The sequence below is a fragment of the Phoenix dactylifera genome, chromosome 11 (genome assembly GCF_009389715.1).
Source record: "Phoenix dactylifera cultivar Barhee BC4 chromosome 11, palm_55x_up_171113_PBpolish2nd_filt_p, whole genome shotgun sequence".
NCBI lineage: Eukaryota > Viridiplantae > Streptophyta > Magnoliopsida > Arecales > Arecaceae > Phoenix > Phoenix dactylifera.
Window position 1 is genome coordinate 518,299 of NC_052402.1, and position 124,334 is coordinate 642,632.

General features: G+C 40.0%; 12 protein-coding genes, 1 long non-coding RNA gene and 3 other non-coding genes across 20 annotated transcripts; 9 read left to right on the forward strand and 7 right to left on the reverse strand.

Annotated features, from left to right (window-relative positions):
- Positions 1-3,729: 3,729 nt before the first annotated feature.
- Positions 3,730-5,143, reverse strand: LOC103708974 (probable WRKY transcription factor 65). Of its 2 annotated transcripts, none has more exons than XM_008794106.4 (3): positions 4,747-5,143; positions 4,478-4,636; positions 3,730-4,383 (listed from the first exon to the last, which is right to left on the reverse strand). In XM_008794106.4, exons 1-3 carry the CDS (start codon positions 4,878-4,880, stop codon positions 3,846-3,848), a joined length of 831 nt encoding a protein of 276 aa, XP_008792328.1. In that variant the 5' UTR covers positions 4,881-5,143; the 3' UTR covers positions 3,730-3,845. The 2 variants fall into 2 exon arrangements, with proteins under 2 accessions (XP_008792328.1, XP_008792327.1); XM_008794105.4 differs by having other exon boundaries at positions 4,478-4,639; positions 4,747-5,142.
- Positions 5,144-22,641: 17,498 nt separating this feature from the next.
- On the forward strand, positions 22,642-23,945 carry LOC108511380. Its single transcript, XM_017843297.3, has one exon. It carries the CDS (start codon positions 22,805-22,807, stop codon positions 23,366-23,368), a length of 564 nt encoding a protein of 187 aa, XP_017698786.1. The 5' UTR covers positions 22,642-22,804; the 3' UTR covers positions 23,369-23,945.
- Positions 23,863-33,929, reverse strand: LOC103708976 (chaperone protein dnaJ C76, chloroplastic). Its single transcript, XM_008794108.4, has 9 exons — positions 33,567-33,929; positions 31,521-31,649; positions 31,293-31,422; positions 30,847-30,967; positions 29,668-29,749; positions 27,878-27,931; positions 26,103-26,141; positions 25,345-25,441; positions 23,863-24,170 (listed from the first exon to the last, which is right to left on the reverse strand). Exons 1-9 carry the CDS (start codon positions 33,798-33,800, stop codon positions 24,043-24,045), a joined length of 1,014 nt encoding a protein of 337 aa, XP_008792330.1. The 5' UTR covers positions 33,801-33,929; the 3' UTR covers positions 23,863-24,042.
- Positions 33,930-34,669: 740 nt separating this feature from the next.
- Positions 34,670-38,491, forward strand: LOC103708977. 2 transcript variants are annotated; one of them, XM_026805341.2, is made up of 4 exons: positions 34,670-34,953; positions 35,057-35,155; positions 35,254-35,344; positions 38,142-38,491. In XM_026805341.2, the coding sequence occupies exons 1-3, from the start codon at positions 34,741-34,743 to the stop codon at positions 35,332-35,334; spliced, it is 393 nt and encodes a 130-aa protein (XP_026661142.2). In that variant the 5' UTR covers positions 34,670-34,740; the 3' UTR covers positions 35,335-35,344; positions 38,142-38,491. The 2 variants fall into 2 exon arrangements, with proteins under 2 accessions (XP_026661142.2, XP_008792331.2); XM_008794109.4 differs by lacking the exon at positions 38,142-38,491 and having other exon boundaries at positions 35,254-35,702.
- A 2,243-nt stretch (positions 38,492-40,734) lies between these two features.
- On the forward strand, positions 40,735-49,031 carry LOC103708978 (cellulose synthase A catalytic subunit 4 [UDP-forming]). The gene is made up of 13 exons (XM_008794110.4): positions 40,735-41,265; positions 41,789-41,859; positions 42,024-42,075; positions 42,179-42,314; positions 42,466-42,732; positions 44,360-44,705; positions 44,895-45,032; positions 45,388-45,513; positions 45,606-45,818; positions 45,900-46,146; positions 46,229-46,428; positions 47,729-48,082; positions 48,207-49,031. Exons 1-13 carry the CDS (start codon positions 41,076-41,078, stop codon positions 48,789-48,791), a joined length of 2,925 nt encoding a protein of 974 aa, XP_008792332.1. The 5' UTR covers positions 40,735-41,075; the 3' UTR covers positions 48,792-49,031.
- Positions 49,032-50,358: 1,327 nt separating this feature from the next.
- Positions 50,359-52,530, reverse strand: LOC103708979 (receptor-like protein 51). The gene has a single exon (XM_008794111.4). It carries the CDS (start codon positions 51,968-51,970, stop codon positions 50,642-50,644), a length of 1,329 nt encoding a protein of 442 aa, XP_008792333.1. The 5' UTR covers positions 51,971-52,530; the 3' UTR covers positions 50,359-50,641.
- Positions 52,531-55,010: 2,480 nt separating this feature from the next.
- Positions 55,011-59,117, reverse strand: LOC103708980 (pathogen-related protein). Its single transcript, XM_008794113.4, has 3 exons — positions 58,502-59,117; positions 58,003-58,416; positions 55,011-55,371 (listed from the first exon to the last, which is right to left on the reverse strand). The coding sequence occupies exons 1-3, from the start codon at positions 58,646-58,648 to the stop codon at positions 55,177-55,179; spliced, it is 756 nt and encodes a 251-aa protein (XP_008792335.1). The 5' UTR covers positions 58,649-59,117; the 3' UTR covers positions 55,011-55,176.
- A 1,167-nt stretch (positions 59,118-60,284) lies between these two features.
- On the reverse strand, positions 60,285-66,376 carry LOC103709027. Of its 2 annotated transcripts, XM_039131162.1 has the most exons (3): positions 65,567-66,376; positions 60,729-60,891; positions 60,285-60,534 (listed from the first exon to the last, which is right to left on the reverse strand). In XM_039131162.1, the coding sequence occupies exons 1-3, from the start codon at positions 66,010-66,012 to the stop codon at positions 60,493-60,495; spliced, it is 651 nt and encodes a 216-aa protein (XP_038987090.1). In that variant the 5' UTR covers positions 66,013-66,376; the 3' UTR covers positions 60,285-60,492. The 2 variants fall into 2 exon arrangements, with proteins under 2 accessions (XP_038987090.1, XP_038987089.1); XM_039131161.1 differs by having other exon boundaries at positions 60,285-60,891; positions 65,567-66,372.
- Positions 66,377-68,136: 1,760 nt separating this feature from the next.
- Positions 68,137-69,758, forward strand: LOC103708981 (enoyl-CoA delta isomerase 2, peroxisomal-like). Its single transcript, XM_008794114.4, has one exon. The coding sequence runs from the start codon at positions 68,557-68,559 to the stop codon at positions 69,301-69,303; it is 747 nt and encodes a 248-aa protein (XP_008792336.2). The 5' UTR covers positions 68,137-68,556; the 3' UTR covers positions 69,304-69,758.
- A 1,576-nt stretch (positions 69,759-71,334) lies between these two features.
- LOC103708982 (protein CONTINUOUS VASCULAR RING 1-like) lies at positions 71,335-81,464 on the forward strand. Of its 2 annotated transcripts, XM_008794116.3 has the most exons (8): positions 71,335-71,426; positions 71,498-71,678; positions 74,114-74,166; positions 77,409-77,518; positions 78,200-78,367; positions 78,438-78,535; positions 80,829-80,955; positions 81,085-81,464. In XM_008794116.3, the coding sequence occupies exons 2-8, from the start codon at positions 71,529-71,531 to the stop codon at positions 81,180-81,182; spliced, it is 804 nt and encodes a 267-aa protein (XP_008792338.1). In that variant the 5' UTR covers positions 71,335-71,426; positions 71,498-71,528; the 3' UTR covers positions 81,183-81,464. The 2 variants fall into 2 exon arrangements, with proteins under 2 accessions (XP_008792338.1, XP_008792337.1); XM_008794115.3 differs by having other exon boundaries at positions 71,340-71,678.
- Positions 81,465-84,757: 3,293 nt separating this feature from the next.
- Positions 84,758-84,853, forward strand: LOC113462845. The gene has a single exon (XR_003386041.2). It is a non-coding gene; the product is annotated as a small nucleolar RNA Z43 (small nucleolar RNA).
- A 270-nt stretch (positions 84,854-85,123) lies between these two features.
- Positions 85,124-85,202, forward strand: LOC113462846. The gene has a single exon (XR_003386042.1). It is a non-coding gene; the product is annotated as a small nucleolar RNA U83 (small nucleolar RNA).
- A 93-nt stretch (positions 85,203-85,295) lies between these two features.
- On the forward strand, positions 85,296-85,391 carry LOC113462844. Its single transcript, XR_003386040.1, has one exon. It is a non-coding gene; the product is annotated as a small nucleolar RNA snR60/Z15/Z230/Z193/J17 (small nucleolar RNA).
- A 4,696-nt stretch (positions 85,392-90,087) lies between these two features.
- Positions 90,088-96,352, forward strand: LOC103708983. Its single transcript, XM_008794117.4, has 6 exons — positions 90,088-90,851; positions 93,367-94,458; positions 94,655-94,717; positions 94,807-95,027; positions 95,525-95,631; positions 96,022-96,352. Exons 1-6 carry the CDS (start codon positions 90,731-90,733, stop codon positions 96,134-96,136), a joined length of 1,719 nt encoding a protein of 572 aa, XP_008792339.2. The 5' UTR covers positions 90,088-90,730; the 3' UTR covers positions 96,137-96,352.
- A 1,017-nt stretch (positions 96,353-97,369) lies between these two features.
- On the reverse strand, positions 97,370-104,652 carry LOC103708984 (sulfite exporter TauE/SafE family protein 3-like). The gene is made up of 12 exons (XM_008794118.4): positions 104,053-104,652; positions 103,779-103,938; positions 102,975-103,175; positions 102,829-102,893; positions 102,713-102,740; positions 102,544-102,629; positions 102,380-102,466; positions 102,250-102,300; positions 101,927-102,148; positions 98,146-98,239; positions 97,815-97,955; positions 97,370-97,661 (listed from the first exon to the last, which is right to left on the reverse strand). The coding sequence occupies exons 1-12, from the start codon at positions 104,266-104,268 to the stop codon at positions 97,576-97,578; spliced, it is 1,437 nt and encodes a 478-aa protein (XP_008792340.2). The 5' UTR covers positions 104,269-104,652; the 3' UTR covers positions 97,370-97,575.
- A 5,792-nt stretch (positions 104,653-110,444) lies between these two features.
- Positions 110,445-111,931, reverse strand: LOC120112306. Its single transcript, XR_005513780.1, has 3 exons — positions 111,825-111,931; positions 111,181-111,735; positions 110,445-110,818 (listed from the first exon to the last, which is right to left on the reverse strand). It is a non-coding gene; the product is annotated as an uncharacterized LOC120112306 (long non-coding RNA).
- Positions 111,932-124,334: the final 12,403 nt, after the last annotated feature.

Consider the following 124,334-nt stretch of genomic DNA (forward strand, 5'->3'; position numbering starts at 1 on the left):
GAAATTTTTTTTTATGCAAACCAAATAAGTCCTCATATTAATGGAGAAAGGTAGGGAGATGGAGAAAAGTGGGCTGAGCTGTAAGTACTTTCCGAGTTTGTTTGTCTGAAATTGTCGTGGGCTACTTTGTGGTGCATATAAAAGGAAATTTGGTGGCTATGTTTTTATTAAGGACATGTGCAATGTAGTGTGAGAAAATAAGGATGGTTGCAATTTCTTCAAAAGGTCTTGAGAAGTACAGTTAAACTTTCACATGGAGTGGAAACCTTGAGCGCTAGAATTATTGCTCGAATGTGATAAGGCCAGCTTCAATTTGAGAGTACAGCCATCTACATAAATCGCATTACCATCTTTGTTTAAATATGCAAAGAAATATATCGGCAATTGAAATACAAGGGCTTGGTGTCCTCAATAATTATAGTAATATCAGGCAAGGTCCCGAGAAGAAGATTAATACTTTTTTCCCCTGTTTTTTCAACCTGATTATAGGAAGCTTGGAAAGATAGCCATATCCAGATTCACCTTATACATCATACCTCCCATTGATCGAAGGTTGCCTGACTTTCATAATAGGGATGGTAGATGTGAAAAAATTGGATATCGTTATATTGCAAGACTTATTTTATGGTGGGCTATTGTGTTTTATAAAGTTAATTAGAGTCAGGCATATGTTGTGGTTGAAATCTGGCCTGAAGGTGACCACGCCGGAAGAAGCCGAGGAGACATCGGCCAGGATGGAGAAAGAGGGTCACCTCCCGCACTCCGGGTTATTTGCACAAAGCCTTGGCCGGAGATTTCGACGAAGGTCCTCCGATGGCTAAGTTAGCCAGGCTTTTGGAGAGGTTTCTGAGTGCCTTATCTTATAGCTTAAAATAATTTATCATGGCTTACCGAAGGCCTTTTCCTACTCCTTTTTATAGGGTGAGTGTCTCGGCCGTTACTTGAAATTTCGGATCGATTCGTGATCAGCTAGCCATCAATTGGAGGCAGCGTACAATACGGAGATCAATCCTACCGGTGGAGAATTCGAGAGATATCTTTCCGGATTTGTTCTGAGGGTTCGCCACATCGTTCCAAGCGAAAGTAGTCGAGGCAGCTCATTAATGCGTTGCGTGCGCACTCGCGAGACGTTACCTGGTGGTATGCGAGGGGCCAGTCATCAATGCCCTACCCTCCTGAGGCAGCCGTCATAATGACTCGCCTTTAACACAACGATCCAGAAAGATCTGCTGAGGAAGCTTCTAAGTCTGCCACGTGGCACGATCTGGCCGCTCAGCCGCCTGAGCATGGAATCCGTAAGATCTTCGATGGGATCAAGGTCGGCTCGGCCTTGGGCGGAGGTCGGTCTAGCCTCTGGCCGAGGTCAGCTCGGCCTTTGGCGGGTTTTGAGGTCGGCCTGGCCTCTGGCCAAGGTCGACTCAGCCTTCGGCGGGGTTTGAGGTCGGCTCGGCCTCTGGCTAAGGTCGGCTCGGCTATCGGCGGGATCTGAGGTCAGCCTGGCTCTTGGTGGGACCAAGGTTTGGCCTGTTCAACTCTAAAACCTACTCGGCTGAAATTGGCTGACTCCACAAGACGATCCATTTTGCCTCCCATCAACATAGCATCTCATTATTCTCATGGTTACTCATATGTATCACTAGTGATTTAACCTTGTTTTCATGTTGGAATGTAAAAACAAACACTATCATGGCACATGTAAAATGAGCTTAGAGAAGTCCCTCCCAGCCAAGTGACAGCTCAGATCGAGGAACCAGCTTTAGTATTGTGACGGCCATATAGAGTGGCCGAACTTTAGTATTATTTTTATAGCTTCTCTATAAAAATAATCCTTGGTGTTTTGTTTTACGTGCTCTCTATATCGTAACTTCTGCCTTCTTTGCTACTCATCATTTTGAAAAAAATCTCCGAACCCATTTTGTATTTGTTTCTTTACTTTTATAAGATATTTTATTCTTTGATACAGATGATAATGCCCACATGAGACTAGTACGAGCCGTCGATGTACCCAAAAAAATATGGTGGCTCCACTGAAGCTGGCTCCATTATTGCAGCAGATATATGTATGCTTGAATAATTATTCGTTTAGCAAACAAAATTGCTACCGTGGAAGCTTTTTACTGTTTTCAGTGAAGCTAGCCTTCGATGACGCTGGTGGTGGCACCTTTCTAATTCACGTGCGATGGATTGCATGGATGCATTAATTCTAGAGAGGGAGGAATGAATCTAACCTGCATTAAATTAGGGTGATTGGGGTCTATCCTTAATTCATGTGACAAATGATTAATTTGGAACTGAGATCAGTATAAAAGAAGCAGGTACTTGTGGATCAAACTCAATATTGACTGTGGATGTGGATCGTGTAGTTTGAAGTTTTTATACCCCTCTTATGTGGATGGACGGGGTGAAAAGAATGGAGCAATGCCATCTCTCATGAATTGGAAAGGCCCTTGGCCATTGCTAGGCTCACCTTTCCCTTTTGGCTAAAGGTTCTTCAGGTAGTAAGGGGAAAATTGTGTTGGATCCTCTGAATATAGTGTTTATGTAATGCTAGAGAGCTATATGAAGCAACTCGCACCCCGCAAAATTATTTTATTAGAAATCTCGAACAAAATAAAAGAAAAGAAGTTTAACAAGAAAATGATTTGATGCTCAAATGATGTGCAATCTTGAATCTGGGGGGTGCGAGAGGCTTTTCCGCATTTCTGACACCATGGAAAGGGTCTTAAAAAGAAAAAAAATAAAGCTAGAAGGGAACTAGTTTAGGATATTGCAATATATTATATATCATAGGTCAGATTCAAATTGCGTATTGTATACTTTTATATGGGTTATACTTTTTTTTAAATAAGTGATGAGGATCGTACATTGTTGGATATCATTTTATATTTCTGAACTACTTATATACCAAAAATCATATAATTTGAAGGCACCTAATCTATACATCAAATTCAAAAAACATACACTATTTAATTCTCTCTCTCTCTCTCTCTCTCTCTCTCTCTCTCTCTCTCTCTCTCTATATATATATATATATATATATATATATATATATATATATATATATGCACTTTTTAGTCATCATGGTACTATGTAAATGCTTATTTGATTCAATAACGAGCATTTACTTTTAACTCTCTATGCTCCAAAATTGCTTGAGTGGTACAATAATTTTTTTGTTGTTGATGGATTCAATCTCTGGGCTAGCACGCTTTTCATTAATCATTTCTATGCAAGTTGCAAATGACTATCATGAACAAGGAATGTAAAATATCGACAAAATGTTAAAGTTTCTAATCTTTCTCTTTTTAGGATTTTTGAAATATTATGTAATTTTGAGCCAAGGACAATAATACATGGAATATAATAGAAGAGTAACCCCAATGAATGTTTGCATGGTTTCTTATGGGTAGGTATGATGATGAGATCTTTGAATTATTGGAGCGACATGCATTTATTTCCTCAAAAGTTACTGACATCATCATTTTTGCCCTAGCTGGTTCCCGAAAAATAATTAGGATCTCTGAGAACATGGCATTTTACTCATTGAAATAAAGCTAATTACCTCCTGAAGCAACGTAACAATTCAAGTCGGCGTTAGCGTTTTAATGCTTTCGGCCTACGTGCGGAAAAGTCGAGGCACGTGACAGACTTGGTCAAAGCTATTCGCCCATCAATGGCAGCACACGAAGCACCCTCCCATGCATGTAAGGAAAAGAAGAGAAGGAAACGGAAAATAAAAAAAGAAACTATATATTACGTGAAAATATCGAGATAAAAAATAGAACATAATCGTACGGCGCACGCCACGCCGTCATCAAATCTCCCCCAGCTCGATCGCCGCCGCGTCATCCGGTACTCCCGCACCACGAGGCCGGCGCCAGCCGCGACCCCTCTCGCCGGAACACCACCGCGCACTCCGGCAGCTCCCCGAGCCCGGCGAACATCCCATCCTCCTCGCCATCCGCTATCTCTTTGCCACCGCAATCCTCCGGGAGCCCCAACGCCGTGCCGGCGAAGATCGAGCCATAAAGCAGATCCTCCGCGGCCGCCGGGGGCGAGGCGGAGGACGGGGATCCTAGGTTGGAGAACCACCGGAACTCGTCGTGGATCATGAGGGACGGCTCTTCTCCGATCAGATCAGAGAACTTTTGGTCCAGATCGGCCGATTCCGGCGGGCTCGGGCGGATCGGGGACGGATCCTCGACGGGAGGCTCCGCTGCCGGCTGAGGAGGCTTGGGGTGCTGGTGGTGGTTCTTGGGGAGGGGCCAGGGGTGGTTGTGGTCGAAGGAGTAGGTGACGACGAGCATGGCAGGGTCTACCCGGCTCCTTTCCACCTGCTTCCTCGCCGGACAACCCTTGGAGCTGCTGCACCTATAGTACCCCCTGCGTCCAATTTATAGCATTAGAGAGTACGCCTAGCTACTGGGCTACCGTGCGCCAAGATCCCGGCGCGTGATAGTGCGGGGATGGAACTAACCTCGGGTAAGGGGAGCCCTTGATCGGCTTCTGGCCGTACTTCCTCCAGGCCCAGGAGTCCGTCGGTGGTACTCCCTCCCCGCCGGCGCCGCCTTTGGGCCGCGATCCGCCGTCGCCGGAGATGGGCACAGACACCACTCGCTTCTGGACCGACCGCCGGCTGCTGTCGATATTTATTTACAAAAATATATATTAACACAAATAAATAATTTAAACCAAATAGAAGGGAAATTAAAATCTAAAAGAGTTCCGGCGGAACGACGGACGCACCTTCTCTTATGGGAGGAAGAGAGGGATCGGGCCGCTTTCGGGTCGCCGGGCGGGCTCGGGGAGTTATTCTCGGGCGCTATTCCAACCTCCTCGGGCTCGGAATTACGTGACTCGGCGCTGCACCGGCCGTCCATGGTCGTTGTTTATCGCGAGACCGAGATTAATCGCTATCCCTTGGTCCCTCCGTATATGAAAAAAGAGGAAAAAAGCTGCACCAACCAAAAGAAGGAAAGCCTATACGAGGGAGGGAGGAGAACGAGAGAGAGGAATAGCGGAATAGGGTTGCACAAGGCCGGCTTTGAGGGAGGGGCTATATGGTGGCAGTTCTAATAGTCATTGTTCGCATCTATCCATGGAGTACTGTATATATTAAACAATGACGTTTGGGTGAATTTTATACACGGGGTTTTGGACACTCGCGAGGGGTCCAGAGGGCTGAGGGAAGGAGAGAAGGATGTGGGAGGAAACGTTTCAACTAAACTATTGAAAGATGTGAGAGCGACCCCTCCTCCATCCATTCCCCATTTCCCATTTGGATTTGTTAGCAGAGAAAACATAGTTTATTGGAAAAACAAGGTGGTATCCGGCACATGCTCTCTATATATTGTAACCTTCTCATTCTCTCCGTCTCTCTCAGATTGCTACAGCAAGTGCTAGCTCCTTCTCTGAGTAATACCCTAAGCTGGAGTTGAGGATTCACAATTCCATCAGTTGCTTTTAACCGGGGAGTGGAGTTGTACTAGATTCTTAGATGGTGGTATTCATGGATCTGACTTCGAGGTTCAAGTAGGACCCCATGGATCCAGGCTCGTATCCCAGCGTAACTGATAGCCTGGTAACAAAAAAACAGTAGCCCGTACCGGGCATTGAGATATAAAGGCGACCGTTAGTGTTGCAAGTTACCACTGCATGCCTCCATTGAGATCTAGAAGCGGGTCTACATACAGAGAGAGAGCACGCGGCTTCGAGGAAATTAAAGCCAGACCAATCAATCATTCGAATTATCCTATACAAAAGTTACACAGAAGTTGCACAGAGTCATGGCAGCATGACTCCATTCTCTTGTTTTTATATTCTTATATATATATATTCTGCCTCACTTATTAACTTATTGCCAATTAGAAAATTCTTTAATCTCTCTCTCTTAATTTGTCAAAGCTCTTGTTTCTTAATTCAAAGAGTGGAAGTTTCCACATGCCTTCCTGTTCACAGCGACGCGGCACCTCCATTTATAAAAATCGGGAGGTTCTCTGGCCTCCCTTGACACCATTTTTATAAGTCGATTGCCGAGTTATGCGGGCGGGGATAACGGCAGCGATAGCTGTTTCCATTAGGAATAGCTGTCTCCAGTGGGACAAGGAGACTTGAGTTTAAGTGGCGGAGGCATTGGCATTGTGGTGGGGCCTTGTATTGCCGTGCGAGGAGTTTTCTTGGTAGTACTTACTCCTTGGCCAAGGCCACGCGACGGAGGAAAACTAGCGTTCCATCGACTTCAGCCGGGGCCCATGCTGGTTAAACTAATGCAATGGCTGGTCACCGTGAGGGCGACGCCTTGGATGGACTCCATTCGGGCGTCCTTGTCCGGCCCTTCATTTTGATTGAACGAGGCGACCCAGTCCCACCCAACGGCTATCTCCGTAGCCCCTCTGATACGTCTCTCGTAATTTACTAGAGACTATGTGTGGTTTGTCGTTGGGCGTTTGGAGATCCGAGTGATCGGCTCGGTCTAGATTATGAAGCGACTCGAAGAACCCAAATCAGGAGATCTGCATGCTGATATCCATTCAATCTACAAGGTTTTGGTGCATGTAAAATTGTTGATACGTCTCAAGTATATTTAAATTGAAACCTAAGCTGAAAGCACTGGATATGTTGCAGAGAGACGTGTTTTAGAAGTAAACGAGAAGGTATCTTGAGATGCAGTGAGAGAGCACGTGATCTGGTTATCTCCAAAATAGGGAAATCAACTTAGTTTTTTTTTTGCTTCCAAAATTGAAAGGACAGTAGATGTTAATATATTATATTGAGTCAAGATTTTGTTTTTTGAAAAAAAAATACAAATTGCGGAGTGCCGCCGATCTTTTTAGAAGAAATCATGCAAGAGCAATGTAAACAAACGACTCCCAAGATTTAAATGTTGCACTTCATTTGCTGAAGAGACAAAATTGCTGGGCTATAGATCTTGAATGCCATAGTTGATTGGTGAACCGAGTGGTGCAAGCGTGTGAGGATCCGTGCGAGCGTGTGTTTAATTCTATATCGGTTATTCGCTATGTACATCTTAGGTATTTAGACGTGATTAAGCAATCCAAATAATATATTTCAACTAGTCTTTTTGGATGAGATTTTAGATTGTTATAGTATGGATGGGCAATGGTTAGCACTTAATGGTTGCTATTAGGATATTTCAAGTAACATTATCTTGTTTGCTGGTTGTTCATCTTCGTGCACGATAGAGGATTTGTGCTCGGCCCGATGGCATCAATGAAAAATATCAGTAGGCATTAGAAGCTAGATGGGGATGTTGGTCGAGACAAGCTAGTAGATGGAATCTTTGCCGAAATGACTTCGGTGGCAAGAAAGAGTGAAGGTTAGTAGTTCGCACGGCTGTAGAGTGCAGCTAGATCGATACTGTTGCTCGAAACTGATGCTAACTTGCACTTCATGCTCCATAAATCACAGCAAATACTCCCAAACGAAAGCTAGCTACCTAACTATTCATTCCTAGTCTAATAGTCATTCCAAATGATCAAGGAGGGACCACCCGTATTGAAGCTTACAAACTTGATTGGAATATCAAGTGATGCTGAATTCGCCATCAACTATAGCTTGCATCCAGGAGGTCAACATATGTCACGCTGGAAGCCAGTTAATTCAAGATGGAGAGAGGACGAAAATTGTTTAGCCTTCTTGTATAGCTTCAATATCTTGCAAGATAGGGCAATCTTTTTGAACTTGGATGCCTATTACTATGCAAAATGTCGACATGAGTTGGGATCTTCCCCAACTGGGGCGGATTTATTAAACCAATCTAGAATAACTATATATATCCATGGACATCTGAAAATAAAATATCTAATAATTAAGAAAGGATATCTATCACAGCTGTCTGCAAAGTAAATCCTACGTGATTAACAGCATATGACGCCAGCTAGTCTACAGCACTATTAGCTTATCTGTAGATATGTTTCACTTCGTAAGATTGAAGAGTCTCTCATTCTTCAATAATTTTCTATTAAAAAGTCCGATACCTAATTACCTGCCATTCGCGTGATGCACGAAAGCTCATTATTAGGGTGGCCCCATGTGTAAACAGGACAGTGCATCATGGGCTTATTCAACCATAAGCTGTCGCCGTTGATTGTGGATAAGACCACTGTGGATGTTATCTTGACCCAACGGTAAATGGACTGGGCCAACTTGATTGATTGACCCTGTAATAGGTGTTTATCATATTTAGGTCGTGGGATCAACCTTGCAATCGGGGCCAAGAATATTAATTTTTTAAGTTAGGATCCAATCTTCTGGGGAAGAAAATAACTAGTCTTGAACGCAAGAAGCAAGTTTAGGCATGCTAGCTTCTGAGCTTTATTTCAACTCACAGACACTTGAAAATTTGCAGATGGCTGGAACCTATAACTTCTTTATGGCATCAATGCAGCTGGGTGAAATTCATGGGCAAGAGTCAAATTCATATCTCTTTTCCCTTTTTCTACTCAGAAATCTACCTGTGCCAGGATAGAGGGTCATGTAAATCCAGTCAAAAGCAATTACCCTCGGCTTCTTTTTAACCCATTAATTACAGTAGAGCGAGACCACTTCCAAAAATTAATTGTAGGACGGTCTTGTTGGACTTAGGCCAGCGCATTGCTGATCCTAGTCTAGGATGATGGTCTAGACTCTAGACCTTGTTAAGTTTTGTTTTTTTTGTGTGTTTTTGGGTACAAAGAAGAGCAGAAGCTAAAAGTAACCAAAGAGTTTCTGTCCATAGAAGAAATTAAGAAGGCCTAATATGCACAACTCCGCAAGCATCAGCCCTAAAAATTTGAGCAAACATAGGATGAAAACTTAGCCACAGGTTCGACCGCCAAAATAGCAATGGATACTCGAGAATTCCTCTTGGTTGAGAAGGGGCGCAAAGCTTTAGTTGCATTTCCGACTCCCCCAGGCCCGTAAGACATGGTCCGTCGTGGCACGGATCATCTTGTCTTGTTAGTTTGAGACGAGGTTGAGACACAAGGCAACACCTTGTTATTTGCTTGCAGCCCTTCCACAGGAAGAGAAATATGAAAAAAATGTCCCTCTGGCTCAGAGCAAAATCATCTTACTTTAGTTAAATTTTGATAAGGAAAGACAGATTCCACAAGCTTGATGGAAAATAGCTCCACTTTCAATGGCTTCCATCCTATTTACTCCATTCTATCTTTCATAAGCATAAATTTGGATACATACATACAATATAGATAACGAAATAAGTAAACAAACAAATAAATGAACTATTCTTACTTGGTCGGCGCTGCTACACGCACTCTTAGATATAGTGTGTGGGCGAATGGCAGGGCAATTCTCCTTTGGCAAGAATAGCAGCAGCAGGCAATCTTCGCCATGCCTCGGACTCGTGCCAAAGGAGAATCACCCTGTTATTCATAGACCTCACATGTGCCTCTGCTCATCTTCTTCAGCGAGGCTCGACGCCATGTAGATCACCGGCGATACAAGCTTTTATAGAGAGTGCGAGCCACAAATAAATCGGGATATCTTCAGCATATGCCTGGAAGTTGGAACTATTCCGAGGAGCTTCCCTTGCTTCGAGCCTTTTATCTTTACTCTTTTTTTGGGGGGATGGTCCAAAATTCTCTGCCAACTCTTCCAAAAGCAGTTACCTTTTTTCCCGTCTTCAACGGGCTTCCTCCCTCTTCAACTTTCTTCTGTCTACTTTGTTTTATGCCTCTTGCTCAGGCTCAGGTATCTCCATATATTTACAGGGGCATTAAGGTGTTTGGGCTAGTTGGCCCCAGGGTTAATGGTCTAACCAAGGGGCATTTGACAACAATTAATGGATTAGGCTAAATTTTGAGTCTGGTCCAACTGACGAGGAACCAGAGCTGGTCTGCGTTTGGGCTTGACATTGTTTGGTCCCAGACCAGACTTGTTCCTACGCCTATTTGTTTGACCCAGCCCATTGACACTCCTAGCAAGGTGGGGATCAATAAAATTAAAAAAAAAAAAAAAATGCTCGGAAGGTGATCATTGTCAAAGAGTTTCAGAAATATTATTTAGATTCTCCACTTGTCAAGGAATGTCCTAATAATTTTACTGGAATAAATGGAGTAATTATACATCACTGTGAAATTCTGGAATTGGTGTAGCAAACAAACTACATGGCCTGCCATTAGCCATGCATGCGAGCATCCATTTCATTTACAACCTTCCATCTGCCCAGATAACGTTTTATCCATGGTCATGTCATCATCAGGTAGGCATAACCAAATTCTCCAACAAAATCTCAGATGTATTTTTACAAATTATATTTCTTATACTCGATCCTCCATGGAGTCGACTCGTAGCAGTACGTAAGAACACTTTATAAGTAGACCCAAGCTTGTGAGCACAAAGGAATCACCTTTCCGTCCACGTTTTGACAGCCATGACCCTAACTTTGTGCATCAGAATTCAGCATGTGAGGAACCGAACATACCCCTGGATATTCCCTTCCCGACATGCTCTTGCTTGCCATCGTTATAGTTCTAGTTGCTTCTTGTACTTAGCACATGATATGCTCGTGAGAAGGCATGAGCCTGCTGCCTTTGGCCATCCAGGCTTTCTAGGGCTGCCGACATGCAAAAACTAAGCTAATAGACGAGGTCTCATGAGCTTTTTGTCAGGGCTAAAACTAGATCGCTCACTCTCCTACTCTGTAGTCCGGTTTAATTTTGTTATGAGATATTTCTCCAGTGTCGTAGAACTGAAGCACATATATGGACCCAAGTACTCGCAAGTTTTGACAGGAGAGGTTTAATTCTAGGAATAGCATTCGATTCTTTAACGTGTCTTAGATAATAAATTGTAAGGCGATCGATGGTGGAAGTTGCAGTTATAGTATTGTTGTATAGTTATTTGATATTCGGGGATCAGACAGCCATGACTGTCTTTAAATATCCAACCTTAAACATAAGACTCTGGCGAGCCGAGGAGACAATATAAGAGTAAAATGCATCAAGTACGAAAAACAAAAATGCAGGAGTTCATGTGTTTGTCTTATAACCTTTGTCCACAACTCACAACCTTTGGTCATGGTCGTTTATTCTTGTATTTACGACCTCAGTATGTACGTGCCGACGCTTGTCGGGTATAAAATACATGCACGTAAATGGCGAAGCCGAGCTTCCGCAGGAAATGAATCAAACAAGTTTCCTTCCCTCGTACGCTCATCTAAAATGACAAGAAGAGAACATGCGTGGGAATCTTCCATTAACAGGGCACGAGAGCAGAGCATGCACCAGAGTCTCAAATCATGGACCGAGTGACTTTTCGCAGGATTAGATCGACGTGGCATGCTTCCATTGGAAGGTCAAATGGGTCCCTCACTGCATGCCTTTGAGCTCGCGACAAAGTTGAGAATAAAGTTGCGTGGTCAGACCTATACGTGTCAAAGATTTTATCCCCTACTTTTCTCATTCACGTTTCTTCATCTGTCATTCTCTCGAGTGTTTGTTGCAGAGATAATATTCTCTTTTCTCAAAGAAAAGGAGAAGAAAAAAAAAAAGAAAACAAGAAGAAATCTAGATCAAGGATGTCCGCCCGGATATGCCGTTGCCCATTGCAGCGGGCAATGGACGCGCAAATGGCCTGTGCCCACAGTAGAGGTCCATAAATACCCAATAGGAGTACTGATGCACCTTCTGTGTGGCCATCGAGCCAGCAGAGCACACAAATGTGCAGTTGGATTACAGGGCAAATACTCCCTTGGCAGTCAGCCACTCCAGTACACCGGAGTGCCGAGGAGTGTGCCTACTGCCAAAGGAGATTTGTCCGGCAATTCACCTGCATTATTATCATCATCATCATCATTATCATCTATGCCATTCATGTAAGTTGATCAGGTTTGTTTTAGTTTTATTTGAGTTTTTATAAGCAAGCACGAAAAGTTTTCAAAATAAACATTGTTTGAATCTTAAACTGTTGAAAAATAATAGTCTCACATCGGATAGGCTAAGAACCGGTGCTTATATACTTTTGCCCTAATCCATTTGAATCAAATATGTTACGGGAGAGAAATTTACAACATGCCTTGCATTCATGGCTGGGCTCGGGTCAGATCATTCAAAATGTGTAGGTTGTATGTGCGAGTGAATGAGAGAGAGAGAGAGAGAGAGAGAGAGAGGGGAACAGATGCAAAGGTTATTCCACCAGGAAATAGGAAAATTTTATTATAGATAAGGGATAATATTAAAATGAAACTCAAAAAAATACAAAAATCAATGTCGTGATATTCTTCTATAAGAAAGTAGAGAAGCTATTTGTTATAGAAATTAAATTTGTAAGAGGCGAATACTAAAATTAAAAACCTAGGAAATTTGATTTTCTTTCAGCACCTTCTTTTTAGAACCATACATCATTAGCTAAATGAAGTAATATTAACTCCTAAAATATTAGAACAAATCTAGCTAGCAATCTTAGAGTGGAAAATGCAAAATTCTTTATAAAAAAAGGAGAAATATATTAAACTTACAGCACTAAGGGGAAGTTGCGATGTCACTTAACTTATGTATGGTATATTTCTCCTATGGCTGAGAATTGGAAGAGGGTATCAGAGTGGTGGGCCATTTTGTGAACGATAGCTTAGATCTCTCGATACTCTCAAATTTACGAACAAAGAAAACTATTTTTTGATGAAATTCGTTATTTCAAAATTATAGGAATTCTAAAAGCAAGTGAGAGAGTTTGGGAGCATCACTAGCCGGTCTGAACTAGGGACAAAGGTTCTTAAATTCATTGTACATTTTTTTTTCATGCGAATCCACCATTCGATTGTCCATTTTTTTGCTTCTGAGATCACTGCACATGGATGAAGAAAAGAGTTCGGAGTACTTTAAGATCTATGAAATTTGTCTGGAACTTGATGCAGCAATTTCCAATGTCAGGGAATTCATTTAGACTCATTTGGTTCAATGGAAAAGAAAGAGTAGAAGTGGAGTCAACAAGAAAATGAAGGAATACCCCATATTTGGTTGGTCGGAATTTTCAAAAGCAAAAAAAAAAAAAAGTTTTTTCATAAAAATAAGATTCTCATAAAAAAGAAAAATCTATGTGGAACAAGTGAAACTCCAATTCCCACCTGCTAGGAATTGGCATAACTTTTTTTTCCCAAAAGTATACCTAAAATTTTAGGTAGAATGAGATAAAGTCTTTCCGTTTATTAATAGCATAATATGTCTTTTATGTAACTTTACCAAAAAAGTGGATGCTCAACTTAAATTTTAAGTTATTTTAAAATATATCATTTTTTTATGGTCAACTAAATATATAAAAATTACTTTTTTAAATATCATATATCTAGATATAACTTACAGAAAAAATAATTTAGTGATTTTTTTTTTTTTGCGAATTAAATGAGTCATGTATAGAAGAGGGGCAGAGAGATAGAGAAAGGAGGCATGAGAAGTAAGCACTTTCCAGAGTTTGAGTTTGTGTGTTTCCAAGATGGTGCATGAGATTCAATTTCCAGAAGGTGAGCAAAGACTTGACCCACGTTGTCAGTCTACTCTGTTCGGACGAGCCAGGCTTTAGAAAATATTGTCGTGGGCTACTTGGTTGTGCGTATAAAAGAAAATATAGTGGCTATGTTTTTATTAAGGACGTGCAATGTAGTGTGTGAGAAAATATCGATGGTTGCAATTTCTTCAAATGGTCATGAGAAGTACAGTTAAACTTTCACAACGAGTGGAAACCATGAGCGCTAGAGTTAATACTAAAATGATAAGGCCAGCTTCAATTTGAGAGTTTAACCATATACATGAATGCATGTTGAGCGAGAAAAACATGCCACCTAATTACCATCGTTATTTATATGTGCCAAGAAATAGATCAGGCAAGGTCCCGAGAAGAAGATTAATGCTTTTTTTCTTCTTTTTTTTCAACCTGATTATAGAAAGCTTGGAAAGATAGCCATATCCATGTTCCCCTTGTTCATCATACATCCCATTGATTGAAGGTTGCCTGGCGACGCTACGAGCAATGTAAGGCTTTCATAATATGGAAAAATTGGATATCGTTATGTTAATTACAAGACTTATTTTATGGTGGGCTACCGTGTTTCATAAAGTTAATCGGAGTCAGGCCGGCATAGCATCTCATGGTTACTCATATGTATCACTAGTGATTTAACCTTGTTTTCTCGTTCATTTTTTCAATGTTTAGTACAACCACTGTTCTATTATTTTTCATGTTGGAATATAAAGAACAAACACTATCATGGCACTTGTAAAATAAGCTTAGAGAAGTCCCTCCCAGCCAAACGACAGCCTTACAACTCGGATCGACGATCCAACTTCAGTATTGGGACGGCCAATGTGGAGTGGTCAAGGCTCAGCTTCTCCATAAAAATAATCCGAGTTGGTGCTTTCTTTTACGTGCTTTCCATATGGTGGCTCCTGTCCCCGCGATTCTAGCCCTCTTAAAGCTGGCTCCATCGTTGAAGCAGATATATCTATGCTTGAATAATTATTCGTTTAGTAGACAAAATTGCTACAGTGGTAGCTTTTCACTGTTTTCAGTGAAGCCATTTTTTTTTTGTTTGCTGCTAAAACGGATGATTATATAGTTCTGGTACTGATGCATTCAAAAAAAATTAAAAAATAACAAATCACGGAGCGATGGATGGCATGGAGGCATTAATTCTAGAGAGGGAGGAATGAATCTGACCTGCATTAAATTAGGGTGACAGGGGTCTTTGCTTAATTCATGTGACAAATGATTAATTTGGAACTGAGATCAGTATAAAAGCAACAGGTACTTGTGAATCAAACTCAATACTGACTGTGGTTGAGGATCGTGTAGTCCGAAGTTTTTTTTTGTAATACCCCTCTAATGTGCATGGACGTGGTAAAAAGAATGGAGCAATGCCATCACTCATGAATTGGAAAGACCCTTGGCCATTGCTAGGCTCATCTTTCCCTTTTGGCTAAAGTTCTTCAAGTATTAAAGAAAAAATTGTGTTGGATCCTCTGAACATGGTGTTTATCATGTAATGCTAGAGAGCTATGTGAAGCAACTCACACTCCGCAAAATTATTTTATTAAAAATGTCAAACAGAATAAAAGAAAATTAAGAAGTTTAACAAGAAGATGGTTTGATGCTCAAATGACGTACAATCTTGAATCTGGGGGGTGCAATAGTTTTTTTGGCATTTCTGACACCATGGAAAGGGTCTTAAAAAGAAAAAAATAGAGCTAGAAGGAACTGGTTTAGAATATTGCAATATATTATGTATTATAGGTCAGGTTCAAATTATGTAGTGTATACTTTTTATATGGGTTATACTTCTTTCGAATAAGTGATGAGGATTATACATTGATAATCTAAGTTATTGAATATGATTCATATTTCTAAGCTACTTATATACCAAAAATCATATGATTTGAAGATACCTAATCTATGCATCAAGTTCAAAAAACATATACTATTATTTCACGATGTGATATCGATATACTCTATGTATATATATATATGCACTCTTTATTCATCATGGTACTATGTAAATGCTTATTTGATTCACGGTATGTTCTATAATATGAGCATTTATGTTAACTCTTTATGCTCCAAAATTGCTTGAGTATTACAATGATTTTTATTATTGATGGATTCAATCTCTGGCTAGCACGCTTTTCATTATTCATTTATGATGTAAGTTGCAAATGACTATCATGAACAAGGAACGCAAAATAGTGACAATATGTTAAAGTTTGGAAACTTTCTCTTTTTAGGATTTTTGAAATATTATGTAATTTTGAGCCAAGGACAGTAATACATGGAATATCATAGAAGAGTAACCCAATGAATGTTTGCATGGTTTCTTATCGGTAGGTATGATAATGAGATCTTTGAATTATGGAAGCGACATGCATTTATTTCCTCGAAGGTTACTGACATCATCATTTTTGCCCGAGCTGGTTGCTGAAAAATAATTAGGATCCCCGAGAACACAGCATTTTTCTTATTGAAATAAAGCTAATTACCTCCTGAAGCAACGTAACAATTCAAGTCGGCGATAGCGTTTTGGAAAATGCTTTCGGCCTACGCGCGAAAAAGTCGAGACGACACAAATGGTCAAAGCTTTTCGCCCATCAATGGCAGCACGCGAAGCACCCTCCCATGCATGTAAAGAAAAGAAGAGAAGGAAACGAAAAATAAAAAAAGAAACTATATATTGCGTGAAAATATCGAGCGAAAAAATAGAACATAATCGTACGGCGCAAGCCCCGCCGTCATCAAATCTCCCCCACCTCGAACGCCGCCGCCTCATCCGGTACTCCCCCACCACGAGGCCGGCGCCAGCCGCGACCCCTCTCGCCGGAACACCACCGCGCACTCCGGCAGCTCCCCGAGCCCGGCGAACATCCCATCCTCCTCGCCATCCCCTATCTCTTTGCCGCCGCAGTCCTCCGGGAGCCCCAACGCCGCGCCGGCGAAGATCGAGCCATAAAGCAGATCCTCCGCGGCCTCCGGGGGCGAGGCGGAGGACGGGGATCCTAGGTTGGAGAACCACCGGAACTCGTCGTGGATCATGAGGGACGGCTCTCCTCCGATTCCGGTGGGCTCGGGCGGGTCGGCGACGGGTCCTTGACGGGCGGCGCCGCTGCCGGCGGAGGAGGCTTGGGGTGCTGGTGGTGGTTCTTGGGGAGGGGCCAGGGGCGGTTGTGGTCGAAGGAGTAGGTGACGACGAGCCTGGACATCATAAAACAAAATGTTTATAATATTACTAGCCGGATTTATTAAACCAATCTAGAATATAACTATATCCATAGACATCAGAAAATAAAATATCTAATAATTCAAAAGAAATATTATTAAAAGTAGATCTTTGCGATTCAAAGTATCTGACGCCAACCAGTCTACAGCACTATCATAAGTTTTACTTCGTAAGATTGAAGAGTCTCTCATTCTTCAATAATTTTCTATCAAAAAGTCTGATACCTAATTACGTGCCATTCGTGTGATGCACGCAAGCTCATTATTAGGGCGGCCCCAGCGTAAACAGGACAGTGCATCGTGGGCTTATTCAATCATAAGCTGTCGCCGTTGAATGTGGATAGGACCACTGTGGTTCAATGTCGAACTACAGAGGATTGGATGCCATATTGACCCCACGGTAAATGGACTGGGCCAAGTTGGCTGATCAAACCATGTAATAGGTGTTTTTTATATATAAGTCCTGGGATCAACCTTGCAATCAGGCCCAAGAATCTTAATTGTTTAAGTTAGGATCCAATCATCTGGGAAAGAAATTAACTAGTTTTCAACGCAAGAAGCAAGTTTAGGCATGCTGCCCTCTGAGATTTATTTCAACTCACTGACACTTGAAAATTTACAGGTGGTTGTAACCTATAAATTCTTCATGGCATCAATGCAACTGGTTGAAATTCGTGGGCAAGAGTCAAATTCATATCTCTTTTCCCTTTTTCTACTCAGAAATCTACCCGTGTAATCCACAGTCAGAGGCAATTACTCTTGGCTTCTTTTAACCCATTAATTACACTAGAGCGAGACCACTTAACAAAAGTAATGGCAAGATGGTCCTGTTGGACTAATGCCGGCCCATTGCTGATCCTAGTCTAGGATGATGGTCTAGACCTTGTTATTTTTTTTGTTTTTGTTTTTTTGTGTGCGCGTTTTTGGGTACAAGGAGGAGCAAAGCTAAAAGCAACCAAAGAGTTACAATCTGTCCATAGAAGAATTAAGAAGGCCTAATATGCACAACTCCGCAAACAGGATTTGAGCAAAGATAGGATGAAAACTTAGCTACAAGCTCGTCGCAGGAGTTGCCGGCATGGGCATGGCATAGTATGGGGGGGCTCGGAAAGTATGATATTTGGCATAGCGGCCGACCGCTAAGATAGTAATGGATATTCGAGGATTCTTCTTAGTTGAGGAGGGGCGCGGAGTTTTAGTCGCATTCCGACTCCTCAGCCCGTAAGATATGGGTCCGCCGTAGCATGATCATCTTGTCTTGTTAGTTGAGACTAGGTTAGGCAGCACCCTGTTATTTGCTTGCAGCCCTTTCCCAGGAAGAGAAATATGAAAAAAAATGTCCCTCTGGTTCAGAGCAAAATCATCTTACATTAGTTAAATTTTGATAAGGAAAGAGAGATTCCACAAGCTTGATGGAAAATAGCTCCACTTTCAATGGCTTCCGTTCTATTCGGTCCATTCTATCTTTCATAAGCATAAATATGGATACATACATACATATGGATAACGAAATAAGTAAACAAACAAATAAATGAACCATACTTACTTGGTCGACGCTGCTACATGCACTCTTAGATAGAGTGTGTGGGCGAATGGCAGGGCAATTCTCCTTTGGCAAGAATAGCAGCAGCAGGCAATCTTCGCCATGCCTCGTACTCGTGCCAAAGGAGAACCACCCTGTTATTCATAGACCTCACATGTGCCTCTGCTCATCTTCTTCAGCGAGGCTCGACGCCATCTAGATCACCGGCGATGCAAGCTTTTATAGAGACTGCGAGCCACAAATAAATCGGGATATCTTCAGCATATGCTTGGAAGTTGGAACTATTCTGAGGAGCTTCCTTTGCTTCGAGCCTTTTATCTTTACTCTTTTTTTTCGGGATGGTCCAAAATTCTCTGCCAACTCTTCCAAAAGCAGTTACCTTTTTTCCCGTCTTCAACGGGCTTCCTCAACTTTCTTCTGTCTACTTTGTTTTATGCCTCTTGCTCAGGCTCAGGTATCTCCATATAGTTATTGGGGCATTAAGGTGTTTGGGCTAGTTGGCCCCAGGGTTAATGACAAACATTTGACAACAATGGATTAGGCTAAATTGTGAGTCTGCTCTAACTGACAAGGAACCAGAGTTGGCCTGGGTTTGGGTTTGACCAGACTTGTTCCTAGGCCTATTTGTTTGACCCAGACCATTGACACTCCTGGCAAGGTGGGGATCAATAAAGGAAAAAAAAAAAGCTCGGAAGGTGATCACTGTCAGAGAGTTTCAGAAATATTATTTAGATTCTCCACTTGTCAAGGAATGTCCTAATAATTTTACTGGAATAAATGTAGTAATTATACATCACTGTGAAATTCTGGAATTGGCGTAGCCAATAAACTACATGGCCTGCGGCCTGCCATTAGCCATGAATGCGAGCATCCATTTCATTTACAACCTTCCATCTGACCAGATAACGTTTTATCCATGGTCACGGCATCATCGGGTAGCTAGGCATAGCCAAATTTTCCAACAAAATCTCAGAGGTATTTTTACGAATTATATTCCTTATACTCGATCCTCCATAGAGTTGACTGGTAGCAGTACGTAAGAATACTTTATAAGTAGACCCAAGCTTGTGAGCACAAAGGAATCACCTTTCCATCCATGTTTTGACAACCATGACCCTAACTTTGTGCATCAGAATTCAGCATGTGAGGAACATACCCCTGGATCTTCCCTTCCCGATATGCTCTCGCTTGCCATCGTTATAGTTCTAATTGCTTCTAGTGCTAAGCACGCGATATGCTCGTGTGAAGGCAAGAGCCTGCTGCCTTTGGCCATCCAGGTTTTCTAGGGCTGCCAACATGCAAAAACTAAGCTAATAGACGAGGTCTCATAAGCTTTTTGTCAGGGCTAAAACTAGATCGCTCACTCTCCTACTCTATAGTCCGGTTTAATTTTGTTATGAGATATTTCTCCAGTGTCGGAGAACTGAAGCAAATATATGGACCCAAGTACTCGCAAGTTGTGACAGGAGAGGTTTAATTCTAGGAATAGCATTCGATTCTTTAACATGTCTTAGATAATAGATTGTAAAACGATCGATGGTGGAAGTCAGTTATAGTATTGTTGTTATTTGATATTCAGGGATCAGACGGCCATGACTGTCTTTAAATATCCAACCTTAAACATAAGACTCTGGCGAGCCGAGGAGACAATATAAGAGTAAAATGCATCAAGTACGAAAAACAAAAATGCAGGAGTTCATGTGTTTGTCTTATAACCTTTGTCCACAACTTATTGCATCAAACTATTGTAGTTGTTTCGAGGAGAAATCAAACTATTGTTATATATTGTTCCTTAAAATAAAACAATTATCAGGTTAGTGATCAACCGAAATCATGTTAACTAGTTAATTGACCCCCAAAACTTAAATTATTAAAAAAAATAAGTTAATGATGCATATTGGGCTCGACAGAGTGAGTCCACCGATCTGTAGGGGTCCATTCATCATGGTCATGAAATTCTTTCAAGTCGTTTATTCTTTCATTTACGACCTCAGTATGTACGTGCCGACGCTTGTCGGGTATACTAATACATGCACGTAAATGGCGAAGCCGAGCTTCCGCAGGAAAGGAATCAAAAAAGTTTCATTCCCTCATACGCTCAACTAAAATGACAAGAAGAGAACATGCGTGGGAATCTTCCATTAATAGGGCACAAGAGGAGAGCATGCACCAGTCTCATATCATAGACCGAGTCACTTTTCGCGGGATAAGATCGACGTGGCATGCTTCCATTGGAAGATCAAATGGGTCCCCCACTGCCTGCCTTTGAGCTCGCGAAAAAGTTAGAGAATAAAATTGCGTGGTTAGACCTACATGTGTCGAAGATTTGATCCCCCGTCATTCTCTCAAGTGTTTGCTGCAGAGACAATATTCCCTTTTCTCAAAGAAAAGAAGAAGAAGAAAAAAGAAAACAAGAAGAAATCTAGATCAAGGATGTCCGCCCGGATATGCCGTTGCCCATTGCAGCGGGCAATGGACGCGCAAATGGCCTGTGCCCACAGTAGAGGTCCATAAATACCCAATAGGAGTGATGCACCTTCTGTGCGGCCATCGAGCCAGCAGAGCACACAAATGTGCAGTTGGATTACAGGGCAAATACTCCCTTGGCAGTCGGCCACTCCAGTACACCGGAGTGCCAAGGAGTGTGCCTACTGCCAAAGAAGATTTGCCCGGCAATTCACCTGCTCAAGCTCTCGTCGTCGTCGTCATCGTTATGCCATTCATGTAAGTCGATCAGGTTTGTTTAGTTTTATTTGAGTTTCTACAAGCAAGCACTAAAAGTTTCCAAAATAAACATTGTTTGAATCTTAAACTGTTGAAGAATAATAATCTCACGTCGGATGGGCTAAGAACTTATGTGGTGCGTATATACTTTTGCCCTAATCCATTTGAATCAAATGTGTTACAGGAGAGAAATTTACAACATGCCTTGCATTCATGGCTGGGCTCGGGCCAGATCATTCAACATGTGTAGGTGTATGTGTGAGTGAATGACACAGAGAGAGAGAGAGAGAGAGAGAGAGAGAGAGAGAGAAGAATGCATATGATTTTATATTTGGATTTACTTACCTTGGCTTGGTTATACATGCAACTGTGTGAAGCACATCACCTGGCCGTGGAACAGATCCAAAGGCTATTCCATGAGGAAATAAGGAAATTTTATTATAGAAAAGGAATGATCTTAAAATGAAACTGAAAAAAAAAAAAAACAAATTTCAATGTCCTGATATTGCCTTCTGTTTAGAACTATATATCATTAGCTAAATGAAGAAATATTAACTCTTCAAATATTATAACAAATCTAGCTAGCAATCTTATAGTGTAAAAAAAAGGGAGAAATATATTAAACTTACTGCTACGGGGATGTTGCATGCGATGCCGCTTAACTTATACATGGTATATTTCTCCTATGGTTGAGAGTTGGAAGAGGTTATCAGAGTGATGGAATATTTTGTGAACAACGACAGCTTAGAGCTCTCAATGCTCTCAATTTTACTGACAAGGAAACCAGTTTTTGATGAAATCCATTATTTCAAAATTATAGTTCTACAAGCAAGTGAGAGAGTTTAGGAGCATCACTTAGTTGGTGTGAACTAGGGACAAAGATTCTAAAATTGATTGTACCTTTTTCTTTTCATGCAAATCTATCATTTGATTATCCATTTATCGCTTCAAGATCAGGGCACATGAATGAATGAAAGAGTTCAGAGTGCTTTAAAATCTATGCAAGACACAATCCTATAATTAACGCCATAAAAAAAAGATCAATCATTCTTTCATATAAAAGATACAACCCAAACCTCTCAACTAGCTTGATAATTGTGATTTGATCTTCGTGGGATGAGTACCATTTTAGATCCTAAGTTATATGATGAATAGGCAATTCGAGCGTCCAAGCTGGCCGGAGGTGAGACTTGATATCCGGGATGTGTTCATCATCACATTTAGTGGAACGTAGTCGTTAAGACTTAAGATTGACTTAAAAAAGACATATTTCTATCATGAGGGAGATTATTCCTTGTCCACAACTAATGCTTATACGTATCTTCTCCCTAAAAAGTGAGACTTTTCATTTTCCCAATCTTTTATTCACAAGAGATGGTACAACAAATTGTTGCCTGCCAACTAGGACTAGACTGCATGTTGAGTTGTGAACTCGTCATGCGTTCTTAAGTGACGGACCCACCACACTTTTTAGAGATAAATTTAAATAAAATAAAATAAAATAAAATAAAATAAGATAAACAACAGTACCTCCAATTTTTTCCAGACATGCGAGTCTGTGATCCGCTGCACAAGTGTTTCCAGCAATCAGCAGGCTGGTGGCGGGGGCCCATCTTGATTTTTTTGGGCTATGTCTTGACCTTGTGAGGTGGAATCACGTGCTCACAGGACCGTTGCCACCTCGAATTAAAGGATGGCATCTCGTCATTCCAAATTCAAAAATGGCCGATTTCTATTCTTCTTCCTTTTGAGCTTTACTCCAGCTTATGCTCCATCTCTGTCTCCCTTCGGATTCGTTGCCTCACCTTTGTACACGATCTCATGGATGATGAGATCATCTTAGAAAGCCTAGGCTCCCTCTGGTTCTTCTCCAATATCCTCTCACCATCTTCTCCCATTACTTGCATCAATGCAAAGAATACCCATGACTCTCATCCCAGTGACCCTCGAAAGCCAAAACAACCGGGACCAACTACTCAAATCCTTCAGTCCCACCAACTTAAATCTCCAGACATCTGTGTCCAAGCTGTAGGGAAAGGCGCAGGATCGGGCGAGCAAGCAACAAAACCAGAGAATCATGAAGCATCCAAATATCCGAAAGAGTCCTTCATGGAGCAGAGGAAGAAAAAGAGCAACCGAGAACAGGGTATGAAGAAATTACACAGGTTTAAGGAGGAGTTCACGGTTTTGGGTTTGAGCTTTGGCGAATTGGGGCCAGATGGTAGAAGACCATTCTATACATCTTGGAAGCAGCAAAGAATGGCGAGGTCGTATGGGCTGAGGCAGCCATTTCGTTGTCACAATATGCCCCCACTGAGTGATGGTTTGGCCATGAAGGAGCACCTTAAATCATGGGCTCATGCTGTTGCATGCACCGTCAGATAACTGGGTCTGGAATGCTACTTACTGCCATCCAGCATTTTCTTTCTCTATCCGGGTAGAAATCTTTAATAGATTCGTTCCAGTTTGTTACATTCAATCTAGATATTGATCCATCATTGTTGTTTTTATTAGCCGTCCCTGCCGTCCCTCTCGCTGGTTTGCCGATGTTATTGCTTCCCTCTCTTTTCATTCATAGGGTGAAACCGTGATAATATAAAGGAATGCCTTTTGCCAATTCATAAGCGAGTTCTCAAGCTTAGATGCAATACAGAATGACAGCACAAAGACCTCATCTTAGATGCTGCAATCTTTATCTTTATCTTTATTTTACTTTATTTTTTGTTTTGTGGGAAGGATTAGGCACAAGGTGCCTAAACAAATTCATTTAGGCAATTAAGAAAAACAAAAAAGATGCTGCAATATTTTAAAAAGTACTTTTTTATTTTTTCATTACATCAATATTAGGAGGGAGGGAGGGAGGGAGGGAGGGAGAGAGAGAGAGGAATTTTCACTTACTACATGTGAAAGTGAGGAGAATGATCTGCAAGGAGTCCTCTCCAACATTCAGAATATTATGCAAGCAGAAAGCGAGAGAGATTGATTTATAAAAACCTCTATACAAATAATTAGATATGCATGGAACAAGTGATTTAGGAGAAACCCAATGGCAAAGGATCTCATTCCTTGTTAGAAATTGCCTCTGGAAGTTTGAAGGTGGGAGGTCTATCTGCGCCCCTCCTTGAATATTCTCTCCACCTTCTGGATGCTGCTGCAGCTGTCTTAGCTCTCTCCTTTGCTTCCTCCTCTGTTAACAAGACCATTGCCAAATTAATGTACTAGGAATGAAATGCAGCAGCATATTTTTCTATTAGAATTTATATTGTTTTTTGTTTTCCAAGTAAAATGAAATTCTGATGAGCAACGATCGATCACACCGGCAAATGACTTCTTTGTGCTTGTATGCTTAGAGACAGCGAAGAATCAAATTTAGTACATGCCACATGAACCTTAAATAGAAAAATAGAAAAGAAAATTATCTTTGAACCAACTAAAGAAAAAAGAAAAGCTATTTTTCCAACTCTTGGACTGTTGTTCTTGCAGGTAACTATATGGACAAAATTGTTGAGTTCTTGAGATTGCAATTGTATTCCATTAACACTAACAAGGTGTCTTAAGCATATATAAAAAAGAGATTGATTTGATTAGTGTGTTGCAATGATCATGTTAAATTTAACAGACAAAGACAGCAGGCATTAACAACCAAAATTCATATGGGCCTAGGGTACAATATAGAAGAATCTTTAAGAACACCATCATACTTCCAAGATCCTTGTATACTGATGCAAATGGAAGAATTCATATAGGCTAACAGCTAGGAAACATCAAGGACCACCCTAAAAGCTCCCAGCATTTCAAGTATCAATGGTCACCAAGATGAAACGTACAATAGACATTGCCTTCAGCTCTCCTGTTAAGCAGACATCCAGCAACAGCTGACAAGAGAGCTAGTCTTTCTAAGGGCCAAAAATGTTGCTTGAATAGCATTACTGTTATGTGCATGCTAAAAGCAGGAAGCTTCAAGATAAATAATTCGCACAAAGAAAGTAGATTTTTTACGGGGTTCCAAGCTGCTTAGGAGAGTATTCAATGAGGACTAGAATTGTGAAAATCAAAAACCACGCATGCTCCTACAACACAATTCATTTTCAGAGTTTTGATTATCTATAGTGCAGGCATGAATTTATCAGTTAGAGATATGTGACATTCCACTAAATATTGGGACGTAGTTAGCTCACATGATGAGAGTTGTCCTAGACTAGCACCACCAATAAAATTATTTTTTCTGCAATTTTAAGAACAAGAACAGCATATAAGCACAAAGACCTAGCAAAAGAGTGCTACAAAAGAAGCATACCAATTCGTTCTCATTATATGTTTTTCTTTTATCAACGAAATTTTTCTTCTTTTATCAAGAGTACCTCTATTTTGGTAACTTTTTGGCTTTCCCCAAAGATCACTCCAAGCCCCACTTTTATCAGAGTCCTTTTGTTTCATCATTCGCAACTTAGCTTTTTCCTGCGTAAGAAAGGAGAAGTCCAACGTAATGCATAAACAAGATCTGAAAAATATGCCCACGTTATGTTGAAATGCAAACATTGAATCCATTGCTACCACAAAATGTGTAAACAGACCATGAAATCCTGAAGATTAGCAATGACAAGCAAATGATATTAGAAGCTAAGATTCAAAGAAGATGAAGAAGAGAAACTGGGGCCTTATTCAACCAATAAGCTCCAGATTTACTACCAAATGAGACAAATAAATCAACCCTGAAAAGATATTAGTATATGCTAACAATTGTTGATGCTTCCCTACACACCAAATTCTTCACACAAACACATTCATGCACGCGCGCGCACACACACACAAAAAGAAATTTTATTGACACAAAGCACCATAAATTTGGCATTTGACACAGAATTATTAATCGTCCAGCCTTTTCTTAGAAATAGTTCACAACAATCAAGCACAATAAACAATTGAACTGATCATTTTGAAGGCAGATATGATACAACTGAAAATATATTAAGTAATAGGAATGTGAAAGGATAGAGATTGCAACATATGACAAAAAAGAAAAGCAATAAACATAGAAATTGTGGGCCTGGATGTAAGTAATTTAGATAACAATTTGGGTTGATGTGTAGATCAGGTCTTAGGGAACTGGTGGTAATACCAGGATTTTTGTTTGCCGCTTCTGCCACCGTGAACTTGCCTAGCACATGCATGTAAAAAAAGATGGTCAGGACTTCAAAAAAAATGCAATAAGAAATCACTGGATAAATTTATCCATAATCTGCATAACCTACAAAAACATGTTTATTAAATTGCAATTCAAAATCAAAAAGATAAAGAAAAGGAGACCTGCTGTGCATGTCTATATTGGATGGAGTGAACATAGCTATTTTGTGCAAGCAATGCACCATAGGTTCATATAGATATGAGAATGTTATATTTGAGTGGCAAAAGATGGTCTAAATATGTATGTTAAGCTATTGGCCCCTGATTAGCAGATACATTTGCATTAAACTTTCCAACTGTTGCAGCCCAATTAATATAGCATCAGAGAAATGGATTGTTGTTATTGGCCCTCTGTGATGGCTTTGCAAACATTCAAATGACATTGGTTCTACCTACATTGATAGCTCAGAACTATCACATGATTCCAAAAAATTTTGGCAGATACTACCACAGAAATGGTCAAAGTTTGACAAAATCAGGGGAGTCTGGTCTAGATTCTAATACAGCATCAGATCTTAAGTCTAGCACTAGTGTCTTCTATCCCCAATCCTTTTTTTATATTGAACAGTGACCCAAAATATATTCCAGCCACTGCAACTTCTTCAAATGGCAAACACCCAAAACTGACATGTTGGGGTCATAATCAGCTCATTTGTAGCTCGTTAGGGCTTTTTAAAACATGCCTTCCATTTTAAATGGAAATTCAATATCATCGCATGCACCACTTCACCTTGAGTCCTTAATGAGTATTTTCTTATAACTATCTTATTCAGTACCAAATCTAATTGTTGTTTGTTGGGCTTTCTTTCATATGTTGCACACCAGGGTTCCAACTCCTGGCTGTTTACTATTGATTCCTTCATACATGTGTAGTTGCTTCGACCACCAGTCTTTTTGCACTTGACCATATGGCAGCCCACCCTCATGATGATGATGAAAGTGGTGAACAAATTGCTGAACATTCAGTTTTCTGGTGCAAACAATTAGATCATGTATCCCATCACCATTTGATGAGCTAAACAGGTAGAGATGTATGTCCATGTGGATAGACAAATCATGGAAATCACTCCTTAACAGAAGTTGATGCGACAAAGCCAACAGTGTTGCAGGAGTCTCATGTTGATCAAATAAAGAGGTGACATACATATGAGTGTTTTAAAATAGAGAATTTGAAGATGACATGAAGTGATACAAGGAAGGGCAGAGCTAGAACTGAGTACCTTAGAGGAGGCACATGGAACTTAGACAGGAAAAAAATGGTTAAGATGATCGAAGAACCAATTGAGATATGCGTAAGGGTTAAAAAAAAAGGCAATAACATAATGAAAAGCAGGAAAAAAGTTGCCAAAAAGGATTTGATGAGATTTTCACCGACGAAGGCATCAAAAAGAATTTTGCCTAACAAATAAGAATGGTGAAGAAAAGGCAAAATTCCTAACCAAATAAAATGAACAAGGCCAGTTAGGGCCTTATGTTTATGGTAATTTCTTCTGGTTGTAAATATAAAATATTATTAGGTGCATGAAACTGATTGAAGCATGATCCTAGATCATAATCCAGTACTTTCTGAAAGTCAATGTGCTCTTAAAAATTAACAACTGATATTAGAACTTAACTTGTTCAGAAGTCTAGTAACAATCATTTGCATGGATAAAATCAATACTGCATTGGTGGATGACTCAAAGTAAACTTAACAGATATAATTATTACCATTCTAAAGACATCAATGGATGAACCTCCCATTCCTGCAAGCATTAGCCCAACCTGTTGAAATGACAACCCAAATTTATAAAGATGTTAATATGTGTCAATATGTCCTATTGGTAAAGAAGACAGACTTGAAATAAATTCAAACAATTAATTTGCAATAAGACAACTTTTGGCTCAGTTCCATCTTGCAAAGATGTACAAAAGGACAAAATAAAGGTTAGTTGGAACCTCGACAATATCTGTAACTCTAACAGCTCATGCACATTTCAATGGTTTTTATGATACCTTCCTATTAAAAACTATACAACTAAAGGACTATTATTGCTCTCAGAAGAAATTCTATCCAGATTGGCATTCCAAAATTGTACTGCCTATGTTTAACATATATGGGCATGTGCATCTTAATCAGCTACCAAAGTTAAAGAAAATGTATTACTCTAGCATGTAAAGAAACAACAGCAAATATAACTGGGCCCTTATCAACTGAAAAAAAATGATTTGCTTTGTTTCTTTGTGTCTTTCATGCTTAATTCATAAAGAAAATGCTTACAGATCTCAGACTCCTGACTAAGAAGAATGTCTCGCATAATAGCTCATAATTTTAATATATGATATGATTGTTCATGCTAATATTTCTATCAACCTGTCATCAAATAATGCAAAGATGTATACACACATGCAAGTATGTATGTATGTATGTACATTTCTATATATGAATATATATACATATATATGTATATAAATATATAACTAATATGCGAGAATCCAAAAACAGTCCAGTTAAGATCACTCCTGACCAGATGACCAAGGGAACGACACTGATGATACGAGCCATCTACTATCTCTAAACTATTTACTGTTAAAAAATCACGTGATTTGGAGATCCCTGACATATGCATCCAGTAGTCAGAAATATGCTTCGTTCATGTTATTTAAACTATCCATTTTTTGACCACCGAATGCATAAATGATGTACAGGCTAGGAATGTCCAAATCATATGATTTTTTGAAACTAAGCAATTTGGAAAGAGTAGATCACATCCAATGACTCAAATAGCCAATGTTAGTCTTCCGGTTGTTTGGTTAGGGCTGATATTCTTTGGGTTATTGTCTATGCACCCATGATGGATTAAACTATAATTTATCCTTTTCACCTGCTAAGTTTGAAAGTTTAAGCTAAATCTATAATTTAAGCAAGACATCTTAATCAATGTTTCTTAAGGTTTGGTAGTCTCGCTTTCCTTGAAACTACATGATGGATTATCATTGAACTAATTATCATGCCTAGCTTCATACTCTATATCATGACAAAAACCACAGATAATAATACCTAAGATGCATCAATCATTTGTGATTCTGTTCATGTCTAGATAAGTCAAATATCCTTTTCACCTGCTAAGTTTGAAAGTTTAAGCTAAATCTATAATTTAAGCAAGACATCTTAATCAATGTTTCTTAAGGTTTGGTAGTCTCGCTTTCCTTTAAACTGCATGATGGATTATCATTGAACTAACTATCATGCCTAGCTTCATACTCTATATCATGACGAAAACCACAGATAATAATACCTAAGATGCGTCAATCACTTGCGGAATCCCATTTTGGATGATCGAGGGTTTTGTGCAACTTAGTAGGTACAATTAGTACAATAATCAGGTCAAGTTTATCCTCAGATTGTGAAAATATTTTCTGTTCGAAACTTATGAAAATCATGATGATCTAGCATTAGAGACAATATCAGGAATATACATTTGGGGAAGAAGACAGTGAAACATAGAAATTTATCTTACATTCACTCTCTCCATTCTGCGCATTTCATCTTCAAGGAGAGAAATTTGGGCAGCAGAAGTCCAATGAATGCAATCAACTGGGCTGGAACATATTATTGACACAAATGATCAAATATAATATTATAAAATATCTACTAACAATAAAATATTAAATAACTACGAATAAGTGAAAAATATTGTTTATTATGAATTAATTAGTTTAGACCTGAGGATGTTTATTAAGCAAATGAACAGGACAAGAGTCATGGAATAATTTTGAAGCATAATACAGAGATAAAAAAAGAATTATCCTGAAATCTTTAACTATTCAATGTAGGGCATGACTTAGATGAAAATTGTACCTCAAAATGTAAAGGTAAAAGCTTTCATGGGCCTCATGGCATAAAGGGTAGAATAATCCCAAAAAAAAAAAGCTTTCCAAAACTAAATAATCAGGAATTTAACTATCTTTTCATCATATCATATATTCAGAAATTCCCTCAGATATGGGATAAAATTAAGTTCTTAATATATAATAGGATGATGGTTTCTATAAAAGAATATATTAAACTGTAAAAGTCCGAAGCTCATGTCATCACTTAAAAAGTGCATTGCACCTTGGCATCATTTTTCATGTCCTGTGTTTATACAAGAATTAGAACTTAATATATGAAAACAGAGCATGGTTGAGTAGATTTCATTTCCTGAATGAGATTCAAAGATTCTAAAAACATAAACTTGTCTTCAATTTAATTTCCATGACATTACAGAGCATAAAAGCTATGTTTCAAGAAGAACAATCATGGTTTTTGATTCCCAAAGAACTAATAAAAAAGCCTATCACCTAAAATTTTGTTAAAGATAATGATATTCTTATTTTCCCAGGTAAAGCTAAATTTAATTGAGCATGTCGCAATCAGCTAGCATAAGTTTTCAAGTGTCATCATGCATTGTAAACAGCGCATCTCAAAGTGCATTAACATGGATTAAGTTGGGCAATAAAACCATGAATGAGTTCGTAAAAAAATAAGTTGTGTAACAACAAACTTGCACTTCTTTAGGAGTGGCAAGATAATTTGAAGCTCTCAATATCAACACTTAAAGATTATTGTTTCTAATATGAGATTATAGAACTCTACCAAGTTTTCACGTGAACACTGAAAGAACAAAAAGTTTTAGCTATTCTCCTCTACCACTAACCAACTATCAATTGCTTGTTGAACCAACTCAGGATCACCAGATTGGCTGCAGACTCTCGCTCGTCCAAAGTCCTCTTCAATCCAAAATGTATCTGGGGCCACATTGGCACAATTTTTACATCCTATTTGACCAAGAAGAAACAAAGGTTATTGATGGGTACCAATCTATAGCAGATTGATAAAGTTGATTGCCAAAATTCACTCTTGCTCGACAGGTAAAGTGTTCATTGTCTTATTGTGTGCATCGAAAATAAGATTTATGTATGTACGTATGTATGTATGTACATATGTATCACATTTTGATGCTCTCCAATGATAGAAAGAAAATCACTCTAGGTTACAACAAAAATATCAAGAAGCTGGTTAACAAAGAGAAGAAAGAAATATTTCTGCTACAAAACTGCTTTAACATTAAGAATTTAAAGCAGGGGTTGAGATCACCCATACCTATGCAACTAAACTCATCAACAAATGCATGATCCTTTGGGGCAGTGTCATCCAAGAAAGGGTTGATAGCGGTCAATGCATACCCATGAATTTCATCATATACCATACGCTGCACAGGATCACTAAGCACCTGCTCTTCCCTGATCCATGTTAGCTTACTGAATTAAAAAGTTCAGGACAGATTGATTTTAAACAGCCTGTTTTTAAGTTTCAAGTCAATTAACCCACCGTATAAACTTCATTGATGAACATACAAAAGTTTGTGATCTCTGAATCATTTCCACTCAAGTCTGGATGGCATGCTTTCATGCAATTGTAGTAAGCTTTCTTTATCTGCTGAGGAGTGGCATCTGGCAGCTGGCATGCATAAATGTTTATACACTGTATCAGGACCACAACGTACTAAAACCAGAGGTATAGATTCATCTATTATTCCAGTAATTCTGTATCTTACAAATATATGGTATCCAAGTGAATAAACATAATAAAACTATATTTGAAATTTCACAAATAACATTCAGTATGTAGCTAAAACTGAATGAACATAAGCAGAAAACTTGTTTAAGACACTCTCAGATGAAATAATTTTATCATTTTACTTCTACTAAAACAGTGAATAGTAATTATCAATAAAATGGTCACAAATATGCGCACTCATGTTTTATAGGCCACTAATTTCAATTTGCTACATAGCATTCAGCCACGAAATTAATTTTTTATGATAAATCTTTATTTTCATGTAATTAGAAGAAAATTGCAGATTTATTACATGTATGAGAGATTTATTGCTACCAGAGAAACCCCATATCTGGGCTAAAAATAACAGAAAAAAAAATAAATTAGTTCCACATAACTTTCCCTAATTTCTTCTTCACAGGTCATGCTGCATAGCAATTAGCAATTGATGTTTATAATTTTAATAATTAAATTGTTCATATTCTTATTTAGTGTCATTATAGCTTAAATTAAACAGTATACACAGGCAAAATATATTTTTAACTTGAATTTCAATATAGATTTGTTTGAAAAAAAAACTTGTAGATGCTACCCTATCTTAATATTTTTTTCTGAAATCAACTTGATTTCTACCCCTAATCTTCCCAAAAGCATGCTGTTGTCACTAAGTCCCAAGCAATGTCAGTCACCATGCAAATCCTTTTTAACCTCCATTTAATGAAAAGGTATAACTCTACACTAGGCCCATAATTAATCCCAAAGAAAAACTTAAAGCGCAATTTACTAAAAAACAATCTTAAGCTCCCTTTCCACTTCCTCTTAAGCAAGTTAATCACAGTAAAAACTTTACTGTTCATGGACGGCCAATTTAAGAAACTACAATTGCTCAAAAACATAACAAAAGGACTTGAAATTTTTGTATGTATACCTTTATAAATATCTAAAATTGCATATATATACCCTCGCAAATTTACAATCTGTGTATACTCTTATAAATTATTTTCCTTTGCACATCTACCTTGTGTCAAGATACCATCTAACAGCATGAAAAAACGAGCTGCTTAAAATTGAAATGGTTGAAATACTATTAACTCAATAAGGATAAACATACAAAAGGAAATAATTTATAAAAATATACATGCAAAAAATATATATATTTTAATCAAATTCTAGTTACACCGACATCATCAACCAAACTGTGACGTCGAAGATATAAGTGTGACAAGAAATAATTTATAATAGTATATGCATAAATAGTGAAATTATGAGTGTGAACATGTAATTTCAAACATTTATAACCGTATTCACGTAAAAAAAAAAAAGATCAGTACTTGAGATCACTAATCCTATTCAAAAGTACTGTCCCAAACCTTCTCTCCTATGTCCTAAATTTAGAAGCGCAGATTCTCCTAAGTCAGATCTAACTCAAACCTACACAAAAGCATTGACATGTAACAGGAATTCAGAGATTTATAAACTTTCCTAAATCATTCGGTAGACGAACCACTCCTCGTTGAGCATTTCGCGTACGGTACAGCTCTTTTTCCAATCCTAAATTTACAAACCATAATTTTTAATATTCTCATTCCGCTTCCATTGCCATTTCTCCGACGAACCTTGATTTGTATCAGGTTTAGTATTACCAAACGTTGCTAACATTAAAGCAGCAAACACTTCTCAGCTAAAACTAAACATGACACAACATTCGAATTCACGAAAAGGTTAACCAGACAGCAAATTACTGTTGGAAAAGCAAAGGTTCTTTATATATATATATATAAAGAAGGTACTAAATAAAATTGTTGAGAGTTAAATTACCAGTCCAAGAACGGCGTAATAGTCATCCGCTATATCATCTTCCGAGAACGAATCACCTGCTACGGCGGTGATCCTGACATCTCTTCTCCGCCTCCTGAAGCAGCGGCGGCGGCGGCGGTGGTGGGCAGTCTGCGCTAAGCTCCGCCGCCGGTTTCCGAAGCAGAGGAACGACGGCGAAGGGCTCTGGAATTTGACGAGCGAGTCCGCACAAAGCGGCGAGAGCAATTGGGCCATCAGCAATTTCGAGAAGGGGAAAGAGAAAAAAATCCGATGCGATCCCAATTCCTTCTCTTCCTCCGCCTCTCGTTCTCTCCCACCGTGAGGGCCTGGCGGTTAGTAGTTTTCCCTTCTATTTTCCCATGCCTCACGGCGCGATTTTTAAGGAGGTCCTGGTATGAGTACTGCGGGTGAGGTTAAGAGAAGTTCGACCTTCTCTCATAACCAGAAAGCATCAGGCGGAACCTTTTGAGGGGAACGAGGGTGCGGATAGAGGTGAAGCTCCGGATCCCTTCATTGTGATAGCAATGACTTATGCGTGCATATATTGAGGAGGAGAAAATTGGGGTCCAAATTTCTGGACCCATCATGAATTTTCGTGGGAGGAGCTTGTTATTCTTGACTCTTGACGTCTGCTTACATGGCACTCTCAGAGCCTCAATCCTCCCTTTCCCTGGGAGTGGACGCAACTGGCCAGAAACTATGCTTCTTGGTATTTCGTATGGGACTGTTCACAGGAGATGAATCCAAAGCTGGAGAGTATGAGGCGTATTTAGGAAGGCAAACATGACAGCGGATTAAACAACTTCTTACGTGGACAATCACTCCTGAGGCACCATATCAGTTGGAGATGAGGAGCTGCCTAGAATATTTTGAAATTTTTTTTTTTGATTTTATTGGATGTATCCGTGTAAGATATATAAGAACCATCGATTTTAGCACCAAAAATAAAAAAAAAAAAAAAAGCCCGGACAGGTAACATTAGCAGCCCAGAGCCCAGGTGGGCTGACAAGTTCATGGGCCTGGCTAGCTCTTTCCGGGCTGACACGACCCAGATCCGTAGTTCTGGGTTATGAGTCATGACCCAGTAGGCTAGCCTTCGGAGTTGGGACAGCGTGATTATTATAGCTCGTTGGGACAAGAAACAAACGGGAGCGACCAAGACGGGGACCGCGAAATGCCCTCCTCGGCTCCCAAGTCCTCCTCCGCCCCCGTCAACGGCGGCCGCGACGACGTGGCCGGCGGGAAAGGCGGGTCGCAGGACGCGACTGTGGCGAAGGCTGTGGGCTTCGTCGTCTTCTCCGGCATCGCCGTCAGCATCGTCAAATCCCTCCTCTCCAAATCCGGCCAACCCCAGCGGCCTCAAACCCCCTTCCAGGACTTCTCCAAGGTAATGTCTCCAGTCTTCACTCGAAGTGGTAGGGATAAGCCCGTTTACTTAATTTCATTGGTTTAAGATGTTTTTTTTCTCTCTCTCTCTCTCTCTATGTTAGCCCATGGTTGAGGAGGGATTCGGAAGTGGGTCGTCTTCAGCTCGGATAATAAAGATTGAGAAAGGGGATACTCTTTGGGATCTGTCCAGAAAGTACGAGGTAGGGTTCTTTTTCTCTTGAGGGAAAAATTAAACATCATTTTCTACTTTATTTTACATGTAGAACAAATCTTATGGTGGCCATATGGTGGGTTTTAGGTTTCGATTGATGCGATCAAGGAAGCAAATGGAATCATGGGAAACACCATCTATGCTGGAAAGAAGCTGGTTATCCCTTGAATGCTTGTTTGTATGGTTTTGGTTCCCATTCTTCTTCTTCTTCTTCTTTTGTGGGTTTTTGGTACATATAACGAGAACCATCGTAATCCTCCCATTTGTCATTTTGATATTAAGGCTGAAGGGAAGGAGAAGACAGCATGTAGAGTTTGTATTAGTTGAGAAATTGAGTAGTTAACTATGATTGTGTTTGAGAGGGAGGTGCTTGGATGCTGTGAGCTGAATAACATGTAACCGTTAAGTTTGCAGGACCTTGAGAGATATAACTGTAGCATGGGATCAAGTGTACTGTCTGACATTATGTTGTAGTGTTTATGATGAGTAGAACAGATAACATTTGCCTTGGTAGGTAATCCAGTGGATTGATCATAGTGTTGCTTTCTTGTTTAGAACCATGAATGATCAATATGAGATGTCATTTGTCGAGGCGACCTATAGTTGCGCAACAAACCGGCAGTCTATATAAGGACCACTTTAGCAATGTGGTCTGTTGGTTTGACCCATTCCTTTGAATCTTCTATCCATTGATTAATTGCTTTAGATACAATTGGAATCAAATGTTTTCCATGGGTGAGAGCTTTGGGGTTATATTGTTGTAAACTTAAGGATTTTGATGTTGTACACATTGATGGCCTGCACCACGGACCCTTCCCTCTGCTTTTTTGTTATTATTATAAGATAACTTGATTCTAAAGCTATCAACTTGTAGATACCTGCATGTGTTGGTCATGGCCCCAGGGCTACAAGACTGTGGGGTTCCCTTTTTTTTAAAAAAAATTAGCATCTCCCACCCCTTCTGATTTCTGATCAGCTTCGGAGGAAATGATAAAACCTTAGCTGCAGCAGTTAGTCTAGCATTTAATGCATTCAAGGAAAAACAAGTAATCATAAAGTCTGCTCCTATGTGCTGTGTTAGACCTCCTAAATCATAATTTTTTTCTAATGGTTTCAATTAAGTTTTAATGTAAGTTACACTAGCATATATTTGCAATGCTTGGAATGCTATAATCATGTGATTTTGTCCTGTAATTTTATGCAAATTCTAGTACGACTTTGAGAAGCAGGTCCACAATTTCACAACCAAAGTTTGAACTGCTGGTCAGCTTTTTCCTACAAAATGTTGGATGGTATGGTAATTGCTATTTCAGACTCTTGCATGTGTTTTCTCACTTTCTTGGTCACCATCTTTGTGCCCAATTTCATAGATCAAAGACAAATATAGAATGTGGTACAACTAGCATGACCAAGGAATTAGTTATATGACATGGATGCTATGGGTGGCTGTAAATATACTTACTTTTGTAGATGCATAAGCTTGGGCTTCTGTCTTTTTATGGTTGTGCAAGTTGATGTTTGATCTGGTATGATTCCTCATATATTATTAGCAATCTAATGCCTCCTTTTTCTTTTAGTAGTTGTGTTCATAATTTGCTTAAGGTGGCAACATGATATGAGACCTTATTCATGTGGAACATTTTAGTGGCAATTGATAATGATTTGTGCAACCCCACAAGCTGAATGCTTTGGAGTTGATTGTGCATAATATCATAGACATGAGAGGTTCAGCTCTGTTTTGATTTTGTTTCTTAGGCTCTTTTTTTTTTTCTTCCTTTCTTGCTGAAGATCTTGATGTTGACTATGCTATGTTAGTAGAATTCTTGTTTAATTGACTTGCACCAGCTGAATGCTTTGATGTTGATTATATATAATATCATAGGCTTGGAAATTGGAAGCTAAGCTTTGCTTTGATATCATCTATTAGGCTCTTTTTTTCTCCTATTTTCTTCTGAAGATCTTGATGATGGTATTGTACATTACTAAAGTGAAGGGAGCATTCTTCTCATCTTTTCTTTCTGAATGTCCTTTTTTTTTTCTCATCTTTTCTTTCTGACATAGGTGCAAGGTCAAAATCTGAGTCATATTATTGCATTACTACAGACTATTATATCTATAACTGAAAGCTCATGATAGAAACTGTCTGATATGAATTTTCAGCGATATTCTTAACTGACACAGAAGTGAAAGATCTGTGTCAGTATTCTGCTATAGATCATAACATATTGATTTTGTTATTACAAACTATCTTATGTAAAATGATGTTCTAGTTACGTAGAATGATTCTTATTTTTAGCTCGTATGTTTTTATCATTAAAGTATTACTGAAGCTTATACCTCACAAAGAAAGATGTCTTCTTTTTGTTTTTAGTTAGTTGTGTCATCAGAGAACGCTTAAGTCAAAGAAATTATGAACATTTGCTTTAGGTGTTTTTCTTTGTTATGCCTAGTGTCTTGCCTTCTCGTTATGATAAGAAGTTAATGCCTGAGCCGCAAAAACATAATGTATAAATTTGAACTCATGATACAGAAGATGATTGTCAAACTAGCTTGAAGAAAGGACAGTCAACTTTTCCATTTTTTTGTTTGTGCCGTTGTTGTTATTGTTGTTGTTGAGAAATGAACACATTCAAGTTAGCTATTAATCATACTTAATGCCATGGGGTTTCTTAATTCTCTTAGAAATTCTGTTTGTTGGATTCGATTTTCAAAGTTCCTGTTTTCCTTTTTAAACTTATATTATCTCCAAAGATAATCCATGTCTTTGTACTACTGTTATGTGAATCCAAGGTCCTGATTCAGCTTAGTTCAGGGATCTGCAGCTAACGGAAAGCGGTCCTCTGTGTGTGTGTGTGTGTGATTGAAGTTTGTGGAAAGATGGATCTTTCATGCTATTGGAAGTTAATTAGTAGGGACTCAAAATTTTGCTCCATCAGAATAACTGCTACCCTTTCTCTCTTGCAAATAATATGCAGGGATTCAATCAAGCAGTTTCATTCCGTTTTCTCCTACCCATGTTGCACATAGAAGCTATATAGGCGACAGGAGAGGCAACGATGCCAGAGTATATTGCTATCCAAGGATGCTTAATGTTTTGAGGAACGTTTTTCTTGGGTGGCCCTAGTTTTACTTCTGGAATTTCAGCGCTTCTCAATAGAGTGAACCATATTTTTTCTGGATGTCCTGTGCCTGTTTGTGGTTACAAACTTGCAGCTGTTGATTGCCCTGCATCACCTCTCTTAATTACTTCCGATTTCGCTGCTCAGGAATAATTCATTTACAGTTGTTCTAAAATAAGATAAAACAATACATAATTATTGATGGACATGGTGGCTGTAGACTTCCAAACTAGATATCATGCGGACGATCATACTCCGCAGGTCCATCGTGATCACATTGGCAAGTATGGCTGTTTCATTAATTTAGTGGAAGTTGGCAAGGTGCATGGAGGGGCTTATTGACTCTATTCGTCTGAGCTCATAGCAACTCAGCCGAACACCTGCTTGTAAGAAACTTTGGTAATATAATTTTTTTGCATGATATATATAGGCTCACAACAAAGGATATGCACATTGAGACAGCACCACAAGGGATTCTGGCATCCTCTTACATCAAGTACTTTAGATATTTCAGACTCATATCTTAGGAGAATGGTTCATTGAGCCAGCAATTTGGAAAGAAAATTCTGCATCCAAACTCTTGTTTGGCTTTGCGCTCAAAAAGAAAAAGAAAGAATAAGAAGAAGAAAGAAAGAAAGAAAGAATGGAAGAAAATCTTGTAATAGCTGGATTAGACAAGTCCTATTAAATTTCTTTGGATAGCTGGATGCATGAATTTAGAGGAGCATTGAAGGGTAGGCACCTCTAGCTGACTCTGCTTGTGGTTTTAGTAGCAATTGAGGGTCCTCCATCCCTCACCTTCCAGCTTTCATTCATTTTAATATTTGTACAAAAGTGATCTAATTTTCCGAACTTTTCAACTCTCGTAATAACCCTACTGGATTCCTGTATTAAAAAATTATATCAATCTAAAATTTTCAGGAAAAAAGGATTCTAGTAAATGGACTCTAAATAGAAGTCACCGAAGGAAACAATCTCTTCAAAGTAGAAGTTACTCAAGGAAACAATCTCCTTAAGTTGGGAGTTTCCAAGGTTTTTGCATAACAAGAGTCATAATCCTACAAGAGCTAAATGGAGAGTAATTTGTTGTTCAAAGCAAAACTTAAAGTTATTTACACTAATAAAATAGATTTTAAATAATTTTATAAGTAAGTATATTGATGTCTATTTTTTTCAAAATTGATTCTATATTAAAATCTTTACTCGTAGAGTGTTATTGCTATAATTATTTTGTGCCAAAAAGATGAATCATCAACAGTAGTTTTGACAATATTATTGACAAAAAAAGGTCAGAGTGTGCATTCTAATCTCTACTAATGTAAAAGAAATTATCAAGCAATAGTTGCCTATCAAATATCAATTGTGAATACACACAATATATGTTAACTAGTTTAACTATTATATGGGAGTGAAAATTAAAATAAGTGCATTAGCCGAAAGCAAGATTTATATTAATTAGTAGAGACGATAATTATCAATATTTCCTTTCACATGATTGCAATCATCAATATTATACCATTGAGATTGAGCTCGAACCAGACACCGAGCTAACAAGGTTGTTAGAGAGATCAATAGATTTGTTGTCTCGGTCGGAAGGTCGGCTTGGAAGTTGCTATATGTCTTCGAGGAAAGTAGGGCATTCGGATGGTGGCTTTAGCGCTATGCTCAAGAAAACAGCGCATATATTGTGAAAGCGGCAGAGTAGCAGCGTAAGAAAAAGGATGTAAGAGCACTTATGTGAAGGATTTTGCAAAAGTAATTTATATAAAATGAGAGTTTAAACCCATCCTCGGAGAAATCGAGGACATGAATCAACCATTTTTGGTAATTGATTGTGCGTCTTAAAGATTGTGCCTACGCATTTTGTCCGTACATCTCATCTCACCATCTCAGTCGTTCGTCATGCGATTATGAAAACGTGCGCAATGGTGGTCGAGTCGTTGCCAATTAAAAGAAGAGTTTCCAATTCAAAGAAATCTCTGTGCGCCTTTGAGACTGGCCATATGGCGGACTTTTATTAGTCAGTTGGTGGCTTTATGACAACCTCCTATTGGTTGGTTTTCCACGCTGGCTGTGGCTAGTTCTAAGACATATTATATCAGCTTAGATACAATAATTGCGTTATTTGCAAACCTAATGCATTTCCAGGGCAAAGAATAAGCATTCCAACAACCCAACAGACGGTGTAAAATATCTGTCCTCCGTGCTTTTGTTTTCGAATTTTGGAAAAATTTACGAATCTTGCTCAGCCCGAGTTCCCCAATTATAAATAAATAATTGCAGAGAAATTTACATCAGGACATACTGTTAGATGCCTTGATGCTGCTCCGCGAGTAACTATATCCCACTCCGCCGTCCCGCCGAAGAAAAACGTTGGTTGGGTAATCCCAAGAAGCCGTCGCCCGGACCCCACGAATCCCACCCACCTCCGTCATCTTCCGAAACTCGCCTCCCTTCCAAAACCCGCAATCTCTCTCTCTCTCTCTGTGAGCAGAGCTCCCGCGTGATAATAACAAGAAATAAATCATCACCAGACCAAGATTTCAGCTCAGCGTAGCTCATCAGAGAGGATGATCACGAATCGACCTCCCACCGTGAAGAAAACAGCCTTTGCTTCCATTCTTTCCTTCTACCTGCCGACGCCGACCCCTCAACCCCCCGAATCCTCCTCCTCCTCCCCCTCCCCCTCTACAAAGACCCCTGACCCCAAGATGCCTTCCCTTAGGGCTAGGGTTGGGATCTCCCACTACCACCAACAGCAGCGGGAGGAGGAGGAGTACGAGGACGAGGATGATGGAGTCCGGCGTTCCCCTCTGCAACGCCTGCGGCGAGCCCGTGGGCTCTTCGTCCAGTGGCGAGGTCTTCGTCGCTTGCCATGGTTGCAACTACCCACTATGCCGGCCCTGTCTCGACCGTGAGATCAAAGAGGGGCGTCAGAGCTGCCTCAGGTGCGGGGAGCCTTACGTCCACGCCGCCTTGGGTATGTTGCTTGATCTTTGCGACTTTGCTTGAGATATTTCGTCTCTTTGTGATGTTAGGCATTTGGCTTTGGCTGAAGCGGTGGATTGATGGTTGCTTGAGTTTGAGAGATGTTTCAGGTGTTCTTATTTGTTTAACGGAAAAAAAAAAAGAAAAAAAACAAGCCTTTTGCGTAGAATTTGTAGAAACTGTGTTCTTGGTTGGTCGAATACATTATACATTAGTTGTTGGCATTATAACGAACAGATAACAGTCACTTCCCCCCATCTTTTGGTTATCTAAATATATATCCTTCTTGATTCCTTCAAGACTTACAAATCAACCCTTTTTTTGGGTAGCTTTTCCTGTCTTCATTAATTTTGTTACGCCTCAATAAAAAGGACTTTGTTTTGCAATTAACTTTTTCATTTTATAGTTAGATCTTGGTAGAACAGATTTTGTAGTTCTAACTGGATGATACTCTCTGTGAACAAAATTTCATGATTCTTTTTCGATGTATTAATAATGGTACATGAAATCTTCAGAAAAAGCGGATGTCAATTATGAGGATCAAGGTGCAAGATCGACACTGGCATCTCATCTCGAAGATTATGAGGTGGACTGATCATTAAGCATCCTTTTAACATTTTGTCTGACAAAGGCATTTTTTTGAAAAATAGTTTGGTTTATTTCTTGAGACATCATTATGCCATTCCAACCATCATATTTAATTTGTTAGGAACTTTGATAAGATCTTGCTATGCCCTTTAACTTTTACAGGATGAAGGAGGTCATGCCAGAAACTTGAGCAGCCTCTCTATGGTTGAAAGTGGTAGGTATTTTCATCTTTGACTATCAAGTTGAGTTGTTAGTTAGCTTCATTAGTAATAATTATAGTCCTGATAAAACTTGGCTTCATGTTGTATTATTCAAAGAGACAAATGGGGAATCTGGGAATCCAATATGGAAGAACAGAGTAGAGAGTTGGAAGGAGAAGAAGAAAGAGAAGAAATCTTCAAAGAAGGATGGAAAAACTCAAATTCCAGTGGAGCAGCATATGGAAGAGAATGAGTAAGGACACAATGAGCATAAAGAAAATTAAATGAATTGTTTTAAGTAAAGCATGCTTTCTTCAATGAATTGAAGGATTATTTCTTATTTAAAGGGTTATTCATTATTCAAAAGCACCACATTGATCACCCTAATTGGCGTCTTTCTACAGATCTTTAGAAGCCTGGCAGCCACTTTCAAGCGTCGTTCCAATTTCGCGTAATAAGCTTACACCTTACAGGGCTGTGATTATAATGAGACTGATAGTTCTTGGGCTCTTCTTCCATTATAGAATAACCAATCCTGTTGACAGTGCTTATGGTCTTTGGCTAACGTCAGTCATATGTGAGATTTGGTTTGCATTCTCTTGGGTCTTGGATCAATTTCCTAAGTGGTTGCCTATCGATAGAGAGACATATATTGACAGGCTGTCTGCAAGGTATGCATCTGAAACTGCGGAAAATATGGAAATCACTTAAATACAGTAATAGGATGACTAAGACAACTATGTCACGAACGATGACGTTCTCTTATTTCAGAAAGCTGCCTAAAGAACTTACTGTTTTTTGAGGCTGGTTATGATATGGCTGAAATGTTCCAAACCTTATTTAAGGTTTAGGTTTTAATGTTGAATTTTTGTTTCAGCAAACCAAGTAGTCAAACACTTTAAGCTGAGAGCAATCATTCACCGTAATTGAGTTTTAAAAAATAAGGAAAAATATTTTTTAGCAAAAATTAGAAAATAATTGAATTAATAATAAATTGACATTTACACAATAATGAACACACCTTTGTATGCACATAGTATTCATGTTTTGTTTTCCATTTGTGCATGTAGTTGGTATAGATCATATCACTTGTGCAGTGACTATTGAGGATAAATAATCTTGGCATATTGTGATTATTTGATGTTACTCTAAACAATTATGTTTCAGAATTGTAGTATGACATGAGAACGGAAAGAATATATATGAATGATGCTAAATTTTGAATAATATTTTCAAATACCTACCAAGTTATTAATTATCATTCACCACCATGCACCCACAATTGTGAAGTGAGTTATGAAGATATTCCTCATCATCATTCTCTTTTCAAATCCTATGGATCCATGATTTTCAATCGGAACTAGTTGCATACCTGTCATTTTATTGTAAAGGCCAGGGTGCATAGGCAGTCCAAGGTGGGTTCTGCTGTATTATGATGCTTTAGTCGGTTGGTCCCATAACATCGCACGTGTGAGAAAAATCTAGTAGCAATTGACACATAGAGCACATTTACCAATCTGTATTTCCTGTTGGTGCTCCAGGCAAAACTAAAAGAAAATAGATTTCTAACCAATTTAATTTACCTTATCGTGTATATTAACTAAATATCTTAACTAAAATCAAAGAGTTTTCTCAGAAACAAGAATAAAACATGAAGCTTAGAAAAAGCCTTTTGGAAAACCTAGCAGCTTATTCAACAATAAGATATTGAAGCAACCAATTTATCTCTAGAAAAAAGAAGCAAGTAATTCATGAGGATGGCCTTTGCATCTTAGTATTTTTTATTCACATTATGTTTCCTTCTGATATTTTAGATTCTAAAGATATAAACTGCTTTTAAAAATTTAAGTACCAGTCCATCAATAAAGTGTCTGTACAGTCCTGTGGCATGTGGGTCCATTCTTATTCTTGCTATAACTGAATTTTCATCAGCATGCTTTAGGCTGCCAATTTCTTATATGTTTCAAAGCATGCTATGCGAAACTTGTTTCTTGTAAAATGTTTTTAAGCTAGTTTAAAGTACATAAGGTTTTGCCTCCTCCAGAAAACTGGGCACCCTAGTCATTATCCTACATCTGGTTTCGTATTTCTTATTCTCTTCCTCCTTTTTGCTTGTGGGTGGCTATGCAGCATGTTTTTTGGTTTACTCTGTTGGCTATGCTTAAATATTTGAATCTAAGTATTCATAAGTTTTTTAGTTATTGAAATTGATTATGTGGTAGCTGGATGTGAAACAGAACTCTAGAAACACAGTAATTGTCTAAATGCAATAATTTTGACTTAATTCTCTACTTTTAGATATGAAAATAATGGTGAAGACAATGGGCTTGCTGCTGTGGACTTCTTTGTTAGTACGGTGGATCCCTTAAAAGAACCCCCACTGATTACTGCAAACACTGTGCTATCAATTCTTGCGGTGGACTATCCTGTTGACAAAGTCTCTTGCTATGTATCTGATGATGGTTCTGCTATGCTCACCTTTGAGACTCTTGCAGAAACGGCAGAGTTTGCAAGAAAGTGGATCCCATTTTGTAAAAAGTATTCAATTGAACCACGGGCACCTGAGTTCTACTTTTCACAGAAAATTGACTACTTGAAGGATAAAGTACAGCCATCTTTTGTCAAGGAGCGTAGAGCTATGAAAGTGAGTAGTTGAGTGGAAGCTAAGACTTTATCTAAATTTCTCAATCTCTTTTGCTTTATCAATCGTTACTTTGTGTTCTCATAGTTAGGCTATTCAGATGTGGTCTTGGAAAGTTGCAGTAAAATATATGACAAAAATGCAGTGTAAAAATGAAGGTAACAGATTAGTAATGGTTTCATTTTGTCACAGAGAGATTATGAAGAGTACAAGGTGAGGATAAATGCTTTAGTTGCTAAGGCTCAGAAGACACCAGAAGAAGGATGGGTTATGCAAGACGGAACATCATGGCCAGGGAATAATCCACGTGACCACCCTGGCATGATTCAGGTTCATCACTTTCTTTTCTTGTTTCTTTTCAGTTTATCCCAAATAATGACAAGTCTATATACGAGTTCATAAGTTGCTCCCTTAGGGATCATAGTGAACAACTGAGCAGGAAATGGCTGTATATATCTAACCATGCATTTTCATTTACCTTTCTTGTGATTTTATTTATGCTATTTGATTGACAACTTATATTCTCGTTTGATTATTTGGCTGCTGATATTTAGGAAGATATTACAAACTTTTTGCCACTCACAGCACTTGCTGGTCGCTGTCTAGAACCATAATGTTTATAATCAGTGAAAATAGACTGAAACTTGCAGCCAGGATTTTGTTTTTAATCCAGCATATTTTGTAGGTTTTTCTTGGAGATAGTGGTGTTCCTGACATAGAAGGAAATGTTCTTCCTCGGCTTGTCTATGTTTCAAGAGAGAAGAGACCTGGATACCAGCATCATAAAAAGGCCGGTGCCATGAATGCGCTGGTATATGTTGTCATTGTTGAAATGTGAAACTCTTTATAATTCTTTTATTTCTATACTCGTACTTGTAATTTACCAAGTATTAAATCATACAGGTTCGGGTATCAGCAATCCTGACAAATGCTCCATACATTCTTAACCTTGATTGTGATCACTATGTCAATAACAGCAAAGCAGTTCGTGAGGCAATGTGTTTCATGATGGATCCACAAGTTGGGAGGGATGTCTGTTATGTTCAGTTTCCTCAGAGATTTGATGGTATTGATCGCAGTGATCGATATGCCAATCGGAACATTGTCTTTTTTGATGTAAGCTCAAGAAATTAATTCCCTGTGTTATACATTTTCTTATCCTATTTTTATTACTGAGGGCATTTCTACCATATGCAGATTAACATGAAAGGCCTTGATGGCATCCAAGGACCAGTTTATGTGGGAACTGGTTGTGTTTTTAATCGGCAGGCACTTTATGGGTATGGACCACCATCTTTACCAGCCCTTCCAAAGTCTTCATGTTGTTCATGGTGCTGCTGCTGCCGCCGCTCTAAGAAAGCTCCCAAAGATCAAACTGAAGTTTATCGAGACTCTAGAAGGGAGGATCTCAATGCTGCCATATTTAATCTAAGAGAAATTGATAGTGAGTATAGTTCAGATAATCTCATTTTGGAAATTTGAATTGCTTGCATTGTTTATTATTAATCTTGGGTTACTTAATGCAGATTATGATGAATATGAGAGGTCTTTATTGATCTCCCAGATGAGCTTTGAGAAGACTTTTGGGCTTTCTTCAGTGTTCATCGAATCAACTTTAATGGAGAATGGGGGAGTGGCTGAGTCTGCAAATCCATCAACACTGATAAAAGAAGCAATTCATGTCATTAGCTGTGGATATGAGGAGAAAACTGAATGGGGAAAGGAGGTGAGCCCTGTGCTGCCTTTTGTATTGGTTACATGCTTAATAAAGAAAACTCATTTAAGTGAGGAAATATGTCTTGTTTTTGTTTGGCTTATTTTCAAAAGTTATTTTGACCTTTTGTTTGGTTTATTTTCGAAAGTTATATCGACTATTTGACTAAAGAATTTTTGAAGACTTGGAATTTAGTCTTTGATATATTTGTACACCATCATGAACAAATAAGGAGACAGTGGTTCAGCATATTCTGGATGTTGAGTTTAGTTCTAGGATTTATAAAGGTTGATTATGTGCTTTGGTGGGGACATCTGGCTGGTCTTTTGCTCGACATTTACTACATGTTTAGATTTGCAAAATTCAAGTTTCACAAAAAACCTGTCTCAACATTCATGTTTCCAAACTTTAGGGTGTGCATCTAATTCTTCTTCTTTTTTTTGTTTTCTTAAAACTCGATCACATTACAATGCTAGAGTGAGCTATCAATTTCAGAATCTCATATGCCATTAACAAGGCAACATTGGACATCTGAGTAATTGGCATCTATAGCTTTCAGTCTCAGATTGAACCTGTGCAATGGGAGATCTGTCCATTTTTGTCCTTTCTTTCTTTCTTTTCTTTTTAGTCATTTTTGATACTAGGTGAGTTACAAAGTGGTGGTCCTCTATATAAATGGCAATGTCTTTTTTGGAGGAGAAAAAAAAATTGGTTCATATCTGTCAAGCTGACAAGAAACTTGGCTATATTGACTGAGCTCAATATGTGGGAATGACCTACAATTTCCAAATCTAGATTCTGATTTCTGACATTCATTGAACCATCTTTTAAGCCAACTTTGTTCACAAGTTACTTGGTTAAACCTTGAAGCGTACATCTACCTTTTTTCCAGTGAAATTTCATAAATTTTCATATAAATCCACTAAGATTTTCATACAAATTCAGTAGCATTTGTTTATCGGATCTTTTAATTTCAAGTCTCAATTTTTTATTTATGATTATTCACAACAAGTAATTTCCCAAGATTTTGATCTACAGCTCTATGCTGATATGAACAAAGCATCTCAAAGTAGAATGGCTATATATAAGCCAGAACAACTAATTATCTTTCCATTTTGATTTGTAAAGTCTATTATTAATTAAATCTACATCTGGTTATATGCTCTACAACTTTGATAAATCCTACCTTTGTTCATGGTGCTACTGAGGTTAAGGTTCATTGCCAGACTATTTGGTGTTCTTTATTTATATCAGAATATAAGCTACTCTCTTGATATCTGACATGCGACAGTGTTGTCCTGCTTTTCTTCAGATTGGTTGGATATATGGATCTGTCACAGAAGATATCCTGTCAGGATTTAAGATGCATTGCCGTGGATGGAGATCAATCTACTGCATGCCATTGAGACCTGCTTTCAAAGGATCGGCACCCATCAACCTCTCTGATCGTCTTCACCAGGTTCTTCGCTGGGCTCTTGGTTCTGTTGAGATCTTCCTTAGCCGGCACTGCCCGCTTTGGTATGGATACGGGGGTGGCCGTCTCAAATGGCTTCAAAGATTGGCTTATATAAATACCATCGTCTATCCGTTCACATCCCTCCCTCTCATTGCTTACTGCTCTTTACCTGCCATTTGCTTGCTTACTGGGAAGTTTATCATTCCAACGGTAATGAGCTGTCCTTTCCTATCTTATTATTGTTCCAACAGATACTTTACTCTTGGTAATAAAGTCATTCCCGTTTTATTGAGTTGCTGATAGTGTTTCCTGCTTCCTTTCTTGATCACTGCAGCTTTCCAACATTGCAAGTGTCTGGTTCCTTGGGCTCTTCATCTCCATCATTTTGACGAGCATTCTGGAGCTTCGGTGGAGTGGTGTGGGCATTGAAGACTGGTGGCGTAATGAACAGTTCTGGGTGATTGGAGGTGTCTCTGCACATCTCTTTGCAGTCTTTCAGGGATTTCTAAAGATGATGGCAGGCCTTGACACCAATTTCACCGTAACAGCAAAAGCTTCAGATGATGCTGAGTTTGGCGAGCTCTATGTGTTCAAGTGGACGACACTCTTAATTCCTCCAACGACCCTTCTCATTCTGAATATTGTGGGCGTCGTTGCAGGATTTTCAGATGCCTTGAACAGTGGATATGAATCTTGGGGGCCTCTTTTTGGGAAAGTTTTCTTTGCTTTATGGGTGATACTACATCTTTATCCTTTCCTCAAGGGTCTCATGGGGAAGCAGAATCGCACCCCTACTATTGTTGTGCTGTGGTCAGTGCTACTGGCGTCAGTTTTCTCCCTTCTCTGGGTGAAGATTGATCCATTCCTGACCAGCTCAGATAGTTCCACATCCGAAGGCTGCATTTCCATCGATTGTTGAGCTCATCAAGGTGGATATGAAATTTGATGTCTTTTTTGTGTCAGGGGAGCTCTCAGAATGGGTTCCAATAAGTTAGCAGGAACCAAAAAAGAAAAAAAAAATCTGATTGGTATGTGGAGATGAACTTAATCTTTATATAGTGCAAGAGTTCTGGTGAGTTTTTGTGAGAAACCTGCACCGAAAAACTGTATGTGATGTATTTTTTAGGTTTCAAGATATATAAATGCTGGTTCAAAGATATTAAGCTTCTGTTGAGAAAACTCGTATCATCTAAAGTCCAGCACGTATATTTCTCTCCTTGAGGATCAAACATCCTTTATTGCCTGAGGTATCACCTCGTTTGTGAAATCAGGAATTCCACGCATTTGTTCGCGTTACTTCAGATTTAAGTCAATGCCAAGATCAGCTCGTTTAGATATCAGAGGTCCACTTCATATCCTAGAACTCTATTTGCATGTAGTTGTCGCATAGATTGGAGTGGAGCCAACATTCCCCAGCTCTGTAATGCCCCTGCAAAATGGTGAAGTGACGTGCAGCAGTTCTTGGATCCAAATTTCATGATTGCTCGCACTAAAAGATTTCACTTTTACCGTTTTACGTCTTCTTAAAGCAGGAAGGAAAATTTCTCACTTCATTGTCCGGTACGACCTTAGGAGGGAGGCAGCATGATCCTACTCTTACCGATAAAGTAATTATAAACATTCTGCTGCTTTTTATGGTGCCCAAAATTCATTTGGTACAAGAATGTTTCATCTTTTTGGTTTTCATCCCTCGGATGTTAAAACAGGCAGAGGTCTAAAACTCATGGCGAACCCTGTGGCCTCTCACGTGTCATAAATACTCTCCTCTTGCCTGGCCTAGTCAAGAGTCGTGTTCATTTGGACTCGACCAGCGTAAATTAGACATTCTCAGAATCTTGACTTAAGCAGCCTCCACCATCCTTGTCGTGGTCAGTCAGCGTCTTATGCCATCTTGCTCGTGTCTGTCAACGCCAGCGCTTGAATGGCGTGGCCACGAAATCAGTACCTTACAATTTTTATAGGAACTCAAGACAATTTATTGTCGCTAGATATATATATTACTTGGGCAGACTATTCTCTGCATATTTCTATATTTATTTTGAAATGAAATGGTTAGGATGAGTAACATGTGTCTGATAAACTATAAATTATTAGTTATTTTTACAATTTAAACAAATACATGTCATCCATCAAAATCAATATATATATATATATCTACTTGACTGCATTCATAAAAGAATAGCGATATCTGGCCATTATATCTGGGTCAAACGTAATCTATTCCCATCAAAACCAGGAAGTGAGAACTTCCCAAAACTGACACTTCAGTGAGAAACATACTGAAGGAGAAAGAGAGAGAGAAATGGTGGGTGAAGTTGGTCTGATGCAAATCCGTAAGACAACTGCAAGCACACAATCAAAGAATAAAATGATAAAACGTAGAAAAACGACAGTTCCATTGCAAAGATGCCACCTATTGGATTGTCAACTTATAAGCAGTCTCCGTTGTTTGTTTTTGGTGGGATTTAAGTTAACCAGTTCACTGCTTTAAGTTAACCAGCATTCCATAAATTAACATCCATAATAATGAATTTAATTGTGGGAAAGATGAGGATTACAGAGACCAGATGCTTCTCTATCACCTGTGTAAACGCTATTATACTCATCTCGATTCACACGACGGCTACAAAACCCATAACAGAAGAAAACAAAGTAACAAAGAATAGCTCTAAAACCATCAACCCAACTCTAATTCACCGGAAAAAGAAAAAAAAAAAAAAAACTTTAAAGCCATTACAGTTCTTCTTCCTCCGCTCAATCCTCTAATTCTCATCCGCACATCCTGGAGAGGCAAACCAGGAAGATCACCAAGAAGACCAAGCACGACAGCCCGATCGCCACCCCAAGAACAAGCTTGCTCGGCCCATGGTGACCTCCGCTTCTCTTCTTTTCATTCTCATTGTCATCATCTTCGCCATCGTCGTCGGAGTAGTCCGAGTCCGACTTAGAGGACTTGTCGGGTGGCGGCGACACCGGCAGGCCGTATTTGTCGCAGGGTGCGATCCCGAGCTTCATCTTAGAAGAAAGCAGGGTGTGATTGTAGCAGAGATTGCTGTTACCGCCCACCTTGAAGAACTCAAGCCTTTTAATGGAGGTGGCATTGAAGGGGATTGCTCCCTGGAAGCTGTTGTTCTCCAAATTTAGGAACTTTAGCTCCTTCATCTCGGACAAGAACCTCGGGATGCTGCCATTGAGCTGGTTCGAGCTCAGATCTAGGTGGGTGAGGTTCGAAAGCTGGGAGATTGAGTTCGGGATCGGGCCGGAGAGCGAGTTCTGCGAAAAAGTAGCGTTTTTGAGGAAGATGAGGTCGCCGATCGAGTCGGGGAGGGTGCCGGTGAGGGCATTGGAGCTGAGATTGAGGGTCTGGAGGTAGCCGAGGACGGAGATGGTGCTGGGGATGGAGCCTTTGAGGGAGTTGGAGGAGAGATCGAGGTGGACGAGGTCGAGGGTGTGCCAGTGGTGGGGGAGGCGGCCGGAGAGGTTGGCGCGGGAGATCGTGAGGGAGCGGAGGTGGTGCATCTGGGAAAGGACGACGGCGGGGCCGGATGCGGAGACGGGAACGTCGACGACGACGAGGTCGGTGAGGTTCTCGAGGCGGGAAAGCATGACGCCGTTGAGGCGGCGGAGGGAGGAGACGCAGGAGAAGGAGCGGAGGGAGGAGGCGAGGGAGGCGGGGAGTCGGCGGGGGGCGGGGATGGGGCAGCGGAGGAGGGAGAGGGAGCGGAGGGTGTAGAGGGCGCTGAGGGCGGTGGGGGAGAGGTCGACGTCCGGGGAGCAGTTGGCGAGGCGAAGGGAGACGAGGTGGCGGAAGGGGGACGCGCTGTCGCAGGCGGTGGCGTTGTCGTGGGGCGAGGGGAGGGCGCAGGGGTCCCGGGTGGTGGAGAGCCCGATCGACTGGAGGGCCGTCAGCTGCCTAGGGTCCAGAGTCGACCTCCCGCCGCCGGTCACCGGAGGGGCGGGGCCCCGGGCGACCGGCGAGGGTCTCGGGCTCGGCGAGGGGGAGGAGGCGGTGGAGTGGGCGGCGTCGCCGCCGGTCCCAATGTAGGATAATAGAAGGGGTATCAAGATGACAAGGAAAGGTGGGACTTTGAGATCCATGACTCACTCGCTCAGTCTCTGAGAGAGAGATTCTCTTGAGGTGAGAGTGGAGAGTGGAGAATGAGAACAGAGAACAGAGAACAGAGAACAGTGTAAAGAGAGGGTGAGGGGGGAGAGAGAGAGAGAGAGAAAGGGTATTGTAATTCTTGGCGTACGTGAAGGACCCGGCGTTACGAAAACACGATGCGTTACGTTACTGTTCGGGATTGCAGCAAGGGCAAGGGAAGCGAAGGACGGCCGTTTGATTAGAATTAGCCTTTGGTGGGTCCATTTGGTCAGCGGATTACAGCCGTGTGGTTAATAAAGGTGTCGGGAGGGTGTCGGCTTGGGGGTTGTGGGGGTCGGTGTCGTTATGGATTGGGATAAAAAGGCGGTACCAACGGGCGAGCAGCAGTGACCTCGAAAGGGATGGCTAGGAGAGGTTTAAAGTTTAATCTGAGGAATGTTTAATTAATAATATAGTTATTGAAGGATTTGAAATAATAGCGGAGCATCTTGATGTTGTTGAGGCTCATCTGTTGAGAGTCACTGCCACCTGTGATCCACTTTCGTGCAAATAATGAAAGGTCTTCTTCGCCATGTTAGCGGTTGAATCATATCATGCATGAACCTCAATGTACTTTAAATTTTCTCATTCATCATTTACGTAAATTTTAAAATAATTATTGTACGATGTAAGAATAGATTCGTGCGAAGAAAAGAAAGTCGGTCTTTCGTGTGAAAGATGCAATCTTTGTCCATCTGTTTTAGCTGCAGGTTGGGGCTCACCAAGAGAAAGAAATAGATCTTTTCTCTAGTGACTCAGGTTGTTGGGTAGTGCAGGCTACATGACAAGCGGGTGCTCGTTCTCCGCTGAAGGTTCGAGTTGGACGTGAACTGTGTTTGCTTTCCAGTTCGTGAAAAAGTCCAACATAGTGAATAGGGCATAATATCATGATCTTTTCTTGGATTTGCTTTGAAAATTTTGAAAAATATTTGTATAAAGTGCTTGATGTATGAATTGGAAATGCAGCGACATGTATATTTTCTAGGTTGTTGATGCCAAAGACAAGATCCATTAATGGTATGACAAGGTTGATAAGAATGTCCCCTCAAACCATGCCTTGGTTGTTAGTTCAGTCGGCTATATCAGCTGCTATTTCGATGCTGAATAACGTAAAAGGTTTATCTATTGGTAACTAATCTCTAAATCAACTAATCACTTGTTAAAGTTATCCACGGTTAATATTTCCTAAGTGAAATAGGTTGCGGAAAAAATAGAAAAGAGATAAAAAAGAGAACGTTAGTTCCCTTTATTTCACCTTCTCTCATGAAACAGTTTCCAGTGTCACAGCGTCAATCAGAATGAGCACCCATGTCAACCTAATATTGCAGTGATTAATTAGTCCCGGCTCTCTTGGTTCGTTGCCTTTATTTAATAGAGCTCCTGTCAGCCAGAAAAATAGTACTCGGCTCCTTTACGCTGGGAAAAGGATTGAGGTCCGCTATGAAGCAAAGGTAACGTACGATATCAGGACAGACGAAGTCCCTCCCACTAAAAATACTAACTAGCTACGAGGCAAGAACAACTAAAAGATACATTTTCAAATGCAAGTAATTTTTTTCTTTTTTGATTGAAAGGTTCGATCAATATGGTTTATTTCTTTATCCATTTATTCATTTCTTCGATCCACCTCTCTCTCTCTCTCTAAAATCTGCTATTGATTTTCAAAAAAACTTATTTTTTTTAATACATCAACTGTCCACACTAATACCGATGCGCATAACCAGCTACATTACTAATAAAAAAACTACACAAAGCATTTGCTTACTTTACTCCTCATTATTTTGGTAATAGAACATGTTGCAGCCAACAAAATTGATGGTTTCCGGCCCCATGCGTTGCTTGTGAGTTGTGGCCTTGGGTGCTCTCCCCTCCCGCACACCCATAACTCCTCTTTATTTTTTAGTATATTCTGTGCTCATTAGAAATGTACACCTGTCAGCTTGTGAAAAGGAAAGAAAAAATAAAACTTATTACGTATGATTCTAACTGTGACTCATACTCCATAGGGTATCATTTTACCTTCTCTTTTTTTTTCATTTTTTGTAATATAGAGGGGGATTTGCCGAAACTCTTAAACTGATGCCACACGTCCAGATGATTCTGTATGGATATGCTTTTCTTCTATTAGTACTGAAATGGTGCTGGAATAACGTACTCACACGTGGATGGCCCAGTGAAATTTCCTACGGATTGAAAAGGGCACGCGGAAACTTACGACCCACATCGAATATTTTCTGGTGGAAGGAGGATCCAGTGAGGGCTGCTACGCGAGTGAAATTCTGCCTCTCCCCTTCCCCTCCTATCTTTTACCCCCAAAAAAAAAAAAAACTGTACACTAAGCGTATTCACTGGCAAGATACAGCCCAAATCTGAACGAATTAAGGTCCAAGAGTCCGGCTAAAAGCAGTCGGCTGCTTGATTTCCTTCTCTGAGTGCATGGCCTGCCTGAAAGAGAAGAATAACTCGCTTCCGCCGAAGAATATCCAGCAGTAAAGGATTCATTTTCTCCATACATGAAGAAATAGAGTTAATCCAGAAGACCAGCGTAAATGAATCCCCTTGTAAGAAAATTTGCTGCTCCCTAAAGCGTGGAATAGCGTTGCCAAAACCTGCTCAGGATGCAACTAATTCAGCGCAAGGCACTGAAGAGGAAACCAGTTGCTCACAACGACGTTGTACATGGTATCTCTTTACTAGATAATATAAGAAGGTAGAGAGGAAGTAAAAGATGTGTCCTATCTTTTATATAAAGATAACAGGAACATAGAAAAAGATTTAAAGTAAATTGAATGTTAGAAGATAAAGCAATCCAATTCTTTAATTTCTTTTACAGAAAAAGAAAAAAAAATAATTTCTTTTATATCCATTAAAATATTTTAATTCCTTATTTTGTATCCTGGAGCAATGAGGATTTTTCAATACCTAATTTTTCATTTTTAAAAATTTTTTAGAGAGATAGAGAGAGAGAAATATAGAGGATCACAACAATAACAATAATACAACAATATGATAAGTTCAATAGGACATTTTAAAGCAAATGTTCAATAGGTACATACATACATACATACATATACATACGCTCACAAATATTTTATACGATTCATATGCATAACCATATGAGAAGGCTCCACTTTATTGGAGGCTGCACATTGAGCCCTTATTACCCCTTGAAATATGGGCATGCTCGAGAGGTTGCAGCACCGCTAGAAGAACCAGTCGCGGCAACCTCTCCAGAGGTGGCTGCTACTTGGAGGTGTTCACTTGGGGAAAGCAATGGACCCTTGAGAAAGCCTCCAATCAATTCTGCTGGATCATAGTAGATCTCCAGCTCTTCTGCCCTCAAATGCTCATCTACCTGAACAGTTTATGATTGGAGCAATAACATAATACAATGCAAGAAATTGAAATAGAACAACACTGATTGAAATATTTCTTTCGAGGGACGACTGTTTTGGATAATGTAAGAATGATGTAAAAAATGCAAATCTTCCAAGAAGAAAACCAACTCTTTCAAATTGAGGATAATAATATTCTGGATTGGTGGCATCGAAACTGAAACTTTCACCACCACAACTCCCATAATAAGCATTTTGAGAACTCGTAAAGAATGTAATTTGAGAATAGTATCATTGTTGCTATTCTGAGAGTTTCTAAGAGTTCACCATGTAGCCCTTGTGCCTTTGTCATGTCCTGTTTCTGTATAAGATGATCCCCTAAACTAAGCAAAAAACAAGAAATCTAATCCTAGAAATCTAGGTCTGTTATGGATTTCATATGAGATATTTTTGTCTTCGTTCTAGGAGAGATGTTAGGCGGAAAGAAACTGGGAGAGGTAGGGATTGTTTTGGCTGCGTGGAGATGGCATGGCCTTTGATGGGTAGCAGCCCGAGCCTCGCAAGTGTCCGCTCCAAGCCACAAACGCTTCCGGCAACGATCGCAAATCTAGCACTAATAGGACTGAATACAAGTCTTTCCATAGACAAAAGGAAAGGTACCAACAAATTAACCTAACCACCAAAAGGTGACTATGGACCCAACTAGAGCATAGTAAATAATTGAATTTTAAATAAATCCAGCCAAAACCAAACAAAAAATCAATATAGTTTAGGCTCGAGGCTCGGGCTCATGATCAGCTATGCTAACCAGGCAAGCGGAGCTGAGCTGAGTACGGGCTATTTGAGGTTGGCTTGGCAATCTAGATTGCTTAAACTCAGCTCCAACTCAAGCTAGGCTTGGCTTCAGTTATTCAATTCGGATCCTATAAGCTCGAAACTGAGCTTTTGCCCAGTTGACCCAGGCTTTTCTTTGAACCATGCCGCTATTTTATGTTCAAGCTAGGCTCGGATAATAATCGAACCAAGCTACAAAAACTATTTAAGTTTAGCTTAATTTCTAATTGGTCTATGCGCAAAGGAAGCTCAACCCAAGCTACACATGAGCAACTCATATCATTAGCAAAGCTCTTCACCAGAACATGGAATGGTTTCTGTAATATTAGATTATACAAAGTCTAGATTACTGAATGAGCCATTCCTTAAAAATGCCATTAGGATTATCATAAAATAATATTAGAAAATACAACTAAAGGTCAATTGGGAAGCATCGAAAGCATATCCATGATGCTAAATAAGCAAATATAGCATGTAGATTTATCAAAGAATGGTAGGTGCCATCCTATTCTAATAGTTATTGGCTAGTATCTTCGTAATTCATGCTTTATAAAAGAGCTTAGAAGCAGTGGCATCGATGTCCAGCTAGTTATCTATAATCTTTGGCTATAAAACAAGCAGGTTTATAGCCAAGACTAGCATCATGGCCTAGATCTCAATTTTCTCTTGGGGGTTAAGGTAGATCTCATCAATAAAACACAAAGAAAATCTCAACCCTTATTATCTTGGTCAATATAAATTTATATATTTTAATATATAGGCTATACTAATATATACTAAAATGGAGGCTCTGCTTGCATAAAGCTCTCCATTCACCATGTGGATAGCTATATTAATAATGCTATTAATAAAACTCTTTATTCTAGATAATAAGGAGGGCTATTATTTAGTATGATTCTTTATCAAAATATAACAATATTATATTATTGATAAGAAACTTATTATCTTATTAAACCATACTAAATAAATTTTTTTTGTTAGCACTAGTAAATTGATACAGAAACTAATGATATTATTAATAGCTATATTTGCTTAGTATATGCTGATACAAATGAAAAATATTTTTCATTAGTATTGCACCTTGCTTATATCCCACAGGCCATTAGATTACACTAGTATTTTATTAATTTCTATTATATTTTTAATGATTGTGATCTTAAAGTTAGTATTTAAAAGGCTGTTAACCTCATATTTATAATATCCAACCGAAATTTCAGTATTTTGGTTCTAAAACATCCCACGAGGTCCTCAAAAATTTTGAAATTTCAAAAAAAATTCTTTCCAGTCATCAAAACAAGTTAAGATTTCAAAAGTGCCAACTAATATCCTTGACAAAGTCTTTTGAGGACTGGTACAAAGATCTAATCCGAGTCCCACCATCACGCCAATTTTGGCCAGGATTCCTTGCAGAAAACCTCAAAATATCTTGGTCTTGGCCACCAACCAAGCCAACATGAAGCTTGGTCTAGTGTTAAGAGTTGCTTTTTTTTAAAAAAAAAAATAAAATCAAAAAGTAACAAGGCGAATCTGCACTTAAGACGGAAGAGGTGCTCAAAAAAAGTTACAAATACAATACCCACAGGTAGTCCAGTTGCATAGAACCAAAGAAAATTAGTTCCAGAGATCAAAAACAATTATGATTTGAGGTGCAGAAAAGTACGTAAACTTTCCACCGGTCCACTTATAATATGCAACCAGACAAAATTAGTCAAAGAGATCAAAAACAGCCAAGGAAAAGACAGGATAAGCAGGATACCTTTACTCAACCTTTAAAGAGATCAAAAACAGCCAAGGATAAGACAGGATAAACAGGATACCTTGAGGATAGCCATTCCATAGAACTCAACCTTTTCCCCGGTTGGTGCATGACCTTTGTAAGGCCCTTCCATGTATCCCCAGTGCCTGAACTTGAGCACGATCACCGGAGGGCCCGAGTACACATGCAGCACCTCCCACGCGAACCCGCGAGGGAACGCCGTCCGGAACAACTCGTGCGATGACTCAAAGCTCTCCAAGTCCTCCTCCGGCTGGGAATTCTGCAGCAGCGCGTTGTAACTCCCCAGCTTCAACGTCTCCTCGGCTGATAACGCCTGCCTTCCATTCACAATGAATTTGAACTTCTCCCGGTTGATGGTCTTGAAGTCTTCTAGCCGGGTCTTATGAGAGAACTCCATCTCCCACGTTTTGATCGCGTTCTGTACCTTCTCTTCCAGCGACCCTTTTGGCCAGACCTACAAAAAAAAGGTATAGTCCGATCAAAAGAGAGAGCTTGAGAGTAAGAACAATCGATAATAATAGATTTGATGGGCGTTTTACCTTCGTCCTTCCTTCTTCGAAGAGCTTGTTGACAAGATCATACGTTGGAGGAGATCCAAGCCTCCAGTGGGTGTCATCTCCTTCTTCTCCCACTAAATAAGACCTGTACTGGTCCCCCACCGGTTTCTCCTTTGAAGCTTCCTCCATATCCAACGTCACAGAACGTCCGTCTTTCTGCCTACCGCGGGTGCCTGGAGCAGCAACTGGAAACTTGGGCTGCAGAGTAACTTACCGTCACTACAAAAAGGGAAGCTAGGGCCTTTCCTTTCGAACAAAGAAGAGACCCTCTTCTGGGAATCGCGATTATTCGACGAGAAGGCGCCGGCGGCCTTCACAAGGGCCCTTCACAAGCTAGTCACCTTCCCGACGGCCGGCGCCGCCGTCTCCAGGTTCGACGAGCAGGAGGGGCGGCTGGGTTGGAAGGGGTTAGGGATTTTGTTGGGGGCGTAGTCTTCGGGGGAGATTAGGCCTCCGACGTCGCTTTCTAAAGGTCGTCCAAGGAGGACGATTAGGCCTCCGACCCCATTTTTTCCGGTAGTGCGTTATTTTCATATGATTTCAGTCGGTATCCATGAAGCCGTGCTTTCGAAGGCGGCAACTCTGACGGCACCCTTGCGGCGACTCTGGCTTCTGAATATCTCCCTTAATTTTTTTTAATGGATTACATTTAACAATTTTTTACATAAACATCCTTCTCAAATTCAAATTTACATAAATACCTCCTTAAAAATTATATTTATTTTCTTATCCTCATAAAATACTGTTTTTTTTCACTATCACGATCGTCTTATAAATATTTCTTTTTACATACCTATCTATTAAAAATATTTTAGCCATTTTAATTTGAAATCTTTAAATTTTTTAACAACGTTAGATGGTGCGGATACATATGCAAAAATAAAAATAAAAAAATATACAATAGTAAAAATATTTTACGAGAATGTATATACAAATATTAATTTTAAAAAAATATTTATGTAAAATTTGATATTTAAAAAAATATATTTATAAAAAAAACTCTATATTGAATAACATCCAAAACTTAAGAAGGACGGCAAATTAATAACTTCAAACCCAATACGTCCTACAAGCTTTAAAGGAGGTGAGAAGCAAAGCGGAAAAGGGACCGGAATGGCGCAATGTCCATGTCCTTCAAGAGGGCGGGGGGGGGGGGATTCATTGCTGCAACTTGGAATTGCTGTTTGGATGCTCGCATGCATACACATCGCAGGACACAATATACAGAAGCCAGGCTATGGAATTTGTACCATAATTTACAGAATTAATGCAGTAGAGATTTTTATCTTAAGAAAAAAGATTATCAATATGGTGTTAAATAAGAGCTACTATAGGGAATAATATGTAACACAGTAATCCGTGCACAAGAAATCCAGCCGGGAATAATATGTATAACAGTAATCAGGACAGAGGAAATTCAGCTAGAAGAGAATTATTTACTATCGGTGCGAGCTCTTTAAAGGAGGCAACAATCTCCATAGACCTAATCACATAATACTTTTTGATGTTCAATTATAAGGTCAGCTCATTGCGCCGAGATCCACTCACTTCGCTTACCCCACTCCAATAAAAATGCCTTTTTTTCGGCTCTGGCATGTAAACTCAAGACATAACACAATGTGTGACCCACACCTGTGCTCTATAATGGTCTCCTTTTTCTTTCTGCTGTCATGTTCATGGATTAGTCTGAGTTCTGCCCCAGAAAAAGAACTCCTTATAGATCATCTCGATGCGAAGATATTTAAAATTTAATAAAAAAAGGATATTAAGCATAAGCAATCAAAAGACCTGCTTTCTCAATATTTACTCAAATTTAAATGTCATGTAGATCACTTGTATCCAAAAAGGGGACAACCAGGAAACCAAAGACAATCTGCATGTATACAAGTCTGTTACTCTAAAATCTCCAAAATACGAAAGAACAAAAAATTGAGTGGATATGTCCAATTTGCCTGCCCTCGTGCAACTGAATGCTAAAGCCAAAGAGATTTTGAAGTGCAGGCGCTCCAAAGGCCCTGCATATAAGCCAAGTAACAAAACAATTTCGCTAATGACTTGTATATATTACCCCAACCATCTTTCCACCCTCTGAAAGGCAAGGATGAGATACCGTCAACTTACTGATTCTCCGTGACCAAGGTATAGTGGAGCAGGCACCATGTCAGAACATATTTACACGTAAAAACCATGGAAGTATGAATGCTATTACCAGGCAAGCCATTAAGAAATTACAGAAGGGTTGACGCCTCCAACAACCACTCCTCTCAGAGTCTATGTTGCTCAACGCCCTCCTGTCATGCCACACCTCCAAGAATCTGCTGTCTTCCTCGCCGGTGATGTTTTTAGCAATTGTACCACAGATTTCACAGTACCTGCATCATAATCAAAAGCAAATTCATTCAATTTAATGCCATCTGAGATATGGTCAGCATTTACTTACAAGATACTCAGACAGGATACAATAAAAAGTTTGATCAACAAAAACAAGCTAAACATCTTAAGATGTGCTAAAATCTGGGTGGATTTTCAATCTGGCTCTCCAGATTATACTCCTCTCTTCAAAAGATTGGCTCATTTATCCTATTACCACAGCTGGCCTTTTCACTGTTCACCTCAATTCTTTACACACAAGATAATCTTAACGAGTTGCGTCCATGCTGGATCCTAAGTCATGCGAAAAACAGGTCTCCCTCTCAGCAGTCAATCTTTAAGTTTACTTACCATATTAGTCTCTTTCCAAAAGTCATCTCAATCAGGAATTTGGAACCAATTAACAAAAGGCAGATGTTGGATTGATGGTAGTAAGAGTGCTCAAACCTCAATGCATCGCGCTATGGATCCATAAGGTGATCCAGTACCAATGAGACAACGCCTACATGATAAGGCCACGATTAAGTATAGGATGGGTTGAAACTGACACATGAAGTAGAAGTTCAGCCAAAAAAACTAGGCAAAGCTCAATGTGAGGGCTAAAAATGTTAACCGACAAGACTTACCTCATTACGTCAACTATCTAGGTTGGCTTCGTCTATAAGTTTTGCTAAGTTGGATCCTTTAGCAGAACTTCCTTTTTGTTCCTTTTCTTTTCCTTTAAGTCATCCTTTCATGTTCCTGACCATTCAACAGAAATCTGATCCTCCACTGTATGAAAGCCTAATATCAGATTTTTGCCAAGATCCATATTAGTCAATTGCCCACCACGTAACCATCTAAACCCAGCTTGATGCAGCTCTAACAGCTATTTCTAGTCAATTTCGACACAGTTAGGCCCTGTTTTTAGCCCTAAACATTGGAACATTCTTATCTATACAATGATCATCTTAATAAAGTTGCATACAAGAATATGTACAATATCTGCGGAGATAAATTGGCTGGCTGAGATGATTCAGTCAGAGGCAACCAATTCAGAGAGTACCTCCTACTAAGGGGCATGTTTCTGGGTGAAAGGTCTGAGATGGGTGCAGCAGAAATTTGAGAAACCTAGAACAAAAGTGTGGAGGTTGGGTAGCAATGTACTGAAACTCATTCTGATGGAAAATATGGCCTTTGGCATAAATGAATGACAAAACAATGTTCACTATGCCATCAGGGGATGGATCTTTAATAAAATTTAATAAATACCCAATGCCTTCATATGCAGGTTACCATGCTTAGCAGTGGCTAATCAACTATGCAATGTCTTTAAAATCGTAAAATCTCTTTACATCATGTTAATTGTATATTCGACAACATTTCAGACAAACTTGCAAACTTGTAACCCATAAAGGACCTTCAAGCACATCAGACAAGCCCTCTCTATCATGGTTCTCCTTGTAAATATGGTTATACGAACTACTGAAGACCACCTAATATAAGATTAATTTCAAGATACGAGTAATGCTACCCATTAGCAGAAGCTACTGATCAACATGTTCAGACTAATTTTTTTTGTTTAAATAAGTAGTTGGAAATTTTGAACTATTTGTCCTCTATAAGAGGCAGGAGAATATTCAAAAGATAAAATAGAAGTATAACCGCAAGACTGCAAATCTCTCCATTCTTTGCGCTCAAAATCACTCCCCCATACATCTTAAAACATTTGTTATACCATTCTTCCTCGATACTTCTCCAAAGAATCACTTTTTTTAGTTTTTGCACATTATCGTGATATGATCCAAACATATGATAATAATGATGATGACAACAACATCAATAGCACTGAATGGTAGGTTCCTCCTCATGCCAGTATTCCAGAACTTCATGTCAAAACCCTAACTTGGATTAGACAAAGGGTAGAGAAGGCTTACAGAGAAGCCAACATAATTTATTGAAAGCCGCTAGCAAGTATGAAATAGCAAGCCAACAAAAAAAGGCATCCTTAATACCCACGAAAAGTTTATCCTGCTAGAGTAGAAATCCAATCTTCACCATTCTAAAATATAACTAACAAAATCTTGTGTCTTGCAAGGTGCATTTTGGCCCCTGCTTTCTCTTTAGGCACATCATATAGCATTACAAAATTATCTAGATAAATGACAACCTTGACGCCTAGATAGTACACCAAATAAGTTGAAAAGCTAATCTGTAGTTTCGCTTTCCTACATCACTTGCAATATAATTCCAAATGCAAATATGAAGATTCGAAGACAGCATTTCACTTAATAGCAAGCCAAGGCATGATCAACTATAGAAAATCAAGCACATACATTAGCTGTTAAGGAATCGATACAATCATTAAACAACCATTCAAACATTCATAAGTTTAGTAGGACTAGACAGTAGGCACATCACTTTCACAAATCTACAATTTCTTCCTAACACAATCACCTAATGCGGCACCGACATTTTAGCTGGTGTAATTCATTTGCAGGAAAGAATGAAATCACACTTACTCACTGATTCAAAAAGAACGTCGTCAATTTTTTGAATGAAAAAGTGTCAAACATCAAGCACTGTTATATGCCTATGTTTTCATGCAAAATGCCAACAGTAAGCCATTGCACCTACCCAATCTTTAGTGAATCATTTCTAGTTTTATAAGTTTAAAAGGGTATACTCTTTATTCGCGATGTAAATTACTTGGTACAATTCAGGCTGCTGCATGGATAATGTCATAATTACTATCAGCCTAAAACTTAAACATTTTTATTACAATTATAAATCCCTGCAAGATGCCCTTTTTTTCTAAATCTCGGCAAGATGAGGAGCATCCTGGCTGTCTTGTCTTGTTCCTGTGAGAAAACGGGAATTGGAATGGTGGCAGCAGTCCAAGACCCATCCACATGAGGAAAGAAGAAAGAAAGAGGAAATAAAAAAGGAAGGAAAGAAGGAGGAAAGGAAAAAAATGGAAGGTAAGAAGAAAAAAGGAAAAGAAAGAAAGGAAAGAAGGGAAAAGAAATGGAAAGAAAGAAAAGAACGAAAAAAGAAAGGAAAGAAGAAGTAAAAGAAAAGGAAGGAAGGAAGAAATAAGAAAAAGATAGAAAGGAAGGAAGAAGGAAGAAATGAAAGAAATAAAAAAAGAAAGAAGAAGGGGAGATAGACTGATGGTATCATAGGGATACTCGATGGAGACTGCCGTCGGAACAGGATGGGACAGCAGGACACCCTACTCCAAGGAGAAACTGAGACACCGTGTTCCCAAAGAATTTAAAACCTTGATTTTCATAGTGATCGAGATAGAGTTGAGGGGAGAGGGGAGTCCATGGTGTATTTCGTGTAGATAAAGTACAAATCAATTAGACTACAAAAGAAGTTGGTGATAAACTAGTGTTATGCAAGTAAGCACAAAGATATGGGACTGAAATACGTCCAAACAAGTGAAGGGGTGAGGGGAACTGTATGAAATGCAGCTAAATGGTAACTCATAATTAGACCATTAGCTGCAACTGATGGATGAAATAGGCTTGTGAAAGCTCATATTATAAATAAAGGAAAGACAAAAATGGCTTAAACAGTTCAAACATGCCATGATGATTTTGTTTAATAGGCAAATATCAAAAATATCATATGCGACGGGAACTTAAGCATCAAAATAAGCACATGTGAGAGTTAGAAACTTAAGGCTCAAATGCATCAGAGTCTGATCAACAATCATGGACACTACTATAGAGATTTCATTGGCATATAAATGCCTTACCTCCTGTAGAGCTTCCATCATCTTTTTTTCCGAAAAAAAAAGGAATGAAAATAACTTCTAGATGAGGAATGCTTATAATTTATATCAATCAAGAAATTACATTCCAACCCCTTGATTAATAAATCATTCCTTCCAACCTGTCGGCATAGTTTACTTAGCTGACACTAACAAAATATATGTTTCCTTGTTCTTGTAATTAGAATAATTCTAGCTTCTGGCTCTTGCTTCGTGCAATCATTTGCAAGATTATATATGAGTATGTTCTGCAAGGAACATAGCTGTGATTTTGTCACATGTAATTCTTATTCAATTTTTTCCTCTCTTTTTTGGGTTAGATAGTTCTGCAATTAAATCCAGAGCTTCCAATCTGGAAGAAAACAAAGTAATTCTGTTGACCGCAGTCTAACTTTATCCTTATGTATTTGTTGGGCATGTTTCTTTATGGCTACTAATCGTGCGTGTATAACACGATAGACTAATAAGTTAGAAAGTCAATAAGGTATTAAAAAATGACGCCTTATAGAAGAATAAAACAGATGCTTTGACAAGGTTATAGCAGAGAGACGGACAGAGAATGGATTAGTTGAAACGAAAAAGATGAAAGGCTTGGCAGGACCTTAAGAAAGAAAGTTAAGACTTTGATAGCTAAGGCGCCCACGCCTCCAAAACGACAAGCTATCAACTTTAACATGAATCTAGGGTTTCAATTTATTTCACTCCTCGTAAACATCAGCAAACCTCCTTAAATTGGTTCTTGTAGAAATCACTACAAACCCCTTCAGATCGAGCTTAAACACAGAAAACCCGACGTTGAAGAGATCAAATCGGTAAATTAAGTCAAGCATAGACCCCAGCAATCAACATTCCAGCATTAAACAACTAAGAAATCTGAGAAATCTAAGGGATTAGATAAGAAACTTAATCAGCAATACCTGTTACCCTTGAGCTTAAACCACGCCTCGGCGCAGTGCCGGTGAGCGATCCCGAGCTCACCCTTGCACCCGCACCCAAGCTGGGTCAGCTCCGAGCCATCCTCCGCCCGATCCGGACTCAAATGACAGATCCTACACACCTCTTCCGCTTCCACATCCTCGTCGTCGTCCGCCCCTCCGCTGCTGCGCCCCACTTCGATGACCACACACGCGCCCGCCTGCGACGCCGGAACATCCGCCGCCTCCCCGTTCCCCTCCGCCGGTCGACGCTCATACGCCACCTTCCCCCCTCCACAAGCCTCGGTCTCGGCAGAGCTCGCCGTGACGACAACGGCGATGGCGGCCTCGGGCGGCGTAGCCGCAGGGTTCGCCGGCGTCGTCCCCCGCGGAGGATGAGGTGGCTCCCCGCTGGTCTCCGCTCCGCCGCGTGGCTCGCTCTCCGTCATCGTATCTCGCCCACATTCGTATCGCGACGATTTCTTTCTCGCTTCGCATTTAACGTTTCGGTCCGGGTAAAGACAAAGCGCTGTCCGCTTCGGAGCTCGTTTATCCGATTAGCGGTAACGCCGCGGGCAAAAGATTGAGGAGCAATAAAGCGGAGGCGGCTTTAATGGAAGTTTTGACGGGAGTTTTAGCAAGATTAAGCGACATCACGGAATTTCAGGGTTGCAAGGATTGGCCGTTAGGTTCTAATTTGGAAGAAGGGAAATTTTGACAGGGTGACTACTGGTAGCAGGTAAAGAAGGAACCGAAAAGGATGCGGGGAAGCCACTGAGATGGTAGCTCCGTGGAACTGGGCCTTTACTTTCATTCTTGAGATCCGAGTTCGAAACGTGCGGACGTCGATTAAATGAGAAGACCAAATATTCTCCGCTCGGTCACATAAGGTGGAAGGGCTTATTGGTCTGCTGATAGCCTTGGTGATGCCAAGAATAACGTACTCACATAGAGAATTCGTGTCGGAGCCCAGAAGGGTAGCCGGACTGGCGTGCCCAACACACAGCTAGTTTTGCCCGCATAACATTTTTCTAGCGGGGTAGGGGTCCAGTGAGGGCTGCTATGCGGGGGTGGGCTTCTCCCATCCTCTCCCCTTCCTTTTTGTCTAATAAGCAACAAAAAAAAAAAAAAAGTGCGGAATAAATTATATTTAAAGGAAGGAATGATTTATTATTCTGATATTTTAAAGAGAGTGGAAGGGGGAGTAGGTTTGCTCGGCTAGAATAGAGAGGTGAGTGGATGTGGAAGGGAAATGCTTGGGGGCCTGGGGCTTGGAATGGGAAGTTGACGGGGGAATAAAACTTTTGCAAGGGTTAAATAGCTAGGTATGTATACATTGAACATTACGGGAAGAAGAATGGGTTTCTATGGAAGAGGTTGGTGGGGTACGATCGATGTGATCGATGTTGGGTCGGCCAATGAGCACGGTTCTAATATCTAATGATGATGTGGGTGGGATCTAGAAGCCAAGGAGGGATGCGATGGTTCTAATATCAAGGCAAGAATCCACGTTGGAACAACATAAAGCTAGCATGATGGACGTCCGACGGCCGATCTACACTGCACTGCGTGAATCACATTTCATTTTGCTTCATGGTTAGGCATCAGCTATATTCGATATGTTCTTTCCATTAGTTTGGGTTCGTGATGCATGCAAATAGATTCTTTCTGCTGCTTCATGCACACAAATTTTGCCAGCTTCCTGCGCATGTATATAGAAAACTTAGAACTTTTTTAACATGACTTCTATTTCTTAATTTTTTTTAAAAAAATAAAATTACAAAAATCAAGGCTACAAAATATATTTGGTGCTATTATTTTTATTTTTTTATTATTTTAAAAAATATTTTTTAAAAATTAAAATAGAGATTTTTTTATCAAGAAACTAATCTATTTTACAATCACCACCAATGCTAACTCTATTATTGTTACCACTGCCGCTAATGTCGTTTTTACTATTGTCACCCCTATCGTCTCTGCCATAGCATCTTGTCAGTCATGGTCTCTATTACTACTTTTACAATACCACCACAATCATCATCACCATTACAATTAGATTAAATGAGTGAATTATGAAAATTCTATTAAGTTTTACATTTATTATAGTTGCATACAATAGTCTGTAAAATTTATATTTGCATCCAGTTAAATTAACTATGCTACTAAAACTGTTTACCTCATATAAAAAGTTGAAATTACATTTAAGTGAGAAGGAGGATATAGAATAGTTTTTCTTATATTGGATGATTGTTCTATCTTTTAGAAAAAAAACAATAAGGGTTATGCAACAAGATAACGGACCTTGCATCTTGAATTTTCAATTTTTCTTAATACAAGTGCATTTCTTTCGCCTTCATCATACAAAGTTAAATTAATTGTTTAATCCAAATATTCAGGTCGTGAAAGAAAATAAACACCCCGTGATCTCATGAAGAGAATAGATTGCTTTTCAGAGGGAAAAGCCAAGATCAAGTCTACGTAAGATAACATGACACCGCTTTAGGAATTTTTCAGCAAAATATTTCATGCAATTATCCAAATACGAGTACCAGAAACCCCAAGTCTATCCATAGCATATGGTCACGAATAAAAATAATTAAAAGTTCGTAAATCAAATGGAGTGTTTTGACGGGGTTACCTCGCTCGCCTTGGACTCACCAACCGTGCTCGCCCACGGAGATTAGTACGTGTCGCAACGTGACTTGACTCAGCACCCACCCGATAACATATCTGATCTACGTGGCAATGTATTCAAGTCACACTAAAACCAATCCTCCAATTCAACTTGCAGCGGATCCGTTCAATTACTTGCGACCTCCAATGCGTCATTCGCGCCCGTCGATTTCTCCTCTTGGCGTGACGCCAACAAACAACCGGACGCGATCGCTCGCCAACATGGACGGCAGATCTCGCTCCCGTAAAGACCATATCCCGAATGCTGCAGTATCCATCAGCTTTACCCACTGCCGCACACGGAAACGATTCCAAAAACGATGTGCTCCCTCGAGAAGCGCGGCCGCGTCTTTGTCCTCACCCTCACCGGCGACGGCGAGCATCGTCTCGGTCACGATCTCATCGCCGCCGTCCGATCGGCCCTCGCCCGGGTCCGCGCCGAGTCGGCCGCCGGCCCCGGCGGCTACGCCTTCGTCACCGCCGCCGAGGGCCGGTTCTTCTCCAACGGCTTCGACCTCGCCTGGGCCAACTCCGCCGGATCCCGCTCCGCCGCCCGCGAGCGGCTCAGCTCCCTTGTCGCCGTCTTCAGACCGATCGTAGCGGACCTGATGTCCCTCCCGATGCCGACGATCGCCGCCGTGACCGGTCACGCCGCCGCCGCCGGGTTTATGCTGGCGATCTGCCACGATTACGTCGCGATGAGGGGCGATCGTGGGTTTTTATATATGAGCGAGCTCGACATCGGCCTGCCGTTCCCCCCTTACTTCATGGCGCTAATGCGGGCTAAGATCGCGGATCCGAGGGCGCTGCGGGACGTGGTGCTGCGGGCGGCGAAGATCCCGGCGGCGGACGCGAAGGAGAAGGGGATCATCGATAGGGTGCACGGCGGCGCTGCCGAGACGGTGGAGGTGGCGGTGAGGATGGGGGAGGAGCTGGCGGCGAGGAAATGGAACGGAAGCATTTACGCATCGATCCGGATGGCGGCGTTCCCGGAGCTCTGTAGGGCGGTGGGGCTGGCAGAAGAGGGCGACGAGGAGAAGCCGAAGACCGTCGCCGCGAAGCTCTGAAATCCGGCGGACCGGAGCTTGCAGCTGATGGATGCTGTCTTGTGTTTGGGGGAACCACCCGATTGAGTGGCAAAGTGACGTAATAAAAATATGAAGTTAGTCTGGTCCGAACGTTCCGAACCTTGTTGATTTTTGTTGGATGGGAAATGCTTGGGCAAGCCCAAAGTGTGGATAACGCCGATATCTCTAAACGAGGGACGCAAAACGTTATTTGCTGTCATATTATCTCCTGTTAATGATATATATTTGTTTTCTAATGTGATTTCTATAGTTAAATATCAGTTTGATTCGGTCTAATGTCTACATTTTATATGTTTACATCCTCCTTGTTTGTGACTGCTGCTACCTAACCAAGAGCAGCTCTTTCACAAAGCGTGTCTAGGAGCATAGAGGAATCTTTTCTGTTACAAATTCTTGATGAACTTGTAATTGAGGGCGTTTGTAATGTACTGGTATTTAACATGAATGGTGCAAAAGAAGGGTGGATTTGATAAATGACCATCATTGTACCAATTAAAATTGCTTGAGATGCAGCTTGGGGTGTTTGTTGGATTCCGACTTAAGAGGGTTGACTTTTTATTTATAATCTCTGTTTAGGGATGGTAATTTACTCCGCATCATCTCTGGTCCCAGGAGATATAACTCTTCACATATATTTTTCTCTGGTAAAAAAATAAAATAATTTGTATGAAAAAAATAGTATAGTTTTATCCAACCTAATCTGTCCCGTCCTCATTTTAGCCCTAGACTCTATCTGTCCTATTCCATCTTGAGAGTAATTTGCAGCAATTTTAACTGTGGAAGAAAATAAAAAAAACTCAATTATCCTTATATTTTAGAAAAAATTCAGTTGCCTCTTAATCTAAACTTGTTATTCTAGGGACAAGATTGTATCTTTCGCACAAAAGAATGATTCACCTTCTTTGGTGCGAATCCTCTTCTACATTGAAGATGGTCGCAGAGTCATGGTTGGTGACGACTCCGCGTGCTGTTTGAATGGCCGCCAATCGTTGGTTCACGCACAACTGCTGCTATGATCACAAGCAAGTGCAACGACCACCAAACTAACTCCATCTAAAACCCTCTATAAGTCCCTCCTTCCCCTCTACTTGATCCATCATCGAGCCTTCTCCTTACTTCTCTCTAGTCTTTGGCAGTTGCTGTGCCACCGTGATCGACCACCGCTGCCCAAAATCTTCTCTTTCTCTCTAGTTTATCCGACTACCCTATTTGTCTTTTCTTTCTCTTGATTTGAACATCGCCGCCACAAAAATGCCGGAATCAGCTATCCTCGACCAAGATCCACCGCCTTTGCCACACTACGGTGAGCTTCCTTCCTTCTCCTTTTTCATTTTCATCTAAACCGAGCTCCTAATCCAACTCCAATCTTCTATCAGCCTATTCTCGGACCGCCATTGTCCTTGGCGGATGCCGTCATTTCTGGCCATGGCCACCATCGCCGAGGCCACCTCTGCTACCGGCTCCATCGTGATCAGCTGTCGGATCCCCGTCATTTCAGTTCCTCCCTCTCTTTTTTCCTTCTATCTTTCTTCCTCTTCTTTTTTTTTTTTTTGGTTCTTCAACTCTTAGATTTTTATTATTTTCTAGAAAAAAAAAATCCTCGGATTGGGCCTATATTATAGCTAGATTTATACTTTTTTTTCTTATGGTTGACCCGAACTAGGCCTACGATCAGGCTTAGACCCAAACCTGTGACCGAACCCAGAATTCCAGATTGAGTTTTTTTTATCCTCTCTACTTTTTTAGCTCTCTTCCCTCTCTCTCCCTCTTTCTCTCTCGACACGATACCATGTGTGTATGCCAAAGTAATCACACGATGCCATATGTGGATCCAACGGATACTGAAAGGAAACCAAGATAGAATCCGATAGGCGTTGTGGACCCATCACGCGTCATGCTGCCGCTTCGGAACGCCCGTGACGCAATAACCCTTGTTTCCAGCGCCTAAACCAATATAATCTTGCCACGTGGAGATAGATTTTGAAAACGATCCTCATATCCAGCGCTCCCTTGTTTGCCCTTGCCCCTTTGTTTATCAGTGCGGAAGCTTCTTTCAGTCGGTCTTCCTTCCGGGTCTTCGACAAAGAAGAAGGACCAGAGAAGTAAGACATCTCGCCGTTTCTCTTAGATCTCTCCGTCAATATTTTTTAAAGGAAAACCAAGAAAATCTTAGATAAGAGAGGGAGCAAAAAGACGAACGCGTGATGGGCGACGACAAGTCGTCAATTCCGATGGCGAGCAGGGAGAGAGATCGGGAGCTGCTTATCCCCGTGGGCGACGCCGGCGACGACTCCGACCGCAATCCTTCGTCCTCCTCGGCCTCCTCCTCCCACCACCACCAGTCTGGTAGAGAGGTCAGCACCAGGTCTTATTGTCTCTTTGATCGATTTGCTTGGGTCTCATTACTTGGGAATTCGACATGCTTTTGCTTGTTTTCAAAAACAAAAGAGGTTAATTTGGTCACCCTTTGCATGTAATTTTGTGGATTTCAAATTGGTAAATCTCTTGCTTATTAGGGTTCTTCTGAACCCCTGGAAGCCCCTCTTCATTCATGACTAACTTCGTTTTTCTATTCAATAAATACAAATTAGACTCAATTTTAGACTCTTTAAAAGTCTTAATTTCCTTGGCCGGGGAAATTTTGGTTCATAAAAAGTGGCAATTAAGCAGAAGAAGGAAGTTCCTTTTTACATCTGAAAACCAAAAATCGTTTCGGAGTGGAAGCTGCATGAGTGAAAAATTATGATGTGTGTTGATTCGTTCCGTTTGACCTTTGCCTCCAACTGTAAATTTATCTCATGGATCATGTGATGCATTTATGAGGTTCTGACGCCTAAAAGATTGCGCGTTTCTTTGCCGTTGCAATCAACATTATTGTCACCTCTCAATTTCACTCTCCTCTCAAAGTTTTAAGTGGCTCAGTTACATTCCCACAACAAATCCCATGCCTTTGCTTGTAGACATTGGGCCAAATTTAGTGGCATCCCCATGTTAAACTTAGAGATATTTAGTGCCATCATCTGTTTGCTACATTGCACTATTTAGCCCTAAGTTTATATAATTTTACAATTTGTTCTTAAGATGGCACAAGAATTTGCAAATTGGTAATTGAATCCCAGCCTAGGCAAATTCAGGAAAGGGAGGGGCATGTTACCCTAGATTCTGTGTGGTGGGACGTTAAACTTTGCTGGTTATGAAATTGAAGCTTATGCAGACAGGTACCTACCTTCAAGAATTCTTCATGTCCCTGCATTTTGTGAATTCTTGCTTATATTTTTGGAGGGGGAGGATGCATGGTTCCCATGACCTAAGAGTTGCAGATGTTGTGAAAGGTGTTTTCATTGCTTTAAATCAACATAATATATCGTCTTTCATCTCTCAACTCAAGATTTAAGAATGCTTTTACACTGTCCCAAAATCATAGGATCTCCATGTAAGTTTAGTTATGACAGTCATCACACTATATCATTGCTCATGCCTTTATCAAACAATCTTTTCTCTGGGACTTGTTACACCTAATTTAAATGTCACTTCCACCCTTCTCTTCCTAGTGCTTTCCCCACTATGTCACGTCACCATCCTTGACTACTTTAATTTTGTCAGTATTAACTCTTTATCAAGTACTTTATATGGTTTTGCTACTGCAATTTTGTCAGTATCAACTCTTTATCAATTTTGTTGAATTTATATGTCTCATAATTTTCTGGCTCCAATCCTTTTACATGAGTATGTGTCATTTTTTGAGCACAAACTGTACAACTTTATGACTTATGATAGCTTGTAATTTTAGGCCTTTTCTCCCTTGGTCGGCATTGCCTTTTTGCATCCTTTGCTTGTACCACCTTGTTTTTTATAACTGATAAGATCCATCTTATCTTAAACATGTTCATCATTACGTTTTGGAGATAACTGTAGTTTATAATTCTTTGGAAAAACTGCTTCATGATTTGATCCTTCAAGTAATTGATATACAATTTATAACACCTTAACTTTAAGATTGTTTTTTAATCTTCATTGTTGCTGTAGTTTAACATATTTTATTCTGGTTTGAGGTACCTCATATAGCTGAGAATAGAAGTAGCTGATAATGGAATACATCCTTTCATATAGATATCTTTTTTTTTATCAGTTTATTACATAATCTATATTGTTCAATATTGCAAATTGATATATAGCGGCATGGTATGCCGTACCGGCCCAAACCGGACGGTACGCTACTGGTACCTAGTATGGATATAGGTTGATATTGCCCCGTGCCGTGCCGGCTCTGTATCGACACAGTAGAGACAGGGGAGAGGGAGAACGGGAGAGAAAAATAGTGAGAGAGAGCGGAGGAGGGAGAGAGAGAGAGAGAGAAAGGAAGAGAGAGGCCGACGGAGGGTCGGGGAGCCTCCGCGTGGAGAAGGCGGAGGCTGGGGAGCTGCCGAGGCATCCGATCCTCCTCCGTGCGGAGGCTCCCCAGCCTTCGCCGGCCAGCCTCTCTCCTCTTTCATCTCCCCTCTCCCTCCCTCCCTCTCTCTCTCTCTCCCCCCTTCTCCTTCTCCCCCTCCAGTGACAGGGTCTCAGTTTTGTTGCCGGAACCGTCTTGGTCCGCCGCCAGTACAGCTCGGAACGCCCCAAACCGGGCGGTTCAGGATGGTTCCGCTGACTATAGTACCAACTTTGCTTATTGCAAGTTTTTTTTTCCCAAGATATAAGTTGTGAAAATTTGTTCATACTTTGTGGTTGTTAATGTTCTTTTTATAAAGGCTTCATATTGGTTAATTGATATGCCTTTTCTACTATGCAGGCATTTTATAAAGTTTTCCGTAGTTGGGCTTCGAAAAAGTTCATGACAGGATGGTAAGCTTTTTCCTGTTCATCGTTATTTGTCTTCTCTATTCACCAACTTAGCTGGTGTCAGCTGAAATATCATAGACTATGTTTTCGTATTATATCACCTAGCTTTGTTCCTAGTTTTTTGTGGTCTAAGTCCAAGTAGTGCAGGAAACTTCTATAGTGCCACCCTTCAACCTCCTCCTTCTTACTTCCTGCTTTGCTACCTTTTGCATGCGTTAATGGCTTCCTTGTCAACTAGTATCCATCATCAGAATTACACATAGTCGAATAAGATTGATCTTCTCTAGTCTTGTCAACTTCTAAACCTCTATACCATGTGTTGCTCAAAATAAAACCATAATAATATGGTACATTTTTCACAAGTTTCATAAACTAAGAATAATCTGGATCCCATCTAATTATTGATGCTTCTTGTGCCTTCCTAAGTGTTTAAAGCACTGCATAGTTGGCTTTCCTTCTGTCTTCACTTTTTGTTTATCACAAAATAGAAGAACTGGTTAGTCCTTGTTTGTTCTAATCTAAAGACAAGAACACATTAAGGATATAAAAAGAAAGGGCTGTGCATGGTACTCCTTTTCATATTTTCAAGAACACAGTCTATGTCATCCATCTATAAATGGACAGCTTGGATTTCTGATTAGGTAATCCGAGGTACCGGCCAGTTAGTTGTAATTAATATAGAAAACCATGTTCCATGTCCAACCTTTCCTTCATGTTTTTTCTTCTTCCCCTAATTCCTTGGTCCTATTGTTGGGGGTGACCCCTCTGCCGCCCTCCAATGCCTCTCTCTCTCTCTCCCCCCTTCTCTGCTCCTCTCTTTGATCTCCCATCCTCAGCTTCATCACCTGTTGTTATCATCTCCTCTCACCATGATCCGGCTGCTATCACACCTTGGCAATGTGAATTGCCATTTGCCAGCAACCTGCTTGTGTAGGAAATTGGTTCGTGCATCCATGGAGGAGAGGGGTGATGGCTGACATCCCCTCTGCCATTCGCCAATGGATTGACATCATCAACACATCACCGCTGCCTCCCTCTCTCTTCAGTGTTTTGCGATTTAGTTCTCTCCATCATTTCCTCACCTCGACCATGTCCATCCTCGTCGGCCTAACCAATTGTCGAGTACCAGTCCATCATCATATAGATCATTGCACCATTCCGATCCGCTTGGTCTCCGTTGTTGATGACATCTGGACCTAGCCCTCTTGCAATTTCTTCCTTGGACTCATCTGCACCTGCTCCTCTTCAAATGTTATGCCTACACCATCCTCTCTACCACCCTCATCCAGGAGAAACCGTACACCTTGACAGCCTCCAACATCCAAGCCATCTTGCACCTTGCTGTCTCTTCTCCATTTCATTAGACCTTCCATTGCCACTATTGCGCCATCAACAATGCTAGATTTCACCACCTCCTTTAACGTTTATCTGCTGCAGGTGCCACTGCCCTCTCTCTATACACTGCACAATAGATTCATGACTACTAACTGTCACTAGGACTTCACCACAACTCCATGACCTTCGTATTCTTTGACCCTATTCTGTCCCTCAGCCCCTCCATGACTATTCTCTATTGCAACTGGATAATGTTCAAAATGATATTTCCAACTTTCCAAAATGGACGACCAATATTTATGAATGAGCTGAGCAAAGAATATCAAAAGAGCATCATAGCAAAACCCAAAAAAGAATTGAAAAAAATGAGGAAAAAAAAGGAAAAGGGAATATTAGAAACATGTTTAGGCAAGGGCAGAAATTGACAAAAATAATAATTGAACTATTGAATCGAGTGGATATGTAAATCAGTCATATTGAAACTGATTTAGATTAAATCATTTGATAAGTATTGAGTACAAAAGTACAACAAAAGTCGAAACTATCTAATTGGAGCATGACTAGTAGCATAAATAGGCATATCCAAGTTGGGATTTTGTTACAACTAAGATCATGCAAATCTTTATTACCATTAATTTTTTAGACTCTAGGTGCTACACGAGCGGCCAAAGATTTTCTCAGGCCATATGTTCATGGTGGAGGCCTTGGGAGGCGCATAGAGGTCAGGGCAACCTCAAATACAAGGATGCTCATACCCACACCAGCTGTTGCAATAGCGGACCCCTGCATGTCAGAAGCTATAATAGCATCCCTCACATAGGCGATGTTTGCAGTAGGAGCAACCACTGCACACAGCTAGTGTAGAAGTTCTTAAGACTACCCATGGCGACATCTGCATCGGTGAAAAGAAAAAGAAAGTGGGATGAGGATAAAGGGGGAAAAAAGAGATCCTCTATTTTTGCAGCATCATTACTTCATCGATCACCACCATTGTCCTAGGAGAATGAAGAGCTGGTGTAGGCAAACGACATAGGTATTATAAGCAACAGGTCACCTTCGCGGGTTTCCAAGCTGCCCAACTGCCTGACTGATTAGCATGTCTGGCTTTGCACCTTTTTTGGGGTCAACGAGCGACTTCATACCAACCCAAGGTGTGAGCAACCTAGACAGGCCACCCAAGCCCTAGCAATGCCCTGGCGGCTGCCGCCCAAAGACTAATATTTAATTGGACCAATAAAATCTTGTGGATGATATGTTGATATAAAATACCAAAGCTGATACCCTGAAAGTCTTCATCAAAGAGATTGTCCATTTGTGGTACCACTTGTCTACCGGATGATACTACTGAATAATCACCTTAGTTGTTGATGCAGTTGTGCTGATGGTTATCTCTGATTTTTTTTTTTTTTGTTTTGATTTATGTTATTGAACTAGGTGTTAGATGATGGCTTTTTATATGCCTTAAATTGCATGCATACATTCTTTGGTGCAACTATATGATTAAGGTTCTATGATGCTGACTTTAGTTACATATTCTGCGCATATATGATAAATAATATACTTTAAATAAATAATAAATTCAATTTGATGGCTAATATATTTACCTGAGGAGGCAATCAGTTACAATGGTTTAATTATAAAGAAGATTCTGGTTATATTTGACTGTATTTTTAGGCTTTCAAAAGCACATGCGCAAGTTGGATGAAACTGCATTTGGAAGCCTCTATTCAATATATGATATGGTATTTGTTATATTAAGTGGAACCTTTAAAATGGCATTCATGTCTTGTATTGCATATCCTTAAATGGTATGGATCTGTATGATCTGTATGAGTTTGATCCTTCTACTGCATTTGAGAGAACTGACGTCAGTTTCTAACCTAAATTGCTTATTTTTCTGTATTTTGCAGTGTTATCCTGTTTCCTATAGCAATAACCTTCTATATCACCTGGTGGTTCATTCATTTTGTTGATGGATTTTTCTCTCCACTCTATGCTCAGCTTGGAATCAACATATTTGGTATGCATATGGTCTTTCTATATCATTGTACTTGGGGTTAAGTGACATTTTAGAAATACATGTGAGGAGCCAGCATGGTCTTCATATTTAATCCTTCTAGCAATGGTCAGTTTAAATGCTAGCATGATTTATTTTGCATGGATCATTTATGATCATAATATTGAAGTCCCCATGAACCTGTAATTATTAATAAATTGCTGTCACTGTCTTAGCATCTACCCTTCTTGTTTTGTTTTATAGCCCTCTTTTTGCATGTGCACTTGTGCTTTCTTTTTGTGCATGCGGGTGAATGGGTATATGTACACAGCGATGCCCACTTGCATATTCACTGAATAGACACCCAGGCAGCACCCTTGTGGCCCTGTTTCTTCATGTGCACTTGTGCTTGTGTTTGCACATGGGGGTAGATGGGTGCAAGTATGCACACAACCATGTACATGTGCAATCACATAGAACACACCCATGCAACACCCACATGCATCAATTCCTTTCTTGTGCACTACAGGTTTTTACCGATTTTGGAACAAAATCTAAGATCACAGCACTAAACACTAAGATAACAAAGAAAGTGCTCACCAGTTTTATGCTTTATTGCTGTATATGTTTTCTAGTTCATTTTGTTCATTATCCCTATTTTTCTAGATTCCTAGATTGAAAATTAACAGGATTATTCCTTTCCAGGGCTTGGTTTCATAACTTCAATAACATTCATCTTCTTGGTTGGAGTGTTCATGTCATCGTGGCTAGGGTCATCCATCCTTAGCCTTGGTGAATGGTTTATCAAGCGCATGCCGTTTGTTCGCCATATCTACAATGCATCGAAGCAAATCAGTGCTGCTATATCACCCGGTAAATTTTATCGAGTTTCACTCCCCTTGGTAGATTTTGTCATGTAATTACTAATGTTATCTAGTTACAGATCAGAACATGCAAGCCTTCAAGGAAGTTGCAATTATAAGGCATCCTCGACTGGGTGAATATGCATTTGCATTCATCACCTCGACCGTTGTTCTTCAGGTCATTAATCTTATACCATCTTGAAGTGTTACTAGTGTAATGTACTTATGTAATCACACATGCTTTCTGGTGCATGTTTGTGCACTTTAGTGTGGATTTAAGTGTTTGTTGCATGCACTGATTTAAGTTATGTTGCATCTCTGGTACTTTTTATCGCAAGGAAATATGTTGAGTGCATGCATAGTCACATCATTTTTAAACTTGAAACAAAAAAAGGCCTGAGCGGTTCTAGAAACATGGATGGATTAAGAACTCCATGGCGATATTCTTAAACAGTAGATGCAGACCGTATTATGTCATTGGCATCATGAAAGTCATGCACCCCCTGGTATGTGCTTGGGAGAGTGCACACCTATGTGAAAATATTCTTTTTCTTGGAGGCGTTCATGATCATTTACATAATTTTATTATTATCTCAGGGAAAATAGCAAAAGGAAACTAAGGGCTAAGGTGGATACACTGTGCTTTCTCATGATTCTAGATAACTTATACCTAATAGGAGCTTATAATGTTGCCTAAATTATATGAAGCTTCTTATACATAATGCAAAAGCCTCCAGTCTTGTCATGTGAGGCCAGTGCAAGCTTCTTGATGCACATTCCTAGCATGTGAGAGTGCATGGACCTTTGTGGTGATGAAAAGGCTTCCGCATTTTTACTCATGCTTCCTTTCCACTCTCTTTCCCTCTCCCTCTCCCTCTCTCTCTCACACACACACACACACACGCACCTTGCACGAGCCGAATTTTCTCACTTTCATGGTTACCCCCCATCTTTATTAAAATGTTCCCTATTTCATTTACTACAAGGAGGGAAAAGGAGAAGTGCAACTCTTAAAAATAGGAGTATATTTATCAAGTTACAGAAAGAAAAGGAAAAAAAATCAAATGGATGATGACAGCTAGCCCCGCTTTCTCTTCACATGGACTGCACATGCCAATTTCTAATATAGGATTTTAATATCTTGATTTTAATATTTCCTACCAAATTTAATCGATGGTTTTACTAATAATTATGTATGCTAAGTATGCAATATTATATGAGCTGGACTTGACTACATTTGAGTGGATCTTCACTCAGATTCTATCAGATCTTCATTGGACAACAAAGGCCCCACATCGATGATCCGAGCCGTTGGATATGATCTACTATCTCTAAATGCTTACACATCAAAAACCATGTGATTTGGAAACCCCTAGCCTATGCATCAAGTGTTCAAAAAACACATAATTTAATTTTATTTAGAGTGTTCAATTTTTTGTCCACTTGATGTATAAGCTAGGGTTCTCCAAATCACGTGAATTTTTGTATGCAAGCAATTTAGATGTAGTAGATCACATCCAACGGCTCGGACCATCGATATAGGACCCCATCATCTAATTTAGACCTGACCGGATCTGAGTGGACATCCACTCTAATGTAGCCAAGTCTAGCTCATATTATACATACATACACACACACACACACACATATATATATGTATAAATAATACACAAGTCATATATGTTTGTGTGTATATAATTCTTTATTGCTTCGGTTATAAATTTGGATTGGGCCACATTCAAACCTGATCCAAGGTTCAATTCAGATCCAAACCCAGTCTCTAACGATGGAGTCAAGATAATCGGGTTTTTGTGCATAGTTCTCAGCTTTGTTTTCTAAAGTATCAATGAGTAAGAAGGATTGTAGGAAAGAGCAGGCTAGGAAAGAACACTGGTGGAAGGATTGATGGGTCTTTTGGGTTGTAGGAATCCTAACCAAAATAAATGAAGTTTAACAGACACACTGGTATATCAGTTTGTAGGAAAGAGCAGGCTAAGCTTTGAAGGACCTTGACCTTGTGGGGAGGGGGCAGGAAAGAAGTGGGTAAAGCCTAACGAGACCTAGATGGAAGTTAAGGAAAAAAATTATAAACTTGTGTCTGTGATGGATTGGTACTATTTATATGAATAAATAGTGGAAGGATTCATCAAGCTGACCCAAAGTAGATGCTATGTGTACAGAGAGTTATGCTCATGGTTATCACCTGTGTCGAGCAACCTGACTAGTAAACTGGTTTTATCATGCATGGGGCAAGTATTTGTAGTTTGGTCAAGCTGTCATTTTTCATTACTACAACAGTTGCATACATGCACATGCATGCGGAATTTTCGTTATCCTTCTTTTTATATCTCTCTCCCTCCCCCCCTCCCCCTCTCCGACTATTGTTTACTTGTCCGATGATTGATCTGTGATTGCTGTACATAAAATCTGTACTTCAAATCCTGGGTCCTCTTATTACTTTTCCATAACAGAGTTACTCCGGGGAAGAGGAGCTCTGCTGTGTCTATGTTCCAACCAACCATCTCTACATTGGTGATGTATTTCTGGTTAATTCTAGGGACGTTATCAGACCAAATTTATCTGTTCGTGAAGGAATCGGTGAGATGTTGTCTTCCTTTTGTTGTTTGATGCGCCTTCTTCATATTGCTTTTAATAAACTGCAATCATGGGGTGAGATAGAATATTGGTCATTATAGTGACATTCTTCAATTCGTGTTTTGATTGCAGAGATTGTTGTCTCTGTGGGCATGTCAATGCCCCAAATTCTCGCAACACTGGATCCACATACAATACATGTGGATAGAACTATAGCTAGCAGCAGCTGAAACAGAAGCATCAGGTTCCAACATTCCCTTGCTGGAGCTATCAGAGAGGTCATGTTAGTTCCTTCATCTTGGTTTCAGGATTTGCAAGTCCTAAAGTTCATTAATCTTCCAGCAAGATTCTGCTAGCATGTATCATACTCCTCTTTTTTGAATTATTGTGGAAATAGTAGGTAAGTGGATGGGAAATGTCTGCGCATTACTTACTCGCGTTCTTTGTGCCTCAAAGAATCCCCTATTATAATTTAGCTGCCATATTGCATGTGGTTGTTGAGCTTATTGAGAGGATTTTATTCTAACATACCAGTTTTAGCTTTTATATATCCTTGATCAAATATATATATACATTTCTGGTCATCTGTGAGTTTGCAGCATAAGCATCCATTTTGAGTCTATCTTCAGGTATTCCAACCACTTAGGAAGCCAGGTGTCATCCATAGGTAAGTATTAGTAAAGCAAATGATGGTTTCCTTCCCCATCATGGATTGATCTAGTTCTTACCTTTCTAGATAAAAGATGTGCTGCATAACGAAGTTTCCAATCCTCCTCCTTTTTTTTGCGAGAAATTTTCTTTCCCTTTAAATTATTGAGTTAGAGAGATATACTATATCTACGAATTGTCTAGGTGGTGACTTTTGTTGTTTGAAAAGTATATTACTCCGAACATCTTAGAAATGTTGGAGGTCATAATCAGCTCTTACTTGAGAGAGAAAGGAGAGGCGAGGCAGATGGTCATGGAGCTGTGGACTTTACTAGTATAAATTGTGGATCGCAGAAAAGGATGGCGAATTTATATGAAACGTAAATATGCTGACTGACTAAATGTTGCCTCTGTAAATAAAAAGACTATGCGTAAAAGAATATTAACTCAAAATAGTGGTCAGTCACATCATGTAGTGTGTTTAGAGGGTTGTTAAGGATATTACTAAGCTTAGGGCCTGTTTATCTTCCCATAATTAGGCGTTCAGATTTAGTTCAGGCGAGGGAATCCTACTTCAGGTATTTGGTTGGCGCAAAGTGAAACTAAACTGAAACTCTAGCCTTGCCCAAGTTAAGGTTGAAAAGACTGAAGACTCCTTTGGTTTATGGGGAGAGGAGGGGAAAAGTGCGGTCAACAAAAAAAAGAAAAATTACAAAAGTGACTCATGTTTGCTTAGAGTTTTCAAAAAAGCGAGATGAAAAATAGCCTTTTTCATATAAATAAGGTTCTCATATTTTATGAAAAAAAAAATCCATATAGGACATAAGAAAGTTCAATTTCTATGGGCTAAAATTGGGTTAAATTTTTTGCTCCAAAAGTATCTGAAGTTTTTAGATAGAATGGGGTATCATGTTTCTATTTATTAAGGGCATAATAGATATTTTATATAATTTTTTTAGGAGAGTAGATGTTCAACCAAACAAAAGCTTTAGAATGTATTATTTTTTTATGATTAATCAAATATACAAAAACTATTTTTTCGGCCGTCAACTTTCTAAAAAACATATTCCAGTGGGGAGCTTCCTGCAAACCGAACGGCTCCTAAGCTTAAGAAAACATGAATCCGATAACTCAGCTCGGGCGAGGGCCCATTTCTCGTGTTTGATTGGTTATAAGTGAAACTGAATTGCATTCCAACCCGGTCCAATAAAAGGTAGAAAAGGCCCGAAGTGGCTTCAGCTTCGAGACAGTCGAAACCACCTCAATGTAGTGGGAACCTGCGAGGCCCACTTACAGCAAACAAAACAGGCCGTGAGTTAAAAAAAATGTAATAAGTGAAAAACAACAGTGGAAAATTGAAAAATGCATTTTAACTCTTCATCTACTTGCATGATTTATAACCTCAAGAAAAAACGTGAAATATTAAAAACCTCACCAAAAACATCTTGAAAAAAAAATCACAATCACATAAGATCTGCTCCTATCTCTTATTATCAGATCTCTCTTCTTTGTTGCTAGCATGCATTCAAATCCATTGCTTCAATGAAGGTTTTAGATGATGACCGTTTTAGCATTAGAATAATTGTTTTACAATTATAAACACTCTCGTTACATTAAATCGACGCACCCACTCCCATTCCTGCTCTAATCCCACCTATGTAATCCTTGTGCACTACACCAATTTTTGATGGCTGCGAGGGACCTGTGTAAAGAGCAGGGAAATGAAGGGTATTGTGAAGCATTACTCCGTTGCATGTGTTATTATCTTTTAAATATTAGCTACTATTTGTTATTTTCGCTATTCATCTATATAAACTATTTTTTTAAAAAAAATATAAATAACTCCTAGAAAAATAACTCTATGAATAGGGTTTTTTTTTTTTTTTACATTAATTCTTGAGAACTTTCATCTTTGTATATTAATTCCCATATTTGTTTTATTTGTATTTTAATTCCTAAAGCCTTGGAACTTATACATCCCTAAGGTTAAGTTAACTAGATGATAATGAAATATTTTGTATTTATTCTTCTAAAGATGTTAAATTCATCTTTTAGATATTTTAGTGCTTAGTCCTCGCATTTAGCCAACTTCTTAACCCATACCCTTTTATCAGTGGTTATTAGCAATCAAGTCCCCCATGAATATTGAGCGACATGAGCAAAAAGAGATCGTGCTTTGATCCTCATTCGCTATTAAATTTAGCACAATATTATCCTTCTATAACCTTATCTAGTTTTAACCTTGGTCCACACCGTGAAAATAGTGGATGTTATATATAGGCAAATAATTTTAATTTTTATATAAATAGAAAAAGATAAATTTTAAGATATAAATATAAAATTCAGGGACGAGTCTATAAAACCTCTTTATTTTTTTTTGTAAAAGAAGCCCAAATAGTAGGGATAAAAGTGGAATAAAAATATCCATCAGAACTATTTTCGTATTCAAATCTATCTGGATATGAATGAAAATTTGAGCATTTAACTAATATTTGTATCTGTATTCATATCCATCAAATATATATATATATATATATATATATATATATATATATATATATATATATATATATATATATATATATATATATATATATAACCATATGATCCATATTCGAGTATTTGATTTTTAACCCTTACTAACTTTTAAAAAAATAAATAATCATATTAACATAATATTAATTTAATTTACTATAATATTTTTGATTTTATGATCATAAAATTTAATTATCTAATTTATATCTATATTAAAATTTATATAAAATTTTGCATCCGGTTTCAGCCCAATCGGGCAGGGCAGCGCAATCTAAACTCGATTGGGCGTCGGTTTTCTGGAAACAACGCGCTCACAGGCTGCGAATCCAGGCCCGGTCCATTCACGCAAGAACCTGCGCACGAACGACCAGCAGTGGATTCCACAAAATTGACGGTGAGGATGCAGCCCCTAACAAAACCATGAGGAAACGTAGAAACCCTAACCCTCAAAACCTCTATAAATAGATGCCATCAGACCTTGATGCGGCCATTCTCATGGGGTCTTTCTTTCTTCGAGTGGTCTTCCGTCTGTTCTCCGCGGTGATGTCGTGGGCTTGGCGCCGTGAGTTTAGGGTTTCTTCCCTTTTCCCGTTCTTATATCGATTTGGGGATGAGGACATGGGGACGATGACGATGAACTGGTTTTAGGTCTCGTTCGTCGTAACGGCGAGTTGCCTTGCCGACCATCCTGATATATCACCACCCATATTCTGAGTCCCATCGCCTTCCCCCCAGTCTGTCGTAGGGTTATGGTTCCGATAAGTGTTTTATTTTTGGATTTTTGTTTTGATTTTGTTGTTAGTTTTTTTGTTGGGGCCGATGATTAAAGAACTTTAATGACAAGCATATGTCTGAATCGATCCGTGTCGACGAAATCTAATCTTCTCTATGAGGCCACTTTTGCTGCCAAGATCGATCGTTATTTCCTCAAATTTTCTTTTAAAATGACAATAGTTCGTATTTTTTTTTAATTATTTACTCTTGATGGAGTCTGTGATGAAGATTGTGGAACTTATTGTCTGAATTTTCTATGATTACAAACCTACTACTGCCTTCCTTCTGAGGCTTCCATCTTTTTAAATCTTTTTTTAAATATATTTTGGATCTAGGGTTTTGGGGTTAAACAAGTGGGGAGGGGGCTTCGATTAATTGATGATTGATAAGGTCGCTTGATGACCAGTTGCATAGTTCAAATGATAATCTCTTAGTAGATTATGATTACTTTGAACGTCTTTCGCTCCTAGCTGACGACCTTAACATTGTTGTCGAAATTCTAACTCCTTTAACGCACCAAATTTGATTTCTTATCCATTTTGCCCCCTATCGATGATTTTTAATCTATCTATTTATGAAATTTTCTATGATTGAGTATGTGCCATTTTATCAGTTAGGGATTGGAGAAACATGGATGCAGATTTTTTGTTCTTATAAATTATGCAGTATTTCCCATTTCAGTCTTAATTGCTTTTTTTCTCTGCTAGTTTGATGCTCAGATTTGGCTCCAGAATTGACCATGTTATTATATTTTTGTTAAATTATTGAAGATTTTAAGAGGCGCCGATTTAGGTTGATTATTCTTGTAGACTGAATTGTGCACTACGGGCATTATTATGTTTCCTCTTGATCTTGGCTAAATGTCTTCTTGCTCCATTCTAAGTTACTGGTTTCTGAATAATTGTTATGTTATGTTTTGGATAATTGTTGGTGTAAACAAGTTGCTGTGTCCGGCGCTAACAGAAATTAATTTTTCTTGACCTCAAAAAAGTGGATTGAAGCATCCATTGTAATCTGAATGAGGAAGATGCACGGTAAGAATGGCAAGTCATCTTGGGGTTCTATTCTTAACTTAAAGAAGAGGAAACAGTTTAAAGAGAGAGCAGAAATTTGGACCCAATCTAGACCATTCCTGTACTTGAATTTTTTTTGTTTGGCTTGGGTAATTGGGTTATATATTGATCTGTCTTGATCTGAATGATCCGTTGGGTTAAAAATTGTACTCATTGATCTGATCTGATCTTTTATTGGGTTGGATATGGGTCTAATATCTGAATAAGAAATTGGATTAAGTTGGAATTACTCATGACTTGATCTGACTCGAACTAAAAATGATGTAAAATTTCAAACTGAAAATTATTCATTCTTCGGTTAGCATCTTGTGGATGAGAGATAGGGAGCTACCTTGAGAGCTGATATTCTTCTATTTTCTGATTTTATTGGGTGCATGCACATGTGTTGTATGAACCACTTGGTCTAGCAAAAAAAAAAAAAAATCATACTTCAAGTTCTCAAGATTTTATCAAACATAATTCGAGGCTAGCAAAAAGTTGTAATGCCACTATGAAACTCTTTGGAACTTCAAGATGATGTATCAATGAACTTTTGTAGGCTAATTACAATTATTGATAGCAAAATGGAGGATGGGCATAACAAATGTTATGATATTATCTTTTTTTTTTCTTATGAATTAAGTGCAATCTAAGCCTATTTCCCATTACTAATGAATTGGACGTTAATTGTCAATCCAGAATGTTTTTATATGAATAAAATTAAATTATTTTGATGTGAATACAAGCATATATAGAACAATATGTTTCATTTTATATTAAATTATTGTGATTTTATGTTATTAGATACATAAATAAGCGTCACATGTACATTTGTAAATTTCCTGAGATATAATATAGTTTTTATTAGAGCTTTGGTATGGACTAGCGAGTTAAGACTTGTGAAGGAAAACAAATCTTAGGAGATTTGTTTTATATTTATTTTATTCGAGCAATAACACTTTTGAAGAAGGAAAGTTCGTTTAGCGTTATATATTTGCAATAAAAATAAGCAATTTATTAGTTCGCAAAGAAAATCTTGATATAGGAATTTGAGGACAAATCATATAAAATTACTCAAGTTCTAGTTCAAGATCTCTTTAGTGATTATTGTGTACATGAAAGAATTTAGCAGCTTATAATGAATATCATTGATTGAAAGAAAAAGTAAATTCATTCTCAATTTCTAGAAATGCAACCCAAGGGAACCTAATATGTATTTTTAATTTCTAAGAGAACGTGCATAAACTTTCCATGATTTAGAAAAATTGTTGATAACAAATGTTTTCTTTATTCATAGAAACTTAGACATTGTTTCCAATATTATTAATTTTTAAATTGAGTTTTTTATTTAAATTTTTAAATGTTTTGTCATAAAATTAGAGAAACTTCACAATTAGTATTTCACATCCTAATTGGCAACAACATATTGGATGGAATATAATCTTCATACCCAAGTTAAATCAATAATTAGAAAACAACATAAAGTTCAAAGTTTGAAAAAAAAATCCACTCCAGAAATAATCTTTTTACCTATACAAGGCAGTTTTTCAGTTCGGCAATCCTACTAGCAGATTGCAAGAGGACATTTGTTACTATGATTCTAAAGAGGTTGGACGCCACGGAGCCGTGTTACTACCGATTGATTAGCTTTTGCACTACCTAATACAAAGCTACGGCAAAAGTTTTTTTCGTCAGACTGCATGTCATTCTACCTAGACTCATCAGTTCGGAGCAGGGTGCCCTTGTGGTAGGGCGAAGCATCACAGACAATATTTTTATTGGCTAGGGGTCCATGTTCAATCTTCAGAGAGCTCTGAGTCGGAGGAGCTTGATGAGCATCAAGCTAGACATGGAGAGAGAGCTTATAATGGGATGAGTTGGGACTTTCTGCGCAGTTTATTGGTGAGCTTTGGTTTCCACGAGCAGTGGATTGGCTAGGTTATAGGGTGTGTGAGTTCATTAAAGAGATCCAACCGTGTGTTACAGAGCCAAGTCTGCTATTTGTTTTAGTCCAAAGATCCAACCGCAGATCAAGTCATCCATTAAAGAGATCCTGGGCATAGGCAAGCAGGAGGGCATGATGAGATATCTTGGGGTTCGTATCACTGGCCGGCGTCTTCGGCGTAGTGATTGCTCCAAGGTCGAGCTGAGTATCAGACGCAAACTGGAGGGATGGCAGGTGGACACTCTCTCTATGATGGGGCGTATCACCCTAGTGTGGACGGTATTGAGCTCGATACCAGTGCACTTGCTGGCGAACACACCGGTGCTGCTGTCTCTATTGAGGCCTCTAGAGCAGTTGTTCAGGGACTTTGTGTGGAGTAGATAAGAGCACAAGAGAAGCCTTCACCTGGTGGCGTCGGAGGTAGTTTGTCAGCTGCTTAGACAGAGTGGTTTGGGGGTTCAGTCACTGTTAGCGAGGCGGGAGGTTATAGCTGCGCAACGCGCCACTAGATTTATTCTGGAGCCGGATAGTCTATGAGTGCCTTATTGAGGGCTAAGTATGGTGCCCACTCGACGGGGGTGGAGCTCCAGGCCTGGCGTCACTGTTCCTTCATTTGGTGGGAGATTTGTTCCTCCTCCCCGTCAGTGCTACCGGCGATCAGGTGGATGATTGGTGATGGATAGTCTATTGATGTTCTGGAGGATAAATGGGTGGCGAAGCTACTGCTTTGCTGGATGCCGAAGATGGTCGACTCGGTGAGGCTGACGAGCTCAAATTCAGTGACCTAACTATCCTGGAGGGCCGGTGGGATGAGGTCTTGATTAGAGAGGGTTTTGGGCGCAATTAGTTGAGAGGGTACTTGTCATCCTGATATCTTAGGGTGTATTGGATAGACAGGTGTGGGCGGTGACTGGGTCGGGTGTATTCGGCTGACATATAGACAGTGATGGGGGGTGAAGTGGCTAGACAATGCGATGGTAGCTGGATCTGGAGGATGTGGGTTCACCTCCGAGTAGCATTACTCATCTAGAAGTGGTTTGGGACTACCTGGCGACTTGGAGCATGCTGGCGAGGAGGGGAGTCAAGATTTCCCCGATGTATGTGGACTGCCAGGATTCGGTGGAGACTGTCAGTTATGTTTTGTTTCAGTGCCCATAGGCAGCTCAGGTTTGGAGGGCATCGTTTCCCCTATTGGGGTCCGGTGTTGCGATGGGGAACTCTCTATGGTAGGTGAGGTCTGTCATATTGTCCCCGAGCATTGTAGGGTTGCGTATTGCTGCTGTCTACTTGGCTCATTACATTTGGCTGGACAGAAATGCCAGAGTCTTCGAGGACAGGAGGGCACTCGTGAGGTCTGTTGTAGAACGGGCTCTCCATTAGGTAGTGGAGGTGATTGAGACTGTTGGGTCTGATTTATCTACGACGGTTAGGGATACATGGGACCCCTTTTTGCTGCCACAGCGCCTAAGTTTGTTCTTGTTTCTTAGGAGCCCCCACCCTCTGGCCATCTTAAGGTGAATTTCGATGGGAGCCTGCCTGCTGGTGGTGATAGTGCTGGAGCAGCATTTGTGATCAGAGACCACAGCTACAGGCTGATTGCTGCCGGGGGATGTTGTTCCTTCGAAGCTTCGGCATTTGGGGCGGAGCTCAGGGCAGCATGAGAGGAGTTTTCCTATACGAGAAATGTGCTAAGCTGGCTTAATCATTCTGAAGGAGGACTCAGCCTCGTTGATTAAGTGCTTACAGGAGGAGGGGTGGGAGGAGGCAGAGTACCTGCTTCTAAGCGACACACGATGAATGATGCGGGAGTGCCGTGCTATCCAAGTCAGGCATGTCCTTTGGAAGGCAAATCAAGCTGCTGATTGAATCGCCTCATTCGCTGCTCATCATTCTGGAGAATTTCTCTAAACCCAACAGTTCTCTGATCTTTCTGCTTTATGTAGCCTTTTTGCTAGTAATATAGCTTGCTGTGCTCATGCGGGAGCAGTGTGAGCAGTCGATATACCAAAAAAAAAAAAAAATCTTTGCTCACTTTAGCTCTTTATGGAGTTTTCTGGTTATAAAAACATAATAAATCACTACCAATGTTATTAGTCATTATAATGAGAAATTGCAGAAAAAATGATAAAAAATAACAATTGCTGGAAATATCATCATTTCCAAACTAATATCTTTAACTAATATAAGAATTTGAGTTTTTAAAAATTATTTTAATCTGATAAATATGGAAAACATCAATTGAATGGTTGTTATATGATGACTTTTATAAGATGATGATGGTTAAATAACAATAATTATATAAAGCTTTGTCACATCGATATATTTGTTTCGAAATATTTTTTTTGTATACCATATCTTAGGTGTACCCGTCCAAGGTTGATATCATTAATTGAGTTCTTATTCCTCTGGAGATAATAATATTATTGCCTGTGCAAAACATCGCTTAAATGGTTAGGATACCCAATTAAAATTTTACAATAAATGATCAAAACTTTGGGATCAACATGTCCTGGTTAAGGCGACCAGTGAAAATTTCATAGTTGAAGAGCGAAGTAATGGAGAGATCGAATGAGTGTTACTATTGTCTATTAACCGTATATAAAGTATTAATAATTATATTGTTGTTTCTTTTAAATGAACCAAATGGGTATATGCACGTGGTAATGATAAGAGTTTCTAACGGTAACCTCCAAAACCGTTATGAGTCATTTGAACCCCCTGCCCTCGGACAATTGCGAGTTTCGGATCGAAAGATTTCGCCGTGCTGTCGTGGTTTTTGAAAATTTGAAACCCAAGCGCTCGGCGCGTGCGCACGCCAAGTTGCATGCGTCGCTCTCTCTTCCGCCCGCCCCCAACCCGATCCCTCCCTCGTCTTTCTTTCTCTCCGATCCTGATCTCCCGATCCCTCCCTCGTCTTCTGCTCCGGCGAATCGCGTCCGACGAAGGTATGGCGTCCTACCGCTCCCTCGCTCCTGCTTTCTTGATCTCTTTCGCTCTCTACCCCCGCCAGAACCCTAGGTCTCCACACATTCTCTCGTATTGACCCGCTGTCTCCCTCTCCTTCCCCGCTGCCATTCTCTCTCTCTCTCTCTCTATTGCTGTTATATGATAGGGGTTTGTTGGAATTCTCTGGCGAATTCGGTGGGTCAAAAGATTCGTTTTGATGTATAAACTGAGGCTGTTGTCTTTCTATGGTGGGTTTGTGGACAACTGATGACAGGAATTATTCATGGCTGGATTCTGTTCGAAAAACCGTGACAAAGTTTTAATTTTGATATTGGTTTGTCATTCTTGGTGCTCCGTACGGATCTCCATTTATGAAAGGCTCATGAATGCGGATCAAATTTTGAGTGGCTTTATCAGAGGAATTCAATTTATAAGGATCTTATGATGTTTCAGTAGCTATAAAATTTATGCTTTCTTGTTTTATATTAACGTTACCTGCTTTAGTTCTTGCAGCCTTGAATGGATAATCTGGCTGATTCGGATATGGTTTTTGATCTCTTGGATGAATAGGCTTGGATAACTTTGGGCATCTCTTACTTTCGTTATTTCTTTTAATATTGATGGAAATCAAATGGTTATTGAAAAATTTAATCAATAACATACCTTATGAAAGCATGTGATCAATGTTTCTAGGATCTTTCTTTGGCTAGAGTTACGTGCTCTAGGCTTCTCCTTGTGATCCTTGTCGTGCTCTTTTACTTTGATGGTTGAATGGGATGATTTCGCAGCTGGAAATCCATTTACTATTGAAATAGAGATTTTCTCTCACAGCCCAAGAGTCGCTCAGGTTCAATGATGGCAGATAAGGATGGAAGGGGAAAAGAAGATTGATTCTCACGTATTTGATGTCTTGTTTTTTTAACAAGGTGTTATTCTTTTCAAGAGGGAGTTAGATAACTACATAATGCAGTTAGCACTCGGGATGGGCAATGGGCATGCCCTCCCTTATTTCTAACAAATATTCTTTTTTCTTCTTGTCATGGTTTGGAAATGCAGTAAATCTCTCATGTTTTTTGCTAGGTTCCAGTGTTGTCTATTGTACATTTTCATAATTTGGTGTTACTATGGGGGGTTAAAAGAAATAGTTTACATGGTATCTCTTAGTTTCTTATGGACCACCCTCACCAGATTTCAGCTAGCTTTTCCTCCGGTCCTCACTCTCAAAATAAACGAACAAGTAAATGAAAGAGTAGCCATGTTGAGGATGACAAGGTGGAGGATGATATGATCATGGGGCTTCTAGTGGGGTGATAAGGTTGGTGGTGTCATTGATAGATAATTTGAGATTAGGGTTCCATTTGGTTCAGACATAAAATAGGCATATTGGAATAAGCTTTATGCCTGGCAGACAACATTTGGGAAGAAGGTATAACCGAGGAATAGTTATGCTGTTCAAACTTGCTTATGATAGGTACAATAATTCCAAGGAAGAGCTGTCATAAGCCATTCCTCGGCATAAAGGCACCTTATATGCCTGTTTTTCACTTTATTTTTTGTGAAAAAGAAGTCATCATTCAAAAATTATTTCATAAAGTTCTCTTGCTATTCAAATGTGGAGCCAAAAAAATTGGCATACGCACAGCTTCTACTATACCAGTTTTTTTTATTCCAAACCAAACGCAGCCTTGGAGTTTGGATACATGAGGACTTGGGATGGTGGTATAGGTGCATCAAGGAAGTGGAATAATTTGGAAATCTAAGGATAGATGGTGTTTGAGGAGGATGATAAGTTTGTTGTTTGAAAAGGGAAAGCCTAATCCTGTAAAGCAATAACCTACGTGTAAACAATTCATGAATAATGCAGATCATTGACACAATATCCCATTTGTCCTGTAAAGTAATCCAACAAGTTTGCATTTTCTAGCATGGTGACAACTTATCAAAGCTAATCATGTGACTGAGCAAGTGAGCAGCATACCGTATAGTGCAAAATACTTATGGAATTCAGATAATCTTTACCTCAGCTTTTGAATTCAAGGAGAAAAATAAGTTTTATGTACCTAATTTAGATTATAAATTCTGTTACTTTTGAAATAGTATTTATTATGTGCTATTCACTTCATGTGTACACTTGAGACACCATACAAATTCCTGCAGCTGACTGCCTGCTTTCACCATCTACCTGTTTGTAAGTCTCATCATATGTTTATGCTATACCTTACTGCAAAATTCATTTGCTTCTAATTGTTTAGACCACTTCACCATAATTTTGGATTCATTGTATTTTGACTGTAAGCCCTCACATTCTTAAGGGAATATGCTAAACTAAAATTTATATAATAAGGCTTCATAACTTTTTTTCTTCATTGATTTGGTAGTCTCAACATAGTTTGTGTAAAGATTGATATCTGCTGATGATGCAAAGAAATCATATTTCTTCTTTTGTTCTTACATTTGTCTTGTTGATTTCATCTGTTTCGAAACCTGTGCCTGACCGCTAAGTCTATATTCCAGGAATTGGAACCTGTAATATGAAATCCTCTAACATGAAAGAAACTGAGGGACTTAGAAATCAAAGTAAAGAAGAGGAAGTATCTCAAATTACAGAGGCAAATGCATCTATGCTTTCAGATAAACTTGTACCAGGGACTGCAGGCAAAGGTTCTCTTGGACAGGATGCAGCGTATTTGAGCTTGGGTCAGGTTGGCACTACAAACTCCTCAGCAAATGTGGGATGCATCACGGTATCAGAATGCACTAAGGAAACTAGTGGATCATGTTTCCCTGCCAAAGTAGATGAAGAGCGTGAACACAATAAGTTGAATTCTGTGGGCATTGGTGTGGATCTTAATGCTATAGAGGTTTCAAGTATGGTGGAACAGAATCCCTTTTATCCCTACAAAAAGTTGGGACAGGTTAAATCTGTAGATGCCTCTGAGAGTGGAAGCACTACTGGCCCAGTGGAGGAGAGTGAACCTTTGAGAATATGGAAGGAAATGAAACAGAATGGCTTCCTATCATCATCACATGGAGGCATACCAATGCCCAAGCAACGTGCCTGCCAGCCTAGAAAGAGAAAAGATGAATTCAGAAGAAAGGCTGAGTTTGCAAGGAGAGAACAGGCTAACCGGTTCACAAAAATTGCTGCTCCAAGTGGACTTCTTTCTGGACTGAACCCTGGGATCATTAATCATGTCAGAAATAGCAAACAGGTTCATTCCATAATAGAGGCTATAGTGCGGTCCGAGAAGCTTGATGGTCAAACACAAAACAGATTCACTGATCAAATGGGTAGCGAAAGTAATGACACCAATGATAGAAGGAAACCGTATAACTATGCCCATGGTTCAGCAACCAATCAGTTGAATCTGTCATTAAATAAACTATCCGTTCCTTCCAGCTTGGATCGAGGTGTGGACATGCATATGGCTGAAGACAAGTTTCGTTGTGAAATTTCTACAACTCAGTTCAGCACAAAAGATGATAATGATGCACTTACCCTGAAACTCTCATCAGCTATAACAGAGACATCAGAAAATGCTAGTGGTGCATCAACTGACTATCACTCTGCAAACCAAGATAACATTACCTCTTTATCACTCAAAGGTAATTCTAAACAAGTATGTGATATCCTCTTTTGAGTTTGTATATGTTTGATTGCTGATATCATCACAAATTATTGGAGAATTTGGCCTTTTATATAGTTGATCAAATTCTTCCAGAAACCTCGTGTGAAAGGGAAGATATGTAAAATGTGTTAAAAATTGCAGATGAACTAATTTGACATTTTTTTCATTTACAGCTGCTACTGTTTCTTCTCAGTGGCTGGACCTACTTCAGCAGGACATCAAAGGGCGTCTTGCTGGTAATCTTTTGTTAAACTTGAAGAATAAGTTTTTGAATATAGTTTAATATGCTCGTATTTTGTAATTGAGAGTCTGTTCATGCATGAAGCATTGAGGCGCAGCAGGAGGAGAGTAAGGAATGTTATCCAAACAGAATTACCTTACCTATTATCAACAGAATTCTCATTTAGCCAAGAAAATGATCCCTCGTTTGTGCATTCCTCTGAGGCTCAATGTTTAAAGAAACCTTCCCAAGAGATGCATGTTGCACGATGGAGATCTCTTTTCAGTCAGATGGATAAAGCACTGTACGAGGAGGGAAAACATTTGGTGAGTATTTTGTTAAGATTTTATAGTTTGACTCTTAGATAATTAGTGATTTTAATATCATCATTGAAGTGTTATCTTATTATGTATTTATTAGCATCTATTTTGTAGTATAACATATCTATTTTGATTTAATTTTAAGTTCTTTACCGATAACCTTTTTTTTTCAAAAAAGAACCGTGTGGTTTCCTTCTTAGTTTCCATCGATAATAATAAATTCTAACAGTGGTGCTGCTAGCATAGCCCTAACGTTTGGACACTGAGGATATTGGTTTGAAGAGCTGATTGCCATATTTCTCTGAAGTAAGGAAGTGAATGCTCTTTGATATATATGGCACTATGTTTGGAGCAGGACTTGTATGGTGGTCCCAAATAAATACGTTAAAGCAAGCAGATCATGTAATGCGATTCATATGGAGTATCAATGAATCATAGGTTGATTGACTTATTTAAGATGTTGCCTTTTTCTGCAATAAATGGACAAATATGGTTGTTTTCAGGAGAACTGGTTGAAACAAGTCCAAGAAATGCAACTGCATTGTCAGAAAGGCCTGAATTATGTTTGTGTGGAAGGCTTATCAAAATTTGGTTCATCAGAGGATTCCAGGTTTGTCAGGATTTCATAGTTTTTAACTACAAGAATCTTGATTCCATTTCAGATATCCTGCTTTAAAAATTGTGCAGATTATATTGTCGTAGCTCTACATGTTGGATGTTTTTTATGAATATCTTCTTTAAATGTGAGAGCATTATTAAAGAGGAAGCCACTTACTTGAATAAAGCAAATAATTATTGCTGAGCCAGAATTTTTTTTGGATGCTTTAGCATTATAAATATCCTCAGAAAGAAGATAAAAGATCAGTCATGTTTTTAAGCTATTTTAAGGAGAATCATGCTTCATTTCTATTGTAATTGACATGTATTAAACTTATGCAATTGCTGTTCATGTCATTCAATATGATGATACTGTATTGATTGACTGCTTTTCTGTTCTCAGTAAATTGAAAAAATCCGAGGCTCATGAGCAGGAGTATGCAGTGAGGGCTGCAGCAGCATCCATCTACTCCACATGCAACTTGATCATGACAACAGAAAACGTGCCATGTTTCTGATTTCATCCGAGCATGCCTGTTTCTTTATCTAATTAATGCCTTGTTTGTAATCCTGTTGTGCATTTATCACTCCTGTGACTTAGGAATGAAGGTTTATTTGATTATCCTTGTACCATTAGAAAGTGTGTCAATTTGTCTGAATTATTTCTGACATGACTCATTGTTCTACATAATTAATCTGAATTGAAGTACAATATTCCATTTCTCTTAATATCATTTTCTCTCTCTTGCAACCACTTCTGGGGTCCAATTGCACTTTGTTGCTATCTATAATTTGAAAGAGGCAGTCAAAGTGACTTCTTCAGGGAATGTTTTAACATTTGGATAATGCAAAATGAGATACAGATAAGACATTTGCATGGCTGAACCTTTAAGATTGTTCATGGCGAGAGTAGTTCTACAGGGGATGTTATTGGATGAGCTTGGCAGGCTCTATGGGATGTTAGACAAGTTCTTTCTTGAACCAAGCCTAAACTTGTTTCAGTGAGACTGGCTTGCACTTAAATTAAGCTTAGACTTGCATTAAGCTTGACTTGGACTCTTCGCCTTAAGAGAGATCCGAATTAGTTTGGTTTCGTATACAGTCAAGATGTGCAGGGCCATGTGACTGTAGATGATATGTATATATGTTCGCAAGTTGCGAAGGGTCATGTTCCTTTATACACATATACACACACACATATACTCAAGAAATGGCAGATCTATAGAAAAAAAATTCTTGAAAAAGAATAGGATGTGTCTATTAGTTCTACCTCTATCAATGCAATGGGATGTGTGTATTTATCTATCTCTTGACTCAAAATAGGAGTAGGTTTGAAAAAGAATCTTTGAGTGTCTAGAGTTGAGAATGTTTCCCATCTCTTCTCGAGAAACAAGTGGGGTATTTCTTTGTTGGTGCTAAATTTTATATGTGGCAATTCTGCCAAGATTTCTTCATTAGTTGGGGGAAGAAAAACGCACACGCACACATGCACACACACACACATATATATACATACATACATGTTTGTATGTATGTGTGTGTGTGTATATATGTATGTATGTATGTACGTATATAATACACACACCCCTCTCCAGCGTGGCATATGACCTTTGGTCCATGCTGAGAATTTTAACTCCAGGTTCTATACACAAGGTGATAGCAGAGCCGATTCCAAGTTTCATAAATCAGCAACTTGGTTAAGAAGGCACAAAATAAACAATCTTGATGACAGGCAGCTTAACCCCTGAGCATAGGAAAGACAAAATATGATGTCTTGGAATAAATATAACAAAAATTTTCTTTTCATTTTAAAAAGCCAAAAAAAAGATCCTGATGGTAGTTAGTATGGAACTAAATGGACCACATCTTGGGGCCCTTCCTGAAGAAAGGAATTGAGAGCTCGGACATAATGAAACAAAGTCAATCAAACTCAACATAAACCTTTCCCTTCTTGTTCCTAGGCTTGGTATCTGCAGAGGTTCTCAAATCCCATGTACTCATGATGCTTGATTTTTCTGATTATGTTTGAAATTCCAACTCCACCTGTAGAAAGCATTAAGAGGTGCAGGGCACATAAGAAAACTAGAGAACAGAAGCAGCCAGAAGAGAGTAGAATCCTTTATCATTATTCCTTGATATCTTAACTTTAAAACAATTGCAGTTGGAAAAGGAGTCAATCGTCTGTTTGTCATTTACCTAATGAGATTGCACTGATGAAGATTGTGAAAGCCAATATGAAGATGATAAGTGATGCCCTCCCCATCAGAATGATTAGTCTTCTCACCACATTTTGGCCCACATAGGCAGCCACTGCTGCCATCGTGACAAAGTAGAGAGCTGCCAAATCAACAACGATCAGCCTAACACATCAATAACTGGCACGAGAATTAGAGGAAGGAGTTCACAAACCTTGTTTGACCTAAGATGTGTTCCAATTGCTCAATCAATTTGGCAATTAGTCACAAGCCAAAGGTAATTTACTTTTTTATTCTATTTGTGCTAGAGAATGGAAAGCGGGTTGTAGTACCGTATGGGACAGGAAAACGATTTAGGAGGTAGTATTCTACAACGGACATGGATGAGGAGAATGTCATAGCAAAGGTTGCTGTTGCACTTGAGACCTGCATAAAATTTCATTGAAATACATGAGATAAAGAAATCAAAATATCTACATCTAGAAACAGCTTAAAATTCTCATATTATACAGTGTAACGACTTCAATAGGATGTGCATACAGCAAGCACATCCTAATGCCTGATTTAGGCCAATTTATAAAGTTTACAAACATACATTGAACATCCAAACATAAAAAAACAAACTTCTTGCTCCGCTTGATATGACAGTGTTAAAGGTCTTTTTAACTGAACTCTGTTGAAGATGTATATGTCAACATGGTATGTCAAGAAATTAGATGTTCCCTCTCCCCACACCTGCTTATCCATTTGTCTTTTTGCAATCCTGGGAAATCTTCCCTTCTATGTCATTATCCTCTTTTGCTTTAATTCTCGTGTAACAACTATTAACTAGTTACTCCCCATGCATGCCCACCTGCTTTCCTTATTCAATTAAAATTTGGAAACAGAAAAGATTACATGTCAGCCCTGTCCCTGTATGATTTGATCAAAATCCTCTCCCTCTCTGGACTTCTACTTTCTAATTCTTCATTCAGCTTCTCCAAGGAAAAACTGATCTTTATCAAGTCTGATGATTTAACCAAAACACATATAAAATGACTCTAAACCTTTCTTCACATTAACATCATTCCATGAAGGTTGTAAGCCTTGAAAACTGAGCATGATAGCTTATTAAGCTAATGTGATTTTATGAATTCTATCCCATAATTGAAGCCTAGAATCTAGACCTTACGAAATCTGTGGAAATCTATTAGCTGGATAACCACCTCATTGAAAAATCTGGGATCTCCAACCCCATGAAGAAAGAATTACTGTTAAGCCATTTACCTTTCCACAAAACCTTTATTTTTTTTCATGCTTTTCCCTTGCTTAACGGGTCCATCTTTTCTAAAGGCACATACTTATACTTTGGTCTTCATACTTAATGGCCTTAGTTTTTTGAGGTGACTCGATGGCCTCAGTTTGAAACAAAATGCCTGTTACTGCCTGGTATTTACGTAGTGTTATTTACTCATCGTAGTCATAACTCTTGGTGAACATTCATACCATATTTATGCTGCATTGAGATCCACATCTTCAGGACTGATTGCTTCTTGTATATTAACTTCTCACGGTTATGCTTGCGCCAACACTTGCTTTCTTAAAGCATAAAAAGACCTAACTGCCTGTCTAACCATAGGAAATCTATTAATGGTTCCATCGCTTACAACCTACATATCTTGCAACATTGGCATGTGGCTTTGAACGTTGCTCCACACCTCACTTATTGGTGCGGGCACCAGAATCCAGAAAAGACTCCAATCAATTAACTCAAGGTCACTGTGGCTTTGATCGAGTCCTGTAAATAAATTCAATAAGTCAGAAAGCAAGCCTCAATAAGTCAGAAAGCAAGCCAAGTCAGGACATGTTGCATGTTTCTACCACCACCTTTGCACACCCTTGGAGCACCACCTCGGCATCCACATCAACATCAGCTGGCCACCTCACCACCACTCCAACCAATGGAAGCACGCCAACCAGGATGAAGTCAAGCATAAGGAGCCGACCACATCATCTCATCAAAGAAACCAATGCAACGTCATGCCACCTCATCAGAAGAACCAATCACCATGCCACCTCATACAAGTTGACACGTCACCCAAATTCAAAGTCCAAGAGGTCGGCCACAATTTAAATGCAAGAAAATTTCAAATGGGAGCCAACAACTTTTCAAATCCTCCCCCTTAAAGCCGGCCAACTTTCTTTTCTTTTCTCTAGCAACCAAGCCTTCAAATGTGGAGCGCCATTCATTATGTGTTTAAATTTCAAATCATGAGGAAAGTCTATAAATACCTCCTCATGATATCTTGTAATTTCAGTTGATGAATGAATAAAAAGAGTTTCTTTCTTCCTTAGCAATTTTGCTTTGTCACCTTGAGAGAAGGTTGGGCGTGAGGCCCTTGTTCCAAGTTGGGCGTGAGGCCCTAAAGCTACAACCACATCCACCATTGCCCTACCTCCTCTCGCCTCCTTTTTCTTTTGTGATTTCCATTCCCCTCTCACGCCAAAGTTCTAATCCCTGTTTCTTTGCAGGTCCTTAAAGTACTCCATGTCATTGGGTCAATTATCCTTCCAAACCAATAGCAAAAGGGCCCTGTTGCAACGGAAGATGAAGCTTGGTCATCCAATCATCAACCTTCAAGAGTGAGATCAAGGATCCTCCTCCAAAAAAAATCCAGAAGTTCAATGTTTGGTAAACCTCAACTCTAGGTCTGATTTATTGAAGGAAGTGTCCTAATCAAGTGGTTTCTCAACCACAACGGTCCATTCTTCTAAGTCCTAAATGAATTAGTACATGCGGGTAACTAGTCTTGAAATTACTATGCTCATGTTAATGTTTTCTTATCCCATATGTGACTGAATTTCCTGCTGCTATTAGGCTAGTTAATCAACATAACTTACTGATAATCCTTATGTTTAAATCCCTCGCATTCATCCCGCATCACTTATCCATCTACCTTGCTGTCAGTTGACTTCATCAGTTTATTTTCTGTATTTCTAATCAACTTGTTCAGCAATTTTATCTCACCAGAAGGGAAATACTCCAATCTCCTAAAAAATTTTCAGTGGAAGCTGGAAGGCACGTGTACCATTGTATATAGGATGATCAGCAATTCTGCATGCATTTGCATCATTATTTGATCAGGCTCTGTTTAGATCTTCTTGATACCATATCAAAATTTCACTTACCCATATCACCATATTAAATGCTGGCTAGTGATCCGCAATATTGCTAATGAGTAATGACTTTCTGAAGAAACCAAAGTTCACCTGCAGTGTTGGATATCTGAACACCTTCATTGCTTGCAAATGCCTTTATACAGGATCCTATTAGCTCTTACTAGTACTCTATCAACTAGCACACTGACCAACCAGATTACCTCGAGGCCTGTCCATAGAGAGCTTTAGCACATGCGACTGTTCGCAAACTGTTGTCAGTAGTCAAGCTCTTTGACCATAATTTCACATGATCTATAGAACTTGCATTCTCAGTAACTTCTTTTCAATCTTATTCATGCCTTCCTTACTAAACTAAATTGTTTCTGTTCCCCCTCTCCTGAAGCCAGATTGAACACATATTGTGTGAGATCCATTTCTTGTGGTAAGCTGTTGGTCTAGGATCTACGTGAGTTTTGAAAAGCAATGCACAACCTTGTACGTTTTTTATACCATATACATGTATTTTATTGTTCTTTGTATGAACACATATGAATTGTGTTTTAGCAAGTTTATATATTGGCACCACTAAGTGTCCACAGCGCATGGATCCTTTCTAACATTAATTTGGGTTAGTTCCTTAATGAGATTGTGGATTCACTCCAACACTACCTCTTCAAATTTCAGACCTTCTACAACAACGATACCATGAGCTAATTATAACAGCAGGAGATATGTATTCAAATGCAAGGCAAGGAAGACATAGTACAAAAGATCCATTAATCAGAACGTAGCAAACATAAGTTTGATTGCTTAAACAAGAAATATACATACCAAAAGAATAAGGTACACAATAATGGGTAAGATCAGTACAATATGCAAAATGGTCACTCGAGATAAAAATTCAAATGAACTGAAAAATTGACATATATGATAATCTGGCAGTTCTATGAAAGTAAGCGAAGACAAAATACAAACCTGTGGAGGGATGCCAAGCTCCAAAAAGAGTGGACCTAAAATAAAGCCTCCTCCTAGTCCAAGCAGTCCCCCAACTATACCAGCAAGGACACCTAATGAACAGTATATAAATAACTGATGGACTTTCCAGTTTGTCCCTTCATGCCCGTTGGATGCAATCACTCTTTTTCCGTTGTATAAACTAATTGCTTCGTATAAAGTTACTGCCATGGAGACAGGGATCTGCAAAAAGACAGGATGATAAATTTCATATTCATAAAGCCATTTGAAAGACTAGAACTATCTAGACCCTTAAACACATGACAGGAAGCAAGGCATGGTACCTGCAGCAAGTTCAAAACCCAAAACCATATGGAACATATTGCTGTATAGTTCTGCAAGTGTACAGCCAATACCAATCAAAAAAAATCTTGCTATTTTAGATCACTAAAAACTTATTCACCAATTACTCACCTTTGTGATCTGTAATATGAGGAATGATATCCATACAAAGACAAGAAGGCCAAGCTCCTTCCAGCAAACATTCTGAAGAACTGGTACCTGTGCTGGTTACTGATTATAGTCTGTATTAAGTCCAACAACTAGGAGGGGCAAAGCAATCTGTGCTACTAATTTACCTCTAGTTCTGCAGTCACAGCAACCTCTCCATCATTGCTTGGACCGGTAGCAAGAGGTTTATATTCTTCTTCTTGATTCCCACCACCTGGATAAAATGAGAGAGCGATGAAATACTCGTTTCTAAAACATAAACAAAAGCAGGGTATTACATATTCCTCCCATGCTTACTGCTGGGCTGAGAGCGTTTAGCAGCCTCCTAGAACAAGAAAAGAAGAAACAGATGGATTATTATTAAACGAAGAGGATAGAAGAAGCTAAAAGGAAGGTGATTGTAGGAGAGATACCTTCTTCATCACTGTCTCTTTCTTCCATGACTCAACCCCCTTCATAAATGCCTTGGTTGATGTGCCTGTAAAATTCCATCAGCATATATAAAGGGTGCTCCCATTAACAAAATCACAATGATCGCACATATCAGATAACCGATTACCTAAGAATAGGACAATTAGGAGAATCGTAACCATCCAGTCAGGAAATATCACATTAAAAATGACACCTATACTGATCCCAAGCATAAGCATTGGCTGAATAAGCAAAGCTAAGTCATAATCGATGATTGGTGCATCCAAAGTTGGATGCCTCAGCTTAAGATTGTAGTAGACAGTTGACCCAGCCGCGCCCATGATCATACCTGGTCAAAGAGCACTAAGATCTAAATTTTTATGGAAGAATTATTTTTTTTTTAAAAAAAATCTTCTACTCCAAATATCAGTCAGAATATCATGCTAAAACAAACATAGAGGATGATAAGAAATTACCCACTTTAAATGGTCTCCATGAATGGGGGGAAGAAAGAAACCTGACCTTAGAAAGCAAATTCAAGCAAACAAGCTAAACAGAATGATGCTTCTTTTGAGCAGCCAATCCAACAAACTGTAGGCTGATAAAATTATACTGAATGATTGAAAATAGTATGAGAAATAAACTATAAACTGGCATTCAATCCAAGTGTAACCTTCCCACAATACTCAAGTTCTCTTGTAACAAAAAAAAATGAATTTTACAAAAAATAAACCTATATTGGCAATAGATAATAGGATGTCATGCAGCGTTACTACCGAGACTAGGATTAAATAAGAATTTAAGATAGCAGATCTTCATTCAAATAAAAAGGGAAATAAGCAACTTTTCATAAATAAAAGAGGAAACAGAAAGAAAGAAAAGGAAAACCAGAGAAGAGTTCATGAACAGCATTCCCTTGGTTAGAAATAACATAACAGAAAGAAATTCCTACATTTTGACAATGCTGTTGATGACTTTGGATCAAACCCAACAATAAGTGTAAGCATGGGAACAAAAATTCCACCCCCACCAACACCTCCAACACTCCCGAAAGCCGCTCCGAAGAACCCAATCAACGAACCTATCACAAGTCGCCATCCGAATTCCATTGGCTATAACCAAACACAATATAATCCCATCAATAACAGCTAAAATCCCTAATCCATTTACTCCAGAATAAACAGGAAAAAAAATAAACATAGAAGAACAAGCTTGAAAGGAATTACCGGCCAAACGTGGTGATAATAAGATCCGTCGGCCTGCCACAAGAAACCCAGCGCCTTGAGAAGATAACTAAACACAAACGTCTCCCCATCGGCACTAACATCGTCTAATAAACCACCAATCTTGAGGCCCCGCTCTGCCGATACCACCGCTGATGCCAAGAAGAAGCCGAGAGCACCCACAACCCACGTTCCCAACCTTCTCCATCTTCCACCCATCTCCCACCCAAAGATCCCACCTTTAATCTTCCCCTACTATCCTAAACGCCTAAAAATCTTATCTTTACCAGATTTCCGGCGATCCTGTTCGCCTTGAACCAGAACTCGAGCGGAATCCGGCCGGAAAACCTATAAACCCACCGAAAAAGGTAAAACGAAAAAAAACAGGTTCCTCTGAAGAAACGGGGAAGAAAGGAGATGACTCCTGCGGAACCCTCGGAGCGAGATGAAACCGGTCTAAATTTAGAAAGGCGCGGGATGTCCGAAAGGAATCGAAGGGAGCCAATCGCCCCGTAACGGTCGAGCTCTCCGTCCGCTCCCGTCGGGTCCTGGGGCATGACCGTAGAGCAGTTCAACGAACGTAGAAGCGGGACTCTCGGTATGAAATTTTGTTTACGGAAATTTCCCTGACTTAAGATATTCGAGATTTCTGTTTATAGTCTAAGGGATGGAATTATTTAATAAGTGGTATGGTTTAGTATAACAACCAAGAACCTCCCCAAAATAACTAGTTAGAAAATATTTTTTAGGTTCTTTAATTTTATATAAGCATCCAAGATCTCTCCAGTAAATAATCAATTGAGACTAAACACACGCTACTCCCCATTTAAACTATGACGTCCTCGTTAGACTAAGCATCCAAATTTATTCAAATCTAATCATAAGTACCATAATCAGTTCGTGGACAAATTCAATAAACCCATACTGCAATATTTTCTAGTCTGCATAGGCTATGAGTGGGTCTGCTATGATACTATTTATAACAATGTAGCACCTTATCAGGGCCGGCTCGGGCCTTAGGCGACTGCGACTGAGGCGGTCGCCTAAGGCCCCCGGCTCATGGAAGGCCCCATTCTGCCCATGGACTCGTGGAGAGTTTTTTTTTTTTTTGCCTGCACGGCCGCACAGCTTTGAGCTTTCCCATCCGAAAGCTAGAAGGGTGATGGGCGACGGCTACGCCGCTACAGTGCGTCCCTATCTCCCCGACGACAGACATCTGAGACAGGCTACGGCCTGGGCGACGGGCATGGCTACGACCTACGACAGATGAGACAGGCAACGGGCATTTCCTCCCCGGCTCCCCTCTTCTCTCCCCCCTTCTCCATCGGTGCTTTTTTTTTTGCTGAACGGCTGAACCTTCTCGGCAGTCTCGGCTTCTTTAGTTCTCCTCTCCGGCTCTCCCCCCAGTGCTTCTTCACTTCACTTCGCCGTCCTCGGCTCCTCCGACCTCTAGCCTCCGGCCTCCGGCTCCGGGCTCCGGCCTCCGGCTCCTCGGCTCCGCTCTAGCCTCTAAACTTCAAAAGGACCCTGTCCTCCTCGGCTCCTCCTCCGGCTCCAAGAAGGCAAGAACCCGTCGACGGCTTGAGGCTCGACCACCCCTGCTCCGGACTCTGGAATCCGGATCTCCTCTCCAGCTCTGCTCGCCGTCCTCGGCTCCTCCGACCTCCAGCCTCCGGCTCCGGGCTCCGGCCTCCTGCTCCTCGGCTCCGCTCTAGCCTCTAAACTTCTAAAGGCCACTGGCCCACCATCCTCCTCGGCTCCTCCTCCGGCTCCAAGAAAGCAAGAACCCGTCGACGGCTTGAGGCTCGACCGCCCCTGCTCCGGACTCTGGAGTCCGGATCTCCTCTCCAGCTCTCCTCCTCGCCGTCCTCGGCTCCTCCGACCTTCGGGCTCCACCGCTCCGTGGCTCCGGCCTCGTCGGCTCCGCTTCAAAATCCACGGACCACCGTCCTCCGTTAGCATCCCAATTCCCAGGCAGTGCCGCAGTGGTGAGCCTATCTATTGACTAATCACTAATGACTATTGAGTCTATTTCACATGGAGTTAAATGTTTTGGGCCGCCCCTGTTACATGGTATTTGTTATTTTATTTGCCAAAGGATTCTTGACTATTTACATGGCTTATCTCATGGAGTTTTTCTCTGAGTTGTTGTTATTGGCTTATTGCATTTAATGTTATACAATAATGAAAAAAGCTAAGGAAATAAATGGCCAACTGATTAATTTTTTGATCCAATTGATTTTGATTTAGTCAAGTTAGAGACACTACAATTGATTTTTTTTTTGTCCAATTGTAGGTTGGTTGTGGCTTCGGCGGTTCGGCCTCTTCTCGCCGTCGAGTTCGGCACTATTCGGCCTCTTCTCCCCGTCAAGTTCGGCACTACTTATCGGGACCTGAGTTTGTTTTTTTTGACACAATCAAATTTTATCATTTTCAACTTTTTTATATTTTAATCTGTTTGTGGTGTTTTTTTAATTGCTTTGTTTGATAATATTATTTTTAGATTAAAATGTCTAATAGAAAATATGAATGTGGGTATGAAAATTTTAAAGTATTTTATACTTATTAAAATTTTTCATCATTAAAAAAAAAAGGCCTCTCCTAGTGAGTTCGCCTTAGGCCCCCAAATGTTTTGGGCCGCCCCTGCACCTTATCTAAAAATGCTAGTCGAAAAGTATTTTTCGAGTTTTTTAATCATGTCTAGATATCTAAGATTTTTTTAACGAATAACCGATATGAAACTAAATACGTACTCGCACGAGTTCTCATAAGGTATGCTTAGATAATCAAATAAGAACGGATTTTCTACTTAATTTGATGTTGATTTTTTTTCTTCCATAGGACTCAAGTGCTATGGGTTAGTCCAAATAAACCTAACTGAAACTAAACATAACTTTATATTCGTAGATTAAGTATATGAAAGATTATGATTTTCTGAAAGATTGGATGTAACTTTTTGGTCAAAATTTGCTTAACATATATATAATATTTGATTAGAAGAGTGGTATCCAAATTTTGATGCTATGATTGATAAAAATACTTATATATTTGTTTGCTTGTAGCAAATTAGATGGATAGTTTTAACAAAAAAAAATGTATAATTTGCAATTTATTTTTTTGATGAAATGAATTTGCTAGAAATACAACGGAAAATTTTGTTTTACATATATAGTTTACTTAATATTAAAACTTATTTGTTGTGTCAATGAAATCATTTAGATCTTTAAAAAGTAATGCTACGAGACTGTATATAGCCATTTTAAAAATTTGTTATGTTGATATAGTACGATATAAGTAGTATAGCATCATGTCGAATATGAGAATTCTTATAAATTTTTTTTATAAATAAGAGTATATTTTATAAAAAAATAGAATGTAGCATCAAACTACATATCAAACTATACTGAACCAATTCAAACTTTTTTCAGTACAGCAAAATTAAAAAAAAAACTGTACTTGAGATTATATTCAAAGAGTAATCCAGCCTGCTAATCCAGCACGATATCGAGATTATATTTGCTTTCATACACAAATAAGTTGTCACTAAAATGTCTCTTCTTTCTTGACTGGAAGCAGTGATGAATTAATTGAATTAAATTTTTTTATCATTAATCCCGCCCTTCGTTGTTGAGAACGTGCCAGGTGGTAGGACGGTAATTTTCATGGAATGACGGGACGATTTGCGTTGGGGCCCGCTGAGAACGGGGTGGTTCTATGTACACCCCCCCTATTGCTCAGGACACCTCCCAAAAACCAAAAAAAAAAATACCCAAACTAACCTTTAGTGTAATTACCATATTGCCCTTAAAATTTTCTCAGTACACCCCCCCTTCCTCCTCACTGCCGCCTCCTCCTCCTCCCCCTCCTCCTCACTGCCGCCTCCTCCTCCTCCTCCTCCGCCTCCCTCATCACCCCTCCTCCTCCTCTTCCTCCCCCCCTCCCCCCTGCGCCCGCTTCCTCCTCCTCCCCATCCCCCACCTCCCCGTCCTCCTCCTCCGCCTCCCCCCTCCTACCCCTCCTGATTCCCCGCCTCCCCCATCACCCCTCCCCCTCCTCCTCCTCCTCCTCCTCCTCCTCCTCCGCCTCCTCCTCCTCCTCCTCCGCCTCGTCTTCCTCCCCCCCTCCCCCCTGCGCCCGCTTCCTCCTCCTCCCCATCCCCCACCTCCCCGTCCTCCTTCCTCCTCCTCCCCATCCCCCACCTCCCCTCCACCTCCCCGTCCTCCCCCTCCACCTCCCCGTCCTCCTCCTCCGCCTCCCCCCTCCTACCCCTCCTGATTCCCCGCCTCCCCCATCACCCCTCCCCCTCCTTGTCACGACCCCCGCCCCGTTCCCGGCGGGCCGCCGCGACGGTCTTAGGGTGCGGGTAGGCATAAGGCCACCAGCCACCGCGTAGAACCCTACTACCTATCAATCATCAATAAATCTTGAAAATTTTGGCATGATACATGCACAAAATGATCACCTTTCCTATGGTGACCTGTCAGGATTATCTCATTACATACAACAATGCTACCTGTCAGAGCAGCAATCACATAATCTGTCACATAATGAACCTGGACAATATATATCAATACATCATCTCAGGCATATAACTTATCTATATAAAAATCTGGTTCCCATTTCATCCATGGTCAAACCCATATCCACAACAGGATCTATGACTGTAACTATACACTAAATACAACAGAAGGTTTATAATACACCAAAAGGGGATAAACCTCTATCTACATTATACTATGCTACACTATGGAGCGGCACAGCTAGCAGGCAATCTCTAACCCTGCTCTTCTCTATACAATACCTGCCCTGCAATCAAAAACACAAAACTGGGGAGTGAGTATATAAATACTCAGTGAGTGGAGTAGAGAGTACTATGCACATGAGACAGAATATAATCATGGCTCGAGATGAAATCTCAAGATCAATAACAAGATGAACATGATCTCAACATAGAGAATATGGAGTAAATCATCAATATCACCACAATCAATATCAACTCATCTGAAGCATATATGGAATAATCAAGTAAACATATATGCTACTCATGAATATGCTCAACAGATCATAATGCTGGAACATACAAATCAGGTGTCAATATGCTGAAATCATCACTAGACAGCTATCGGGAGGTGGGTTTTACGCCCCAGGCGAACCAGCAACAACTCCCTACTGCCATATGCATATATCGAATATGACACCACACCAATATGTAAATCATCACTAGACAGCTGTCGGGAGGTGGGTTTTACGCCCCAGGCGAACCAGCAACAACTCCCCACTGTCACATGCATATGCAGGATAAGACACCATATCGATAATGTAAATGCTAGACAGCTATCGGGAGGTGGGTTTTACGCCCCAGGCGAACCAGCAACAACTCCCTACTGTCACATGCATATGCAGGATAAGATACCACACTGATCATGTAAATGCTGGCCAGTATCCAGAACAGAAATCCATCTCACATCTACATACTAAACGGCACCTCGCGGGAATTCTACATCCGCGGAAAGCCATACTGCACCTCGCGGGGTCTTACTATGCCCGGCGGCAAGCAGAATATAAGTCGTAGGACCGGCCGATCCTACGCCTAGGGCCGTGTCCCCCCTAGGAAGGGACTGGGCTCCGCCCACCCAGAAGGCTACTATGTGCACAAAGGCCGATGTTCAACCCCCATCGACTATAGGTGTCCTGCAGATACTGCCAAGCCATGCATAAATGCCATAATGCACCCTCCCAATACTCTACTAAAAAGGAGTATAATCAAGATTACCACTCACTCGATCATGACCCAATCATAAACTAACATCAGGGTTGGGAGTGAGGAATCACGGGAGTACAATTAGGGCTGGAAGTGGGCCGGGCCGAGTCGGGCCAAACCCCTACCCAAGCCCGGCCCGAATTTTTTTTTCGGGCGTCGGGCCGGGCCGGGGCCCGAAAAATTTTTAAGGAACAAGGCCCGAGCCCGGCCCGAGCCCGGCCCGGGCCCGGCCCGAACCCATTTGGGCCGGCCCAGTTGGGCCCTAACCTGGGCCGGCCCGTTTGGGCCAGCTCGTTTGGGCCAGCCCGATTCCGAGCCCGGCCCGATCCCCAGCCCGGCCAGCCCGTTTGGGTCATAGCATATCCTCCTTTGTGTTTTCTGGCTTTTTCTGATGTTTCATTCTCACCTGCTTCCTTATATTACTAACAGCATTTTTTGTTTGAAGCAGCAATCATGCACGACATGCAAACAAGTTCATGCTATTCTTGAACAAAGAGAACTTAAAATATCCTCTCTTGTTTCATTAGAAAAGTGAGCAACTGATTGGCTTTGTGATTATTATACTTTAATTAAAAGCAGATATCCCAGAGAGTCCAGATAAGCAAATATGTAGGCAATGATAAGAAGTAACATCTGTCAGTCAAAGTGAACCATCTGACTTCCAATACTTGTTAGATTTAGACAAACCTATTGGTAGCAATTTGACATTAGAAATATTGCTTTCATTGTTGTAGAAACAACAATATGTTACATCGAAAAAATGTAATATGTATACAGATCTTTGGAAAATTGTATTCAATTGGTTTGTGTCAAAGGTGCTTCACTAAAATTTGCACCAAGGTTTGGCAAAATCTATCTGCTGCTTCAACACGTTGATACAAGTGGAGTTAATTACATGTCAATGTATTCCTGAGACTGGATGATCCTCACAAGCTCCTTCAAGTTAGCTAATACACGCCTTGGTCCCAAACTTTCAGCTCCAATGTAGTTTAAAAGCTGCTCTAAATCCTACCAAACGAAAACAAAATGTGATTGGCAAAATACAAATGCATATAAAATATCAGATGCTTTATGCTTAGGTAGTCCGTACAAGCTCTCACTGCATATTTTGCATAAAATTACATGCAGGATTTGCAATGAAGTTTTAGGGACTGGAAAGCGTCAGCAACATCCTTGCCATTATTTTGTATACATTATTCTGCATTAATGTTTTCTGCCAAGAGATATTTCCTCAACAAAGTTCATGTGCACAGGTATGAGTTTCTGAATCTAACCAGACAATCTCAGAACATGAACAAGGATTTTCTGGTATACATTGACTTTCACCTTAAACAGAGAGACAGAAGCACAATAAAGCATAGAAGATGAACCTTATTCAACAAAAATATTGCATATGCTGCTCTTGTAAACATACAAGCAAAAATGTCGACAAGCAAACAACCTATTCAACTTAAATCAAATATAAGATGGACCAAGTAGGCAATCAGACAGATCATTAACAAAATAGCATCTGATGGTTTGAAGAAAACTTGCAAAAAAATTCATTCCATGCAACCAAGTGCAACGATACAACTGAAACCAAACAAAAGGATTCCATCAAAAACAGGAGGATAAAAAAAATCATCGGCCTGAAGTCGTTGTTCCCTGCACAATAATATATTCATCATATCCATGTAATAGAGAAATCCCCTGAAGTCAGCTTCAGGCCTGCAGTTCAAAAACATACAACTCTCATAAAATTTTGCAACAAATAACCATGATCCACATAAAAATACTCCATCAACAAACATACTTCATACTTGATACTTTAGGTATGAACTAGATCTGATGAGGGTATCGTCATTCAGTTCTCCCAAATTGCCCACTCCAGGAGTCCAGGGTGTCGTCATCTACATTCAACGTTACAGAACTCGAGCAATTTGCAACTGTTAACACACAAATCAATCATAAATGTTTAAATTATAAGTACAATAAGCAAATAAAAATATTAGATAAATTTAAAAGATTTATAAACCTTCATCATATTGTTCACGAAGCCAATCTTGGGTACACACTAAGGCTTCTACGGTAGAAGGGCTCAAAGAGCTTCGATACTGATCCACAACTCTACCACTAGTGCTGAATGCTGACTCAGATGAAACAGTGGAGACTGGAATAGCTAGAACATCTCGAGCCATTCTTGATAGTATAGGATAGACTGCTGCATTGCTCTTCCACCAAGCCAAGATGTCAAACTCTTTATTCTCCAAATCAGGAAGTACATCATCATCCAAATAACTATCCAACTCGGATCTCTTAGGGCGTTTTGAAGAACTCTGACTTCTAAATTGAGCAAAATCCATACCAAATTTTTTTTTGGAAGAAACTGAACTTATATCACCTTGTCCACCAAAATTAGATGTTCGCTCACTTGAACTCATCGAGGGATGCATTCTTGTTGCATCTACATACTCATGATACAATTGAAAAAGACAAGCACGAATATCATCAATCTTTTTCTTGCACTCCTCCAACTCAAATGCCTTTTGATAACAAAATTCTACAAATATCAATTTTGATCTGGGATCCAAAATAGAAGCAATTACCAACAAATTATTGCACTGAGACCAATATTTGTTAAACTTCTTTAGCATCTCATTTGTTAATTGCTTCACTGTTTCATCAGTATCGATACTTTCATCCATCAATAAAGCCCTAATTCCCCAAACTTCTTTTAGGTATAAATTGGATGTGGGATACTTACAACCAGAAAATACTTTAGTGGCATCAAGAAAGGCTTCTAAAAATTTAAGAATTATAGAAGCCTTTTTCCATTCATCATTGGTGGGGCATACACATGAATGCTCAGTTGCATATCTAATAAAAGCATCTTTATAACCAAGTGCATCATGCAACATTTCATAAGTAGAATTCCATCTTGTAGGAACATCCAAAGTGAGTCCTTTTCTAGCAGGAAGTCTCATATGCTGTAGAATTTCATTAAATGCTTGCATTCGAGATGGGGATGCAGAGACATATCTAACAATTTCTCTTATACATTCAATAGCTTCATGAATGATTTTCATTCCATCCTGAACCATAATATTTAATATATGTGCACAACATCTAATATGACTGTACTCCCCACTAAACAACATTGAATAACAAAAGTGATCTCGGAGCCTTCTCATTACAGCATCATTTGTGCTGCAATTATCCAAAGTAATAGCACATATTTTATAATCCAATTCCCATTCAACAAGACATTTTTTTACAACATCTTCAATTGCAAAGCTGGTGTGAGGGTATGGAAGTTTCTTGAAACTAATAATCTTCTTATGCAGAGTAAAGTCAGAATCAATATAATGTGCTGTGACAGATATGTAACCGATTTTCTGATTTGATGTCCAAATATCAGTAGTGAAACTAACTCGAGAACTTAGGTTCTTGAATACATCATGCAATTTTTTCCTCTCTTCTTGATACAAAGCCATACAATCATGTTTTACAGTCTTACGACCCATAATTTTGAATAATGGCTGAAGAGATCTCATAAAATCCAGAAAAACAGTGTGCTCAACAATACGAAATGGAAGCTCAGCACATATGATAAATTTTGCAAGAATTTTTCTACTCTCTTCTTGATTAAATTTGAAACACTTTATCGGATCTTTTGAACTTGGTAGTAAGAGCAGCTGATTAGTCGAATTCTTTTGATACTTCTTGCAAACATTTTCAAGATGGCGTTTTAGATGACTCGTTCCTCCTTTAGTGCTCCCACTTAAAACTTTTTTACAATATTTGCACTTAGCTATTGACCCTTCAGAATTTTTTTCCTCGATAAAGTGATTCCATACCCAAGATCTTTTTCTAGAAGAATTGTCACAAATATTTTCAGCAGTATCTTCATTTCTATCATCCTCATTCCTTAAATCTTCAACAGTCTCATTTTCACCCACTTTAGAATGAGACATTAGTAAAAATAATCTGCCCAAATAACAAAATAAATATCACAAATTGCAACTATTGTAACAATTCTCCTCAGCAGGCATCATAATTAAAAGCATGAAAACTTCCAGTTGCTATAACATAACAAAGATGATCAACTTGCCAGTTCAACTAAAAATTTACTAACTCATTTGAAAATTGAACCCATAAATAAATAAACAAATAAATAATAACAAATCACTATCTTGTCATGCACTTATGTTAAAAAAATAATTGAGGAACTATTTTTTAAAAAATTATCTGCCAATATGAAAAAGTATAGGCATCAATATTTCGGTTCAATCTCAGTTGATATTTTTGGTGACATAGCAGAATATCTCGCGCAATATGTTCATACCATCTCAACAGATATATCAGATTATCAATTTATGATGCTCTAGATTTTTGGCACTGATGCTATTAATGTCTTGCATGGGAAAGTGCCCAGAACTAATTCAAACTGTGATCTGTGCCAAAACAAGAACCCTGCTGCTCTGGAAAGACAGATTATTAGTTCAGCCAGTTGCCAAAAAGCAAAATTAAATTTATCCAATCAAAGCCTCCAAAAGCCGTTTAACTTGATTTAACTTAAAATCAAGTGGGATCAGCGGCCACTTTTATCTGTAAGAAAGAGGCAGGTTGAGGTCCCTTAAAATTTGTTAAAAACCATACTCCTTTGATGCTCACAAGTCACAACTAAAACCCTGCAAGGCTGCTACCGAGCATAATTATAAAGCATAAAGAGAAATCATCAAACAGTAGTGTAAGGAGATTAGGAGAAGCCGGAAGCGGAGAAACCGGAAGGAGAAGCCGACAAGGAGAAGCCGGAAGCGGAGAAACCCTAGGTCCCTAGCTCCACGCCTCCGCCGCTCATCCACTCTGCGCCTCGGCAAATCCCAACCAAAACGAAGAAGATCCCAACCAAAACGAAGAAGATCCCAGCCAAAACGAAGAAAACGTACCTCAAAATCTAGCTTCGCCGACGATAGGGTGGCCGGGACGGTCGACGACGACGACGACGACGATGACGACCGGAGAAATGGAAGAGTGGACGAGCGGACCACGCCTCGTCGCCTGCACCGCTCCACGCGCCGCGCCTCGTCGCCTCCACCGCTCGTCCGCGCCGCCTCTGCAAATCCCTCGGGTCGAAAATGGTGACGAGCGACGGCCGACGGAGCGAGTCGCGATTCAACTTTCAAGCCTTTAGGTTTTCCTTTAGGGGCTTAGGGCAAATTGCTGATACCGTATCAGTGATACGGGCTCGGGCTTGGACGGGCCGCGTTCGGGCCCGGGCTTGGGTCGGGCCCGGGCCGGGCCAATGAGATACCCGAGCCCGGCCCGAAATAGAAATGGGCTTAATTATTCAGCCCGAGCCCGGCCCGAAATGCATTGGCCCTAGCCCATAGCCCGGCCCGCGAGCGGCCCGACCCGATGGGCTTCGGGCCGGCCCGAGCCCACTTCCAGCCCTAAGTACAATGCAACTCAATATACCATGAGAAGGGCTGTACAAGTCTTTGAAATAGAGGAAATGAAATCAATTTACAAAAGAAATCATTTCACAATTCAGATCCAATTTCATTACTCATAAAGGAGTATAATCAAGCTACGACTCACAAGTCTTTAAAATAGAGGAAATGAAATCAATTTACAAAAGAAATCATTTCACAATTCGGAATCAATTTGATTACTCATCAACCCCTCGTAATTCCTCTCAATGTTCCCTCAAATGCATGTACAGAATAATCAAGCATGGAGAATCAAAATATAGAGGAATATACAACAACAATTAATCAATAGGCTCAGGTGGAATCAATTCACACCTGGCGACATTCATGAAAATGAATTAAGGATGCTCATGGTGCAAAGTACATGACTCCCACTCACCTGTCAATCTGGCACAGCCCTGATACGCCTCCAAAAATCTACAGCTGGCAGTGGGGAACTTCTTCCTCTTGTTCCCTAGCTTCTTGCCCAACTGATACATGCATTTACAATATATTTAGTTTTGTATCAAGGGCTATAATCTACGTGCCAATTATAATATAGGGAACTTTAATTGATTCAACTCCCCTGTTCCCTAAATCTTTTCTTTTCTTTCTTCTTTTCTTTTTCTATTAATTAACTCATCATTTATGTGTATTAGGGACTCCCTTGCACGAGTACAAGGTCTCCCTTAGCCTAATCTAGGCTTAATACCCTATTATGGCATGAAATCCCTTATTTTCCACCCGGATAAACAGTAATCCGAACTGACAGTGGTTTACTTCATCCCGGTTTTGATCCACTTTCAGGACTCCAAATTTGATGAAATTTTTACCTAACATTCTACACTCATAGAGGATTCCAAAGAGATAACATGCATCATCATCGGAGGCCGTTTGACCCCCTAAATAATTCGCCGAAGTTGGGACTTCGACACAGTTTTTTCGTAGTGCCGGAAAAATTTGTTAAAATCCGATTCTTCTTCTTTTAACCACCTCTACAACCCTTATCCGACCCCTCTAGACTATATCCACCCTTTGTATAGCCTAATGTCATCAAAAGACTAGATAGGGATGGATATTTACCTTTTTCTTTTTGGAAATCGAGGTCCTTGCGTAGAGGGGAAGGAGATCTACGTTTTTCCCTTCAGCTGGAAGTGCAACCGGGATCCCTTTCCTCCTTGAATCCCCTTCCTCTTCTTCTTTCTTCTTCTTCTTCTTCTCTTTTTCTTTCTTTCTTTCCTCTGTTTCACGCCTGAGAACCCCCTCCCTCTTTCTCTCGGTTTCACCAGCTCAAACCCTCCAATTAAATCACATCAAAACACTATTCACCCTTTGTTTAATATTATTAAATTCCCATTTTGCCCCTAACACTTCAACATATCTACCGTTATGCCATTAACTTTTGATTCCTTCCAATTTTACCCCTTATATCAATTTTAAAGGACTATTCTATCCCTTTTTATATATAAAAAAAAAATTTGGGGTTATTACATCCTCCCCTCCTTATATAAAATTCGTCCTCGAATTTAAAAGAGTAAATTATCTGATTACTCAAAGGGGTGAGTGTATCTGCTCTTCATATTCTGCTCGGTGTGGTATTGGGAATCAAATAAATTGGGAGTGTTTTACCTTCTATCTCTACCACATAGGTAGGATATACATACTTCGCTTCTATACTATCCCCTACAGGTGTACTAATAGCTAAGGGAATATGCATTAATATCTTATCCTTAGCTAACTTCTTAGCAAAATAAGGGAACACAAATGAATGGGTAGCTCCAGAATCAAATAACACTCTAGCTTTAATCTTATCAATGAGGAGCATACCTGTCACAGCTGCATTCGATGCCTGTGCCTCCTGTGGATTTACCGTGAACACCCTTCCTTGCCCTTTGCCTACTGGAGCTGACAGTTGAGATGGTCCAGCACTCTGCTGTGATGTTTGTGCTTGACCTCTGCCTCTGCCTACAGGCTCCCTACTACTAGGCCTGTCCATCTGCACAGAAGAGTAGGATGCCAAAGGCACAAACTGCTGGGTGGCACCCTGCGGGCATTCTCTGACAAAATGACCCGGCTGTCCACATCTGTAGCACACTCCCTGACCCATTCTGCATCTGCCAGGGTGCTGCTTCCCACATATGCCACATACTGGCCATGATTGGAACCTAGATTCAGTTCTGGCCATAGTGACTGGAGGACGAGGTACTGATGGTAGAAAAGTATCTTGTGATTGACCTCTTTTCCTCCATTTCCTCTTACGTGGGACAGGTGGAGCTAAGCGTACAGACTGCTCCATCGGGCCCTCCGAGAGATCTACTCCCTCAGATCTATCTCTACTGCTTTGCCCTTTCCCCATACTCATTTTCCTCTGTTCTCTTTCAGCTCTTTCCTCTTTGTTTCTGGTCTCCCACTGTTTTGCTTTATCAATCAGCCTAGATAAGGTGGGGACCTCTACTGCTAGTACTGCATTATAAAGCGGGGAAATCAGACCCCGCCTGAATCTTTCTATCCTGGCAGCTTCAGTGGGGATGATGTAAGGAGCATACTTCCCCAATCTAGTGAACTCACGAGCGTACTCAGATACGCTCATTCCGGGCATCTGCTTCAGCCTCTCAAACTGAAGAGCCCGATTCTGCCTCTCAACCGGAGACAAAAACTCATCCATCACTGCTTGCCTGAACTCTTCCCAGGTTGGAGGATTCCTACTGTACAATTTGTCCTCCACTTGTCTCTGGTACCAGCCCCAGGCATCTTTTTTCATTGTGAGCCCTACAAGTTCATTGCCCTTGCATCAGAACAGGGCAGTCTCCGTATCATCTTTTCAGTCTCCTCCAGGAATCTCTGAGGATCTTCACCTTCTTCCCCCTTAAACTCTGGGGTTCTGAGCCTCAGAAATTTCTGTACAGTAATTCCCTCATCATCTAGAGCTCGCCTGGCCAAACTTCTTGGCACAGGTACAGGAGGTGGAATGGATACTACTGACGGGGCAGAAGATTTCCCCCGAGCAATCTGCTCCCTCAGAGCCTGATTCTCCGCCAGTAACTGTTCCATCAATGCATCTCTACTTCCTACATCTCCTTGATCATCAACCCTCCGTCTATCAGCAAGAAGAAATTTTTCTTTTTGGGACCCGAATCCAATGCTAAATCTGGCTCCATCCTCCTTCCAAGACGAGCAGATCCTCTCCTTGGAGGTATTCTTTATATATCTACATACTGAGTCATAAAATGCTTTACTAAATTGTAAATGACCCAGCAAATAGCATAAAAAAAAAAATTCTATGCTCCATAGTATAATCCTATACTTAATCCTGACTCATCCTATTGCTCTGACAGGACTCTTCTTAACCTTTGCTCTGATACCACCTCTGTCACGACCCCCGCCCCGTTCTCGGCGGGCCGCCGCGACGGTCTTAGGGTGCGGGTAGGCATAAGGCCACCAGCCACCGCGTAGAACCCTACTACCTATCAATCATCAATAAATCTTGAAAATTTTGGCATGATACATGCACAAAATGATCACCTTTCCTATGGTGACCTGTCAGGATTATCTCATTACATACAACAATGCTACCTGTCAGAGCAGCAATCACATAATCTGTCACATAATGAACCTGGACAATATATATCAATACATCATCTCAGGCATATAACTTATCTATATAAAAATCTGGTTCCCATTTCATCCATGGTCAAACCCATATCCACAACAGGATCTATGACTGTAACTATACACTAAATACAACAGAAGGTTTATAATACACCAAAAGGGGATAAACCTCTATCTACATTATACTATGCTACACTATGGAGCGGCACAGCTAGCAGGCAATCTCTAACCCTGCTCTTCTCTATACAATACCTGCCCTGTAATCAAAAACACAAAACTGGGGAGTGAGTATATAAATACTCAGTGAGTGGAGTAGAGAGTACTATGCACATGAGACAGAATATAATCATGGCTCGAGATGAAATCTCAAGATCAATAACAAGATGAACATGATCTCAACATAGAGAATATGGAGTAAATCATCAATATCACCACAATCAATATCAACTCATCTGAAGCATATATGGAATAATCAAGTAAACATATATGCTACTCATGAATATGCTCAACAGATCATAATGCTGGAACATACAAATCAGGTGTCAATATGCTGAAATCATCACTAGACAGCTATCGGGAGGTGGGTTTTACGCCCCAGGCGAACCAGCAACAACTCCCTACTGCCATATGCATATATCGAATATGACACCACACCAATATGTAAATCATCACTAGACAGCTGTCGGGAGGTGGGTTTTACGCCCCAGGCGAACCAGCAACAACTCCCCACTGTCACATGCATATGCAGGATAAGACACCATATCGATAATGTAAATGCTAGACAGCTATCGGGAGGTGGGTTTTACGCCCCAGGCGAACCAGCAACAACTCCCTACTGTCACATGCATATGCAGGATAAGATACCACACTGATCATGTAAATGCTGGCCAGTATCCAGAACAGAAATCCATCTCACATCTACATACTAAACGGCACCTCGCGGGAATTCTACATCCGCGGAAAGCCATACTGCACCTCGCGGGGTCTTACTATGCCCGGCGGCAAGCAGAATATAAGTCGTAGGACCGGCCGATCCTACGCCTAGGGCCGTGTCCCCCCCTAGGAAGGGACTGGGCTCCGCCCACCCAGAAGGCTACTATGTGCACAAAGGCCGATGTTCAACCCCCATCGACTATAGGTGTCCTGCAGATACTGCCAAGCCATGCATAAATGCCATAATGCACCCTCCCAATACTCTACTAAAAAGGAGTATAATCAAGATTACCACTCACTCGATCATGACCCAATCATAAACTAACATCAGGGTTGGGAGTGAGGAATCACGGGAGTACAATGCAACTCAATATACCATGAGAAGGGCTGTACAAGTCTTTGAAATAGAGGAAATGAAATCAATTTACAAAAGAAATCATTTCACAATTCAGATCCAATTTCATTACTCATAAAGGAGTATAATCAAGCTACGACTCACAAGTCTTTAAAATAGAGGAAATGAAATCAATTTACAAAAGAAATCATTTCACAATTCGGAATCAATTTGATTACTCATCAACCCCTCGTAATTCCTCTCAATGTTCCCTCAAATGCATGTACAGAATAATCAAGCATGGAGAATCAAAATATAGAGGAATATACAACAACAATTAATCAATAGGCTCAGGTGGAATCAATTCACACCTGGCGACATTCATGAAAATGAATTAAGGATGCTCATGGTGCAAAGTACATGACTCCCACTCACCTGTCAATCTGGCACAGCCCTGATACGCCTCCAAAAATCTACAGCTGGCAGTGGGGAACTTCTTCCTCTTGTTCCCTAGCTTCTTGCCCAACTGATACATGCATTTACAATATATTTAGTTTTGTATCAAGGGCTATAATCTACGTGCCAATTATAATATAGGGAACTTTAATTGATTCAACTCCCCTGTTCCCTAAATCTTTTCTTTTCTTTCTTCTTTTCTTTTTCTATTAATTAACTCATCATTTATGTGTATTAGGGACTCCCTTGCACGAGTACAAGGTCTCCCTTAGCCTAATCTAGGCTTAATACCCTATTATGGCATGAAATCCCTTATTTTCCACCCGGATAAACAGTAACCCGAACTGACAGTGGTTTACTTCATCCCGGTTTTGATCCACTTTCAGGACTCCAAATTTGATGAAATTTTTACCTAACATTCTACACTCATAGAGGATTCCAAAGAGATAACATGCATCATCATCGGAGGCCGTTTGACCCCTAAATAATTCGCCGAAGTTGGGACTTCGACACAGTTTTTTCGTAGTGCCGGAAAAATTTGTTAAAATCCGATTCTTCTTCTTTTAACCACCTCTACAACCCTTATCCGACCCCTCTAGACTATATCCACCCTTTGTATAGCCTAATGTCATCAAAAGACTAGATAGGGATGGATATTTACCTTTTTCTTTTTGGAAATCGAGGTCCTTGCGTAGAGGGGAAGGAGATCTACGTTTTTCCCTTCAGCTGGAAGTGCAACCGGGATCCCTTTCCTCCTTGAATCCCCTTCCTCTTCTTCTTTCTTCTTCTTCTTCTTCTCTTTTTCTTTCTTTCTTTCCTCTGTTTCACGCCTGAGAACCCCCTCCCTCTTTCTCTCGGTTTCACCAGCTCAAACCCTCCAATTAAATCACATCAAAACACTATTCACCCTTTGTTTAATATTATTAAATTCCCATTTTGCCCCTAACACTTCAACATATCTACCGTTATGCCATTAACTTTTGATTCCTTCCAATTTTGCCCCTTATATCAATTTTAAAGGACTATTCTATCCCTTTTTATATATAAAAAAAAAATTTGGGGTTATTACACTCCTCCTCCTCCTCCCCATCCCCCACCTCCCCGTCCGCCTCCTCCTCCTCCTCCTCCGCCTCGTCTTCCTCCCCCCCTCCCCCCTGCGCCCGCTTCCTCCTCCTCCCCATCCCCCACCTCCCCGTCCTCCTTCCTCCTCCTCCCCATCCCCCACCTCCCCCCCTCCTCCCCTCCACCTCCCCGTCCTCCCCCTCCACCTCCCCGTCCTCCTCCTTCGCCTCCCCCCTCCTCCTCCGCCACCTCCTCTCACTCCTCTTCCCCCACCTCCCCGTCCTCCTTCCTCCTCCTCCCCATCCCCCACCTCCCCCTCCGCCTCCCCCCGCCTCCCCGTCCTCCTCCTCCGCCTCCCCCCTCCTCCTCCGCCGGCGGGTGTTTTGGAGGGGAAGAGCGGGGTGGGGGGGGTTTGGGGGTGTAGAGAGCAATTTAGGTGAGGGGGTGGGAAGGGTGGGGGGTGATTTAGGAATTTTTAATTTTTTAGGGGTGTCCTTAGCAAATGGGGGGGTGTAGAGAGTATTTAATTTTTTTTTAATTTTTGGGGGGTGTCCTGAGCAATAGGGGGGGTGTATATAGAACCACCCCTGAGAACGTTGGCGTCGGAAGGGAGGAATGTACGGTTTGAATAAAGCGGGGCCCGCAAACTTTTTCGAACGTGTGGTATACGTGGACCAATAAACTGATGCCATGATAGTGAACAGAGGACGTGGATTATATGCAAACCAGGCAGCACGATTTGATGATACTACCACTGTACAAATACTGGACAAAAACGACATTAAACTATTGATAAATCGCTGTCATTTGTATGTGGTATTATGATGGTCTATCGGAGTACCCAAACTTCACCCCCTTCTTATAGCCTTGTTTTCGAATCCACGAAAGAAAGTTGCATAAAACCCCCTGCCGAAGTTTAAAATAATTGCCGTTATAGCACTTTCGGACTCCTCTCTAATATTGTCAAATATAATAACATTAATAGGAATAAAAAGATAATGGTCATTCAATAATACATTATTTAGCATTCCATCATATAAAAAGGCCGTTTTTCACATATATATATTTTGATAGGAATTATTTTTAATCAATTTTTTTCTCTAAAAGAGTATGTAGTTATAAAAATGGATATTCTTTTATCAAATGGACAATAATAGAAATTTAATTTTATTCTTTTTGTTAGTGATTCGTTATTTTTTTTATATAAAAAATAGGAGGGGGGAGGGATGAACCTACCCGCGTAGCAGCCCCCACTGGACCTCCTTCCACTAGAGAATGTTCGATGCAGATCGCAAGTTTTCGCGTACCCTTTCCGATCCGTGGGTTGCTCCACGTGTGAGTACGTCATCCCAGCACCACCTCCGTACCGGCGGACCAAATGGGGACTCTACCGGACAAACCAGAAGGGGGCATTCAGTCTCCACATTTAATCGACGCTTATGCATTTCGAACCTGAGTCACTTCCGTAAAATCTTAGCCTCGTTCCAACCGCGCTACCACCTTGGTGGTCTGATTCGTTATTTTTCAGCATAACACATGACAACTGTTATAACAATGATCATTTTGATGCTATGAAATTTAAAATAATATTTTTGAGGTGAGTGATGGCTCTTATACTTCTTGAAGCTCTTCTATAACAAGACACTATTACTATTGAAACCTTGGGCACAGCACATGGGAGAAGATATTGAAAAGAAATAAGAAATTAACAAAAAAATGTATAGCAAGATGGATGGGAAAATATATGATGCTCCACCGAATTATTTGCAGATCCAATTAGTGCATATCCCAATCTTGATTCAAAACTTCAAATAAGTGCAAACATAATTGTTGATTTTTTTTCCCTTTTTTGCTTATTTTAGTGTTGTCTGTGGAAGTACAAGTTTGATCTACCAGTCTATTAAATTAGGTGCTCTATCAACATTAGAAACAAATTGTCAGGTAGGCGTACCATGTCGCATCAAGGGTAGGTTGCATCATTTAATTCTCTTTGAGTTGTTTCTCCTTTTTCTACGGCTGCTTGCTTGTAAGATAAAGTACCAGTTTATTTATGTAAGCAGATAGTATCATTCATTTTCTTTGTAGTTTGGAATTCCCTTTGATTTGTTTCTCCTTTATTTACCAAGGCTGCTTGCCTGTAAGATAAACTACCAGCATACTAAATCATGCAAGCATATCACTATGAGGGGGGAAATTACATAATCATTCTACCTGTACTTTGAACTTTCTTCCTTCTCCCCAGAAATACCACTGAGCTCTGCTTCGAAGAAGTTAAAATTATCTCGTTAGTCATCAGCATTCCCACACGAAGGGAATGATAAAGTAATGACTATGGAACTTTAAAAAAATGACTCCAAAACGTAATTCATGTTATTGTGGCATTGCTTGCATGTGTTGTACTTCACATCGGTTTACCTCACGAGTCACAACAGAAGATATCAACTTAGTATTTTATCTGTAGGTGATAAAAATTCTTGAGCACGTAGTTGGAGATATCAGATCATCAAGTTAAAGGTAGAATTTCTCTAGTCGTGGAAATAAAACATTTGATATTCGAAAGTTATGGAGATCCATATTGCCACGGCTTTTATTTTTTTTTTAATTTTTTGATAAGAAAGCTATCTCATTATTTCAGAGGTCCCTCTACCAAACCACTTTTCAGTTTTGTAAAACAAAATGA

Bases quoted from the DNA above. Each gene is read 5' to 3' on its own strand.
- LOC103708978 (XM_008794110.4), top strand. From the start codon at position 41,076: ATGATGGAGTCCGGCGTTCCCCTCTGCAACGCCTGCGGCGAGCCCGTG. The intron at 42,733-44,359 runs GTATGCATCTGA...CTCTACTTTTAG, and splicing joins ATTGACAGGCTGTCTGCAAG to ATATGAAAATAATGGTGAAG. The intron at 46,429-47,728 runs GTGAGCCCTGTG...GCTTTTCTTCAG, and splicing joins AAACTGAATGGGGAAAGGAG to ATTGGTTGGATATATGGATC.
- LOC103708976 (XM_008794108.4), bottom strand. From the start codon at position 33,800: ATGGCCCAATTGCTCTCGCCGCTTTGTGCGGACTCGCTCGTCAAATTC. The intron at 31,650-33,566 runs GTAATTTAACTC...TATGCATGCCAG, and splicing joins ATTACGCCGTTCTTGGACTG to CTGCCAGATGCCACTCCTCA. The intron at 26,142-27,877 runs GTAATAATTATA...TGCATGTGCTAG, and splicing joins CCATTGATGTCTTTAGAATG to GCAAGTTCACGGTGGCAGAA.
- LOC103708977 (XM_026805341.2), top strand. From the start codon at position 34,741: ATGCCCTCCTCGGCTCCCAAGTCCTCCTCCGCCCCCGTCAACGGCGGC. The intron at 34,954-35,056 runs GTAATGTCTCCA...TCTCTATGTTAG, and splicing joins CCTTCCAGGACTTCTCCAAG to CCCATGGTTGAGGAGGGATT. The intron at 35,156-35,253 runs GTAGGGTTCTTT...GGTGGGTTTTAG, and splicing joins ATCTGTCCAGAAAGTACGAG to GTTTCGATTGATGCGATCAA.
- LOC103708974 (XM_008794105.4), bottom strand. From the start codon at position 4,880: ATGGACGGCCGGTGCAGCGCCGAGTCACGTAATTCCGAGCCCGAGGAG. The intron at 4,640-4,746 runs GTGCGTCCGTCG...AAATATCGACAG, and splicing joins TCTTCCTCCCATAAGAGAAG to CAGCCGGCGGTCGGTCCAGA. The intron at 4,384-4,477 runs GTTAGTTCCATC...AATTGGACGCAG, and splicing joins AAGGGCTCCCCTTACCCGAG to GGGGTACTATAGGTGCAGCA.
- LOC108511380 (XM_017843297.3), top strand. From the start codon at position 22,805: ATGGATGATGAGATCATCTTAGAAAGCCTAGGCTCCCTCTGGTTCTTC.
- LOC103708982 (XM_008794116.3), top strand. From the start codon at position 71,529: ATGGGCGACGACAAGTCGTCAATTCCGATGGCGAGCAGGGAGAGAGAT. The intron at 77,519-78,199 runs GTATGCATATGG...ATTCCTTTCCAG, and splicing joins GCTTGGAATCAACATATTTG to GGCTTGGTTTCATAACTTCA. The intron at 78,368-78,437 runs GTAAATTTTATC...ATCTAGTTACAG, and splicing joins CAGTGCTGCTATATCACCCG to ATCAGAACATGCAAGCCTTC.
- LOC103709027 (XM_039131161.1), bottom strand. From the start codon at position 66,012: ATGACGGAGAGCGAGCCACGCGGCGGAGCGGAGACCAGCGGGGAGCCA. The intron at 60,892-65,566 runs GTATTGCTGATT...ATTATGATGCAG, and splicing joins TTTAAGCTCAAGGGTAACAG to GTACTGTGAAATCTGTGGTA.
- LOC103708981 (XM_008794114.4), top strand. From the start codon at position 68,557: ATGTGCTCCCTCGAGAAGCGCGGCCGCGTCTTTGTCCTCACCCTCACC.
- LOC103708980 (XM_008794113.4), bottom strand. From the start codon at position 58,648: ATGGAGGAAGCTTCAAAGGAGAAACCGGTGGGGGACCAGTACAGGTCT. The intron at 58,417-58,501 runs GTAAAACGCCCA...TTTTTTTTGTAG, and splicing joins TCGAAGAAGGAAGGACGAAG to GTCTGGCCAAAAGGGTCGCT. The intron at 55,372-58,002 runs GTATCCTGTTTA...TAAACTGTTCAG, and splicing joins ATGGAATGGCTATCCTCAAG to GTAGATGAGCATTTGAGGGC.
- LOC103708983 (XM_008794117.4), top strand. From the start codon at position 90,731: ATGCGTCGCTCTCTCTTCCGCCCGCCCCCAACCCGATCCCTCCCTCGT. The intron at 90,852-93,366 runs GTATGGCGTCCT...TCTATATTCCAG, and splicing joins GCGAATCGCGTCCGACGAAG to GAATTGGAACCTGTAATATG. The intron at 94,718-94,806 runs GTAATCTTTTGT...TCATGCATGAAG, and splicing joins CATCAAAGGGCGTCTTGCTG to CATTGAGGCGCAGCAGGAGG.
- LOC103708984 (XM_008794118.4), bottom strand. From the start codon at position 104,268: ATGGGTGGAAGATGGAGAAGGTTGGGAACGTGGGTTGTGGGTGCTCTC. The intron at 103,939-104,052 runs GTAATTCCTTTC...GTTTGGTTATAG, and splicing joins ATTATCACCACGTTTGGCCG to CCAATGGAATTCGGATGGCG. The intron at 102,741-102,828 runs GTATCTCTCCTA...TTCTTGTTCTAG, and splicing joins AAGAGACAGTGATGAAGAAG to GAGGCTGCTAAACGCTCTCA.
- LOC103708979 (XM_008794111.4), bottom strand. From the start codon at position 51,970: ATGGATCTCAAAGTCCCACCTTTCCTTGTCATCTTGATACCCCTTCTA.